This window comes from Bos indicus, chromosome 13 (genome assembly GCF_029378745.1).
Source record: "Bos indicus isolate NIAB-ARS_2022 breed Sahiwal x Tharparkar chromosome 13, NIAB-ARS_B.indTharparkar_mat_pri_1.0, whole genome shotgun sequence".
Taxonomy (NCBI): Eukaryota; Metazoa; Chordata; class Mammalia; order Artiodactyla; family Bovidae; genus Bos; species Bos indicus.
Genome location: NC_091772.1, coordinates 42,443,649 through 42,565,544, shown reverse-complemented (window position 1 = coordinate 42,565,544; position 121,896 = coordinate 42,443,649). Strand labels below are relative to the sequence as shown.

At 49.9% G+C, this 121,896-nt stretch overlaps 1 protein-coding gene, 1 long non-coding RNA gene and 2 other non-coding genes across 8 annotated transcripts; 2 read left to right on the top strand and 2 right to left on the bottom strand.

The window, feature by feature from the left end:
* The first annotated feature begins 552 nt into the window (after window positions 1-552).
* LOC139186495 (uncharacterized) lies at window positions 553-9,124 on the top strand. 2 transcript variants are annotated; one of them, XR_011570077.1, is made up of 4 exons: window positions 553-1,241; window positions 1,698-1,832; window positions 2,320-2,408; window positions 2,630-9,124. It is a non-coding gene; the product is annotated as an uncharacterized lncRNA (long non-coding RNA). The 2 variants fall into 2 exon arrangements; XR_011570076.1 differs by having other exon boundaries at window positions 556-1,507.
* A 42-nt stretch (window positions 9,125-9,166) lies between these two features.
* On the bottom strand, window positions 9,167-111,862 carry SYNDIG1 (synapse differentiation inducing 1). Of its 4 annotated transcripts, XR_011570075.1 has the most exons (5): window positions 111,719-111,862; window positions 62,087-62,644; window positions 41,047-41,184; window positions 10,074-10,311; window positions 9,167-9,962 (listed from the first exon to the last, which is right to left on the bottom strand). XR_011570075.1 is itself a non-coding variant. In XM_070801074.1 (4 exons), exons 2-4 carry the CDS (start codon window positions 62,564-62,566, stop codon window positions 10,153-10,155), a joined length of 777 nt encoding a protein of 258 aa, XP_070657175.1. In that variant the 5' UTR covers window positions 62,567-62,644; window positions 111,719-111,862; the 3' UTR covers window positions 9,167-10,152. The 4 variants fall into 4 exon arrangements, 3 of the variants coding, with proteins under 3 accessions (XP_070657175.1, XP_070657176.1, XP_070657177.1); XM_070801074.1 differs by having other exon boundaries at window positions 9,167-10,311; XM_070801075.1 differs by lacking the exon at window positions 111,719-111,862 and adding an exon at window positions 111,229-111,533 and having other exon boundaries at window positions 9,167-10,311.
* Window positions 82,719-82,791, top strand: TRNAC-ACA (transfer RNA cysteine (anticodon ACA)). The gene has a single exon. It is a non-coding gene; the product is annotated as a tRNA-Cys (tRNA).
* On the bottom strand, window positions 84,067-84,139 carry TRNAG-CCC (transfer RNA glycine (anticodon CCC)). Its single transcript has one exon. It is a non-coding gene; the product is annotated as a tRNA-Gly (tRNA).
* Window positions 111,863-121,896: the final 10,034 nt, after the last annotated feature.

Below are 121,896 nucleotides of genomic sequence, written 5' to 3'. Positions count from 1 at the left end.
GGAGCTCCTCCTTCTGTGGCACCCGAGGTCCCTGGGTGCTCCTGGTAGGAACACATCACCACAGGCTACCACGTGGTGTGTCCTCTGGGCCCTCCCAGTAGTACCACCGGGGGCGGTGGAAGAGGAAGCAGGTTCACAGAGGACCAGTGACGTACCCAAGCCCAGTGATGACTGTCCACGCCCTGTGCCGGGTGAGGACGTGATGACAGTTCCATGGCATCAGGTGAGGGCTCGTGGCCTGAATACCAGCAGCCTGTGAAGTAAGTGCAGGTAGCCGTCCCTGCTTTGTAGGTGAGGTGAGCGGCTCAGAGAGGCTGAGTAACTTGCCCCAGGTCACGGAGCAAGTGAGAAGGTGAGGTGGGCTTCTGGCGCTGCCAGTGTCTGCTCTCGGTAGCAGAGGCAGGGCCCAGGGTTTGCTGTGGTTCCTGGGTCTTCCTGGAGCATGGAAGTTATCCCTTCTGCCCCCTCCACTGGCCCTGCGGTGGCCCCGAGGGCCATGGCACCATGGCATGAGGTGGGGAAAGTGGGGGTGATGGGGTGCATGGGCACCTGCAACCCAGGGTGGGTTTTAGAGTTCAGTGTCCCATGGGGACTGTCCCCAGCCTCAGCCCAGCAGCTCCCACAGTCTCCTTCAAAGGGGGCTGATTCTTCCTGGCTCCTGCCAGTGCACACGATGGTCTGGGGGCCAGGCCAGATATGTGACGCATCCCATGCCAGCTGCGGACAAGCCAAGGGCACGCGGTGGGTGGAGAAGCGAGCGCCTGATGCCCTCCAGAGGGGTGCTGACAGCTGGGTCCCTGTCCTCGTCATGAATGTCCTGAATGCAGGCTGCCCTGCTGTTCCTGGTCTCCTAATTAGAGCGAGACGTGGTCATGTGCATCCCCTGCAGCTTTTCCGGATTGTTTTTCACCCAGCTGAGCAGAGGCAGGGCTGTTAGTCCTTGTCACGGTAGATGATCATGGGTCACGCGTGGTCAGATGTTTGTTCTGGGAAGTTGGGTCTTCAGAGTATGAGACTGTCACCTCTCCCCCTTTTCCATGTTCTGGAGGCTCCTAACCCGCAAGACTTAAGGAGGCCCCAGCGCCCTGGAGGGCTGCTTCTCCTACCCCAGGCGTGTGCCTTCCTGGACTCAACCTGGTCGTAGGTGTGCAGTCCTCTCTCCTCTTTTGAACGCCTGACTTTGCTCACACGGGTGGGTCTCGCGACAACCTTCTCCATGAGACACTCTGCAGGTAACCCAGGTCTGTCTCCGTGGGGGGCTGTGGGCTGCTGCAGCAGAAAGACCAACGTCCAGACTCTTAAGCATGGACGTTGGTGCTCATTCACTGAGCAGGTTGGCAGGTGGCTGCCTCCATTGGGAGGCCCCTCCTGGGGGTGCGTTCTCTGTGTCCTTCGCCCCTTCTGTCCCTGGATCCAGTTGCAGGTGGTGAGGAGCGTGGGGAAGGTACAGCCACTTCCCAAATCCTGGACCAGGTGCTGGCCGGCCTCGCTGGCCCACGTCTCTGGGGTGAGGATGCAGCCGTCACTGCCACCTGCAGGGAGGTGGCAGGCGGTGCTCTGGGTGCCGGGAGGAAGAGGGGACGCAGCCTTGAGGGGCCTCGGGAGCAGGTGTGAGTGAAGAGGGGGACTCCTGGGGCCCTGGGCAGGCCTGTCCTCAGCACCTTCCTTGCATGTTCTCCTTCTTTGTGACCCGCTAGGAGCTCGTCCCAGACTTGGCCATCTCCCCAGATGTCTGGCCATTTCCAAGCTGGTTGTGCGTCAGAATCACCACGGTTCTCTGGAGACACGGACGCCTGGCCCCAGGCCCCACAGTGCTGCTTCACAGGCCCAAGGTAGGACCTGGGCGCCTGCAGGTAAAAAGGCCCGCAGGTCCAGCGGTCCCAGCCCCTACGCTTGGCCCCGGTTCTGCCCCAGGTCCAAGGAGAGGCATCCACGGCCCATGTGGAGGCAGCGCCGTGGGTTCACTCCCCGCCTGGCTCCCGCAGGATCTACGAGGGCCCCAGGGCAGAGTGGAGAGGACATACCCGCCTTGGGAGACAGGAGCTGGGAGATGTGATGTCCCCGTCAGGAGGCACAAGCTGCTAATTGCTTTGTTTCGCGTTACCAACATCTGCGGGGAGAGAGCAGATGCCGCCACTTGCCCAGCCTGCTGTCCCCAGAGGTGACCACTCTGTGGCGTCCAGGGCTCTTGGCACAGAACCTGTCAGACCACAGCCGAGCACCCTGTCCGGCTGCCCCCGTGTCCTTGCTGCTAAGACAGTCGCACCCACACGCTGCCCTGAGAATGGGCACTGTGGTGACTGCCACTCCTTCCTGCAGCAGCACCAGGAGCATACTTCTCTCTCCTTCTCGAAGATTCCAGGCGGAACCTCTCAGCTCGGCGCCACAAACTGAACGGCTCCACCAAGGTTTCTCTCTCTAATTTTAAGGGCACCTTTCCCCCCAAGCTGCAGCTCTGGGCTCTCAGAGGATGCTGGAGGGCCAGAGCACGCAGGGGCGAGGGGTGGGGGAACGACTAGGGTCTCCCTTACAGAACACCTTGAATGTTTCTTTTTAAGTGGGTGGGTGGGTTCTCAGATGCAGAGAAAACCCACATCTTGGTTCAGTGGCCGTCCTGTGTCCCTTGTAGGAAGAGGAAGTGCCTTGTCTGCTGAGAGGAGCTCCATTCAGCCTCTGAGCCTCAGTTTCCCTGTTTGTGAAACCAAGAACTAACCCCCCTGCAACTGCATCATAGGGTTTTCTCAAGAGGATCAAATTTAATCAGGTTCAACAAGCTGTGTATTAATACAACATTTAAACTGCTTCCCAAATGACTGGTGCTGAGGGAATACACGCGTGCATAAAATGAGATGTCGTTCTTAGAAGAAATGGAAAATGCAGAGGAAGGCACACACACATCAGCAAGCAGGATGCAGGGCTGAATTAGTGATCATGGTTGTCCCCATGGCAACCACGGCCCCAGGACCCCTGTCCCCATAGCAGACTGTGCCCTTGCTGGCCTGTGCCCACCCTGCCCCCAAATGATGAGGGTCCATCACATGCCCACAAAGGGGAGAACCCAGCCTGTCCTGTTGGGAGTGGAGACGGTGACCCCTGGGCACAGGGGCTATGTCTTTTGAACCTCCTGGTGCTTCAAGCCCAGCAGAGTACCTGGCACAAGCTCAACCTCTGAGCTTTTTTTAACCATGAAACAAACTAGAGGCACAGTGACCAGTATAACAGTTTGAGAACAACAGCCCGCCCCCGCACCCCACTTGCTTCCCATCTTCTTCATCACCTAAGGAAGCGTCACTACTGTTTGGCTTTTCTTCCTTTGAACCAGGTCTAAATGGATGTCAACAGGCATCTTCTGGGACGTGTGTTTCTGCTCTCCACCGTATTGAGACTCAGTTAGTTAATGTCCCCTCTGGGGCAGGACTGATGGTGGTGGGTGCAGTCAACGTTGCTGAATGCAGGCAGGGGCTGTGAAGGCAAACACCGTGTGCCTAGCCGAGGAGGAGAGAGTTGGGAGCCCGCAGGAGCCTGAAGGCCAGGCTTGGCAACAGCTGCACTGCCTGGACCCTGGAGGGTGTGCCTGTCTCAGCTGGGTGCCTGTGTGGGTGGAGCCGGGGGGGTGTGGAAGCCGGGGCCCTGCCCAGATCGGGTGCGGAATGCTGGGGTATCAGCAGGCAGGGGCAGGGATGGGCCTCCTGGGGCCGAGGCCGGAATCAGTCCCTGAGCACACGGCTGCCCCCACCTCTCATCCTCAGAGGAGGCCTCCACCCGGAGTAAGGGCTGAACTGCCCATGCCCACTCCCCTCAGTGAGCTCCGCATCGCTGGATCACAGCATTTCTAGGTGGGGCTCGTCTGGCTGTCTGCTTGGCCTGGGTCATGTCCAGGTCCTCGGCCTTTTCCCATCTAAGACCTTTCCAGGATGCATGTCCACCAGATACAGATGGACAAAAACTGCAGTGGGCCTGGTCCAGCTAGACCAAGCATATCCCTAGATCTGACCTCCTTCTGCCTTGGTCCCCTGAGGGCCCTTCGCCGTCCTTGTACGTGGTAGGTGCTCAACAAACTCCTGTCTGGCAGCCCTGAGATGCTGCACCTCGGGTTCGGTGCTGAAGCGATGTGGAAGGACCCAGAATAGATACGTCCTGTGCTGACCTGCTGACCCGCGTCCAACCTGGTTTTCAAACCCCTCCCCACTCTTCCTGGAGTGGGGAAGGGATGGCACTCCATCAGGGCCAGCTCTGGTCATGGGATCTGACATCCCAGCTATGAGCTAGGGGTGGAGGCGTGTGGCCCCAGGCCACCTGCCTGAGCCCGAGGCCAGGTCTGTCCCCTCCCCGCAGGTGACATTGAGGCCAACAGCCTCCGTGATCTCCATTTCCGTCTGAAACTGTGGATCTGACGGGCCTGGCACAGGACTGCTGTGGGTACAAAGTTGAGTCTACTTGCCACGCCCTCTTCAAATGTAAGGGTCGTGTGATTTTTAAAAGACCTGGGATCTGAGAGCCCCCAAAATGCCAGATGGAGGGCTGCTTCGGGAACGGGACCAGCTGGGCTTCTCTTTGGGCCTGGGGAGCTCCGCCGTGGGGTCCTAACATTTCTCCCGTATGGGCCAATGTGAGGGCTACGGAGGCTGAAGTGGCCTGAATCTGTTTCTAAATCTGACACTGTTGTTGGACACTGATCATTTCCAGCTCCTCTTTCACAGGCCCCTATGAGTGAGAAAATGTGGCTGAGCTGGGAGGTTTTATAGCCTTCACTCACCTCATTCCTGGGGCAAGAGCTCCATCCACTAGGAAACTCTGCTCCCAAGGCCAGAAAACACACACCTTATAGAAAGTGCTGCGGCCACATCCAGGGAACAAAAACGTCACACTAGGTGACTGAGAAGGTGCTCAGTCTTCCCCAACTTGTCCCACCTGCGAGGAGCTGGAGCCCAAATATGGATTCTCCGGTGGCGGTAGACAGACAGCAGCCCGATCACTGTACGCTGTTCAGCTGAGTCATAAGCTGGACTTTGGTGACCTGAGGAGTCACAACTGAAGGCCTGAGGGAATGGAGAGCCGCGTGTCATGCTAGGATTTTGTGGGACCCCCCCCAACCAAAGACTTGCAGGTATTTTATGTATCGTCTATCTACCTGTCATTAAACTGGCCCCAGATGACCTGGCTCCAGTGGAAACTCAGGTCCCCTAGAGGCCATGGGGCAGTGAATACCCTCACTGGCATTTCCATGGCCCCCATCAAGCACCTTGAATTCAATCAGTCTCTGCTGGTCAGTAGGGTGCCTGGCGGAGGCGGAATTCAGACGCATGAACCTCTCTCTCTCTCTGGCAGGGACTCGCAGCCCCCCTCACTGACTGCTGGCAGGAAGTTCACCCCTGGGTGACGAGGATGCTGGTCTGTGCTCAGTTAAAGGGACAGTCATCTTGGTGGCTGGGGGCTGGTGCAGAGGCAAAGAGGAATTGCGGCCCAAGGCAGGAGCAATCTGGAGGCTGCTTGCTGCTGAATTGGGAGGGGGCGGGAAGCCAGAGCCATTTCAGATCAGTATACCTGCCCCCTGGAGAGCCCGGGCCACCCCCTACCCCCACCTCTGGGGGTGTCCACCTGGGGCTTCTCCTTGGAGGTCCCCACATTCCGCTCCTATCACCCCAACCACACTTCCTGATTCCCATGTTATCTTCTCCATCCAGCAGATTCGGTCAAATCTTTAGAGCCCGAGGGGCTTCCCTGCCCTGTGACTCACTCAAGACACCTGCAGGGAGCCCCACTCCCAGGGGTCACCACATCCTGCTGTGCGGGGCATCTGCCCTTGTCATCCACCTTGGAGCCTGTGTTGAGCTGCGGCAGGCAGACCCCACCTGTCGTTCCTCAAATGCCCTGTGCATCCTCACCCATGTGGAACTCCGGCCCCTTCCCTTGGGTCAGTGAGATGACAAATTCTTTACTTGAGTTGCACCCGTGTCTAGTGGGGAGCCAGCTGTCTGCAGGCCCAGGTGTCTGTGGGTTTGGCATCTGCCTTTGCTTTGCTACCAGAAGCAGAATCTTCAGGGGGTGAGAATCCCAGGAGGTGAGACCCCTGACCCCTGGGGGGAAGCTCAGCTGATCCTGAAGACCAGGGAGGGGCTCTCAAGAGGTCAGGGGGAGTCATCACAGCCCAGGCCTCACGCCACTTCTGGTGCTAAGGTCATCGACAGCAGAGCACCAACGTGAGCGTGGTCTCTACTTGGTCAGAGATGGGACAGCTGCCTTTTGGAGAGGTCAGCCTTAGCTCAGGGTCTGAATCCACACTTAATTGTTTATTGACAAAGTGGGCCAACAGATGTCAATATCCATGGCGACAAAGGCAGGTGGACTTTGAGGGGATAAAACGAAACTGTCCTCAGGGCTGGTGCTAAAGCTAGTCTGCAGGGCCCCTGAAGGCTCCTACAAAGTCTCAGGGGCCCTGGAAAGGCAGCTTAATGCAGTGGCCACTGGGCATTCATGTCTGGAATGGACAGCATCTGTTGGTGATGATTTTAAACCCAGAGTCTGCCCCAAATGAGAGGTGGCCTCTGGCATCTGGAGAGGTGCAAGATGACTGGCAGGGCTGAGGGATGACCTGCCCAGCTCTTGGTGTCAGTGGGCCCTGTTCCCAGGCAGCTGTGTGGCCCCACTGTGGCGTCTCTGGCAAGTGCTAACGGCACAGTGACAGAGGGGCGTGGCTTCCCCCATAAGGCTCTCCTTGGGACCCAGGCTCGTTCCCTGGAGAGAGTTGGAATAACTGGGCAAGCGGGGAAGCCTGGTGAGGTGGGGGCACCTGGTGAGGTGGGGGCACCTGGTGAATCAGGATGACCAGGGAAACAAGGGAGAGAGGGGCCTGGGGCAGCAGGAGACCAACAGGCCACAGGCGTCTGCAAGGATGTGGGAGGGCCTCACTCATGCGAAGATGACATTTCCATGGAGGTCACCTAGGCTCCTGCCCGTCCTGCCCCACTCACCCCACCACCACTGCCAGAGACATGCTGAGAACATAAACCAAAGTCTTTTCGGATCCCTAAGAGTCCTGACCCACTAACATCTGGGCCCAGATGAGATTTCACTCTTTGAAAACCACAGCTGAGGCCACGTGCCATAAGAGGGGTGACCGATTAGGATCTGGCTGTTCGGGGGCAGCCTGACTTTGCTGTTTCCGGGGAGTGTAACTTTGGGGAGATTACAGGCGCTGGTCTCTGTTGCAGAAAGGGTTTTGACAAGAATGCAGTGAACTGGCCAAGGGGAGGCTGTGCCCTCAGGGAGACCGAGGAGGTGGCTTCCACTGGGCACTTTGTGGCCTGCAGGGGCCACCGGGGTGGGCCTGTCCCCGCTGTACAGCTGCCACGTAGGTGGTGCCGGGCGCATCACCTTCTCTGACCCTCAGCTCTGACTCCCATCCTCTGGCGCTCTCAGGACTCCATGGGGAAAGGGTCCAAGGGCTGGGGTGAGGCCTGCCTGGGCGGTGCCTATGGAGGCCGCCGTGATTGCAAGTCAGCTTGGGTCTAGGGAGGCATGGCGGCCTCATGCTTTTAGAAGATGGCGTGTGGGCAGCAGCGACTGACACAGTCCCCTCCCCAGCAAGGCCGAGAGGGCCGCGGGGGCCACCCTTAAGTGAGCTTCAGGCCACACGCGGCCGGTCATCAGTTGTCCTCTGATGGTTTGGCCCTGACCCCCACACCCTCAAGGCTACAAGGCACCATGTGTGGTCATGATGCTGGCCCTGGGAAGGCCTGGAGGAGCTGAGGGCACGGGGAGGGCTGAGCGTTTTAGACAGAGGGCTGAGGGGACAAAGGGTAGAGGTGTGGCACAGCCCTGAGGGGAATGGAGCCCCCAGTGGTGGCAGGGCAGGTGGGTGGGAGGGACATAAATCCAAAGATAGGCAACTGTGGGCACTGCTTGAGTGAAAAATGGGCATTTTAAGACAAATACAAAGAAGAACACTTCACACAATGGCTCACAATGAATGAACTGGAGAGGCTAAGTAAAAAGGACGGGAGGGTGGCACCAAGCCTGGGGACGGGTCCTCGGGGCCTGTGACCACCCATCTCTGCACCCGGTGGCTGAACGTGGCCTCCAGCCTGTGTTCACCAGCATCCTCTCTCATCACCCTCACCGAGAGATGAGGACCAAGAAGTGTGCCCACCTGCCCAGGATCACAGCTGAAACCTGGGTTGGTTCGGTCCCAAATCCAGCCTCTCTCATCAGGCTACTCCGACTCTTCCAGAAATCTCTGGGCTTCTTCCATATATCCTGTTTTGAGTGTGGTTGGTTTGCTGTTGGTTTTTATTTATTTTGGCCACGCTGTGTGGCATATGGGATCTTAGTTCCTCGACCAGGGATTGAACTTGTGCCCCCTGCGTTTGGTCCACGCTGGTTGGTGGACCACCAGGGAAATCACTAGGATGTGTGTCTGGAGCATCCATAGATTCAAATGCCTGATGGAGCTCAGTTTTGACCGAGAAAGGCAGTGCTAATAATTTTCAGAATGGGTGCATGCTAAGTCGCTTCAGTCATGTCCGACTCTGCGACGCTATGGACTGTAGCCTGCCTGGCTTTCTGTCCATGGGATTTCCCAGGCAAGAATAATTAGAGTGGGTTGCCATTTCCTTCTCCAGGGGATCTTCCTGACCCAGGGATCGAACCTGTGTCTCCTGCATTGCAGGCAGATCCTTTACCATTGAGCCACCAGGAAGTGTTTAAGGTTGACGAGAAGAGCAGCAGGTGAGGGGATCAAACCTGATCCCTTATCCCAGGACCGTGGTTCTTAATTTCCACTGCACCCTGAAATCACCAGGCTGCACCCCTGATCAATCACACAAGATTTCTGGGGCTGGGACCCAGGAAGCAGGGCCCTCCTAAGCGCCGTGGGTGGAACCACTGCCCTGGAGCAATGGCCTCCGCATGCGCTGAAGTCTCAGGATAAAAATATTTACGGACATTTTCACGTGGGAACCTCAGCGCCTCATGCTGTGACCCTCCTGGAACCCCCAGGACGCCCCGCTGCTGCTGCTGGTGGCTCTGCAGTCACTTTAACAACAAGGAAGCTTTGGTGAAACCCAAGGATTGGTATTAATCAGAAAGAAAAGGTCTAAGCAAAAAAAAAAAAAACCTAGAAGATAATTTTTGTTAAATAATGAACACTCGTGAAACAGCCATGAAATGGTATTAAAATGTCTGTGATTACTTATTTCTCAGCATTCATCTGATAACTGAAGCAGCAGGAAGCAATAGTTGCACTTAAAAAATGACAAGAAAATAGCTATTCATTTAGTCGTGTCCTCAGTAAGATCACTAGTGTCACCGTCGTCACCAAGGTGTCAGCAGGTGGGGAGAAGCGTACCCCGGGGTGTCCGCGGCTCCTGGGCCTGGAGTTCCTGGAGCAAACCTGCGTCCTCCAGGGAGAAGTCTGGGGAGGGGCCGGCCTGCCCCGGCCCCAGATCAACGAGGACCCCAGGACTGCATATTGCTGCATGGTGGCTGCGGAGGTGGGACGTGTTCCAGAGGAGGCCTGACATTCCTCGGCCGGGGACAGCGTGGAGGGAGCGACGTTCTGGGCCTGGGGGCGATTCTGGTTTTGCATTCTCAGGGCTGGACTCGTCTGAAGACCTGTGACAGCTGGGGGTCCTTCCAGCAGCTTCTCTGTCTCTCCCCCTACCTGGCCTATTTTCTTCCCGCAGGGAAGGTGCGTGGATGGAGGGGGCGGTGCTGCCAGTGGAGTCAGGCAGGGCCACCAGCAGAAGAGCAAGTGTCCCCTGCCCTCTTCCTGTTGCACCATATTCCAAAATAAATAAATGAACACATGTTCCTGTTTGTCTGTTGCTAATGCTCTGGCATCCTGGGCACTGGCCATTAATCCACCAGGATCCATGCGGAGACAGCCTTGAGGGTCAGGATCTTCGGAGCATCCACTGGGAATGGGTCAGCGGTGCCTCATCTGTCCCAAGCTCTACACAGTGCTGTGAAAACGATATGAAAGGGTGAAAACAAAGGGAATCCATAAATCCCAGGGCTTCGTGGCGTCATTGGCGATGACTTACACTGTAACAGCCTCACACAGGTATATCCACCTGTGTGTCCACCCTGGCCAGCCCTGCTCCTCTGCACCCGCACACGACTGGCCCAGGCTCCTCGTGTGCCCGGGGAAGCTCATAGGTGGTTGCTCTTGGAGAGGTAGGCGATGAGGGCCACGGCCACGCCCACGTAGATGCCGGTCCCTATGGTGATGGAGAGCACGGCCAGGAAGAGGGCCCGCCGGGAGCTGGTGCTGGCCTGGTGGAAGTCCCCCTTGGCCACGGCTTTGTTCGTCTGCAGAGGGAGGAGGGAGAAGAGAAAGGGAGCCAAGATGAGCGAGGGGAACAGAGAGCGGACTGGCCAATGGGAGGCCATGCGCGCTCCCAGCCTATGGGAGGGGAGGCAGAGGTGCTGTCACTCACCACTGTTCCACCCCCGCCCCCCCACACTCCGCCCCTGCCCTGCAAGGCAGGCAAAGCTTAAAAGAAAGAAAGCGAAGCCCCAGGGATGCCCAGGCCGGCAGTGGTCAGCTGAGCACCAGCCACTGGAGTCCTGGATCTCGGGCACCAGGATGGAGGGTGGGGACGTTACAAGTTGGTGCCTCCTTCTGCCCGGTAGACACTCGAATGATAGTTCTACAGCGTGTTCACACTCACCTCCTCTGGTCCTTACAGCACAGGGGCCCACAGGGAAGAAAACTGTAGTTCTTATACCTGGAGGGGAACCTGCCATCTAAGATTGTCCAGTCCACTCCTCAGCCAGTGTCCGGGGATCTGTGTACCCCAAGCCCCCTTTCTGCCATGGAGGGGGTGGCACCCCCTCTCACCAGAAAAATGACTCTGGGTGAGACCAGCACCTCTATTTCTGGTCACCCAGTTGCACGTTGGTTTCACTAGATCCACGTTCTGCGGGGCCATGAGTTGGAGGGGAGCATGGAGGCTTTGGGTGTTGTGTTGGATTTGGTGCTTTGTGGCGGTGCCCACCTCTCCACCGCCAGCCCCATCCTCCTTGTCCCCTTGACCAGGGAGGCACTGGGCTGTGGGGACTGTACATGATTCAACTGTGACATCATGGAGGGCCAGCCCCCTGAGTGATGGCAGGTGAGGGTGGAGGCCCCCCAGGGCAGGTGCCCCTGGAGCCCCAGGGGATGGCCAGGAGGGCTGACCCCAGGCAGGGGGCAGGGGTGTCCTCATCAAGGCAAAGGTGGAGCCTGCTCCTCAGGTGGGACATCTCGACTCCCTGAGGACCCATCTCCAGAGACCAGCCTCTCACCAGATCACACTTCCGTGTGTGTTGCGTGTACGTCTACGTCTACATTTTGTGGGCAGGATGGGAGGTGGCATACTGTTTACTCAAACAGTAAACTTGATGTGGTCAGAGGGCAGACTCAGAGGTCACTAGGAAATGGCTTTCTGTCCTCTGTGGTCCTCCCGCACCCATTCAATGAGATGTCGGCTGGAGAAAGGACTCCTTCCTTCTCTAACTTCTGGATCTTGAGATTTTATGTCTTCTTTCTCAATCTGGGGTCTTGGAAGTGAGCCTGAGGACTCCCTGTGGATGATCTTTGATGAAGTGGAGCGAAGGAAACGCGGAGGGAAGCTCCCAGGACAAGAGTGACCCTCTTGGGACTCTTGGTGGCGAGCCATCCCTGCTGGCATGCCTCACCCCAAAGGGGCAGACCCCACGGAGGCAGGCCGGGGGTGGGGACAGACCACTGTCCCAGGAATGGCTCAGGTTTGCCCCACAGAGTACATCATAAAAAAACAGAGCTACATGCCACCCCTAGAATGGCTGCAAGGGAAAGAGACACAGCGGAAACCCATACTCTCATTTGATCCCGTTGAAAGTGTGAATTCCTGTAGATGGAGAAGAAAACAAATGAGAAGTTGAGGCTATTGTCATTAAATTGATTAAGGAGGAGTAGGCTTGTGGGCTGATTAGACTACTTGGGAAACGGAGCACTTGTTATAGCTGGATGTATAGACACACACATGACACAAGCGTTACCCCTCCTCCGCCCTCCCCGGCAGGCGCGCAAGGGAAATGAGGCGTTTGTGTACCAAAGACACCTTCAAGAATGTCTGTAGCCATACTGACCATTATAGCCCTGACCTGGAAGTCATCCCAACATCCAACCACAGCAGAAGAATAGATAGCAATGATACCTGATGCAGGGGGCTTCCCAGGTGGCTCAGTGGTAAAAAATCTGCCCGCCAAGGCAGGGGAGCTCTGTTGTGATGGAGGCGCTTAAGTCTGTGCCACCCAGCCTGGTGGCCACAGTGATGGAGGTGGTTAAGTCTGTGCCGCCCAGCCTGGTGGCCACGAGCCACCTGCGGCTACAGAGCAGTGGGGTTGTGATGAGTGTGACTGTGAGTTTTTAATATCATCCGATTTAAATTAATTAAAATGTAAATAGCCAAACGTTAGAGGCCACCATGTTGGGTAGCAGACACCCAGAAGAAATGAGTGGAGGGTCCCACGGGGAGCAGGGAGGAGAGGAAGCCCAAAGGAAGGGGGCAGGATGAACCCAAAGGAGGTGGAAACCCGGGAGGGTTGGTTCAGGCATCAGTGCTGGGGAGCTGTGGGGGGTGGGGTGTCCCTGCAACCAGAAACTGTTCCACATACACATGTGCCTCTGCATTTACCTGTGTACTTGTTTTGGTGGCTCAGTGTCAGGTGGAGATAATGAAACAGAGGCAAGATAAAGGAGGCTGGGGTGACCCTGTGAGGTGGGAAAGCCCATGAAATCTCCAGATGATGGGGGCCTCAGGACCGGGGCGTGGAGTGAGCATGCTGGCCGGAGCCCACTGGCCTTGCTCCCAGATGGAATCTCTCAGGGGCTGATGCTGGTCTCCAGGTCTCAGTGACACATGGCAAAGCCCAGAGCTCCATCTCTGCTGGGGGATACCTCCCCTGAGCTCCCTACCCCCCGGGTGATGATGCTCCTAGGGTCTGGCACTGGATTGATTTTCCCATAAGCTTTTGCCAAAGTCCTCATTTTCTTTGGCTAAAAAAATACCTACTGTTGTTTGAGGTTCAGGAAAAACATGACTTTCTCTGCAATATATCCCTGCTTTGATTTTCTTGCTTTCTTTTTTTGATCACATGGGTTGGGGGATCTTAGCTCCCCGACCAGGGATCAAACCTGGGCCCTGGAAATGAAAGCATGGAGTCCTAAGCACTGGACCACAAAGACGTTCCCATTGTTTTGTTTTTCTTATGGTATTTTGTATTCTTACTGTTAATGTTATTTCTATGGTCTCTTATTTTAGGGGCAAGAACTGCTAAGGTTGGATGAGTCCACATCCACGTGGCTCTCTGCTCGGGTTGAGGGGCCGGGTCCAGGCACAGCTGGGACAGACTGGGCAGCACAAGGCTGGTGCCAGACTCCCACCTCCAAGGAGCGTGAGGGACGCACTCTCTGCCTCCCAACCATCTCTCTGGAAATTTAGAGCACGCTGGGCACTTTATGGCTCATTTTTCCTCTAGCACCAATATCTGTCTGGCTGGATTACATTTCTTTGCATTATCGCAAAGCTGATTTCCCTTATTTATTATTGTCTCCTGCTCGCTGTGCGCCAATGGGCACTTGGAGCTGTGTTGGGGGAGGAGGTGATTGTGTGGCGGTTTAACAGGCTCCTTTGGGGAGGGAGACCCTCTGCGGCCACGCCTCACTCAGCCCCACACACGCATTTCTTATGTGTGTTCAGTTCCACGTGCATTGCTATGACCCTTGTCTCCTGCTTTTATTTATTTTTAAAATTTTATTTATTTTAAATGAAAGGATAATTGCTTTCCAGTATTGTGTTGGTGTCTTCCATTCATCAACCTGAATCAGCCATAGGTAGACATATGTCCCCTCCCTCTTGAACCTCCCTCCCCATCCCACCCCTCTAGGTTGCCACAGAGCTCAGGTTTGAACTCCCTGAGTCATACAGCAGATTCCCATGGGCTATCTATTTTACCTAGGGTAATGTCTGTTTCCATGTTACTTTCTCCATATATCCATATAAAGCAACTTTTCTATTTTAACCCATTAAGAAAAATAAACCTTGTTAGTTAGGTCTGAATGGCAGATAGATCAGCTATGAAACAAATGTATCCGCCATGAGTGAATGAAACCTGATGGGAGCACAGCCCCCCTGCCCCCAACAAGGCCGCCCCCCAGTCTGGCCTTGGCTTGGGTCACAGATGGAACCCAGGTCTAGGACCAGGGCGTGGAGTGGGCATCCTGACCGGGGCCCACTGGCCTTGCTCACAGATGGGATCTCTCAGGGGCTGATGCTGGGCTCCACATCTCAGTGACACGTGGCAAAGCCCAGAGCTCCATTCCTGCTGGGGGATACCTCCCCCGACCCCCCTACCCCTGGGAGATGATGCTTCCAGGGTCTGGCACTGGACTGAATTTCCCACAAGCTTTTGCCAAAGGAGGGGCTTCTTATGGTGGCATCTGAGGGCCCCTGTCAGGAAGGTCGTTTTGTAGGGAAAACGACAAAAACATCAGCAGGAGCAATAGCCCCTGTGCCGTCTTATGTGGACGCCTGAGTGGCCTTGTCTCCATCCTCCATCCTTCAGCTGAGCTTGGAGGAGTCCCAGACCTCATGGCTCCTGAGAGGCACCCCCTCCCTGTGCTGCTCCTCCCTCCCTGCAGGCCTCTCCCCGTGCTGGTCACCGGGCCCTGCTGGACAGAAGCCCGCCTTGGTTTTCCCTGATGACGAATCATTATGAACTCGTGCTTAGCTTAATATAGGCACAGATGGATACATACAAAAATAATTTTACAAATAGACTATTTCTATATACAAAGATGTTGTCGCTGTTCACTCAGTAAGTTGTGTCCAACTCTTTTGTGACCCCATAGACTGCAGCCTGCCAGGCTCCTCTGTCCATGGGATTTCCCAGGCAAGAATAATGGAGTGGGTTGCCATTTCCTTCTCCAGGGGTAGACACATGTATTTCTACATATAGAACTAATAACATGTGAGTATACACAAGTGTATTTCCTATTTCCTAGCTCTGTTACCAAGAAAATCCAGAACCAATGACACGCCAGTAGCAATAAGCACACCCAGTGCCTAGATTGCGGTTTCTAAAACCATTTTTCCAAGAGAAGGGACTAGACCTCCATGGGGAAGTGGCTGATTTTACAACTTGGGCAGGAAATACATGAGATGAGCCTGGGGCGGCATTTTAGAGTACAGAAAAGGAGAAATACTCCAAGATCAAAAGGAGAGGGGCATGTCAGGGGGACATAGGAAATTCTCCTTATGGCCAAGGGACAAAACATTGGGTTGGCTGAAAAGTTCACTTGGGTTTTTCTGTAAAGTAGTATGGAAAACCCAAATGAACTTTTTGGCCAACCCAATAATGTAGTATTGGATTATAAGTCAAAGTGTAAAATAAACATCCATACTGATATTTGGTATGGATGGTTGATCCATACTGATAAATAAATGATCAGATGGATCAGTTCACTGGAGAGAAGAGACAAATCTTCCATACAGACAAATTCCAAATCATCTAGGTAGTTCCTCTACCTTCAGGGAAGTAAAGCACAAGCCCCACCCGTGGACAGAGGGTGGCACAGTGACTTCCTAGGGCTGAGGATGAAACAGAGAGGGGAGGAAGAGTGACCTCGAGGTGGAGAAACCCAACAATCACAACCCCGACCAGGTGACCAAGGTCAGCATCTTCAGTGACAGGTCATGTTGATGGGGTACAGCCCTGACCTTCACCTCTGTGCTTCTCTCCAAACCTGTAACCCCAGTCTAAGCAGGAGGAGCGCATCCAACAGCATCCCACGCTGTACCCAACCAGGGCTCCTCGCAGCTGTCAGTCATCAGAAACAAGGGACACCTAAGACATGGTCACAGCCCAGAGGAACCCAAGGAGGTCTGACCACCCAGTGCTGGGTGGATCCTGGATGGGACCTTGGGGCAGAAACAGGGCACCAGGCAGCTGCTAAGGCGATCTGGACAGGGCACTTAGAGTACGATGATGTGGTAACACCGGTCATCACCTGGGACAGACGAGCCCCACGTGAGATGCTGATGAGGAAGCCGTCAGTTCTGCACCACCTCCGTCCATTTCCTGCAGAGCTAAACTGGCCTAAGATAAGCCGTTCATTTAAAAGGCAGGGTATGGATGGGGCAGGTGAGAGGCCTGACAGGTGCACGTTCCCCGGGCTCCATCCTTGAGAACCTGGGGGAGGCAGGGGGAGCTTGGGACAAACATACCTGCTCAAATCCAGCCCTGGTGGGATCTTGCTCAGCCCTTGAACTAGTTACCATTTCTCTGAGTGTCTGGTTCTACTTCTTCCCTAAAGCAGAGTTATAACACCTGTCTAGTTGGTATGTGATGATGTCAGCACAGGACAACCTGACTTACTGCTCTGCGGAAGAGCCACACAGACAATTTACTTGCCTGGTCTCACTTCCTCCTTCCTGACACCACAGAGAATTACTGTTGTTAATATTGGTTTCCATGAATATACCTTTAATACAACAATGAATTATGAAGATGTTCAAACACACAGAAAAGGGAAGAGCTCAGCTGAGGGATGGAGGATGGAGACAAGGCCACTCAGGTGTCCACACAAGACGGCACAGGGGCCGTTGCTCCTGCTGATGTTCTTGTTGTGTTCCCTACAAAATGACCTTGCTGACAGGGGCCCTCAGGGCCATAGAAAGCCCCTCCTTTGGCCAAAGCTTGTGGGAAGTTCAGTCCAGTGCCAGACCCTGGGAGCATGGTCTCCTGGGGGTAGGCAGGTGAGAGGAGATTAAAGATCTTTAAAACCCAAGAGGGGAAAATCAGGCCTTTCTCTTTAAATACCCCTTGGGGACAAGAACAATTCTTGAGAACAAAACCATCAGAGCCAGGAGTTCTGGATTCACACCTAAACCACCGTTTATCTTGACGCTGCCCTTGGCTCTCTAGCTCCCTTGGCTGGTCTGTCGGTTGGTTTGTTTTCAGCAGCCATCACTTTTGCAGATTTTCATCCAGCGGCGAATTAGAAAGACATACACTTCTGTTTTTACCTTCCACCATATTGCTGCTTTAAACATAGCTGCACGTTTATCAGTGATTGTGCTTCCTTTAAACAATCCACTTTTGCATCTGCAGCCAGAGGTGAGGGCTACCAGCCGGGTCCTGAGGCCCTGGGGGCAAAGTCCTCGGCCTTGGGCGGCGGGGCAGTTCTGCAGTCCCACTGGGATCGCTGTTCCCTTGTAGAGCCTGTGTTCCCAAGGCAGGTCAGGAGGGTCTGTTTCTCAGCCCTTTGATGAACGCTGGCAATGGCTTCCACCTCCTGGTCACGGGAGGGGAAGGGAGGGCAGGTTCTGTCTTTTCACTCAGGAAGCCAACTCCCCCGAAGTCCCCTCTTCCCGGTGAGTGGTCGCACTGGGAGTCTGGTTCCACGCCCAGCTCTTTGGCCGAGTCTTTTCATAGTGACTCGTGTCCACCTCTCTGCCCAGTCTGCAGCCTTCCCCATCTGCCTGTAGATGCAGGGCTTACATCCCCTTCCCCTCCTATGGGATGGCTGGCTTGTCCCACTGCATCCCAGCCTCTCTGTCACAACCTGTCCCTCTTGGCCTGTCCTAGAGGTGCTCAGCTGGTGAGCCCTGCCCTGCTGGTTGCTGGATCTCTGGACAGTGCCTGCCGGGGGGACATGTGCTCTGTTTTTTGCTGGTTTGTTTTGTTTCTGGAACACATGCTTCTCGTTCCCTTGATTTGAAACTTAGTGACTTGGTTGGCACCACATCTAGGAGGTAAGCATTGGAGAAGACTCACCCCATGGCCAGAGCCCACATCATGGTGGAGTTTTCTAGGTCAGTAAGAGGGTTCACGAAGAGGATCCAAGGGTCAGATGGGATCCCGAGGACAGACCTCTCTCAACTGGCAGGCTCACCTTACCCATCTCGCCAGCATTGTTGCTTGTCTCAGGGGAGAGATTGTTAGAGTGAAAGGAAGGGAGCGTGGGGGGACTCCAGGAAAACCCTGCTCTGGGCAGAAGGGGTTTTATGTTGCCTTATATTTAACTGGTATCTCGGGCTTCCCTGGTTTGTATGTAGGGCTGCAACATCTGTCCAGACCGAAGGAAAGGTGTGCTGGCTCTGTCTGGAGGTGAACTCACCAGACAGACCATTTCCAGGCCCGCCTCCTTGGTGAATATTTACAGTGGCAAGGAGCTTGCTGCAGGCCCCCGAGCATACCATGTTCACATTAACCTTGGCCCATCCCTCACTCCTGATTTCCTGGGGGACGAGGACCAGAGCAGAAATACGAAGAACCACCAGAAATGATGGGAAAGATTGTTCTGAGCTGTGGATGCCAATGGCAACTTTACTGACCAAGAAGAAAACAGGAAACTTCACAAGAGCCACGGTGTACACTCCAGGACCTTCTAACATACCATAGCTTCTCATGGATTCATTCCAGAAGCGGGGAGGTGGTCGTGAGCCCCTGTCTCTGGAAGCCGGCTCATCTCTCCCAGACCCTTATCCTCTCTCGGCTGCAGGAGACCTGCTTCCTCCCTGAGGCACTGCTGTTTGCTGTCTTCTTTCCCCCAAACACTCGTGAACTATCCAAAGGAAAGGGCAATGTCCCGCCGCTCTTCCCAGGTCATTCCAAATGTCAGTTTGAAGCTACCACACTACATCTCAAGGGCTTCCCAGGTGGCTTAGTGGTAAGGAATCCGCCTGCCAAAAAAGGAGACTCGAGTTCAATCCCTGGGTTGGGAAGATCCCCTGAAGGAGGAAATGGCAACCCACTCCAGTATTCTTGCCTGGAGAATCCACAGACAGAGGAGCTTGGAAGGCTACAGTCCAAGGGGTTGCAGAGTCGGACATGACAGAGAGGCTGAGTCCATTGCCCACTACATCTCTTCCTGGGTTTCCAGCCTTCCTTGACTTCACATACACAGGACCCCAGGCCAGCCTTTAATTCTCAGCCTCACCCCCGTGGATGACATGGGGGTGACTGTGACATTCCCCAGTAAACCTTCTCCCCACTCATCAGGAGCCTCAGTCATTACTCTTCCAGATCTCGCTCACTGCTCCATCTTGCTGTCCTCTATCTCTGTGGAGTCTTATTCTTTGTTGCTCTTTATGGCTTTTCACTTGAATTCAGTGTGTGTAGTAGTAAAATAACTGCAGCTGATTGTTTCGGAACCACCTACCTTCTGGTCAGGAGATTCCACAGCTTGGGGGTTCTAGAAACAAGGGGTGCTAGGAGTGGTTCTAGGAGTAGGTGGTGCTCAAAACTGGTCCCGAAGGCTCAGAACAAGGGGGATGATCCCCACTCATGGCCCTCATCAACACACAGGCCGGGGAGAAGGGCCACGTGGGGCTCCACAGGGAAGATGCTCCAACCCACCCAGACTCTAGGTTCACAGCTGATGTTTGCTTCAGAAGAGCCCTGGCCACCCCCAAAAGCTTCCCACAAGCCCTGGTGGCTGGGGCGAATTCCTCTCCTTTTTCCCCCACAAGGGATTTTTTCCATCGGAAGGGGGCTGAGCAGCTAAGGACGGCTCGGGAGCTGGAACAGGGAAGCTGTGTCCATGATTCGCCCACATCCACCGCCTTCACTCATTTCCCTGGTTCCCAGTGGGGACCTCTCCCCTCTCACCCGAGCGCGTTAAGTACAAATGATCGAAAATGGTTTAATATCCACATTGTACACCCAGGGCATGAATAAAAGATCTAAAGATACACCACAGCGGAGAGCGCTGTTCTTCCATTTTTTCCTCTCCACCTCTGCTCTGAGCCTGGAGGATCTCCATGCCCAGTGATGGGAGCACTTTATCCTCTGTGAGCATGTATACTGTCGACTGGGGTCCTGCTCCTGGGGAAGATCTGGAGTCCTGAGGGGCCCCCTCCTTACGATTCCTTCACCTGGACATCAAACACAAGCTCACAAAGGTCCCTTCTACTTTGGGAGCAAAGTATCTTGCTGTTGAGAATTGAAAGTTTTCCCATGTCTAAGGATGAAGGTGAAAACCAGTGTCAGCTCCAGGCACTGGGATGGGGGAGACGTCACACTTTTTAGCTGTTGGAAGACCGACCAAGAGAAAGACTTTCTAAGAGCAGGGAAACACCATCTTGCTCAAAAGACTTCAGGATATGGAGACGCCTGAGTGTCCTGGCCGCATGTAGACCCCATCCCAAATACATAAAAATGTCTAAGACGGGCCCAGACGCTGAGAGCTAGTCAAGGTTTCCAGGTGATTCCAATATACAGCCAAGGAGGGAACCATTGTTTGCACAGAGAGATGGCAATTCAAGGGGAGTCAAGTCTCCTTGCTTTCAAGGAATTGGTCATTTCATCTGGGTTACTGAATTTATGGGCACAGAACTCTTCAATCTGTTGAAATCTCTTATTCTTCTCTTAAAGTCCAGGGCATCAGTAGTGACAACCCTTTCTTTCCTGGTACAGGTAATTTCGTTCTTTCTCTATTGGTTAGCCTGGCTAGCAGTTTATGAAGAAGGCAATGGCACCCCACTCCAGTACTGTTGCCTAGAAAATCCCATGGATGGAGGAGCCTGGTAGGCTGCAGTCCATGGGGTGGCTAAGAGTCGGATACGACTGATCGACTTCACTTTCACTTTCCACTTTCATGCATTGGAGAAGGAAATGGCAACCCACTCCAGTGTTCTTGCCTGGAGAATCCCGTGGATGGAGAAGCCTGGTAGGCTGCAGTCCATGGGGTTGCACAGAGCCGGACATGACTGAAGCGACTTAGCAGCAGCAGCAGCAGCAGTTTATGAATTTTATTGACTTTTTCAAATTGCATTGATTTTTTTTTTCCTTTTTGATTTCTTTCAAAGAGCTGGGTTTGGATTTTGTTGATTTTCTCTGTTTTCCCATTTTCAGTGTTAATTGATTTCTCCTCTAATTGTAGCTATTTCCTTCATTCTGTTTGCTTTAATTTACTCTTATTTCTGTAACTTCTTAAGGTGGCCCCTTAGGTTATAGATTTTAGATCTTTCTCTTTTTCTAATATATGTATTTAATGCTACAAATTTCTCTCTACATACTGTTTTAACTACATCCCACACATTTTAATGTTTTATTTTCATTTAGTTCAGAATATCTTTAAATTTCCCATGAGATATCTTTGACCCACGGGTTATTGAGAAGCATAGTTTTAAAGTGCCAAGTATTCAGGAAATCCCAGCTACCTTTCTGTTATTGACTTCTATTTTAATTCCTGTGTGTTCTAGAATGAACTTTATATTTTTTTCTTTAAAGTTTTTTAAAAATCAATTTTAATCAGAGAATAGTTGCTTTACAATTTTATGTTAGTTTCTACTGTACAGAAAAGTGAATCAGCTGTATGTATACATATAACCTCTCTTTTCTGGATTCCTTCCCATTTAGGTCATGACAGAGCAGAGTAGAGTTCCCTGTGCTCTAAAGGAGGTTCTCATTAGTTTTCTGTTTTATGCACAGTACTGTATATGTGTCAATTCCAATCTCCCAATTCCTCCCACTCCTCCCTTCCTTTCCCCCTTGGAATCCATACATTTGTTCTCTACATCTGTGTCTCTACTTCTGCTTTGCAAATAAGATCATCTATATTATTTTTCTAGACTCCATATGTATGTGTTAATATATATTTAACAATGTTTAAGGACTGTTTTTTGGTCCAGGGTACAGCTTATCCTGGTGAACGCCCCATATGCTCTTCAGAAGCATATGGGTTTGGCGGTGCTGGCTGACTGACAGAACTGTTCAAGTTGTCTATATCTTTACTGATTTTCTGTCTACTTGATCTATCAAGTACTGACAGAGGGGACTGAAGTCTCCAACTATAATTGTATCTATTTCTTCTCTCAGTTCTGTAGTTTTGCCTCATATCTCAACTCTGTGGTTAGTGCATTCACTTTAGTTTACAATTGTTATTTCTTCTTGGAGAATCAATCCCTGTATCATTATGCGACATAACCTGTTTATTCTCAATAATCTGCCTTGTTCTAAGGTCAACTTTGTATGACATTAACATAAGATACTCCAGATTTATCTTGATTTTTGTTAGCATAGTATATACCTTTTCCCATATCATTGCGTTTAGTATTTTCAATCTGTCTAGGCTTTATATAAAAGTTTCTTTAAATGTAGACTGCATATAGTTTACAAGTAGACAGCATATAGTTGGATCTCATTTTTTTAAAACCAATCTGATAATCTCTGTGTTTTAACTGGCGTGTTTAGACTAGACAAATCATTTAACATATACATGATTATTAATATAATTGAGGACTTCCTCAGTGGCTCAGCGGTAAAGAATCTGCCTCAATGTAAGAGCCACAGATGACACGGGTCGGTCCCTGGGTTGGGAAGATCCCCTGGAGGAGGGCATGGCCGCCACTCCAGTATTCTTGCCTGGAGAATCCCGTGGACAGAAGAGCCTGGTGGGCTACAGTCTATAGGGTTGCAAAGAGTTGGACATGACTGAAGTGACTTAGTGCATATGCACACACACACACACAATATAATTGAATTAATTTATCATCTTTGTATATTCTTGCTTTGCTTTATTTCTTTTTTCATTCTTTTCAGTCCTGTCTGGTTTTAACTGAGCATTTTGTGATTCCATTTTACCTCCTCTATTGCCTTATCATTTATACTTCCTTTTAAAATTCATATCTCAGCTGCTAAGCCTACTATTTGAAACACAGCACCATGTTGTTGCAAGTATAGTGCTGGTACCTTATGATGGAATATTCCCCAAATCACTCCTCTCACTCTCTCAAAACCATTGTCACTTTTTAACTTTTACATGTTCCCTAATTGCCAGAGCATGGTTACTATTACTGCGTTTTTTCCTATTCTTGCTTTAAACAGGCAGCACTCTTTTAGATAAATTAAGAAAAATAAAAATAAAAATTATATCTCACTTTTATTTATTCACTTTCTGCTGTTCTTTTTTAAATCAATGTAGATCCGGTTTTCTGACCCATGTTGTTTTCCTGATGCCTGAAGACCTTGACTGTTTTTCTAGACCTCAGGTCTGCTAGCAGTGAATTCCCCTAGTTGTTTATATGAAATCATTTTTATTTATCCTTGACTTTTGAAGGATATTCTCCCTGGATATACACCCAGGTTGGCAGGTTTTTGTTTATTTGTTTTGTTCTCTCAACACTTTCAAGACTGAGTTCATATTCCTAGTTATGCGGATTTTGAAGAGAAGTCAGCCACAACTTTTTTTTTTCTAAAGGAGGGATTTTATTTTTTCAATTTTTACTTATTTATTTATATGGCTGTGCCAGGTCTTAGCTGTGGCAGGCAGGATCTTCAATTGTCATTGCAGCAAGCAGGATTTTCAGTTGCAGCAGGAGAACTCTTAGTTGAGGGCTATGAGATCTAGTTCCTTGAGCAAGGACTGAACGTGGGCCCCCTGCACTGAGACTTCAGAGTCTTAACCACTAGACCACTAGGGAAGTCCTTTGGCCACAATTTTTAATCCTTGTTTCTTGGTAGGTAAGGTGTTTTATTCTCCTTTTTGGGAATCTTCAAACATTTCCCTTTGTTTTCAATTTCTTACACTTTAAATATAATACATGTAGGTTTTGTTGTTGTTGGTTTTTGCTTGTTTGTTTAATTCTGCTTGATGCTCTCTCTCTGCCTCTTGGAACAGTGATTTGTCACTAACATTGGAAAACTCTTGGTATTATTTCTTCAAATACTACTTCTTCTTTTGGTATTCCAATTACACGTGTTACACCATTTCCTGTGGTCTCACAGCCCACAGTTCTTGGATGTTCTTTTTTCACTGTATGTTTCAGTTTGGGTAATTTCTTTTGGCCCATCTTCAAATTCACTGATTCTTTTCTCAACTGCATCAAGTCTACCAACAAAACATTTTCATTTCTGTTACTGGTTTTCACTTCTAGCACTTCTTTTAGCTTTTATCTCTCTGCTGACATTACCCAGATATTCACGCGTCGTCTACCTTTTCTTTTAGACCCTTTAACATATTGGACACAGTTATTTCAAATCCTCTGTTTGATAATTTTAACATCTGAGCCATAATCAATTTGATTCTAATGATTGCTTTGTCTCTTCAGACTTTTCTGGACATCCAGTATGCCTTGTGATCTTCTGTTGATAGACATCTTTATAGGGAAGTAGATATTAAAGCAAACAGGCCTTTTGAGTGAGTGTTTATGTTAATCTGGCCAGACGTGGAGCGTGTTTGACGTTTGTCATAGCTCAGAATTTTGTTGTACCAAAAACTTCACAGTCTTCTAATGTCCTTATTAAAATTGTTTATTAATTTTTTGATTAACTTGTTTGACCGTATCAGGTCTTAGTTGTGGCATATGAGATCCAGTTCCCCAAACAGGGATGAAACGCGGGCCCCCCGCATTGGCAGCTGTGTCTTGGCTACTGGACAACCAGGGAAACCCTAATGTCCTTATTTTTGTCTTTCCTCTTGGCTTTGGGACTTCCCTGTGTCCTGCTCCTTAAACAGAGTATATGTCTCATGCCTCCCACTCACATCCATGGTTATCATGCTGGAAGCTTAAATCCACAAGATGGGAAGGTGTGGGGGAGGGAAAGCTCTCTGATCTACTAAGTCTTGTAATTGGAGCACACAGTTGGTCAGGGGTGTACTCCACAAAGAGGGATGAACTCGTCTTGTAACTAGAGCACACAGTTGGTCAGGGTGTATTCCACAAAAAGGAATGAATTCCATGATCTTTCTGTCCCTCCTCCAGAGTAAGATCGCTCCCCACATCAAAAGCCTGCCAGAGACCACCCAGCATCAGCTATGACTACATAGGAAGTAATGAGACCCCAGCAGACCCACCAACAAAGGGAAATGAAGCCAAATCACAAAAGAGTTATTTCAAAATATGAATAAGCAGGATGCCGACTTAGAAATGCAGTATTTGAGTAAATCTGAGAGGATACATCTTGTAAATGGCCACTTAACAGCACAAGGGAACCAAATCGGTTTTACTGGTGTGCTCAGCCAAGCTCAAACCTTTGAAGCACAAGGCACTTATGATGTAATAAATTCTTTACTTAAGTGAAAAAGTAAATATAACAAGCTTTCCTAGTACTCTGCTTTTAGAATCACAAATGAGATGCATGTTGAAGATAAATAAACGCTTTAACATGAGTGTCTTTTGTTGAGACAGTTTCTATTTCTTTCCCTACACACACATACTGGAAGGCTGTAGATATCTGAAGAAATATGTTAACTTATTTTAAAAATCATGTAGAGACTTCCCTGGTGGTCCAGTGGTTAAAAATCCACCTGGCAGAACAGGGGATGTGAGTTCAGCTCCTGGTCTGGGAAGATTTCACGTGCCACAGAGCAATTAAGCCCCTGTATCACAACTACTGAGCCTGCCTTCTAGAGCCCGTGCTTCACACAAGAGAAGCCACCACCCCGAGAAGCCCATGCCCACAACTCGAGAGTAGCCCCTGCTCGCTGCGAGCAGCGGTGAAGACCCAGCACAGCCAGAAGAAATCATTTAGCATATTTAATACTGTCATTTAGCCTTACCAGCATAGTGCTGTTTGCTAATTGAAAATTCACAAGATTCTCAGCCCTTCTGTCTTCACTAGGCAAAGTGTTTATCATCAGTGTCATGCGTGCCAACTTGCATTTGATAAGTATAATTGTGTTGGAGTAAAAATACCCTTTACTTTTTACTGTAATAATGCCATGACCTCATAAACTAGAAGGCATTTTAGGTTTCAGAGGGTTTGCTAATTTCATGTGTTCTTTCTGAATATAGTATTTAGGAAAGAAAGCTGTTCTATCCTTTTTCATTTCATTTCCTGTGAACCTAAGAGTATCACAGTGTTATGTATCTAATTTTCTTCCATCCCTGTCAGTGCAGCTATGACAGACTGTATTTTCCCCAGGGTGGTAGCTGCGATGTTTTCCATTCCTCACAATCTTCTAGAGTTGTGACTCTTATGTTCCCTCCCACCAGTCTGGGTGGACCATTACCAAGGCCTCGGCCGGCAGCGTCTGGTGGTGGTGATGCGGCATGGCTTCGGAGACTGGGTCTTACCAAGGTGTCGTGCTCTGTCCTGGTATTGTGGGACACTCACTTTGGGAGTCCAGCTGCCACGCCATGAGGAAGGTCAGATCAGCCAACATGGAGGGACACATGGAAAGGCCGTGTAGTGGGTGCTCCTGTGGACAGATGTGAAGTCCCAGCCAACAGCTAGCATCAGTGCCCAGACGTGGGTGTGACGAAGCCACAGATGTCCCGGCCTTGAGAGACCCCAGACACGATGAGCAGAGACAGGCCTTCCCACAGTGCATCCTGGATTCCAACCATGAGCATGGTGTTCAGTTCAGTTCAGTCACTCAGTCTTGTCCAATTCTTTGCGACCCCATGAATCGCAGCACGCCAGGCCTCCCTGTCCATCACCAGCTCCTGGAGTTCACTCAAACTCATGTCCATCGAGTCAGTGATGCCATCCAGCATCTCATCCTCTGTCATCCCCTTCTCCTCCTGCCCCCAATCCCTCCCAGTATCAGAGTCTTTTCCAATGAGTCAACTCTTCACATGAGGTGGCCAAAGTACTGGAGTTTCAGCTTTAGTGTCATTCCTTCTAAAGAAATCCCAGGGCTGATCTCCTTCAGAATGGACTGGTTGGATCTCCTTACAGTCCAAGGGACTCTCAAAAGTCTTCTCCAACACCACAGTTCAAAAGCATCAATTCTTCGGCGCTCAGCCTTCTTCACAGTCCAACTCTCACATCCATACATGACCACAGGAAAAACCATAGCCTTGACTAGACGGACCTTTGTTGCCAAAGTAATGTCTCTGCTTGTGAATATGCTATCTAGGTTGGTCATAACTTTCCTTCCAAGGAGTAAGCGTCTTTTAATTTCATGGCTGCAATCACCATCTGCAGTGATTTTGGAGCCCCCCAAAATAAGGTCGTTTTATGCCTAGAGGCGCAGGGTGGTTGGCTTTGCAGAAATGACTGGATCGGCACCCAAAATAAAAGGCAGAGGCTTCTCAGAAAACCAGGGGCAGGTGTGGTGTGTCAAACACTTTCACTGCAGAACCAGGCAGGGGGCATGGAGACTGCGAGTGTTTGAGGAGACCACACCAGCCTCCCTGAGGCAGCAGGACTCACCCCTTCTGTAGAAGTCTTGGGGCATTTCTCTGGGGAGGCTGGGGTTTGTACCTCGTATTTCTTGGCGCACGTCTAATGAGTCCACTTAGACTTGGGGGCCTCAACTTGCCAGTGTTCTGTGGTCCCTGCAGGGTCTGAAACCCTGCAGAAGGCTCAGGGTCACGTCTCCTCTGCCCTAGCACTGGAAACTCCACCCTCTGTGAGTTTAGACATGAAAGTGTGGCTGGGTCACACCGCAGGGATTCGAGGTCAGGCGTGTTCTGGTCACTGCCCGGGATATGGTCCTTTTATCTCTGGAGCTTTGTAGTCAGATAAGCTCATTAAATAAGAAAAGTTAGCCAGTAAGGGCTAGACTGGGGCTTCCATGGTGGGTCAGTGGTAAAGAATCCTCCTGCCAATGCAGGAGACACGGGTTACAGTCCATAGTGTCGCACAAGAGTCGGACACGGCTAAATAACAACACAATGACAACAAAGGCTAGACTATTACACAGTGACAATATGATATCTCTCTGACTTTACAAACCTTGCAAGCACAGTATATGGGTAAGGTCCTTAAACTCATGTGTGTGTGTGCACATGTATGGCCCCATTTATGCTTCGTAAAGGCCAGTTCCTGTGAGACTGTCGGTGGACATGAGCACAGGAAGGGCAGATAGAGGAGACAGGGGAGAGCTGTCTTGGGCCCACAGACTTTCTCTCTGTTCCTCCTTTTTTTAAAAAAAATATTTTCACTTTATTTCTTTTTAAGTCTTTATTGAATTTGTTACATATTGCTTCTGCTTTTTGTTTTGGTTTTTTGGCCCCAAGGCATGTAGGATCTTAGCTCCCTGACCATGGATCAGACCTGCATCCTCTTCATTGGAAGGCAGAGTCTTGACCACTGGACTGCCAGGGAAGTCCCTCTGCTTTTCCTTTCGTTGGTGTGTCTGCCCCTTTTGGAAGCAGTCTTTTTCAATAGTCTCGCCACCCTCTTCTCCACTCTCCATTGTAAAAAACAAGCAAAATCTTTTGGAGGAAAGTGCCTTTCTGGCGGAGGAATCAGAAACAACAGGCTAGTCTGAATGTCACTCTTCCCTGTTGCCCACCCCTTGCAGACAATTCCTTTTGCTGGGTCCCACTTTGGGTCAGGTACAAACTGGCTGACCTCTGTCTTGCTTTTCTCATCACCTCCTAGAAGCCGAGGAAAGGACACCGATGAATGGCGTGCATGCAGGGACCTGCCACCTTCCGTTCACTTAACGACAGCTGCACCGAGAGGATAGCCTGAACCCTGACAAGGGACCGTGGGCCCCGGGGGGCCCGGGGTGCCAGCTCAGAGAGGCCCGGCCAGTCCAGGTCCTTCCCAGCCACCAGGAATGGTCAAGTTCAGCTAAGGGTTCCAACAATTCAGATGCCTGCTCTAAACACACACTTTTCCACTTTTGCAGTGTAAGTGATATATTATACACCTTAAATTTTTGTCAGTTATACCTCAATAAAGCTGGAAAAAGTGATAAACCTAAGACCACAGCCTCCCTGTAGACCCTCTGGTAGTTCTAAGTTACAGGGGCTTCAAACAAGGGCCCCAGGGCTCAGGTGTGACCTGCACCTCCAGCTATGCCCCCAAGGTCTGCTCCTCCTCCTGGAAGAATCTGGGACTTTGCAGAGGCCGTAACTGGGGGAAAGGAGTGCTTCCTCCGTGTCATTTGATGACTCTCTTTGCTGTTGTTTCTGGAAGATGCTCCTGAAAGCTGACACGCAAAAGCTGGGCGCCGGTGGGGGTACGGGGTGGAAGCAAAGGAAGAGGGGAAGGAGAGAGAGGGAAAGAAGTAAGAGCGTCTTCTACAAAGAAGAAAGGTCACTGCAGCTATTTCCAGCGTGTAACGTATTCCATTAGCTTTATTATGTGGAAGACATTAGCATTACGCACGGCGGGAAGGGACATTTTCATACAGAGCATCTTTTGCCAGCTTCAAAGATGAGAGCGAAATATGAAGATAATGGGATGATGTCTTTCTCTCCTCGGGGCTTTTGGGCTGGCAGAACAACAGGCTGGAAGGAGCATACTATGTGGGCCAGAAGTGACCCTGGCAAGAAAAGGACATTTAGGCTCAGCCCTCGATTCTGTCGTCCCGGTTCTGACCCGCAGCCATGCTGCAGGACCACCTTTCTGGCCCCTCTGGGAGCCCCTTCAGGGCTCCACCAGGACCATCTGGGGCCAGGGGCCATTTTCACAATGGGGAGAAATGCTAACTTTCAGTTGGAAGTTGGTGAACATCACTATGAACTCATTTCCCACAAGCCCATGGATGACCCTGCTGGCCTGTCTGCCTGCCCTGGTGGGATCTAGGACCTGCCAGCCCCCAACCCCTGCCCCCGCCAGGTGACACTACTGGTAAAGAACTCGCCATTCAATGCAGGAGATGACAGGGACATGGGTTCGATTCCTGGGTCAGGAAGATCCCCTGGAGGAGGGCATGGCAACCCACTCGAGTATTCCTACCTGAAAAATCCCATGGACAGAGGAGTCTGGAGGGCTACAGTCCATGAAGTCACAAAGAGTCAGACACAACTGAAGTGACATAGCGTGTACGCATACACGCGCATACTTCCACTAGGGGAAGAGGGTGGGGAGGGGAAGACCACCCAGCTGTCCATACTTCCTGAGCTGAAAGAGGATGTCCAGGACTCTGGGGAGAGGAGGTGGTGGGGACAAAAGTGGGTGCTACCTCAGGGATGGTGTGTGGGGATGACAGCGTCCTGTGTCCCCAGCAAAGCCACCTATGAGGGGAGGCCCTGGAGCGGAGGACCTCGATCTGTGGGTCCGTGAACAGGACAAGCGGGCTCAGGGGGTTCCCGGTGCTCGGCCTCTATGGGAGTGTCCCCCCAGGCTACATCCCCCGGTGTTAGGGTGTCCATGTTTAAAGGAGTGTCACATGACTGTGGGGAAGCATGATGGACAGAGCCAGGGGGGCTGACTAAATGGATGTTAAAATATCACAAGGACGCTGCTCACCTACTTAAGGTACTAATGTCATTAAGACTTCGATAAAGAGGCCACTGAAAGAACTTCTTCAAAAAATAAGCCACTGACTTCTATGGGACAGAAGAAGACGTTGGGGGCAGTACTGCTGCAGTGGAAATGTCTGAGCATCCATGCTTTCTAGGACTTTTCTCTTAAGGTATCGTTACCTTCTGTTCATTTCTTTCCCCGACATGCCTGTTGGGCTATACTCATCTGCCTGTAATAAATAACTCTATTGCGAGCATTTAAATGGTGAGCAGGACTCCTCCTTGACAACAGCTTGTCAGCGAGGACTTTAACCATGTGTCTGTCTTATCTGTTCATGGACTGCCTCCAAGAAGGACTGAGGAAGCCTGACTGTCTCCTGAAGGCCAGTGGCCCCTTCTCATCCCGTTTCCCAGCTGTTTCCCAAGGTCTCAATGAATTCACTGTCCCCATCAGGGCATCGCCTCAGCTCAGGAACTCATTTCAGTTAAGGAGAGCGGGCGACTTGGGGAAGAGCTCTCTCATTCAGGCCCCTTGTTCCTGGACCTGCTCCCCTGTTTCTGTCTTCACACCAACCAGGCAGACAACTGGAGTGTGTTTACTAGACTCCTATTTAGGCCACAGACCACAAATAGCACACCCTGGAGATGCAGCTGACTGGACAGCGAGGCAGCCCCCCATCCGTCCACAGCCCATTGTGAGCTGAAACCCTTCTGCCACGATTTCTGACGACAGACTATCATTATAATTCTATCCTGGGAGCTAAGGGGAAGAGCTCTGAGTTTAGATAAATTTAGAAATATAGCTAAGCCCGATTCTGCTTGAAGCCTTCCCCTGGATTTTGAATTCTGTTAAGTTCCTGGGAAATAAAGTTAATCATCTTGCCGGTTCATAAAGGTTGTGCCAAGAGCACTTTTATGTCCTGCCGCCCGGGCCGTTCTTCAGTTTTATGGCTTGTGGGGCACCCGCGTTGTGCCTGGGATGTCCCATTTCTCTGCTGGGAGACAAGTGCAGCAGATGGGCTCTGGTGGGGGTCGAAGTCTTCCCGATTAGATGGCTGGGGTGTTTAGGGCACACCCGATCCTGTCCTGGCACCAAAGGGCTAAGTCCTCTGTCCTGAGTAAAGGCAGCCCTCCCTAGTCTCTTGGCTGGAGCCAGACAGCTCCTGTCTGCTGGGGAAGTGTTGTTATCTAGGGAAATAAACCCAGTCACTCTGGGTCTCCCTGGTCTCAGGGTGATGATATAACAGGGAAATTTCAGAAAGAACTGGCCTTTCTCATGAAAGGCTCTTATGCCAAGAATGGAGGCAAGTGGAACTTGTCTGCGTTTAAACAGTCAGGTGCTTATCAGCTTGATGATAAACAGATGTAATATCCACGGGGCAGTATTTCCTTGTTACTGATATCAAGCGGCCTTGCAGCTGTCAGCACAGATGTGACAGACTCGGACAAAGCAGGGGGACCCACAGGTACATCTGGTTACAGCTCAGAACTCCTGAGTTACAGTCCTCTCTTCCTGGACTGTATTTCTTCAGATGCTGGTGAAGTGTGGGTCTGGTCTGATTCTCTGTGAATCCTGCATTCAGAGCCGGTCCCCACACCAATGAGGTGGGAGCCATGGAACAAAACAGCCAGAAATGCCCAGCACGTTTCCCTGATGGTCCCCCTTGCATATCAGGGTCACAGTGTGCCCGCATAGAGCTGTGAACACTGAGGGGTCCTCTGGGCCAAGAGAGGCCTCCTGGGAGGTGCTGGGGCCTGGTGATGCTGTAGGGGTGGGTTGTGGGGTCCTGGGGTTCAGACACCTAAGTCCGGGCCCAAGGGGCTCTGGGCTCCAGGTGGGGGGCACTTGCTATTCTGTGGGCTGCGGAGTCACTGAGGCCTGTGAGCTGGGGACCAGCCTGGGCCCATCCGCACATGGGGCCCCGAGAGGAGAGGCGCTGGAAACAGGGTCCTGAGCTGGGACAGCGAAGGCCTCAGAAAAGGGGCCATGAGATCAGGAATTGGGTGAAGGGGCTGACAGGGGAGTGGTGAGGACGAGGCTGGTACCCGGAGGGTGCGAGGAGTCAGAGCCCAGTGAATGCAGTGGACGGGAGGCAGACAGGGAGGCCTGGGCACCTGTGTGCTGTTTGCAACCTTGAACGTGGGCCAGTGCTGCATCTATCCACAGAGGAAAGAAAACACTCTCCGCTGGCATCCAGAGCACCCTGAGCACCTCCAGGTCTGGGCCTGGGAGCAGATTCCAAACTCTGCTCCTGGACTGGTGATGGGAGCCGACCTGGGGCAGAGACAGCCCTCGGACCACGGAACCAAGCCACCTGCTCCTGCACCTGCTGCCGCAGATGAACACACATGCCTCCAGAAGGCCAGGCTGCGGACGGCGCTTCCCTGCACCCAGGGCACCCGCCTCCCCGGGGAAGCCCCAGGACAGCTTTGGGAAGAGAGGCCACGCACCCTGAGGGGACCTGTCGCCCCGGGGGCTCCAGCCTCCTTCAGACTCCAGCGGGTCAGCCGAATTCTGGCCCCCCATGTCCTGATCTGAAATTCATGCATAATAAACTGACTTTGACAGTGAGCGGTCCTTGTGAGACACCTGCCAGTTATCTGAAAACCAGCTTAAGGGTCAGAGCAATCAGGTGTATTCTCTGAGTTGGATCAGCACGCATTCCTGTGCGACGTGACGGGCACAGATGCACTCCCAGTGCCCCCGACGGGCGAGGCCCAGGACGTCTTACATGGACACGGAGGGCGCTGGACAAACATTCGTTGCTTATAAGCTCCACTGTGGTTCTGAAAGGCTGCCTGTCATTTCCAGAGGAATGCAAGGCACTTCATACACCTCTAAGGACCGGGCAAGATGATGCAGTCATCTCAGGAAGGCAGAGACTGATTTTAGAACTGAGTTCCAGGGGGAGGGTCTCAAGATGGACTTAACATGACTTCACTGTGCTTAGATTCCTGGGATTACCACAAAGTACTGCCAGTCTGTTCTCAGTACTTTCTCCCCTTTTAAAATATTTATCTATTTATTTTTATTTGTTTCGCTGCACTGGGTCTTAGCTGTGTCGTGTGGGATCAAACCAGGGATGGAACCCGGGTTCCCTGCATTGGGAGCGCAGAGTCTTAGCCACTGGACCATCAGGGAAGTCCCTATTCTCAGTATTGTGTGCCCGTAAACCTAGCCTGGAAGCTTCTGAGGCTCTTAGTGACCAAAACGGGACCACCAGAGACCTGGTCTGGTGGTGGGCAGTGCAGGCCTGGGACAGGGCAGAGGTCGTGGCAGGAGGGGGTGGGGTGAGGGCAGAATGTGGGTAGTGGGGAAGCTTTGGGGTTAAAGCTGGCTTTCAACACCTCACTCAGTTTGGATGGAAAGGGCAGTTGCTGGGGCTTTGATACTATCCACCTGGGACTGAGATGAGCCAAAGTGGCCCCAGACCGTGGAGCTGCCTGAAGAACCCCAGCTGTGCCAGAGAGGGGATGGGAGGGGCCCAGGGCCACATTCACCACCTGCATGTCTCTGCCCCCAGTGCAGGGCCAGTTCTAAAGGACACTCTCCACCTGCACGTCTTGCTGCGTCTTGCACCCCCTAAGCCATCTGCATCACATCACCTAAGAACTCCCTGCTTCTTTATCTTTCCTTTACTTTTAAAGCAGCTGGCCCCACGGCTCTCCCCGACCAGCTTGGGCTGGGCACACAGGGCTCCTTCGATCCCGCCCTTGTATGTGCATGGACATGACTGTGAGGCAAAAAGCTTAGACCCATGTAAACACAGGCTGCAGTTTTGTTTCAAGGACTCCTTCCTATTTATTTGTAATTTAAATAAAATTAAAGGTTAAGGATGAAGAATCCCCCATCTAAAAGGAGAGAAGGAAAAATAAGAACGAGGAGTGCTCCACACACGCTCTGCAGGTCACAGTACGTGCTGTGCTCAAGGTAATTTTCCAGCTCTAAATTCAGCATCCTCTAAAGCTCTGTGTCTGGGATTCATGCAACTCTCAAGCACCAGAAAATGCCAAAGCTCATCAAGGAAGCAAGAAAAGAGGAGCCCTGCTGAGAGCAGCAGCCCCAGCCCAACCCTGAGTCAGGGGCCGAGGTCCCGTCCTCTCGCTGCACCAATTCCTACGCCCGAGGTACCCGTGTAACGTCATCAGGACCTTTAACATCCACGTACAGCCGGCCTCCTGGGTGACGCAGCCCAGTGACGGGTCTTTCAGTGCAAAAGGCTAAATTCCACTAATGGCAACATCACAGCGTCAGAGATGTACCAACAATGGCCCTGATTGCCACTAGAGTCCACTCGGCGGACTTCACCGAGCAGTGAGTCATCACAATGGCCCCCAGATTTCTATGTCCTGCTGACGTCACTGTATCGTGAGTCCAGACACAGGAGGTACTGTCCAGTCCGTTCGTGCTACGGACTGTGAGATGGCTCAGTGGCCTAGCCACCCCTGTGGCTGGGCCTGGAGATGCCTGTGCTGAGACTGGCATCTGTCACAGACCAGGGCCCTCTTGGCTGAATGTGGCTGGACTGGACTCAGCCTTCACAAGCTGGGCCATGGAGGTCACGGGCCACTGCACGGAGGCGAGACCTCCTGAGACCACAGCTGTTTGGTTTGTTTATTTCTCAAGTTGTCACAGGACACATGCAGAGCCTCAATCTCAGAAGAGAGGTGAAAGAAAAGACCAGCCTTTTTAGAGGCTATGTCCTCAGAGCTTTCGACACACCATCCCAGAGTCCCAAAGCAAAAAGATCACGCATTCGGCAATGTAATCGGAGGTGAGCATGAGGCCAGAGGGAAGAATGTAACACCCGCTGTGCGCTTCACTCCAGGTTGCCGCGCACTGCAGGCGCTCTGCCCTTGGACAATCAACACACGGGGTTCTCTGCTCCGAACAAATAAGCACAAAATCAGGACACTAATTACTGAGACAGTACATATCCTATAACTGAAAAAAAAAAAATTCAGCTAACCCACTCCAGGGAACGGAACAGACAAGAGCGTTTGTTCATTTATCCACCAAAACAAGCTGAGATCAGTGACTCAACTCCAGCATGCATCCCAGAGGAAGAAAAATAGATCAGAAATCTGGTTTGTCTTGGCTGCACCGGATCATTAATATTTATAAAGAATTGTTTAGATCCAGAAGTTGCAAAACAGCTCTCGGAAGCTACAATCAGCATATTAAATATACATACAGAGATGGAGATAGTGACAGAGGAGGAGAGCTCGGGAAGGAGGGAGGAAGAGAGGGAGGGAGAGAGGAAGAGAGAGAAAGGGGTGGACGGGGAGGGGTGGAGGGGTGGATGGGGGGAGGGGTGGAGGGGGAGATACAGGTTAAAATATATCCGTCTGATATATTAGGCTATCTTTCTAGCCATGTTTTCACTTCACTTCTGCAAAGTCAACACCAATCCCGGGCCTGGTGGGACTCCTGCAGCCCCAGTAGTTCCTTTACCATAACCTTGGTGGTTGAGGGGAAGAGGTTGGTCTGTCCAAATCCTTCCCACCCCTTCTGCCTTCCTTCCCAGGTGGTCTGGTCACTCCTGCTTCTCCACACCTGTTGAGACTGGAAGGGGGGTCTTGCCAGGTCCTTCCCTGTGACTCTAGAGGGTTCATGGCTTTAGTATTTAGTTACCAGTGCTTTGTTGCCTTGCTGAACCAGATGGTAGCTCTGTTAGAGGACCTGGGACTCTCATATATGAAACCGGGTCTTGTGCTAATTCCGAGTCTGCTAGAACTTACCAATGCAGTCACCGGCGGTACTCTACTTCCTATAAATCAGAAGGCATTTGGGAATAACGAACTTGAGGACAAAAAAAGGGACATGGTGACATACATAAAGCATTAACTCCAGACCTGTGGATGATAATAAACCACAGCACTCAGTGCAGGGAGGACATAAGGGTCCAGTTTTACGTGATGCACCTGTTCCAAGCACACAGCTTTGAACAAACAAGAGCATTTCAAAAACCTGTCCTTGTTTGTGACAGGGTTTAGCTGGGAGAGCGTGGAAATGCCGGTCCCTCTGGTGAGATGAATGGCTAGAGATGGACAGGTGACAGCTCCTCAAAACACCTGCGGCATCTGCCAGTCAAGACTCTGCTGGAACCAAGCTCCTGGCTGACGTGGGGGTGGAGGGAGGTGAAAGGCCCCGTCTCCCTCCATCTGTCTCCAGCGACCCCCAGGGTGCAAAGCAGAAACCCACAGAGGCCCACAGTGCCTGACACATCTGCTCGCTTTCTTGTGGAAGGATTTTCTGCTCTGAGTTGACTATTCCAGAGCATTTTGCTTCTGGGTGGTGCCCTCTGACACCTGTTTTATTTCCCATCTTTATCCTTTGGTTTAAAACCCTCAGTTAACAGACCGACTGCAGTGTGTGTTCAGGGCTCTTGGGCCCTGCCCTGCCCTCCCGGGTCCCTCAAATCACCTCTGTCTTTGTGGCTTCCTCCAGTGGGGCGCCCTCAGTCTATGACTGATGGAAGCCTCTCCTTGTGGGTAGCTCAGAGGATGGCACTGCCTCCAGGGGGCCCGAGGTGGGGGGTTTGTGTTGGCTCCCACAGACCTGAGTAGGGCGTGTGCCCAGAGTATTTGGTGGCTTGACTTGATCTTTGTCGTGGCATACTCCTCCTGGTTGTGTCTGGACACCCTCAGGAGACACCACATTTGTAAGCCACGAGGTTCATCTTTAGGAAACGACCAAACAGAAAAATGGGTGTGCATGTGTTTGTATCAGACACACATGCGAGCCCCTCGAAGGGCCGGGCCTGGGGCTTTCCACCCGTTATTCACATGGCGGTGCCACTTCTCTGAGTCTGAATGAGGCTCTGATGGGCTTTGTTCTGTATGTCCCAGTGCACTTGACCACTCGCCCGAAGAGCCAGGACGAGTTCCAATTGGTGCCGGAAGGAATGGGAACTCAGATGACAGATAATCTAAGTTCCTCAATCAAGCCTTCAGTTTGCTAATTAAAAATATTCCTGTTGTAAGAGGAACACATTCTCTGCATAAGTAATTAAGGGAAGAGAGAAATACAGATTTCTGCTTCTGCTGATGCAACAAGTCTTCTGCGGAAGACAGCTACAGATTCTTTATGAAATATTAAATAATACTTTTAAGCACTGGTGCTATTCATAAAATTCATAATCTGGCTCTTAATTCCCTTTTCTCATTTAATTATTGTTATAATAGTGCAGATAATAAAGGAAAGAAACATTTTGTGAAATGAAATGAAATCAGGACATGATAGATGCTCAGTGTAGACAATGCCTGAGGCAGACACAGCGCACGGAGCCCTCAGGCTTCCCTTGGCTCCAGACTCAGGGCCTCTGGGTGGTGGGGGGACGGAAGGGTCTTCCAGCTCCAGTCTCAAGCTCGAACCTGCCACACAGGTGAAGGCACCTAGGTAAACGCCCAGTCCCTTCTAGAAGGGTTCTTTTCCTCACTGTAACACACTCTAAGCAAGTGGGGACAATGGATTTAGACATGAGAACTGTGCTTTTATTTTTTGTTTGCAGATAAAAGTCAAAGTTATACTGCGGTAGGGGAAGGAGGGGACTTCCCTGGTGGTCCAGTGGTTAAGACTCTGCGCTTCTACTTCAGGGGTGTGGGTTTCATCCCTGGCTGGGTAACCCGCATGTCTCATGGCCAAAAAATAAAATAAAAAAGTCTTAAAAAGTTATATTGCAGGAAATTTGATTTTGAGGGTTAGAAACATTGATATATGCATCATGTACCATACTTGCTACATCTCTGATTTCAGGAAATTATTTAATCCCTTGAAACTTCAGCTTTTTCACCTATAAAATGGGGATAATAAATTCCCAGCTTTCAGACTCATTGCAAAGATTAAATAAGACAAAGTGAGCACATCAACTAGGTCCTAGCATCGCTCAGCAAATTTGGGTTCCTCTCCACCCTCAACATCACTCAGAGCATCGGTTCCTTGGTGAACCCACCAAAACTACACATAACATTCTCCTCTCTCCTTGGTGCCTACGCTGGGGGCTGGATCAAATGATTAGCACTGGAGCAAATGAAGTTGTGGACAGATACTACACTTGGGCCTCCACGCCGAGTCCTCCACACTGTCAGTTCCAATTCGCTGCCTCCTCCGGGCGTGGCTCTGGGCCAGGCCCACTGCCAGCCAGGTCTTGCCTTGGGATGCCATCACCCTCCCTGATCCCATAGCCACCAAGCGATGTGAGGGCAGTGCCCTGTCACGGACTTCCCGAGAGAACATGCGTGTGCAACAGCTCAGACTATAGCAGCCTCAGGAGCGAGGGAGGCTTGTTCAAATGCAGGCTCCACACCCCACCCTGGTGGCTCTGATGGAGCAAGTCGGTGGAGCCAGACAACACGACTTTCTAACCCCGCTGAGGCTGTCGACACTGTTGGCCAGGACTGCCTGAGAAGGCAGGTGTAGGGTGTTTAACCCGGACCGGGACCTGGCAGGTGCAGACGCTGCCCACCTCACTGATACTTTCTTACGGCCTTTTTCAAATCATAAAATCTGTTGGAGAAAAGACCCCACATCTCCGTCCAGCTGCCCCTTCATCCGGGGACTCGGGTGTGTGCTGACAATTCCCATTTCCAGTGTCTGCAGTCGGGCTTTAGAGTTAGGGGCAGAAGGCCTGGGGCCTCAGGGCTGGGCTGGAGCGCTGGGTGCCTGGGGCTGCCTGCCTCCCGGGCCCGCAGTGCCCGGGTCTCAGCCACAAGCTCCCATGGAACCATGTTCCTTGAGGGGCAATCCACGCTCACAGCACAAAGAGAAGAGGGGCTGAGAGCGGGGGACCTCGGAGCCCCTCCTCTTATTCCAAGAGTGAAGACAATCCCTCAGGCCTCCAAACACTTGCTCTTCACTCCAAGAATGTGGGCAGCACATTTGCTGTTAATAAATGATCAGAATCCTTTCCACTGAAGGTATTAAACATCCTGACTGGTCAGGCCCGGGTCTAGGAGGTTCTTAAGGTGTGAAGGATAACATTACTCTCTGAGAAAGTGAAAGTGAAGTCGCTCAGTCGTGTCTGACTCTTTGCAACCCCATGGACTGTAGCCTACTAGGCTCCTCTGTCCATGTGATTCTCCAGGCAAGAGTACTGGAGTGGGTTGCCATTTCCTTCTGCAGGAGACCTTCCCAACCTGAGAAGAAGGATCTAATGCCAGTCTCCACAATTGTGGCTGGATTTTTGTTGTATTTACCATCTTTCAGACAAAGATGCTATGCCTGCCTTGCCCTGCTCCAGAGATAGGCCTCCCCCAGGGTCAGGGAGAAGCGGAGATCAGGAACGACCTGGACCCTACCTCTGCTTAGCCAGGGTTCACCCAGCCCCTGCTGGCAGGTGACACCAATGTCCACTTGCAGAGTAAAAATATTGGTCCCATTCTACAATTTGGCAATTAAAACACAGCTCTAGTGTGGAGGGCACCCTCTGCAGGGGATAGGGTGAGTCAGCAGGCCAGGACAGGAGGCTGGCCTGGATGTGTCAGGACTGAATGCAGAGGGCGCTGACGTCACACCCGGCTTCCCTTGGCTCCACCCTCCTGAACCTTCCTTCACCTGGTGGAACCCTCTTGCTTGTTTGTAACGCAGGAATCAGGGTGCTACTGACACGGAGTGGTGGGCTCTGAGCCTGAGGTCTTCTGGAGGCCCCATCTGCCCATGTGCCTTTGTCCAGGTCCCACTGTGTGTCCCAATCCTGGGCGCAAGCAGCACCCATGGCCACTGCTTGGGCCCAGGAGCTCCCAGACTCACTCCACTCACCACCCCCAGGCCCCTGATGGCCAGGAGTCTAGTTCTACAGCCTGGGTTTGTGTACCCCAGAGTAGGGGCCTCTGGCGTGTGTAGAACCAACTCACCAAAGAGATGCTCAGACAGACCCTCCAGGCCAAAGCTGGATGTGGAACAACCACTGGGCACAACTCTGGCCAAGTAGGACGGCTCCATCACCCTTCCCAACATCCGTCCATCCTCTGCGACCAAGATCTCAGAGCAGCGGCCGCACCACGCTCCCCTGGAAGGGCCTCTGGGGCCTCTTGGTTTCCTTGCAAAGAGGGGCTGCCCTTGGGGGCCACTAGTGGATTCTCCTCTCCCTCCTCACTCCTTGTAGGATCAGGGAAGCGGGGTAGGGGACACAGGAGCACACAAAGGCACTCTCACCCAACACACTGAATTGGGACAGACAACGGCAAGAAGCAGTGAGAGGCCAGGGTCCTTCTCAAAGCAAGAGGAATGAACGTTTCCAGCATAAGGCCTGGGTGGACGGCCCCAGAGCCATGGACACTGGAGAGGGAGCCCCAGGTGCCCTGAGGATGCTGTGGGCTCTGGAGCAACAGAAGGGGCTGCCTTTCTCCCCATCTGGTGGGGATAACGCGTGAGGCTGAAACTCCCTCTTTAATTGACATGTCTTCCTTTGATTAATAAGAATGGGAATATAGATAGTTTCTGAGTGACAGGAACACAGAGGAAGTATTTAAAACCTGGGCTCCATGAAGGCACAAGGAGAAGGTTGGCCATGAAAAAGGGCCAGGAACTGACTCTCTTAGAGCCTTGCCACTGGACAGAGGGCCCAGTTACTGGCCGAGACAGGCTGTTTGGGATGCGTGCACAGGCGCCATGCCACGGGACTCTATTTTATGTGTGAGCCTTTCACAGAGAAAACAGAACCCACTTTGCCTCTGTTCCAGTGCCCCAACGGACTCTCCCAACACAGGGTCGGTCCTGCTGGCACCCCACGAGTGTCTGCTCGGAGGCCCGGATCCCAACCTGCCGCTTCCCCCCCGGCCGCCCTCTGAGGATGCGCCCGGGTCTGCTGGGGTGAGGCTGGGCCCCTGAGACCAGGTTTCCCCCGCAGCAACCCCACCCCGTCCTCGCCAGCCTGGGCGCACTGGCTGCATACGTGTGGCCGACGGGAGGCCTTACCTCGTGGGACAGGTAGAAGGCGGCGATGCCCAGCGGCCAGAAGCAGCAGAGCATGGAGAAGACGCTGAGGCCCAGGTGGTCCCGCGGGGGCATCACGAGGAAGTTGTCCTCGCTCTCCGTGTCACTGGAGTAGTCACTCTGCCGGGAGAGATGGACGGGAGGACGAGGGTCAGCATGGGTCTCCCACCATCACTGACGTGGGGGTCAGGCCCAGCAAGCCTGCCCGGCAAGTGCCATCCCCCGTAGGAAGAGAAAGACCCAAGGATGGGCTCTGGGCTGTTCCAGGGAGATTAAACCCACAGCCCAGTGGACCTCTGGGATGGGGTGTGGACAGCGGGGTGTCCACTGGAGACTGGGGCTGGGGGGAGCACACAGGCGGGGTGTGGAGTCCACTCCTCGTTCTAGGACATCAACCTGGTTTCAGGACGAGGCAGGACTGGTGTTGGGGCCAGGACACTGCCTTGAATGCCTTCTTTCCTTAGACTGTGACCTAAATAAGGATGTCGTGGGCCTGGTCTTGAGCCCCGGTGTCCCTCCTGTTTTGGTTAATCAAACGCACATAAAACTGCAAATCGGAGCCTCCACTGTGCCTGTGTAGGAAGCTTCCTGCTGCACTGTTTGTGTCTTGTCTGGGGGGGAAACAGGCACACGGGGAGGGGCTCACCCCGATGGCAAGGACTGACCTTCTCCCGGGCCCCCGGGGTGGGAGCGGGTGACACATTGTCCACCCAGCACCCAGCTGCCCTCCACGCATACAGACACATGTGCACACACAGACACACAAACACACACATAGACACAAACACACACAGAGATATACACAGACACAAGCACACACACAAACACACATCCAAACACACACAAACACATGCACACAGTTACACACACAGACACACAAACATACACACAGACACATGCACACACACATCTGAACACACAGAGACACACACAGACACATACAGACACAGACACACACAGACACACACACAGACACACATACAGACACATATAGATATACAAAGACACATGCACACACACACATCTAAACACACAGAGACACACAGAGACACACAGTTACCCACATACATGTAGACAAAGACACAGATACACACAGACACACAGTTACCCACATACATGTAGACAAAGACACAGATACACACAGACACACAGTTACCCACATACATGTAGACAAAGACACAGATACACACAGACACATGCACACACACACACAGTTACACATGCAAACACACAGACACATACAGACACACACAGACACATGCACACACACAAACACACATCTGAACACACAGAGACACACACAGTTACACACACACACGTAGACAGACATACACGCAGACACATACAGACACAGACACATGCACATGCACACACACACACACAGATACATGCACACACACACGAATACATACGCACGGTTACAGACACACAAACACACGCAGACACATACAGATACACACAGACGCATGCATACATACACAAACACACCCAGACACACATCCAGATGCTCACACACACACACCTCGGATCCCCAGTACCCCTCCCTTTCCCCTCCGCTGGGCCAGGTTTGCAGAGCTCCTGCCTTTCCTCTGTAGCATCGCCTCCCAAAGAATAAAGGGAAGGGGGGACACCCATCCTCACTCCTGCAGAGGTGGAACCAGCAGCCCCACGGAGGCGTCACATGTGGCGGGGTCTGGGACTGAGGGCTGTGGGCAGACGCACATGTGCCCCACTGCAGGGAGGCCAGAACCCTCCATCCGGGATGGGGAGGCCAGGTGGGGTCTCCAGGAACCTCAGCACTGGGCTGGAACTGCCATGCTGCCCTTGATGGGCCTCTGCATGGGGTCTGGGGAAGGGACCCCACAGTCGGCAGGACCTGAGGGCCAAGGAGAGACACAGAGGATGGGGCCGAAGGACAGATCCAGAGAGGATGCGCGTCACGTGACAGGTCAGTCTATGCAGGTGGGAATCCTGGTGCCTGAGTGACATCTCTGATTGTGGGTACTTGTTCAGGCTTTGGGCTTCCCTGGAGGTTTTAGGTTTTGTTTTAGTTTACTATGAGTTTAAATATGTGGGCTGGCTGGATTCTCACAGCAGCTCTGGAAATAGCAGCTGTGGCTATTTTTCTGGTTATTTCTATTTGGCAAAAGACACCCTGGCCTCTGGGAGGTTACAATGTCCCTAAACAACAGAACTGGCCAGCTGGCCAGGTCACTCTGGACCTCTGTGCTCTCCACTGTCTGAACAGCAGTGTCTGGTCATCTGCCAACCCTACTGGCCTCAGTGGCTTCTTGTCTGAAGCTGGGGTGTCTTCTCCACACCCTTCCGCCCTGGGATTCTGATGACCACTTCTTGACTGCTCAGTTTCACGGTGGCGACGGGGAGGCCGGCGGCCAGAGGGGTCAGTGGGAAATCCTCCAATCGAAGAGTAGTGCAGTGCGAGCTGTGACCACAGACTCCACAGAGATGCCTGGGCCTCGACTCCCCTCTCTGGAAACAGCTTCTGATGACACAACCATGTAAAGGGTCACCCCTCAAAATCTTCCCAGAGTTTTATTTAGAGTATAAGGGAGCCACTTCTGTAAACTACAAAGTTGTGGCTACATGGCATCAAAACAACTAGTCAATTTTGATTAAAATTGGTTTTTAAAAACTCAGATAAATTACAGGGCAGACAAAAACAGCCCAGCTCTCTGTACATTCTCCCTCCCATCAGCAGAAATGCTGTAGATACAATTAGTCCTGGGCATTGTGCCATCAGACGGGGGTGGGGGTCTGGGGCGGTGACAGGGACACCCACAAACCAAGAAGAGAAAACACACAACTGCCACCACCAAGACACGAGCCACACACAGCAACTGTTTCTGAAAATCCTCTTCACTGGTCATTAGATTAGAGTGTGTGCAAGGCAGGATGCAAGCATCCAAAGGCGTTCACTGTCCATGTGGCTGGAGGAACAGATGCTTCAAGTGGGCAGAGCAGGTCTGGACCCCCTCCCCGTGGCCAGGCAGTCTGCCTTCAGCCGTGACCTCCATGCAGAGAGCTGGTTCTCCGCCCCTGAGGTTTCTTCCTTGGGAAGATTTCATAGGATAATCACAGAGCCCGGCTGGACACGTATCAGCCCTGTGAGCATGGACACGAGGGTGCAAGGGTGCAGGGGGCTGCACCCCTTTGTCACTCATCTCTCTCAAGGCCTCACCCCCACAGTAGCTCCCTGGGCCCCCACTGCCCCCTCATCCCCTGGCCGTCTCTGCTGGAGAGAAGCATCTCTGCTGGGGGAAGCATCTTTGCTCGGGGGAGCATCTCTGCATGGCCTGGGTTGGGAGGCAGAGGCCAGGAGGCACTGGGAATCGGGAATTCCTGTGAAGTCTGCATGGTGCTCCCGACAGCACTGCTTCAAAACAGCAAAATCACAGAGGACTCCATGTGGACTTTTCTACGCAGTCATGGAAAATGGTGATGTAGGTACTTATTCACTGCCCTGGAAAGACGCTTATAATAACCGAGGGAAAGAAAGAGGTAGAACGTGGAACAAGTCATATTTCCTCCAAAATGTCAGAAATTAAGCTGCTTCCAGACGAGGGGGCACATCAGTGGTTTTTTTCCTTTCTTTTTGCATTTCTAGTTTTTCCTACAAGAAGCAAGGTTATTGGTGATGAAACTTACAAAGGAGCAGACGTGCTGACAGGTGGGGCTCCCCCATCCTTCATCCTCACATGGAGCACGTGGGATACGGTCCACCTGGAGACACTGCATCGGGGGCCCAAGGAGCAGCCAGTGGAGCAGATCAGAACTCAGCACAGCACTGGAACTCCTTGAGACGCAGGTCAGACCCACCAGGCCACGGAGGGTTAAGACCGCAGAGGTGCCCAGGTCTACACTGACCAGCATGGCACCACTGCCCCACGAGTCTACTGTTGCTGTTATTCAGTCACTCAGTCGTGTCTGACTCTTTGCGACCCCATGGACTGCAGCATGCTAGATTTCTCTGTCCTTCACCATCTCCCGGAGCTTGCTCAAACTCATGTCCATCGAGTCGGTGATGCCATCCAACCATCTCATCCTCTGTTGTCCCCTTTTTCCTTCCTTCTATCTTTCCCAGCATCAGGGTCTCTTCCAGTGAGTCAGATCAGGTGACCAAAGTATTGGAGTTTCAGCTTCAGCATCAGTCCTTCCAATGAATATTCAGGACTAGTTTCCTTTAGGATTGGCAGGTTTGATCTCCTTGCAGTCCAAGGGACTCTCAAGAGTTTTCCAGCCCACAGTTCAAAAGCATCAATTCTTCAGTGCTCAGCCTTCTTTATGATCCAACTCTCACATCCATACATGACTACTGGAAAAACCATAGCTTTGACTAGATTGACCTTTGTTGGCAAAGTGATATCTCTTTGGAGGACATTCTGTGTGCCATCTGCTATGGGCCATTTTCTTTGCCTAGTGACTAGTGAACTGCATTCTTTGTCTAAATACTGAGTTTTAGCCTTTTGGTTTTGTTTAAATACCATGTCAAGTGCAAACTTAAATTCTCCCCATTTAGCTTTGTTTGCTAAACTGAAGTTCTCTTAAAAACTTCTTGCCTTTTGAAAGGTACTCAGATGTGTGTTTAAATATGTATTTTGAAATGGGTGTAATTTGCTTTACCTACTAGATGTATAAATATAACTTTTGTAAGTAAAAAACAATATGCTCTCTAGGTTTGTCATAGCTTCCTGCCCAGTGTGATTTTCTTCGTGTGTGACTTTCTGCACGTAAGAGCTTCATGTAATTGCATAAAGCAATGCTTATCCCTTTTAGATCTTATTCTTCCCCTTTATGTTACACCTGTCAGAGAGATATAACATGTTACCCACTGGGTTCCCTATTCTTTGCAGGTGAAAAGTCCAAGGTAGCTTTGGGACCATGGGTTGGGATTGGTTTGAACTAGGACTTGACTCTTAGAGTCACATGAGTGCAGGGTCAGCATCTGAAATTCCTGGCCTGGGTGCTCTGATGGTTTCGTCTCATCCAAGTGGAATGATGTCCATCCTCGCTTGAAGAAAGGAGAAGCCAAACCTCATGAAGATACTGTGTTCTACCTAAACCAGCCATCCTGTCTGTTAGGCTGTGGGGACACAGGCTGGCTGAATGCAAATTGGTGCCACCTTAGGAAGCAGATCTGTTAATGTGCAGCACAATTAAATACATGCTGAATTTTGGCCCAATAATCTCACTTCTAGGTTATTTATCCTGAAGATTCACCTCCGATAATAGAAAAATACACATGCTCAAGGTTATTCATTGCAGCCTTGTATGTAATTGCAAAATATTGGGAATGACCTAAACGCTCATTCGAAGGACAGTGGTTACATAAACGGTGAGGCGTCCAGCCCATGGGATAAAGAGCAGCTGAAAAAAGAGTGTGTGATACTGATGTGAGCAGACTGGATTAGACTGAGGTTGTTAGTTTCCATCTATCTATAAACAGATTAAAAAAATAAGTATGTCTGTGTACACAGGGACTGTGTACACATACGGTTACACAGATGTGCTTGTGTATGTATGTGCTATATGTTTCTTCCAGCTCAGTCTGTGGAAAGGGCCTGGGACAACATACCCACTCCCAGGTGATGAGCAGACCCAGTACCTAGACATCGGTTTCTAAACACGGTTCTCCAATATGTGGAACCAGGGCACTTTGAAGAAATGACCGATTTCAGGGTCAGGGCTGCCAAATCCAAAACAGAGCTGGGACAGCTCGCTGCACAGGAAATGATGATAAAATGGGTAAGAGAGGATGAATTGTATCAAAAGGACACAGAGCCAACCAGAAGGGGCACCTGCTGTTTAATCTGTAACAAAGAGAATAAACACACCATGAACACTGTAAGGATGGACAGGAACCTATAAACTAACAATCAATGGTCCAGTCTGTATGAAGCAATGAATGTGTAAATAAATAAATATGGGGGAAGGGAAAACTCTACCCCATGGATGAATGCCCAGCTAATGAATACGAAAGGAGACATGAGGTTAGGAGCTTGTAAAGAATGTTAAAACCAGTAAGTGAACAGCTAGCACTAAGTGGGGTGCTCCATCCTCGCATAGCACCTCCTCACAAGATGTTTATTAATTCCAGAGAAATGCTGCTTGGCTGGGAGACACCTGGCAGATGCCACTTGCAAAAGGGGATGGGATCACCGCTTGTCAGGTGTCCCACGGAAACGCCAAGCTGGTAACAGGACACGTGGAGGCAGATGTCTCCTCGTGGGGGCCCTGCCCACAGCATCATCACCTGAATCCAACCAGCAGGAATCACCGGATGACCCAGAAGGAGGGCTCCCCTGACAAACAACCGACCTGGACTCTTGAAACATGTCAAGAACATGAAGCTGATGGCAGAAGAAAGGTTCCAGATTATAGAGGGCTGTGATCAGAGAACAGCCTCAGGGCTCCCTGGTGGCTCAGTGGTGAAGAGCCCGCCTGCCAAGGAGGAGACGTGGCTTGGATCCCTGGGTTGGGAAGATGCCCTGGAGAAGGGAATGGCAACACACGCAGTATTCTTGCCTGGAGAATCCCATGGAGAGGGGAGCCAGTCCATGGCATTGCAGAGTCAGACACGACTTAGCAACTAAACAACAACAAAAAGAGAAGAGCAAGAAAATGCAAGATTGGGTCCTGACCTGGGTCTGATTGTTTTCCCCTTTTGCTATAAGAACAGTATTGAAAGAACTGGAAAAATGTACATAAGGTCTATAGATGAGATGACAGTACTGGAATGACTTTAATTTCCTGACTTTTACAATTGCACTTGTTTTTAGAAAACATACCTCGCCCATTTAGGGGTAAAAGGCCATCTTGTCTGATACTTTCTTGCAAAGAACTCAGGAAAACATATGTACATTGAGAGAACGGTAACGTACCCAACGGTAAACGGTTAAGACCAAAGGAAACCGGGTGACAAGCATATAGGGATTCTTCATACCATTTTTGCAATTCTTCTGTCTGAAATTATTTCGGAAATAAAAAGTCAAAAAAATCCCTCACACGTGCCATTTTAGGAGGAAAAAAAATTATACTTTAAATTGAATTCTTTCTTTTGGGGATTAGGCATTGCATTCACTTTTCCCTCTTTTTTCATTACACTTTAATGGAAACACTGTGAGAGTTATGGGGGGGAAATGAAAAAAATATTGAATTCACTCTTTTTATGACACATGAATAATTCATTTTACACTGTGATTTGGCGTTTCATCAAGTTTGTCCTTTTCGTGTTTCTGCAGAGAAGCCACTTAGTGTCAGTGTCACACACTTGCTCTCTCAGGAGCTCGGAGACGCGTGGAGCCCAAGGCGGCTCTTGGAACAAAGCCCGGCCACCGAGCCGACGGGTGGCTGCACGTCCACCCCCGGGGCCAGTGACAAAGGGCTCCCAGGTGAACCTGGGGGCGGACAGCTCACCTGGGCCTGTGAGGATGACACTACCCTCGACCAAGAGGCGAGGAGGGCAGGCAGGGAGCGGGGGCCCTGGTGGAGCGTTTACCTCCTGGGAACGAGCTGTGGGGACACGCATCCATCCAGCCATCCTCACCTGTCTGTCTGCCCAGAGAGGTGGGGTGCACATCTCCTGGGAACGAGCTATGGGGACATGCATCCATCCAGCTATCCTCACCCGTCTGTCTGCCCAGAGAGGTGGGGCGCACACCTCCTGGGAATGAGCTGTGGGGACACAGCATCATCCAACCATCCTTACCGGTCTGTCTGCCAGAGAGGTGGGGCGCACACCTCCTGGGAATGAGCACTGGGGACACAGCACCCTTTCAATTGTCCTCACCCGTCTGCCCACCCACCACAGAGGATCTGCACCCTGAGGAAGTGCAGGAGCTACTTGTGCCTCAGGAGGGGCCAATGAGAACCACAGGGCCTTCCTCTGAGAGCCCAGCCGCCCCTTCCCTCCTGGACCCCCCACCTGGCCAGGCTCCAGAAGCCTCTCTGGCTGGAGTGGGGGCCACAGCTGTCATGCTCTGGAGCAGGCTGACTGTGGACCTCTTGCCTGTTCAATGCCTTCTTCATCCTCTCGTAGCATCAGGGACTGGCCAAGGTTGCCAGCCCCTGTGCAGGGTGAGGTCCTCAGAGCCCATGCCCCACCTCTGCAGCAATGAGAAAGCCGTCTGTCTAGGAGCAGGGACCCCAGGGCCTGCCTACCTGGTGTACCTCAACCCCTTGCCACTGAGCATGGCCACCGCCCCGCATGTCTGTGTGCACCTGTGGCAGAGGTGGGCTCCCTAGTTTGTAAAATGAGAGCATTTTCTAAACCAAGGGATGCCTCTGTGCAAGATCCCATCACAGTAAACCTATGGCCATTTATCAAGTCACTGGCTGGGCTGTTCAAAGTCATCAGTTACCAGAGGGAGGTTCAAGAGGGAGGGGACATATGTATACTTCCCCAGACCCTGATGCTGGGAAAGACTGAAGGCAGGAGGAGAAGGGGACGACAGGACGAGATGGCTGGATGGCATCACCGACTCAATGGACATGAGTTAGAGTAAGCTCTGGGAAATGGTGAAGGACAGGGAAGCCTGGTGTGCTGCAGTCCATGGGGTCGCAAGGAGTCGGACATGACTGAGTGACTGAACAACAACAATGGCTGACTCATGTCGATGTTTTGCAGAAACCAACAAAATTCTGTAAAGCTATTATCCTTCAATTAAAAAATAAAAAAAAAAATCACTCATTTCCCAAGTTTCTTTACTGTTCTGAAATACTTCATTTTATTGAAAGGAATGCATGTATTTAAATTGTATTTTAGTTAGTTTGAAGATTATAGAGTATTAAAATTCATCACAGATGGCCTTGTACAGTATGTGTATGTATGTATATGAATAAATTATTTCATTTGCTGTGTCTGTGTGTGAGGTCACATCTAAAAACTCTTCAACTAAGTCTAGTCACAGAGATGTATATGTGTATACACACACAAACAGACATACACACACACCCTTTGAAACAATTTTAGACTCACATAAAAGTGTCGAAACTAGAACAGAGTTCCTGTAGGGACTGCAAAGATAGAACGCATCCCCACATCCATGACCGCACCTCTTACATAAGCGTGGCCCAGAGCCTAAACTAGGATACAGCTCTGCCCAGGGCAAGACCCCTGACCAGCCCCCTCAGCACCAGGCCCCAAAGGTCACCCAGGCTGCCGGGGGTGTCAGCAGTTCACTCCATTTTATTCCTGAGTGATTTTCCACGATAAGGAAGTGCCGCTATGTGTCCATCCGTTCGTCCACCGAAGGCTTTTTATTTTCAGTTTTTCATTCTTACTAATAAAGGCTGTGAGGCACTCATGCAAGTTTCTGCTTGAACATAGAATTCGTGTCTTTAAATACCAGGAATGGGGTTGCTGGGTCACACGGTGTTTAACTTTACAGGAAAACGATCAGCTGTCTTCCGGGGAAGCCGGCTGGCTTCTGCATCCTCGCGGCGCTCGGTGGTCGTCGGTTCCCGGCGGCTGCCCTGCGACGCTCTGTGCGGGGCTCACTTGTGCTGGCTTCAGTTCGCGCTTCTCCGGAGGTGGTGATGTGGACATCTCTGCGTGCTTACTTGCCATTTGTATCTCTTATTTGGGGAGGCATCTGTTCTCTCTTTGATGTGGCAGCTGGCTCCTTCCACACTCTCCTCCAAGTCCCTGGCATCCTTCCCTTAGCTTTTGCCTCCCAAATGCAGACGTCCTGCCTGCCAGGTGGACCCGGGTGCTGTGAGAAGGCACTCAGAGCTGGTGGATTAGAGGTCAGCCTCCTGTCTGACATTCTCCTGTCTGCCAGGAGTCTGACATTCTCACACCTGACCCCCAGCCCATGCTAAGGACAGCAGACAGGACGTGGGCGGTTACGTGGAGGGCGGTGGGCAGTTCCAGCTGGAACAGAGGGCAGAGCTGCGAGCCCCTTAGGAACACACTGACCTCCAGTGGACACTGCCTGATGCCAGGACCCTGCCCGAGCCACCGGCATCCACCCAGCAAGGAGCTCACCTGCTTCCTCCGTGAGGCTGCACCAGTTTGTTGCTACATTTCTAGAAGACATATGGACAGGATTCTTAGCCATCCTCACTGCCCCCTGAGGCTAAGTGTGGGCAGCGAGGACTCGTGGAAAGAGCCTGGGGAGGAAGTTCCTGGGCAGAGGCAGCGAGTGAGGCCAGTGCCACCTGGAGGTTCTAGAAGGAGGGGCAGGAGCTCCAGTCTGCCCCACACTGCACAGATCCCTCTGGGTGATCTACTTCTCACCTCACGTCAAGAAGGATCCAGAGCAACCAGGATGATGAGGAGGGTCAAGTGATGCCTTACTGGGAACAGGGTCCTGGGGCAGGGAGCTCAAGGGGTGAGCCTTGTAGATGGGTTAAGGGCCCTCCTTAGAAGAAGGAGAGAGGGGCCCTCAGGCATCCCAAGGAGGCACTGGGGGCAGCCCCTCTTTAGCAAGAGAAACCTTCTTGTATCTTCTCCATGAAGTGGCTTAGAAGCTGCCTGGACCACCGACCAGTGATGCTCTCTGCCCTCACTGCTCACAGTGCAGTCCAGGGGCAGCAGCATCGGCCTTGCTGGAAGTTGTCAGAGATGTAGATGCCCAGGCCCCACCCTAGACAGCTGGGACCTACCTACATAGAGGCTGCTGGGCTCAAGAGAGGTGTTTGGATGGGGAGTCATGGGGATTCTGTCTTGGGGGCATCTCTTCACCGTCACATGTCAGGACTGTCCCAAGTTGTCTGCCCTGATACCTACCTCCGGACCAACGTCTGCTTCAGCAAATAGGCAGCAACGACAACAATGACAGGCCCACAGTCACTCATTCTGTTCTCTGTCCTCAGTTCTCCTGGGTTCTTCAGCTTCCACGAGGCTCTTCATCTTGTTCCAAGATGGACAAACTTCTGCAGGGGACAGCGGCCCGGTGGCCATGCCGAGCTTGTCCACATGCACCTCTGACTCCGTCCTCTCCAGAGGGACCACAAGGCTGTCCCTGGGAGCTTCGATCTTGCTCAATCCCATGGACACTCTAAGGATGGGCAGGGGGCTGAGTGGAGTTGGTGGGGCCCCCCTACTCTCTCCTCTTTTCTCTGCAGTCACGGGGAAGGTCTATTAGCTAGAATGACCTTGGGATTTCTCTCTTCTCTAATGAAATGCCAATAACAGTCTTCATGTTCTGCTTTCTCCTTATTCCTTGTTTGGAGCCTGTCTCTGTTTTTGTGGTTTGCGGTAAACAGTCTGCTATTGTGTCTCAGCACCAAGCCAATCACTGCCTGGAGGCCCTGGGGCCACCACAGGCCCTGTGGAGCGCTGTTCCCACATCTGCCCTGTGGACTTGACTTTGGAGACTTTTTAAAGCATCCCCTTAAACAAAGTCCAGGTCACATAAATGCTCACCAGGAGCATAAATGCTCAAGGAGCTTGGGTGCTCACACAGGGAGAGTCTGGCTGCATTTTGATTATAAAAAAGGATGACATTGACCTGGAGGCCCTTGGACAGAGTCGTTTATTCACTGATAGACCCATCACCGCAATGGGTCATCAGGCGCCTACTCAGTGCTGAGTTGGGGATGTATCCAGGAACTTTGCCTCCGGTCCTCACCTTGGAGGCTAAACTCGACTCACCCATGGCCTGCTCCGTCCATGGTGTCCATGGGGACACCACCCCCATCCCCGGTCCTGCAGCCAGGCCGGGCGCCTCTGTGCTTTGAAGCACATCCCTCCTGGATGCCTCCCATCTTACTCCCCCTGCTGACCGGCTGGTCTTCAGGGGGCATTTCCCAGTAAATCAGGTGCTCATCAGTCCTCACATCACTGATCGCTTCTGGGAAACTCAACTTAAGTTGGCTTGGCGGTGTCCAGTGTGACAGAAAATAAACAAGCCAAAACATAGACTTTGTCAGCAGGGGCACGAACACTGTGACCTGGATGCTGACGAGAAACTAGCTCAGTGAAGGGGAGGAGAGAATATTCTGGGTGCAGGAGGGGCTGCAAAGCCAGGTGGGGGGCTGGGAAGTTGAGGGGATCAGGAGTCGGGGGTTGGGGGAATGAATGAGAGGTGAGGTGATGGGGGAGGGGACTGCTCACAGGACCCTCAAGTGTCTGCACTGTATTTAACTCGGTTTGGGTGATCTGCTGCTTACTGACATTTCAAAAGGGATAAAAACAAAAGGACTAGAAGAGGAGACTCAGGAATTGGCTACCCTATTGAAACCTAGATCTTCCTCCTATTTCCTAGAAGAAACACAAGAGGAAAATCCACCCAATGCCATGCTGAAACATATGCAGACTTCACCCAGCCTGGGCCAGCAGAGCACTGGATGGTGTGCTGGAAAGACCACTGTCCTCTGGGATCTGACCTCAAGCTACAGCTGCTCCCCCTTTACAAACTGACCCTCCTCCACCAAGCCTCCCCCAAACACCACTGCTTTCTCTGCTAAATCCTTTTTGAATCTGTATTTCACGGTGTAGACCTCCATGAGCAGCATCTTATGTAAGGTTACTGTTCCAAGCAACATGTTCTGTTTCTAAATATACTTCTCTCCACTCTGAGGAGTGTCCTCCAACTTCTCAGGTTCTACCTGTTTGAGGAGGACACTGGCCATCCCCCAGACCCCCTGGTGGCTTTCACTTTTCCAGGCTTGAGGTTTCTGATGACTCATCTGCTCAGCACCACTGCAGGCTGGCAGATGTTTTGCTGACAGATATCAGGTGGATATTTATGGGCACCTTGGGTGAACCATGCAAAGGGGACATTTTCCTATGTTTTCCTACCTACATGCCATCAGCAGCATGCACCTGTTGCTGTGTGGATTTGTTTTTTAACTGAACAGAGGCTGTTTTCCTAACTCAGTTTCGCATTTCTCTAGTGACAGGGGCATGATATGTGGTGTGGTTTTCATTATCAAGGAGAAAAGATCCTTCCTTCTGGGACCCTCAGCTGACATCCAGGACAGCCACGGTGGGACCATCCCAATTCCGAATGGGGACAGCATCCTCCCTGGAGACCAGCCAGACAGGAACCCTCAGCACTTTGCACAGTGAGGCTTCTCTCTTGCCTTCTCTATGTCTGTTTCCTCCTGGTGAGTATGAGCACCACGGACCCAATGCCTGGGACCACAAGGACAACATGCAGGCTCTTTGTCCATAAGGATGGAGTCTCTCACACCTGCTAATAGTCTGAATGATCTGATGATCCTTGCACTGGCCAAATGCCTCTTCTTATAGAAATCTAGCATAACTCCAGCACATGAGGGCCAGCCACCTGCACTATTTCCCCTGTGTCGGTTTCTTTTTGCGTCTCAGAATTCATAGTATGTCTGTGAACAACCATCTGCATGTTAGCCCTGTGAGCTTTTCCTTATCTTTTTAGGAAATGCTGTGAAATGGCTTGCCAAGGGAAAAAAAAAATATTGGCAATTGTGAAGCTGGGCTCATGCTTGATTTCTCTGGTTATTCTCCCATTGTTCCGCAGAAGCATGATGGACAAACAGCTGAACAGACCATGATATAGGGGTGATGCTTCACATCATTCCCTTAAGGGCATTGTCAGACTTCCCTAGTGGTCCGGGTTTAAGACTCTGAGCTTCCACTGCAGGAGGCATGGGTTTGATCTCTCGTCTGGGAAGTTCTGCATGCCTCACAATCCAGCCAAAAAAGGGCGGGGCATGCTGTCATCACCAAAACTTTAAATTCAAAGGATGCGCTTCTTCTAACACAATTGAATGTTTATGATCACTTTCCTCTTCTGAAAACATTATACTGTAGTAAGTGGAAGATGAGGTTTTTATCAACATGGGCCAAGGTTAAATGGCCTCCCCAGGGCTCCAGGCTATGACGAGTGTTTTCTGCATGCATGGTGGTCACTGAACATGGGTGTTAGGGGCACGCATTGAGGAGAGACGTTTAATGAAGCATTGAGCAAATCTGTCTCTCAGGGACCCCAAAGGATGCTCTTGGTACTGGGTTTTGTTACATGAATATTGCTTAAAATAGGTGGACCTTTGGTTAAGCTTGGAGAAATTTTATTAAACTCCAATGTGGTTTAGAATCAAATTTTACTGGTGTTTGTTCAAACTGAGTATGAAAGAGATTCACCAAAGTCATGGACTCTCCTTTCATTGTCATTCAAATCACATTTATTGTGTTAGTGTTTGACTCACAGCTATCTGTAATCTTATGAAAGCTGATTTCATTAGAATTGTTGTTTAGTCGCTAAGTCGTGTCTGATTCTTTGCGACCCCATGGACTGCAGCACACCAGGTTTCCCTGTCTTCACCATATCCCGGGACTTGCTCAAATGCATGTCCATTGAATTGGTGATGCCATCTAACCATCTCATCCTCTGTCACCCTCTTCTCCACCTGCCTTCAATTTTTCCTAGCATCAGGGTCTTTTCCAATAGGCTGGCTCTTCGCATCAGGTAGCCAAAGTTCTGGAGTTTCACCTTCAGCATCAGTCCTTCCAATGAATATTCAGGGTTGATTTCCTTTAGGATTGACTGGTTTGATCTTGCTGTCCAAGGGATCCTCAGGAGTCTTCTTGAACACCACAATTAGAAAGCATCACTTTTTTGGTGCTTAGCTGTCTTTGTCATCCAACTCTCATATTCATAAGTGACTACTGGAAAAATTGTAGCTTTGACTATATGGACCTTTGTCAGCAAAGTGATGTCTTTGCTTTTTAACATGCTAAGTTTGTCATAGCTTTCCTTCCAATGAGCTAGTGTCTTTTAATTTCATGGCTGCAGTCACCATCCACAGTGATTTTGGAGCCCAAGAAAATAAAATTTGTCTCTGCTTCTACTTTTTCCCCTTCTATTTGCCAGGAAGTGATGGGACTGGATGCCATTATCTTAGTTTTTTGAATATTGAGTTTTAAGCCAGTTTTTCACTCCCTTGTCTCACCTTCATCAAGAAGTTCTTTAGTTCTTCTTCACTTTCTGCCATTAGAGTGGTATCATCTGCATATCTGAAGTTGCTGATATTACTCCTGGCAATCTTAGAATAGCTGTAGTCTTTTTAAAAAATTTTTATTTGGCTGATCTAGGTCTTAATTGCAGCATGTGGGATCTTTGAACTCCGACACGGCATGCGGGATCTAATTCCCTGACCAGGGATGAAACCCGGGCCCTCTGCGTTGCGAGTGTGAAGCCTCAGTCACTGGACCACCAGGGAAGTCCCAGAATAACTGTAGTCTTACAATGATGAAACATTCTCCTTTGTCAAAACAGATAAACAGTTTTCTCCCAACTGTGATTCTGAGCAGGGGCTCAGAAGCCATGGATGAGAGATCTGATCAGTGTGGGCTTGAAAAAGTAAAAAGGTTTTATTTCCTTGGCATACAAATTCAATCTGATGCCCCAATCCTTCTGCTTATCGTAAAGTATTTCAGAGGAACATGATGAACGATCTCCTTGTGTTCTTATGACAGATGGATTTATTATCTCAGAGATTCTCCCCTCATCAAACGGCTATAATTACACACTCCAGTGCCTTTTACTGGCAAATGTAAGATGAGAATATAAAGATATTGATTTTTACTTTTTAAGAAACATGCTGAGAGTACCACATTTAAATGAGAGTTTCCCTTGACACAGAAAATGAAAACAGTAAATGGCACACTACTATTCCGATCATGCTTACATTGCACATGATATTTTTGAATTCGTCTTTGGAAATTGTCAGTATGTAGGATGCCCTCAAAATATTTATTCCATAAAGGTAAATTTAATTTCCAGATAGGAAGTTATTCACATAGGCCTGTTTACAGAAAGAGGAGTTTGCTGCAGGTTGGATAGCACTAGATCAGATGTGACTATAAGGAAAGTTAAGACAGATCTCCTGATCATTTTGAATGATTTTCAGATCATTCATCTAAGGGTGAATGATCTGCACTTAGAGCCATATGAAACTGGAATGTCCAAATATATTTTTTTTATTTACGGAAAGATTGAAGGCAGATGGAGAAGGGGACGACAGAGGATGAGATGGCTGGATGGCATCACTGACTCAATTGGCATGAGTTTGGGTGAACTCTAGGAGTTGGTGATGGACAGGGAGGCCTGGCGTGCTGCAGTCGCAAAGAGTCGGACACAACTGAGTGACTGAACTGAACCAAACATACTGTCTCAAGGGAGGAAAATGAGTAATTAAATTTCCCAATGTTTTAAGTGGATACATGTCAGATTATTTAAAGATAATTAACTTGATTAATATTCTTAACCTAAGCACAAGCCATCTGTGGACATATTCTTTGCCCACATCTAGTGCCTGCTGGAAAATGCATGTAGCACTTCAGATAATATCCTGTAAGACTTCTGGTATGACAGAGCCAGGAGGCAGGCAAATCCTGTCCCTGAGAAATGACTGAAGAGAATTTTCAAAACAGCCTCCTTGGAGGGCTCAGCAATGACCCTGGGTCAGTGATAAATAGAGGGGTGTTTGCTTACAACCACTGCTGAATCCTGAGTCAGAGTAGTGTGAGTCTGTAAATGTATGCAAGACAGGAAAGGAGACACAGATATAAAGAACATGGACTCTGGGAGAAGGCGAGGGTGGGATGATTTGAGAGAATAGCATTGAAACATGTATATTACCATATATGAAATAGATGACTAGTCCAAGTTCGATACACAAAACAGGGCACTCAAAGCTGGTGCACTGGGACATCCCTGAGGGATGGGATGGGGAGGCGGGTTGGAGGAGGGTTCGGGATGGGGGACACATGTACTCCCATGGCTGATTCATGTCAATGTATGGCTAAAACCACTACAATATTGTAAAGTAATTAGCCTCCAATTAAAATAAATAAATTAATTTAAAAAAGGAATATTATACACAAAATCATGGAGTACAAAAAAAAAAAAAAAAAAGAATAGTGTGAGTCTGGTTGATCTTGCCCTGAGCTCATCCAGACCCATCATCCGCTTGGCCATGAAGTATTTCTGCTAGGGAGGGGCTCCTCTTGGAGACCAGATTCTCTGCTGCTAGATGGAGCTGAGTTGACTGGGGAGCACAGGGTGGAAGCTCCATTCCCAGCCACAAATGGGAAACCTTGCAGTTCTCCCAACTTATGGCTCTAATCTGTTTGGGCCAAGTGGCAGAAAGCTGGATGACCCAGGAATTTAACCAGGAGCTCCTGGAAGGGAGAGGACCACAGCGCCTGGGAAGCTCTCCTCACATCCTAGTTTGAACTAAACAGGAAATGAAAACACAACATATCACAGTTTATAGGAGGCAGTTGAAATAGTGTTTGAAAGTTATAGCTTTAAATACATATATTATACAGGAAGAAAAATCTCAGAGCGATAACTAAGCTCCAGCCTAAAGAAATTAAATAAAGAAGAGCAAATTTAGACTATAGAAAACAGAGAGGAAAATATCATAAATATCTGAGTGAAAATCACTGAAATGTAAAACTGAAATGAAGGACCAATCAGTGGAACCAGATAACAGATATTTGAAAAGATCATCAGAATTTATAAACCTTTGGCTAGGCTGAGCAAGGAAAAAATGGAAAAATCACAAAATTAGGCAGGAAAAAGAGGAAACATCACCAACTGTGCAGAAAGCAAGAAGATTTAAGTGTACTATTAAGGACAACCTTATGCTGACAAGTTAGGTAACTAAGATAAAAGGGGAAAATCCCTAGAGTGGCACAAATTACTAAAGCTGAGTCAAGATGAAAGGAAAACCTAAAGATTTTCTTTCAAATCATAAGGAAATCAGGTCTGATCAGTAGTAAAAAAAAAAATATCTTCCCACAAAGAAGATGGTGGCTTCACTGTGAATGACTATCTGAGAAGAAAAAGTCCCAGCACAGGGCAGCATCTTTCAGACAGAAGAAGAAGGAACACTTCCCAATTCATCCTTTGTGGCCAGTGTCACCCTGAGACCAAAACCAGAAGACACAAGAAAAGAAAACTGCAGTTGTCAAGGACCAAGGGTCCTCATGGACACAGAAATGAAAATCTTACCAAATTGTTAGCATGTCGAATCCAGCAATATTTAAAGAGGCGCAAACACCATGGCCAATTTATCCCCAAACATACAGGATTGCTTAGTATATGAAAGGATAGTTCAACATGTGAAAATCAATTAATGTAATAGGTCATATCAATAGGATAAAGACGACCCCCACAACACACATGATGATCTGAATGGACATTTGGCAAAGTTAAACACCTGTTTTTTATATTAAAAAACTGTTCAACCACATCTTGACAAAGACCACTTTCTACATCTGATAAAGAGCCTGAAGAGCTTGGTCATTCATTTGAGAGTCTGAGCACTGCCCCTGAACCAGTAGTGAAGGGAGGACCCCCATTTACCACCCCTGTCATCACTGCGTGTGAGGGTCCAGCCCGGGGCAGCCAGGCAAACCAACCAAACTGCATCCTGCTTCCTCGCCCCACCCCAGATCAGCCTCTCCCAGCCTCAAGGGACATCAGATTGTGTTTAAAACACTGCCTGCTTTTTTTCTGAGTGATTTCTGTTTCCTCTGGGTCCCCTCTTCTATTTTTGTTGTTCTTTCTCATTCTCGCTTTGGGGTTCTCGTCCAGTGTTTGCGCGTCCTCCTAGCTGTTCTCCTGTGTGTGAAGAAGCCTCTGCAGGTGCTACCTGTAGTGTGAAATCCTCTCTCTCCCGACAGGTTTCCGGGACTTGTGGTTTTTCATGGGAGAGAGGTCCAGCTGAGGGCTCAGATGTAAGGAGGTGGCTGTATCCAAAACAGCCATTTGGGGACCACACAGCATCGCCGTCAGGACATAGGCGTATGGAGCCAGCAGAGGGACCTGGGAGCCCTCCAAGCTTCCGCCCCCCACATGCAGTGGCAGGGACAGAGCCTGCCACCTTCAGGCTCTGGGGTCAGACGCGCTGGTGAGAGGAGGGAGGAGGGAAGATGCTCCAAAAATGTGCATCTCCTTCTCCTTTGCTCTTGCGTCACTGGTTCCCAGTGATGACATTCCACGGGCTCTCTGATGGATGCACAGACTTGGCTTTGTCACAAAGGGGCGGCAATCAGCCTTTCAACACGTGGCGAGGCCCTCCAGTCCTGACCTGCAGCCACTTCTTTTCACAGCTTTAAACCCGAATTTGACATTTTGCAGAACTGCTTTATTAGGTGTGCCTGAGTCTCTCAGTTTAAATTTGTCTGTGTGACAAGGAAATGTGATTTCCAGCAGTTGGGGTCCTGGAGATGAGGTTTAGCTGTTGTGTCCGGGAACCAGGAGGAGGTCCCAGGGCTGCAGGGCCCCAGCCTGGTGATCATGCACCTGGAGAATCCCCAGGGCCCCCGCGGTGGCCTGCTTAGCCACCCTCCGTCCTTGTGTGCCTCCAGAACCCCCAGGACGACTCTCTGCTGTGAAACAGTGCAGGGCAGATGCTATGGCTGAGGCCCCTCTGCGAGATGCTTATAATCAGCTACAGATCTGCTTGCTAACACCGCCAACCCCAGACCCCAGAGGACGCAGCCACACGAGCTTCAGCAGACGCGTGCCTGGCAAGCAGACCTATCTGCACTAGGACCGCTCTGCTGCAAGTGCAGGACGAGCCCAATCAGGCAGGAAATGAGAGCAGAGTGGAAGATCCTGTGACAGACCCTGCTCCTACCTGGGCAAAGCTCTCTGCAAACTGCGATTTCCTGTTTGAAATCGCTCTGCTGTAGACTGAGTGATGCTATGGCATTGCCCAAGGATGCAAAACCACGTTTTCTCTCTTGTCTGAAGTATAGCTGCTTCCTGGGAAGAGCCTCAGGTCAGTGTGGACTGAGTTTTTTGTTTCATTCACAATAGGAGCACGACTGTTCTCATTCCATTCAGTTTGACGATTAAAGAGTGATGGTGAGCGGTCTGCACCCTTGCTCATTGGGGGCTGCTGCCGTCCTGGCCCCCAGTTGAGATGTTCCTGTCCCGTCACCCTGAGCAGCCCCTTGCACACCAACTTTGGTCTTGGCCACATGACTTGCTTGGGATGGTCAGATGTAACGTATGCTCCACACACAGGCTTGCAGAGCTCTGGCTTGCTGGACTCATGTGGCCGCCACATGATGACAGGTGTGTGGTCCTGTCTCCGGGGCCAGTGGCCAGCCGGCATTCTCAGGCTCAGGCCAGTAGGGGAACCTGGCAAGCCCAGTGGGGCAGCCTTCTTCCAGCCATCCCCACAGCCATGAAACGACTGCCCCCCAGCCTCGGTGCTGGTCTCCTGGGCTCAGACCCCTATGGCGTTGCCCTTACCCCGCCATGGGGGCAACAGTGTGGCACACCATGGCCAACATGCATGTTTCTAAGACTGGGATCTGATGCCCGTGCCCGCCCTACGGGAGATGGGACTCCACAGTAATTCAGCTTGACTGCCCCTTATGCTATCAATTTCAACTATTTCTTCCAGCTGGTTTTAGGTTTCAGCTGTTCCAACAATCCTTAGTAAACACTCCAGAATGTCAAATTAAGGAAACCACATGTGGCAGCCAAAACATCCCCAACTGTCCCCAAGTGTACACTTCCAGGCTCTTGAGGAACCTTCTTCCCCTGGGGGCTCTGGCCAGTGGCCACTGTTCCCTGGGTCAGGAAGAGTCCCTGGATGAGGGCATGGCAACCCACTCCAGTATTCTTTCCCGGAGAATCCCTTGGACAGAGGAGCCTGGTGGGCTACCATCCATAGAATTGTACACAACTAAGCCACTTAGCACAGCACAGCACTCTCCCCTGTGGCCAGGCAGTCAGCAGAAACCCCCAGCCCCCTGAGCTGCCAGCACGGTCAACCCTTAAATGCATCTTAGTCCCATCCTGATGGCTTCGACCTGTGTCCCCTAAGCAGAATCCCCGCTGAAGCCCTAGGTCCCAGACCTCACCTCCTTCTCCATCCCTGTATCTCTTACACAGATTCTGAGTGAAGGGCACCCAGGAGGCTGTGTGGTTTCCTTGCACTTTTGCTCACTGGCTTCATGTCCTGACTTGCACCTGCCTGGCTCTCGTCCCCCCAGAGCCCCACATCCCACTCCCGATGGCCTGTGACAAACATATGCTCTGACCTCCAGCTCCTGGAACTCCTCCTCCTCCTCCACGTCGTAGGATAGCGTGTGGATCTTGATGTCTTCGGGCGAGAGGTCAATGAACTTGCCGTCGGGGTACTCCAGGCTCTCCTTGGTGGGTGAGCGGTCCTCGATGAAGGTGGTCTCACAGCAATCAGCTGCCACGCCGTCCCCCCAGGGGCGCAGCACACTCTCCGAGTATAGGATGAGGTTGGGTCGGTAGCGGGACTCCACTGACTGCTGGAGCGTGCTGGGGTCCAACAGCTGTTGGAGTGGTTCATTCCTGGCGCCGTCTGGGCCGGCGGATGCCACGCTGCCCACCACTCGGCAGCTCTGGTACTGGGGAGCGGGGTACACGGACACCAGACCATCCCGGCTCTCGGCCACCAGGCTCCTCGTGTTGATGAGGCCGTTCCTCTTGCTGGCCTCGCCGAGCTTGTCGCGCACCAGCCCGCTCTTCTGCTCCACGACTCCAGCCATGGTGCTGTCCTCCCGGCTGGTCGTCGGGCTGGCGGGCTGGACTCGAGGGTCACACTTGCCTCACAGGGCCCATTTCTCCTGGAGGAGGAAGAAACAGAGATGAGACAAGGAAATCACACCTGAAAAGCTCATTAGTCAGACCCTGGTTGTCCCAGTGTGTCCTGGTCGCTGGGGTGAACAGTCACTGGTCTGAGCCCACTTACCCTGATGGTTTAGATAGGCTCGGTGGGGGCAGTGGCCAGAGGGAGGCAGAGATAGACCCTGAACACCTTTGGACAGACTCTGCTTCCCAATGAAGGAGGCTGTGCAGGAGTTAGGACCACTGTCGCCCCAGAGAACACCAGGATTTCAGCTGACTTCTGAAATCCACAGGCAAGCCCACCCACACCAGCCTCGACCACGGGGCAAGTGGGGCCATTCATTCAACTCTCCTAGGCTCCTCATCCCAGCAGAAAAACTCGCACCAAGGAAGCAAGGGCTGACTTACAAAGATCTTGTGACTTAGTACTGATGGAACAAAGGAATAAAGAATTATTTTAGCTTTTGATCTTTTCAAATAGATTTTCAACAAGCAACCAACCTACAACCTCTTGTGAATGAAATTTTAACTAGAGGGATTTAAAAGCTTTATATACTAATAAATTCAAAATTTTTGAGTAATGTATTTTTATCTTTATATTTTCAGATGTTTTGTCTAGTATATCTTAAATATTGATCTATTTTATCTTTTCTTTTTTCTGAAGAACTAAGTTGCTTTTGCTTATAACTTATCATAACATGCCTTTGTATGATAAAAACAAAAAATAAAAATGCCCCACACAGATTTAGAAGGTAAGTGATAAGAAGACCTACATGTTAGTGCTGTACATGGACTAAGCTCCCCAGCTGAGAAAATCTTACATGCACATTTTAGTATGTTCTACACACATGTTAGAATTAGTCTGACATTCACACTAGCCTTCAGCAGGGTCCCAGGAAGTGGACTGAAAATTTTCCTGCCTCAAGGGTGCTTGGCTTAGAGAAACACCTGTGTATCTGGGATACAATTAAGAATTCTTCTAAACTATTTCCCCCTAGTTCCTTTCTAGAGTTTCAAATGTTAAGAAGAAGACACCAGAGTTTACGATTTTGGGGAAACAGCTTTTCCTCTTTGCAAGTTAATAACTATTATGTAGCAACATTCCATCTTGAGGCTTTTGCTGTTCTGGCTTTCTAGGAGATTTAAGAATCGTCTTACATTATAACTGCTTTGTTTGGAGGTAGCTACAGGAATCTAAGGTGGCACTAGTGGTAAAGAACCTGCCTGCCAATGCAGGAAACATAAGAGACTCGGGTTCAATCCCTGGGTCGGGAAGATCCCCTGGAGAAGGGAATGGCAACCCGCTCCAGTATTCTTGCCTGGAGAATCCCAGGGACAGAGGAGCCTGAGGGGCTACAGTCCACAGGGTCACAAGGAGTCGGATACAAGTGAAGCGACTGAGCATGCACACACACAGGAATCTAAAATTTCACACCGAGCAGAGGAGAGAAAGAAGACACCCTTGCGATTAGTGGGAAAATAGCAGTTTAATCACGTTGACAGAGACTGGTTGAGGGCAGGGTATGCACTGAGAGGTGTGGGTGTCACCAGCTTGACACCGTGACACATGTGAGAGAGGTCAGAACACAGTGGCAGCTCTTGCTCCTGGGCCTCTAAGCCCTCAGCCCCGGGGCCCGGGAACAACCAAGAGCTAAAACCAGGAATTCCGAGTGCCTGTGAAGCACATCATGCATGTGAGCGTCACCTCCACACCTGGTCACCTTCCCAGCTCCTCCAGGTGTTTCTGGTCCAAACATCCAGCCTTTCTGATCTTCATCCTTCCACAGAGAAGCTGATGGGCCCCTTGTGTAGGGCTGGATGTACCACCAAGCCCAGAAAAACCTTCCTGAAGCTCAGATCTGCTTCTCAGACTCAGCTCCTTCTGCCAGGATCTGCAGTGAGTATCTTACAAATAACATGTTGCATTTGTTTAAATTCCTCTTCTTGGATGGAGTCCCTTGTTCCAGCGCAGCCAGTGTGACCCTCCCTTTTCTGGTGCGTTCCTGGCCGCTGGGCTCCGGTTTCTCCTACAGCTCCTGGTTTATCCTTCTCTGCCAATGTGACAGCTACTCAACATCACCGCCTCCTCAGCCCTGCCCTGCCCAGAGTCTGAAACAAAAGGACCACAGTTTCCTCCCTGTTCTCGCCCTGGTATACAGCCGGTGTTCAGTGAATGTCTGTCAAAAGTAACAGCCTGAAGGGTTACAGGATTGGACTAACGCTACTTAGGGATCTCCTTGCCTTGCACCAATCCTGAAGTCGGTTGAAATTGTGGCATTTGGAGGCAGGCACAGCTTACATCTCTACCACCCAGAGTTGACTGAGAACCTGCAGCATTAGCACCTCCTGGGATTCAGTCAGGAAGGTGGAGTCTTGACCACCTGGAGCTACTGATTTAGATCCAAACAAACACCACCACAAGGGCTATTTTGAACTTTTTAGGGAATGCTCTCTAGTGAATTGCTGGGAGGAATATCAACAACCTCAGATATGCGGATAATACCACTCTAATGGCAGAAAGCAAAGAGAACTAAAGAACCTCTTGATGAGGGTAAAGGAAGAGACTGACCTAAAGTTAAATATTAAAAAAACCTAAGATCATGGCAAATGGAGGGGGGGTGGGGAAAGGTGGAAGCAGTGACAGATTTCCTCTTCTTGGGCTCTAAAATCACTGTGGATGGTGACTGCAGCCATGAAATCAGGAGATGATTGCTTCCTGGCAGGAAAGTGATGACAAACCTAGACAGTGTGTTAAAAAGCAAAGAAAAAAAGAAAAGATGCTCCAGCCAGGAAGAGAAACAGGTGGGATTTGAACCAGGTACGTCTGACTCCAAGGTGTACCATCTCCTCGCTCAGCTGGAGTGACGCCCACGTGGGGAAAGCTGGGGAAGCTTGTCGGACTGCGGACCTCACCGTCAGCCCTCACAGCTGAGGGGTGCGTGCTGTTTCAGGAAGATCCCAGTACTGTTGTTCTCTCGTTTTAGTTAGTAATTTCATTCATTAAAAAATAACAACATTATTGGGATATAATCTAGAGACACAGGTTTGATCCCTGGGTCTGGAAGATCCCTGGGTTAGGAAGACCCCCTGGAGAAGGAAATGGCAACCTGCCCCAGTATTCTTGGTGGGAAAATCCCATGGACAGAGGAGCCCATGGGGTTGCAGAGAGTTGGACACGACCCAGCGCACATGCACCAACATCATAATGTTCACCTGACTTTTACTTTTTTATTTTTAAAATGAATTTTAAGATATTAATTTATTTATTCGGCTGCACGAGGTCTTAGTTGCAGCCCGAGGGATCTTGGCTGTGTCTTGCGGGCTCTTCCGTTGCAGTGCACGGGCTCTCCAGTTGTGGTGCACAGGCTCCGGGGTGTGGGCTCAGTAGTTGCGGCACATGGGCATAGTTGCTCTGCAGCTTGTGGAATCTCAGTTCCCCGACCAGCGATCGAAGCCACACCCCCTGCATTGCAAGGTGGATTCCTAACCACCATGGAAGGCCCCGCCTGACTTTTAAAGTGTACAATTCCCAGGGCTGTAGCATACTCACAGCAGTGTGCAGTCTTCCTCCCATCCAATTCCAGAATATTCCCATCACTTGTTACACAGCAAGCACTGCCCTCTCACCCGGCCCCTGGCAGCTGACAGTCTGCCTGCTGCGCGTATGGGTTTGATTACTCTGGATGTTCCACATGAAAAGAATCATGCGTGTGGTCTCTGCGCAGGGCTTCTCTCACTGAGTGTCGTGTGTTCAGGGTGCCTGGTGCGTCCGTGTCAGCGCTTTGTTCCTCCTGGCCGAGGGGTCATCCTCTGTGTGGCTGCACGGCATTTTGTTGGAGGGAGCGGTTTTCTCCTTGAGATCCTATATAATACTGGATTAATTACGACTGCACCTCTCCTCTTGAGTTGTTAATACAATAGAGCTTTCTTTTTCTGGCAAATGCGCAGTCATAACGGAGTTGACTGCGTTAGTTGCTTAGTCGTGTCCGACTCTTTGTGACCCCATGGACTGTAGCCCGCCAGGTTCCTCTGTCCATGGGGTTTTCCAGGCAGGAATACTGGAGTGGTTTGCCATTTCCTCCTCCAGCAGATCTTCCCGACCCAGGGATCGAACCTGGGTTATATGCGCTGCAGGCAGATTCTTGACCATTTGAACCACAGGGGAAACCAAGTCAGAACGGAAATGTCTTCAAAACAGAACAAAGCCAAATGAACTCTCAGTCTGTGCCTCTGGAGTGCAGGAAAGGCATTTCACGTACGGCCCCGGAACATGGAGTGACAGATGCCCTAGGAGTGTGGAAAGCAGAGGCAGGGTCTCCCCGATCTCAGCTGGACTAAAGAAAGCCCGTGGACAGACAGGCCATGTGACCTGCTGACGGAGGGCACACCGCGGGCTGAGCCTGCCTCCTCATTGGACAGAAAGCTCCAGCCCCAGCGCAGCAGGGGTTTCAGAACAAGGCGGCCGGGACCGCGAGCCCAGCCTCCATCTCCCTCACCAGAAACAGGGTCTGAGCGATGCTGAGCTCTGTCTGCATCTGGCCCCGCCACACACGTGCACCACCAGGACCCTTTATTATGAATATGGCAGAATCATACATGGACCTCTCTGTGGAGAAACTGGGATTACGTATTCCAGGTTGTGTTTCTTTCAACCTTGTTTCCAATATTTCATAAATGTTTTGCTCTGAGGAAGTAACTCAGAAAAAAAATCTAAAGAAAGTTTTGGGAGCCAGAGTTGTAAGTGTAATAGTTTCCAGAGATATGAGCAATGAAGTAAACGCAAGTGAAGAACTAAACCGTCTTCCTATGAGTTGTTCTTTTCTCTGAGCCTGTACACAATTCTAGATTTTGAAAAAAAATCTATCTCCCCACCTCCTCTCACTCACTCCCCCATCCCCTGGAAGACAGAAGCATCTGCACTGTTAATGTGTGTCTACTGGGGGAGGAAGGAATTTTGTAGAGTAGTACTTGATATCTGTGCCTCTGTGGCTGATTAAGACCCTTATCTGTGCCAGATTTTGTGCAGCAAGAGTCACATTTAACACGTAAAACTACCTTTAGAGCAGCATCTTTGAATCAAAGGAGAACAGAGCAAACTAACTAGGCAGTCGATGGGGAAAACAAAACTAATTAGCAGATTCGTTTAGCATGACGCTTGGGCCCTGTGACAGGCCTGGACTGCTCCTCACACAATCTGCCCTCACATGGCTCAATCAGCAAAGTGTTAGGAGGGCACCAGGTGCGGGGTCTTCCCTAAACCCCAACTCTGTCAGACGCCTCTTGTATCAACAGTAATACTTCCCTCCTGCTAAGTAAATAATAGATGCATTCTCACCAATATGCCCAAGTGTCGAGAGAAGAGATCTGCTTGCAAATCCTCATTAAAACAATTAAAATCTGCCTTTAGCATAAACATACAGAAAAGCCTGTGATTTGGCAGTGGAGAAAGTTAATGAAGCATTAGAACCAGATCGGTTATTGTTATTTAACGTTTAAATGGCACATTACAATTGCAAAATGCTGCATCACCCAACTCATCACTTCGGGTGGCTGGGGACTTTCTGCTCACACAGCTGATTCAGACTCCTGTGGGGAGCCAGGCTCTGTCACAGCACCTCTGGGAAGAGCACAGGAATCTGAGCCTGATTCAAGACTGTGGAGAAGAAATGCTGTGATATTGGAAGTGTGTAAACCTGTGTGTCAAGGACTCTGCTGTCTGTGAAAGTTGTGCTAACTTCCTTTAGCTCTGTGGGTCTCTATCTCAGTCTTAAGGAAGATGTTGTGGGAAGAGTCTTCCTTTCCAATAGTACCATCATGTCTACCTTTACCACCTCTAGCTTTTAATCACCACCATCTCCACCATCACCATTACTACCATCATTAACATCACCCTCACCACTATCATCACCAGCTCCACCGTCACCACAATCACCACCACCACCATCTCCACCATCATCACCATCATCACCACCACCACCATCTCCACCATCATCACCATCACCACCATCTCCACCATCATTACCATCATCACCATCACCACCATCTCCACCATCATCACCATCACCACAATCACCATCTCCACCATCATTACCATCATCACCACCACCATCTCCACCACCATCATCACCATCATCACCATCACCACAATCACCATCTCCACCGTCATTACCATCATCACCACCACCATCTCCACCATCTCCACCATCATCACCATCATCACCACCACCATCTCCACCATCTCCACCATCATCACCATCACCACAATCACCATCTCCACCATCATCACCATCACCATCTCCACCATCATCACCATCATCACCATCATCACCATCACAATCACCATCTCCACCATCATTACCATCATCACCATCACCACCACCACCACCATCACATCATCACCATTTTCACCATCATCATCACACCACCACCACTATCATCACCAGGAATTGGCAAACTATACCCCATCAGACAAATTCAACCCACAAGCAAGAAAGATTTTATACATCTTTAAATGACTGAAGATAAGAAGTATATTCCATGATGCATGAAAACTGAGAAATTAAAAACTCCTCTGTCCATGAGATTCTCTAGGCAAGTATTCTAGAGTGGGTAGCCATTTCCTTCTCCAGGGGATCTTCCCAACCCAGGGATTGAACCCAGATATCCTGCACTGCAGGCAGATTCTTTACCACCTGAGTCATCAGGGAAGCCTGTCAGCATCCATAAATACAGTTTTATTGGACCCCATCCACATCCATTCATTCACATATGCCTCTAACTGTTCTGCACTAAAAGAGCAGTTAAACACCTGTAATAAGAGGCCATATGATCTGCAAAGCCTAAAATAGCTTTTATCTGCTCTTCACAGGAAAAGCTGACTGATTCCTGACCATAATCCCTCCCATACCACCACCACCGCTACCACTAACATCACCACCACCAACAGCACAAGCCATGTGGACACTACCGCCACCATCGATAGCAATGACACCTCACCCCACACCACTCTGTGGTTCAGAGGTATGGAGGCCGCCTGTGCGGTCAAAGGGTTCCTCGAGAGGGCTGTGAGTGAGGACACAGACTCAAGCAGGAGTCTTCCTCCTCACCAGTGAGTGACAGAGACAGCAGTCTTGCAAGTAAATATTCTTGTCCCTTAGATCTTGCAAGTGACCTGTAGCTTGGGGTGACTTCAACTCAGAGAACCTGCAGCCACAAGCCTGAACTTGGACCCCAAGCCCTCACCCTTCGTGTGCCTGGATCACTCAGTTTGGAGTGTCCAGGGCTGGGAAATCCCACTCACCTCTGCTCTGATTCTTGGCAGGAGTAAATGAAAATCCCCTCTGGAAGAATGTGCTAAAAAAGACAGATCTCAGAAAATGTCCACAGATCATGCTGTGGACCTCGAGTCTGGGATTAAGCACTTGAGGAAACAAGCCCTAGTCATCAGGGGCGGGTGGCTCAGTTGGTAAAGAATCAGCCTGCAATGCAGGAGACCTGGGTTTGATCCCTGAGTTGGGAAGATCCCCTGGAGAAGGGAATGGCTACCCACTCCAGTATTCTTGCCTGAAGAATTCCATGGACTGTATAGTCCATGGTGTTGCAGAGTCAGACATGACTGACTAACTTTCACTTTCACTTTCAGCAGAGGTGAGCGAACACTGCAGAACTGGGGCCACACATGTCAGACACAGGGACAGGACAAACATGCTTACTGTATTTAAAAATGAAGGACTTAGAACCTTAAAAGTAAAAAAACTAATTTGTGAAATTAAAATCTCAACAGATAGACCATCCCTTCTGACTTTAAAGTTGACGACATGCTCCAAGGGTTTCTCTTACTGCAAAATAAGACCCAGGATTAGGACACACCTGGAGACATGCTGGTTGTGGAGGAAAATCACCAAAGACCACTGCCTTTCCATGAAGAACTACTGGGAGGGGCCAAGTTGCACTGATGTAGGATGCCAACCATAATAGTGATGGTGAGTTACGCAGCTTTGGTAGAGACATAAGACGGTGAAGTTGATCCCTGACCCCTAATTCTCAGCTGAGAATCGATGGAAGTGGCCTCAGTGTAAGGACTAGCATCGCCAAGCACAGATTCCCAGGCCCCCAGCAGTTTCTTATCCAGTGGGATATGGATATGCAGATCTATGGACCACACTTTGAGACTCACTGTTCTATAGATTCTGACATAGTGTCAAGTAAGTGATGACCCCTGGCTCCAGGCAGAACTAGAATCAAAGCTCTGGGATGGAAAGCTCTCCTAATTTAAGCATATAAGAGAGTTGGACCATAAAGAAGTTTGAGCATTGAAGAATTAATGCTTTTGAACTGTGGTGCTGGAGAAGACTCTTGAGAGTCTCTTGGACAGCAAGGCGATTAAACTGGGCAATTCTCAAGGAAATCAACCCAGAATATTCATTGGAAGGACTGATGCTGAAGCTCAAATACTTTGACCACCTGATGTGAAAAGCCAACGGATTGGAAAAGGCCTGATGCTGGGAAAGACTGAGGGCAAGAGGATAAGGGGGCAACAGAGGATGAGATGGTCGGATGGCATCACTGACTCAATGGACATGAGTTTGAGCAAACTCAGGGAGATGGTGAAGGACAGGGAAGCCTGGTGTGCTGCAGGCCATGGGGTTGCAAAGAGTCAGACACGGCTTAGTGACTAAACAACAACAACAAAGTATCAAACAGGGACTTCTCTGGTGGTCCAGTGGTGAAGAAACTGCCCCGCAGTGCAGGGGACACAGGTTTGATTCCTGGTCAGGGAACCAAGATTCCACTTTTCCTGGGGCAACTAAGTCGTCACCTGGCAACAGAAGAGCCTGCATGATGCAAAAAGATCCTGTGTGCCACAACTAAGGCCTGACACAGCCAGAAAATACAAATATTAAAAAAAATAAGATCAAGCAATAAGTTGACAGTTAAGGTTCCTCCCACACAAAGACTTCATGTCCCTGTGAGTGAGAACCAATAGAAAAAAATAGCTTTGGACAATCAAGGATTTCAGATATTAGATAGTAGGAATATAGAACAATTGTTTATAAAATATTTATGGAAATATTTATAGAAATAATTTGTGAAATATTTACAAAAGAAATAGAAATATTTAAAGATGAGCAAGTAATAAGAGACTATCGGAAATAAACAGAAAAAAATAAAAAGTTTGAGTTTTAAAAAGTGAAAACATTTCAGTTGTTAGAAAAACTCAACAGAATTAAAAATAGCAAAATAGACACAGCTGAAGAAAAAAAAATTAACTAGAAGATACTTTTGAGGAAAATATCCAGACTGCACTATTAAAAGAAAAAGAGACAGAAAATATAAAAGGTTGGTTAAGAGTGTGGAGTACAGAATAAGAAGGTTCAACCCATTTCTAATAAGAGTTCCAGAAAGAATGGAGAGATAAACACAGGAATGCCTCACGGACATGCTGTAGTCAAGCTGATGAACTAAACTTCATGGAGACCTTATAAGTAGTCAGAGGAAAAAAGCAGATAATTTACTCAGCAACAAACATCAGAATGACAATGTGTCGAGAGAAAGTAGCTGCCGACTTAATTTTTTTGTGTGTCTTTAAAAAAATTTTATTGGAGTACGGTCGCTTTACAGTGTTGCCTTCATTTCTACTGCATGGCAAAGTGAATTGTTTATATGTGTGCACATATTCCCCCTTTTTTGGATTTTCTTCCTATTTAGATCACCACAGAGCACTGGGTAGAGTTCCCCGAGCTGTACAGTGGGTTATGTTACGTTACGTTAAACATTAGTTACGTTAAACACAGTATCAATCAATAGTGTGTACATGTCGATCCCGGTCCCCCGATCCACCCCACCTCTCTCTCCCCCTTGGTGTCCATACATTTGTTCTCTACACCTGTGTCTCTGCTTTGTAAATAAGATTGTCTACACCAGTTTTTTATTTTCATATTCCACATATATGCATCAATGTACAGCATTTGCTTTTCTTTCTGACTTACTCCACTCTGTATGACGGTCTCTAGGTCCATCCATATCTCTAGTTGCCAACTCTGAACGCAAGCAAATTGTCTTTCAAGAACAAAGTGAAATAAGATAGATTAAGAAATGAAGAGACTTGAGCCAAACACAATTCTAAAGGAGGAAGAGAAACGATGCTGGTGGGCAGCTTAGGGGGCAAGAACTGGTGAACAGAGAAACCAACACCTTGTTCATGAATCCAAACAAATAACAAGGCTATATGACCCCTGCCCCTCAACTGTGAGGTTCATTTAAAAAAATTAAGCACTGGAAAACAATAGTATGTAAATCAGGAGGTGGGTGATACTAGCATCTTTTCAGTGTTCTAGAAATGTGTTCAATTATTCAGTTTTAGGCTTAGGTTAAATACGCCTGGGTAAATTTCAAGGATAACTACCAAATGAATAAAAATACTATACACATTTCAAATTAGGAGAGAGAAAAAGGGAGTAAGGCTGAAAAAAAAATAGAGCAGGACAAAAATAAAAATAAAAATTGAGGTAACAAGTAAAAATAGATCAGCACTCACAATCGCCATTAATTAGTTGAAATTGCTAGTTAAAATTAATTTTCACTCTGGGTTTAAAACAGTATCCTGACATATGTTATTTATAAGAGACATACCTAAAGCATAAGGAAGTGGAAGCTCTGAAAACAGAAGAATGGAAAACATGTATACAAGAAAAATCCTAGGCAGAAAATGAAGCTGGCACAGCTTAATGAATCTAAAACAAAGTAGAAGGGGCTTCCCTGGTGGTTCAGTGGCTAAGATTTCGCCTTCCAACGCAGAGGATACAGGTTTATCCCTAGTCAGGGAGCCAAGATCTCGCATGCCTCAAGGCCAAAAAACCAAAATGTAAAACAGAAGCAATATTGTAGCAAATTCAATAAAGACTTTAAAAATGGTCCACTGTCCAAAAAAATCTTTAAAGAGATAAATAAAACAAAGTAGACATCAAGGAGTAAAAAAGCTACCACTTAGTAACATAGATGCTACATAGTAGGGGGTTCAATCCACCCAGCTCATTGCTTGACTTCCCGGCACACAATCAATTCATATCACGGTCTCAAAGCAAAACTGGTAGAATTACAGGAATAATGGAATATCTTCACCAGCAGAACAAGAAACTTGAAAACACTCTCTAAACCATGTTAAGAAATAAATAGACCAAGAATAAGAAAGATGTGGAATATTCAAAAAGCAACAGTAGCAATTTTAAGCAATGCGTACATAGAAAATTCTGCATCCAGCAATTATAGAATAGATTCTTCCAGGCACTTGTATGCTGTCTTTTTCTCTGTTTCTCCTAATCTTTCCTTCCTTCTCTCTCTCCGTTCCCTTCCTCTCTTCCTTCCAAAAGTGGATCAAGTACTAAGCCATGAAGCAACTACACATCTCATATCATTTTGTATCTTACAGATTGTGTTTTGGAACCACAGTACAGTTGATATAGAAGTCAGTACGTTTAGGAAACTTCCCAGGTGGCTTGGTGGCAAAGAATCCACCTGCCAATGTGGGAGACACAAGAGATGCGGGTTTGATCTCTGGGTCGGGAAAATTCCCCTGGAGGAGGAAATGGCAACCCACTCCAGTATTCTTGCCTGGAAAATTCCATTGACAGAGGAGCCTGGTGGGCTACAGTCCATGGGGGTTGCAAAGAGCTGGACAAGCACGCACGGTGGTCCAGTGGTTAGGACTCTGTGTTTTTACTGCTCAGGGCCCGGGTCAGGTAACTAAGTGCAGCAAAAAAAAAAAAAAATCAATACATTTAGCAAAAGCCACTCTCAGTTAGAAGTGAAGAAAAAAACAAACACTTTCTTAATAATCATTGGACCAAAGAATAAAATTATTTAGAACTGAATCCTGTTGAAAAAACTACGTATTAAAGCAAACTACATACCAAAACCTAGGCGTGCAGGTGAAGAGGTACTTAGACAAAACAGCTTTACATGCACATATTAGGACAATAAAGGTTAGAACATAAATGAATCAACATCCAAATTGATAAATTAGCCAAAACAATAATAATGAAGGGAAAAGATACATGTGACAGGTAGAAACAAAGATAAGAGCAAAAATAGTGAAACAGAAAGCAGAGACTTGACACTGGGAACCAGCAAAGCCAGTCTGTTCTTTGGAAAACAAGCCTCTGGTGGCCCGGATGAGAGGCTATGATGGAGCTGGGCTTCTGACTCCGGGAGGAGGATTTGGCACATTGATTGTCTTCTGTGTCTTGAAAACCTCATTAAAATACTACTGAAAGAATGAGAAAGATCTTCTAGGCAGGGATAAACTGGGAAATTGACATATGCACACACATATACAGAACAGATAACTAATATGGACCTGCTGTTATAGCACAAGGAACTCTAGTCCATACTCTGTAATGACCTACATGGGAACAGAATCTAAAAAAGGATACACGTGTATGTACAACTGACTAATTTTGCCATGCAGCAGAAACTAACGCAACATTGTAAACTAACTACACTCCAATAAAAATTTAATTAAAAAAAAGAAAGGCCTTAGTAAGGCCTGGAAGTACCATACAAGTGCCTGGAAGAATCTATCCTAGTAGGAGGATAGTAGTAGGAGAGAAAATAGTAGCAAATACTGAAAGGATGAAAAGCCACAGCAAAATTTCCTCTTCTTTCCTAAAGAAGGAAAGTACTGGAAGGGACGAGATGGCCCCAGCCTGGAATCTGAGAGGAGGTGAGTGGCGGCCGGGGAGACAGGCACACAAGCTGACATCTGACTTTCCATTAATACAGCACACGCTGAACAGTGGGGTCGTGCCTTCAAAGCTGGGAGACAAACTTTGAGTTATGCACCTCACAAGCGATCACTCAGTGAGCAAAAATAAAAAGGAAGCCAAACAACAACAGTAAATATTTTCAGCACTCAGAAAATTTATCTCACTCACACCCGCTCTAAATAAGTAGCTCACAAATTTACTCCAGAAAAAAAAAAAAAAAAAAAACAGACAGTGGAAAACCAAAGAAGCGGGTAATCAGAGATAAAAGAAACAGTGACTATCCAGAAATGAGAAAAAGAAATCCCTGTCTAGCAGCTGGCCTGCAGCAATCTGTCCAATTTATAACGAACATCTGTGGGCTTCACAAAGGCAAGTTGTGTTCGTTGTATTGTTTCCGTCAACAACAGGAAAGAGAACAGAGCACTGGAAGGCGTCAGTGATGCTGGAAGAAGGCACAGGTTTCTTCCCTCAATGTTAAAAGAAGGTCATTCAGAAACTCCAGGAGAAACGCACAGCCAGAAAGACTGCCGGAGTTCCGTGAGTCTAAATACAAAAATCCACTCCCCCTCAACTTCCCATTATTTTAAGCAGCTATGGAATATAAAAAGGCAGATCCTGTTTGACCTGGACACTAAGAATATTTCTTCTCTCAGTACATGGGGTCTGATACTGGCAACTAGTGTAAAGGAAACAGTATTTTATCACTACACCTTGGGTTTACAGTCAACGATGTTTAAAGAATTATGATGATAGCTTTTATAATTCCACATTTGGAATCTACATAATTAAAAAACAGATTTTAAAGGTTACCAGTCCTGACAAAGTTGTCATCAGCAGTATCACCATCATCATTTTGGCCAAGAAGTGCTGGGCATTTCCTAAACACCAGGCATTGTGCTAAGGTATTTATAAGGATCAGTCAGTCAGTCAGCTCAGTCACTCAGTCGTGTCCAACTCTTTGCGACAGCATGAACTGCAGCACGCCAGGCCTCCCTGTCCATCACCAACTCCCAGAGTTCACCCAAACCCATGTCCATTGAGTCAGTGATGCCATCCAGCCATCTCATCCTCTGTCGTCCTCTGGATTATCCTGTTTAATTTTCAAAATAACCCTTTTGAGGTAGGTATTACCATTATCTTCATTCCACTGACAAGGACCAAGAGGATGAGTACCTTGCTTCCTGCCATCACCTAGGAGCAGAGCCAGAATCACATCCAGGAAGCCTGATTTCAGGGTCTGACTCACAGCCATTAAGTGAGACTCATTCATTCTGGTGTAAAGTCAGGACACAGCTGAGCTCATGGGAAGGCACATGGTATGAGGGAGGAGGAGTGGGCAAGCGCACTGCCCACAGCCTTCTCTTGCCTGGTAGGAAGATGGGAGATGGGGGTTTAATCAAGTCCTTTTACAGATACAATAGTGATGGATGGAAGGACTCAAAATTATACACCAGAAAGCTTGGGGGAAGGAGATGGGCAGTAATTCTAGTGATCTACATTCTAGCCATAAGTAAGTGAAACTCTCCCCTTTCAAAACAAGGGGTTTACTGGACAGAATATAAAGCCAATGGAATAAGAAAAAACTAGATGCACCCAGCAGTCCAGGTGTGGTGCTGGCTGTCGAGAGGAACAGGTGGCCTCTGGAGAGCAGGTTGGGGATATGGCTGATACATTAGGACTCAAGGTGAGAGGTCTGAATTTTTCACTGCTATCTTTGTCTACTACTTAATATCTTGCTGTATCTTTGTTATCCAAGTCAAAACAACCACAAAAATAATTTTCAAGTCACTTATTGTGGAGGAATTGGAACCCTTGTACGTGAGTACTGGCAGTGTACAATTGTGTAGCCACTGTGGAAAACAGTTTGGTGGTTCCTCAGAAATTAAACCTAGAACTAGCAGATGATCCAGCAGTTCCACTTGTGGGATTTACCCAGAAGAACTGAGAGCAGGGTCTCTAGGAGGTATCTGTACACTGTGTTCATAAGAGCATTATTCACAACAGGCACGAAGGGGAAGCAACCCACGCACCCATCAATAGATGAAGGATCAGCAAAATGTTTTACATTCATTCAGTGGAATATTATTCAGCTTTCAAAAGGAAGGAAATTCTAATAACACAGAGGAGACCTCAGAACATCATGCCCAGTGAAATAAGCCAGACACCAAAGGACAAATACCATATGATTCCACTTTTATTAGATACCTTTTGGTCAAACTCGTTGAGACAGAAAGTAGGGTGGTGGTTACCAAGGGCTAGGGGAGAAGGATGAGGAATGATTATTTAATAAATATAAGTTCAATTTGGGATGATGAGAAAGTTCTGCAGATGGATGAGGTGATGATTATACAACAGTGTGAAAATACTTAACATTACGAAGCTGCATATCTAAAAATGGTCAAAATGGTAAATCTTAAGTAATGTGCATTTTACCATATTAAAAAAAATGACTTTGGGGACTTCCCTCGTCATCCAGTGGCTAGGTCATCCAATGCCCCTTGCAGCAAGGGGCACATGGGTTCAATCTCTGGTCGGGGAACGAAGATCCCACAAGCTGTGGAGCAGCTAAGCCTGTGCACCACAACTAGAGAGGCCCCGTCCTGCAGCTACTGAGTCTGGGCACCGCAGAGTCCACGAGTCCACTGACATCCGTGGTCTCGCGCGCCTCCCACTGCTGAGCCTGCAGGCCATAACTAGAGAGTCCGTGTGCTACAACGAAGATCTGGTGCACCCAAATAAATAAATGAAGATTAAAAAAAACTTTAAAAAATTGCTTTCTTCAAAACAAGAAGCAGTGACTTTGGTGTCCTAACCAATAAGATATGGTATATTTAAAGTTATTTGAGTTTAAAATAAATTATTTCTTTTATCATTTTCTGGAAAGTACAAGAATTCTAGAACATGTTAATTCTGATTATGACCTCCCAATTTAGTATTATGATTGCATTATTTTAAAGTGTATATATAATATATACAAAATATTATTTTAAAAACATATAGTTATATGAAGTACATATATTTTAAACCCTAAATTATTTTATTATTATTTAATGAGGTCAATATTCACTTAAATTTGCCCACATACATAAAGATATGCTCAGGGAAGATCCTTGTCATAACTCAGCAAATCTCAGTAGCCATGGATTGTAAAACACATCCCTATTTCAGAATTTCAGAAAAACATTGAAGTGTGAAGACTGTGCATGCCAGAACTGAAGAAATAAAATATTAAACAGAACCTCAAACTGCAACATCTTCCCAGAAAATCCTTCCACCTTGGCCAGTTAATAAATGGGCGTCACCTGCAGGAGTTACACCTTGTGCTTTGAGGGGTGGCAGGGGTGTGTGTGTGTGTGTGTGTGTGTGTGTGTGTAAGAGCGTGTACACAGGGGAGACAGACAGAGGGAGAGAGAACTCGACCATGCACCCAGCAGACCAGAGTTTGACGAGGAATAAAATTACCAAAGGATCAAAGCAGCAGCACAGCAGCCCATCCATATCCACAGAAAAGACGCACTGAAGTGGGCTGTGGATTGGCTGTTGCTAGGATCCATTTCACGGAAAAGGGTAAAAAGAAGGCTGCAACGATGACATGCTTCTTACCTTCCCAAGTTCGCAGAAATAAATCCAGAAGGAGAACACGGCCAGCTCCTCCTTCACACCATAAACTGGCTACTAAAAGACACCTATAGGACAGCATACGATCTTAGGGACCCACGAAAACAGATGGGGTTTGCTTTTTCCTGTACAACGAGGTTTTCCTAAACCTCAGATTTGCTAAAGTACACTAAGAGCCTAAAAACTAAAAGAGATATTCCCTCACATTTTCCTCATAAGGAAGGGCTTCTTCAACCCAGAAACACACTTTATTACAAAGATTCAGAAACGGAAGCACCATCTCATGCTGCGTCTCTGGCCCACCTTCTAATTAATGGACACAGTAAACATTCAGGTACCTTAGACCTTCATGGGGGAAGCACTGACCAGCTCATCTGTAGCTGACGTGCACCTGCCAGAGTATGCCTTAGAGATAGAGAGCCACCTTTCAGCCCAGCCTTCCCAGGCGACGTCTCAGGTTTTTCCCTGCCGTATATTTTCAGCCTCTCTGCCAGTCTGGCGTCTTCACAGACCTGGCAAACACAACTGGAGTAACGGACCGGTCTGGACCAATGGCAGAAGGTGAAGACCTTAGGAGGCTGGCGGCGGGGGGGACATCCTCATCGCAGCTCACCTGCTGCTTCGTCAATCTCATTAGCTTTCAGCAGAGCAGAACCAGCTATTTCCCAGGGGAATTCTGCAAAGTTCGATGGCTGAGACTTTACGGAGTGAAGATGCAGAGCTCCCAGTGGGTCACACACAGAACGTAGCAAGAACGAGAGGCAGGGACACAGTCAGGGCCAGGAATTCAGAAGAGCCGGGCTTTCCTTCAGAACAAGGAGTTTCTCTTTGTTGAAAACATTTCCCTGAAAGGCTAGCTAAGTCCCAGGAAGGGAGAAAAGGAAAAACCAGCCCTGCTGGTGGTAACAATGTTTCTACCAGGACAGGGAGAAATCCTGCAAAAATTCTTGTTTCTGCATGAGAAATCCACTGCAGACACAACATTGAACAATATACATTATCAAATGTAAAACACAGCCGTGGGAGTTTGATGTATGATGCAGGGAACCTGAGCTCTTCTGACAACCTGGAGGGATGGGGTGAGGAGGGAGGTGTGGTGGGTAGTTCAGAGAGAGGGGACACAGGTGTGCCTATGGCTGACTCACGTTGATGTATGGCAAAAACCATCACAATATTGTATATCCTCCAGTTAAATAAATTTTAAAAAGATCGACGTATATACACTGCCATGTGTAAGATGTATAGCTCATGGGAAGCTGCTATATAGCACAGGGAGCTCAGCTCAGTGCTCTGTGACCTAGAGGGGTGGGATAGGGTGGCGTTGGGGGGAGGTCCAAGAGGGAGGTGATGTATATATACACACAGCTGATTCACTTCATTGTACAGCTGAAACTAACAAAACATTGCAAAGCAATTATACTTCAATAAAAATATAATAATGTAATCTAAAAAAAACCAAAAACCTGCCTCAAGCTTTGCTTCTGAGTGACGCCCTCTCCCACCACCCAACCTGGCTGCCTGGACACAGATTACAGTCCGAGCTTCTCTGCAAAGTCACACCCATTGCTGCCCCCTCCCCAATTGCTCCTGAGAATCACTGAGCACCGACCCCAGTTCTCAGGACCCTCCTCCTCTGAGGGTGCCGCCACCAGTCTATGCAGCCCCCTTGACTTGCGGCAGTGGCTGAATATGGCCAATTTAATTTGATCCCAGGCTGTGCTCCTTCTGGCCTTAGCTAGTGGGCCTGGACATAGTAAGCCTCAAAGTTAGAAAAACAGGTACCACAAGAGGCTGGATCACAGATGCCAGCACGGAGACCAGGATGTATTCCGAGTGATAAACCAGAGGCTGAACCCAGGGCACTTGCCCCACCCTGTTTCTGCCTATTTCAGTCCTGGTGTCACCAGATCACTGTTTTTCTTGGGAGAAATCTGCTTTGAGACAGACCATGCATGCGATGTGTAACCTCCTGTGATAGAGCCTCTGACCAGGTTGCGTAGCAGCAGATGCTGCCAAAGGCAGAGCTGAGCGCACGAGAGAGCAAGGGGAACATTCCGGGGCAGAGATGTTAAAGACAGACACGAAATATAGAGCCTGACACCCGAGCTGAGGCTACTGCCTCCCTGTGGAGAGGTCAGTCTCAGTAAACGAGGCTTGGGTTGTAGTGGTCCCTCCAGGAGGAGTAGGAACGGATGCCCCTCATTAAGATGGGACTCTCAAAGGATGACTTGTCCGGTGAAAGTGTTGCCTAAAATCACTGTTCATTGGCACAGGGAAGGGGACAATGGGGGTGACCCTCTGGGCCTGAGACTGGGGCATGTTTTCTGCCGGAAATTTCATGTCATGTGGAACTGAGGTCTGAGATGTTAATATGCATGTGGTCAGGAAATCTCTCAAGTTGAGAGATTCACATAAAAAAAACAACATGGTCTCAAGTCAGGGATCCCTGGGGCACCCACCAGACACACCTTCCCATCAGGAAATTCTCAGCTAGAATTTTCAGAGTTCCACAGAGAAGGATCACAGTATAAACATTTACAATTTACCAAGAAACCACCCACCATGTGTCTATGTCAGTGGACAGAGCTGCCTCCCAAGAACTTAGGAACAGTAAGAAGTGATTTGGTAAGTCTCTTTCAAGATGTTCAAGGCATGCAAGGAGGAAGCATTAATAAATCATGAAGGGGGAAGCACACTTTCAAAAGAGATGAGGCAAATTGGAATTTCCTAAAGTAAAAATATGCACTGAGTTTAAAATAAGACAGATGAGTTAATGAGCAAATTGAATGTATCTGATGAGAGAATTAAAGCACAGGAGCATGGCGGTGCTGACACTGCCTGCAGTCAGCATACAGTGGGAAACGGGAGGCACAAGGAGAAGGCAGGAAGATAAAATGAGAATGTCCTTTAATCAACTGATAGAAACGCTGCAGGGAGAGGGTGGGGTTCCAGCATGAGGGAACACTGAGAAAGGAAGAGGCAACGTCTAAGGAGATTTGAGATTTTCTCAAAACTAGTGGTGGAGAAGGAAATGGCAACCCACTCCAGTGTTCTTGCCTGGAGAATCCCATGGACAAGAGGAGCCTGGAGGGGTACAGTCCATGGGGTCACAAGGGTCGGACATGACTGAGTGACTTTCACTTTCACAGAACTAGTGAAAGAAGCATATAATGCAGGTGATTCCACACCTATACATCTTAGAGAAAAACTACACAGAAAGATGATCCTAACCAGAGGAAAATGTATAGACTGTCTCCAAGAAAAAGGCAAACCAAGAGGAGATGTCTCACCAACAGTCATAGAAATCATAAAAAAAAAAAAAAAAAATCAACAAGATGTCAGAGAAAGTGAGAAAACACACTGGACCTAGAACTCAATACCTAAACTATTCTTCACAAATGAGAACATACTCCATTTGGCCAAACACTGAGAACCACCAACAGACCCTCACTGAAAGGGCTACTGCAGCATGTCCTCCAGCCAAAGAAAACTGATCACAGAATGAAGAAATGAAATGAAGGTGTAAGGAAGGGAGAAATGTGGTCAATCGTTAATAAGCATTGACTACAGAAGATGACCGCAACCATGCGGCAGTAATGACGAATTCTGAGAGGAGTGAGAGGGAACAGAAATTCTGAACAATCACACAAGATGGGAGGAGAATTCTACGATCCTTACATCATTAAGGACTTCCCTGGTGGCTCAGACGGTAAGAGCATCTGCCTACAATGCGGGAGACCCGGGTTCGATCCCTGGGTTGGGAAGATCCCCTGGAGAAGGAAATGGCAACCCACTCCAGTACTCTTGTCTTGAAAATCCCATGGACAGAGAAGCCATGGACGGATGCTACAGTCCATGGGGTCGAAAAGAGTCAGACACAACTGAGCCACTTCACTTTCACTTACATCATTAAGGAGCAGGATGATGGCAGCACTAATTAAGGAGTACACATAACATTTTAAGAATCACATCTAGCAATGTGAATAAAAAGTATACCTTCTAAATAAGTTGAGGGCAGAAAAAAAAGAATAAACAGTTCACAAGAATCCAGAGACCCAGATTTACTTTAAAATGACAACGAGCTGAAGTTGCGTGTGTCTGTGTGTGTGCACCCACGTGCACTCGCTGAATCCCTGAGTCCCTCTGGGACTGAGTACAACCTGCCTGCAGCCCAGTGGGTCATAAATTCTGAGTGACTGCTGTCTGTGCCAGGGGTTTCTGCAAAAATTACAGGGACCCACTGACATCTTACAGTAAACTGATATTCACTCCAGAGAGAGATTTACTCCTCAAGGCTGTGCTGTCCTTCATATATTTTATTTATGGTCTTTTTATGCTGTGTTACTTTCTTAAATCACAATGAATGCATTCTGTTGTAGGCCCCGGTGTCCTGGCAATTGTGTTTTTATTTCTTATTGGCCTGGTAGCAGTACTCTTTAGTTAATCTGTAGGTTCCTTATTTCTACCTCTATTTTCTTTTCCCTTCAATTCTCACAATCATTCCAGAGTGCGGGGAGGAGGGGTTGGGAGCTGGAAAAATCATGTCCTTTTAAAAAATTTTTTATTGTTTTGAAGAACTGTATCTATTTAGCTTTCAATTTCTATTCTTGCTTTAGCATATGTTTGCTCATTTGTTTTTTGTTTTTATTTAAAATTTTAATCTTTAACTTTTGGCTTTCCTCTTAGTTTTGTGCCTGTATTTTTTTTTATTTGCTTGTTTTCACATCTATTTTCAATTTTTTTTAAACTCATTGCCTTTTTTTTCCTTCTTGGAGCTTTAAGTTATCTGATAGTTAAATATCACCCCTGGTTCTAACTTTCCATTTCCCCACTGTTAATATTGAGTCAACCCTTAACCTCCTTCCCATTTCCTTAGTCTGTTGTTGTTGTTTTTTAATTTCCCCAAAAGGTAGATTTATTTATTTTAAAAATACTTATCGATTTGGCTCTGCCGAGTCTTAGCTGCAATATGTGGGATCTGGGATCTTTGATGTTCATTGAGGCACTTGAGTTCTTTAGTTGTGGCATGTGGGATCTGGTTTCCTGACCAGGGATTGAACCCAGGCCCCCTGCATTGGGAGTGCAGAGTCTTAGCCACTGGACCATCAGGGAAGTCCGGTAGTCTGTTTTATCCCTTTCTCTTCTTAGGGGGTTTTCTTTCCTTCATTTCTGGCCTTTGTTTTTAAGCCCATATGTGCCTTCAGGAGACCCAGACTCTTCTCTCTAGTTATGCCTAAATGGCCCCTTCAGGCCAGGGCTCTTATGAGGGACCATGGTCAGTTGACCGTCCTGCTTGGGGCTTCCTGGGTTTGTGGGAACAGTGCTCCAGATAGACCCTGGGATCTTCTTTGCAAGGTCATACCTGATGGAAGGGGAGTTCTTCAATCCAGTCAGTCAGTAACAGCGGCAGACGCTGTCCTTGGTGCTGAAGGCCACATGGGGGGCCGAGTGAGGAAGCCCCATTCTTGTGAAACCCACGCTCTACCTGAGGGTGGGAGGCAGACTTGAGTGATGAGGCTGTGAGCTGTGGGCAGGGTGGAGTAGGGCAGGGGGCCTGGGAGAGGGGTGGGGAGGCACCCGGGGTGTTCGGGAGATGCTGTGCATCGCACTGTGATGTTGCTTCCAGGACAACTTTGCATCTCAACTCAGGAGCAGAAATAGATGATTCTCGCATGAGTCCAGGCTATTTTTACCACTTGGACACTGTGAGTCATGCTGCTCACAGTGTCTCCCTCCTTTGCACTGTGGCTGTGAGCTCTCGGTCACTTTGGATACCATGATAGGATGTGGGGCGTTGACCTCTCTCCAGGTTCTGTCTCATTTTTTCTCCTAATCTTTTCTCTTTACCCATTAGTATCACCTATGGATTAGCTGGATGGTTGGTTAACCAGTCTTGTTAACTGCCAAGCATCCTTGTCATGCCCAGGTGATTGATAACATGCATGACCCATCTGGTAGATTCCTGGCCATCAGCAGCAGGAAAGCCAGCCCCACTCCATGGCCCACAGGGAGGAGCAACTCAGAGGAGGGATGAGGGTGTTTCACGGACCAGCTTTGCTTCAAGGCCACAGAGCTTCTGGGACCCCGGCTATGAATCTGGGGCAAAGGATGGATCCTGGACGAGACTTCAAGTGGTAGTCTTCTTTACCTCCATGGGTAACTTGGAGCACAGGGTGTCATGCTCAATGTCATGACTTCTGAATCAGCGCAGAGTGGATCTGTCAGAGTTAATATCCAGAGATGACCTTAACTAGTCAGAATTGAAAGCGGAATAAACACAGATACAGATAAAACTCTCCGAGGTGCTTTCCAGACATGTTGGAAGCTGATGCTTTGCAACACGGTTGCTGGCATTCTCTTCTTTCTTCTATGACCTTTGGTTTTTGTCACCTTGGATGGTTGAGGACAGCCTGGCAGGCCTTCATGCTTTCCTAACCTGAGGACAAATGGTCCTGCACGTAGGGATGTGGTTTTGATCCGGAAATGCAAGTTACATGTTCTTAAGGGATTCTGGCTGGGCCATCCATGGATTGATGCTTTCCCTTAAAAGTCACTGAAATGCCTGCAGAGGACAGGGAATAGTTGTTTCACAGTCATGTTGGCTCTGCAGGAGAAGGCTCCTTTGTGGGGATTTGGAGAGGTTCTGTCTCCTCCAGATCCACTCCCGTCTGTGCCCGGGAGATGATTCATCCTGAGAGGCTGTGATGCTCTGTGAATCAGAGCAACAACACCGTGCACAAGCAAGGCTGCTTCCCAAGGCTCACTGCCTTCCAGTGACACACCAGCCCTGCCCTCACTGGCCCGGGACAGAGCTTACCTCCTGAGCAGCAGAGAAGCACAATCTTGGCAGGACCACCATCTTAGTAGGGCTATAACTCCACATCCACAGTGATGCCCAAGTCTGCTGGGCAGGCTGGAAACAAGGACTGGCGTGTAAAGGGTTTATCAGGGAGGAGGTTCCAGAAATGTGGAGCAGGTAGAGGGGAGCAAGGCTGAGGGCAAGAAGGTGTGCATTGTTAAACTGTTCCTGCCGCTGATAGCTGGACCCCATCTCACCAGGGAGTCCAGGGATTGTACAAAACCTGCAGGTGGAGTTATCCCACCTAAGGGGCCTCTGCACACTGACCCTGGTCCACCACTGGTCAAGGGTCACTTCCAGCCCTTGCTCCCTGGCCCTGTGAGCCTGCAGGCTGAGGGCTTCTATTGCTGGACAGTTAGGAAGTGGCAGGTGTTTGCTCTAAGGAGCCTGGACTCCCAGAGTTGAAGGTTCAAAGGCACCTGCACACGAGACTCCTGGATGAGACTTCGAGTGGTCGTCTTCTTTACCTCCATGGGTACAGCCGAAGTGTGGTGGGTGGTAACAGGGGGATGAAGTGGGCAAGCTCCTTACAGCCTATCTGTCCTGGACATCCTGTAAATGGCCTATGTGGCCTCAGAGCCTGTCTTCATCCTCTTCTCCATGCAGATACCATGTCAGGAAGGCAGCTGGACACAGACATGGACCCGGCTGGGCTGTGCACAGACTTGTTTGGGGCCTGGAACAAATACGAAGGCTGGATGATATCTTAGCTGTCACCCAGGGCTGGTGTCAAGGGCGGTACAAAGTCAGCTGAACTGCCATTAAAGCACCAGAGACAGGGCGGCCTACATGACTGACATGCATCCTCTCACAGTTCTGGAGGCTGGAATCTGAGATCAAGGGGCCAGTGTGGTGGGTTTCCAGCGAGGGTCTCTTCCTTGTCTGCCATGGCTTCTTCCTCCCCGTGTCTTTTCCTGGGTGCCTGTACTACAGAGGGTGAGACCTGCTTCCTCCTCTTCTTTTAAGGCCTCTAATCCCATCATGAGGGCCTCCCAGGTGGCATTACTGGTAAAGAACCTGCCTGCCAATGCAGGAGACATAAGAGACCTGGGTTTGATCCCTGGGTCTGGAAGATTTCCCTGGAGGAGGGTAATGGTAACCCACCCCAGTATTCTTCCCTGGAGAATCCCATGGACAGAGGAGCCTGGCAGGCTATAGTCCATGGGATTGCAGAGTTGGACACGACTGAAGCAACTTGGCAATCCTGCATTGCAGGTGGATTCTTTACCCACTGACCCAACTGGGGAAGACCTCATCCCTCCCTGATTATCTCCCCAAGGCCCCACCCACCAATATTATCACATCTGAAGTAGAGGCTTCGAACATGAATTTTGGGAGGGATACAAACACTCAGCCTGTACCACCATTAAGTAGGAATGTTCAAGAGTTTTAGTATATTATCTATAAAACTATATCCAAAGCAAAGCATAGATATGACTATTTAAAGTATAAAATAAATAACATACTTAAATATATGAAATATGCAAATACCCTCAGTACCTAGATCAGGAGACCTAGATATATTTCTTTTCTTAAAAGCTGTGCCAGATTATTCCAGATGCTTGCTAGCTTGAGGAAATCTCATTTTTTCCCCGTGTTTTTAGTGTTTGTATGGTAGAGTTGGTAAGCCATCTGCTTCTGCTTTCAATTTTCTCCACTAATTAAAAAACGTTCCCGTGGGCCTCCCTGGGGTCCTGAACACAGGTCCCCACTGTGCGTGGCTTATTCTGCTTTGTGGGAAATGGATCTCCCCCAGCAGTGGCTTCCAAGCCGCTGTCCTGCACTCCTCCCCGGGCAGCGCTGATGTTAGATAGACACGCTGATCTGTGTCAGCATCTTTAAGGCCGTGCTTAACCAAGCGCCTCACAGAGTCAGACGGTGAAGCCATGTGGGAAACACAGTGCCCTGCGGGGCCTGGATGTGAGTGTTGCCCTGGATTTTACGTCCTGTAAAAATTCCACGCTTCTGAGAACACGTGAGCCAGCACTGAGGTAGTAAACAGAGGAAGTTGTATTCGTGCTACTTGGAAGAGAGAAAATTCTTTAATCAGCCCATAAAAGCTGGATCAAGGGCAAAAATAAAATTAAAAAAAAAAACTCAAAGGGATTTTTCAGGAGTGGGAGATAAAGAGAAACCAAATCTTAGAAATAGATAAAAACTTTATCACTCAAAAGAAAAAATGAAAGAATGTTTTAAAATATCTAAAGTACAAGTAGATGTTTTTTTTCTTTGACTCTGTTGGGGCTTTTAATTTAGCGTATGGGGGCAAGATGTCATACGTAGGAAAAAAAATCATAATTTTTACTGCACACTCAGTAAAGGAAGGATACAGCTAGAATTTACTTGTTCGGTGCTGAGCACTCTCGCGTTCATTACTCTGGGTCATCACCTTGCTGACCCCACTACTAATGGACCTGACTCTCACTTTATGGAGGAGGAAGAAGATGTGAGAGAAGCTGTCTCAAGCTGCTGGTCAGGAACAGGGGCAGAGCTTACACCCAGGTCTATTGGAAGCCTACCCTCATACCATCACACACAACACCATGCTTTGAGAGTCAAGGATAAAATACATTTAACAAAAGAAGCTGAAATGTGTTCACCCAAAACTCTCGAGACACCATTAAAGCAATTACAGAACTAAGTAAAGACAGAGACACTCTGTGTTCACGGACTGCAAACTGCATGGTCGGAAGGGCCCGCAGGTCAGCCAGCAGATTCTGGGCAACCCTGTCAGCATGAAGCAGGGTTTTGGGCGGAAAGTGACAAACTTACCCGAAAATGCACACAGAAATGCAAGACATAGGGTTCCTCTCCTGCTGCTCCTGCAATGTAGGGCAGCCTGATGGCTACCGAACACAAAACAGTAACAATCCCACCTACCGGAGAGTCACTGTTAGGCTAGGGGTTCATATACTTCCCCCAGGTGATCTTGTTCAATGCCCTCAAAAGTTTGGGATTACTCAGAATCGCTCCCATTTTAAGTCTGAAGAAAGTGAAGGCCAAGTTTTAGGATTTGACCTTAGGTCTGAGTAAAACCCCACTGGTTTGTTATAAAGGAAAGTTCTTCACCGTGTTTGTTCCAACCTAACCAACACTGTCGGAGGCTAGGATTGTCAGTGAGGTGAGTCTCACACAAGCTGCCTCCCGTCCCAACCCAGGTGACACCCCAGCCTCCTTGCCATCACCCCTCATAAACCAGGTAACCAGGGGAATGGAATGACATGGGTTCAGATTATACACTGGATTAAGCTCAAGACATAAGTGGAGTGAGGGCAACAAAGGATGAATGTTTGTATCTCCCCAAAAGGCAGCAATGTAGAGGGTACCCCCAAAGGGTGGTCATGTACCTGACCTCCAGTAAGGTGGGGCAGCAGGCAGGTGGGTGTGAAAGATGCTTCCTGCCCATGGAGGGCAGGCCTGTCACCTGAAGTAGCTTAGAGAGACCTGCTCTCCCTGGCCTCAGGTCATAGAGTTGAGCTGGCACATCCCGTCTTAGTGGAACTCGGATACATGTGTTCTTTGCCAGGCCAGATCCTTGCCTTACCTTATTCAGGGTAAGTGTAATAAGTACAGTGTCAATGACCACAATCATAGTAGGTACAAGAGTGACTGTCCCGATAAATAGAAATTCTTTCTAACTGACCGATGCTATGTAACAAATGAGAACTGGCATTTCTGGGACCTTGAATTGAGCAGTATAAATCATTCCTAGCAGGGGCACCTACAGAGACACTCTGAGTGCTGGGAGGGACCTCACACCCACCTGTGCGATAGAGGGCATCTGGGGGTCCACCTTGGAGGAGGAGGAGGGCTGCCAAGTGCCTCCCACCCTAGGGGTTCCTGAGAGCCAGAACCATGTGGTGCCCTCTCAGGGTCCCTTCCCCAGCATGCAGGGGCTCTGCTGGGCAATCACTCTGGGCTTCTGCACAGCAGAGGGAACAGTGACCACACTGGAGCCCCGGGTCCTCCCTGTGGCCGGTCCTGGCAGCCCCTTCCCTGCCCGCTCCCTCATCCCACCTGCAGGAACACTCACAAGTGGGCGATGTCACACCTGCCACCAATTACCCCTTATGTCACTGTTCTGTGGTTTCAGGGTTCACCCAGCTTCCTGGCTTCTCAAGGGGTTCCCTCCCCTCTCTGAATTCTCCCTCCAGAGCATCAGGCCTCCATCACCGCCCCCAGCGCTGAACTCCAACCCAGGGACCGGACATCTCTTACTGTCTGATCACCTCACACCCCAACCCCACAGTGTGATCTCTGATGCACCATCACAAACCACACTCACACGCACAATTCCCTCACCTTCTTGGAGAAGCCTCTGTTCCTCTCCAGCCTCCCTGACCCCAATACTCAGTAAATGAAGGGGGTGATTGAGCCCCCAGCCTGGGCCCCTGTGGCCTGAGATCTCGAAGGGTGGAGCCTGAGGACTCTGTGGCTCCTGATTTCTGTTTCCTGGGCTGATCCTGGGTCTCCAGGATTCAGACTCTACAAGCCAGGAGAACTCTAGCTCCTTCCTTCATCTTTCCTTTCTTCCCTCTCCTCCGGGGGAAGGCTCAGCCAGTCCTTGGGCTCAGTACCCTCCTCTGAGCCTGGTGGTGCTGGTGGTGTCCACACTGGCAGGCAACATGTCCCTTCTGAGCTGGCAGCCAGCTGGGTACCCCCTGGTAATTCAGGGGATCAGCCCGCCTTCCCTGTATTCCTCCCCCACCTCCGCACAGCACAGAACACCCTCTGAATTTCGGGCCCTGGACATGGGGCAGTGAGCAAACAGGACAGGAGCCCAGCCTCGAGGGCATCCAAGTCTCATAGACATCCAAGTCTCGTGGTCCCAGACCTGAGCCATCCTTCACTTGCCTCTTCCTGTGTGACACCGGCAGCCCAATCCCAACCAGGCATCCTTGGCCCTGCCCCACCCACCTGCTTCCCCTTCATGGTCAGAGTTGGACCACTCAGGAACCAGAGCCTCTTTCTCCTGCTCCAACCGCCCATGAGGGTCTTGATGGACTCAGAACACAACCTGGGTCTGGCCCCTCCGCCTGGAGATGCCATGTGATCCCACCTCTTCATCAGTGAGGCTAGCTCTGTGAGGTCTGCTCGGTCTCATCTGCTGTGCCAACACCCTCGACACATGTCTGGTTTTGGCCAGATCCTTCTTGTCCTTAGGCTCTCAGCTCCAAAGTCATTTTCTTACAGATACCATCCATGGCCACTATATAGATACCATTCCAATGGCCTGTCTGTGGTGCTGGAGAAGACTCTTTCAAGTCCCTTGGACTGCAAGGAGATCAAACTAGTCTATCCTAAGGGCAATCAACCTTGAATACTAATTGGAAGGACTGATCCTGAAGCTGAAGCTCCAATACTTTGGCCACATGATGTGAAGAGCTGACTCACTGGAAAAGACCCTGATGCTGGCAAAGATTGAGGACAGGAGGAGAAGGGGGCAACAGAGGACGAGACGGTTGGATGGCATCACTGACGTGAGACTGAGCAAACTCTGGTTGATAGTGAAGGACAGGGAAGCCTGGCGTGCTGCAGTCCATGGGGTCACAAAAGGTCAGACGCAACTTTGCAACTGAACAACAGTGGCCTGTCTACCTGTCATGTGAACCTGCAGACTTCTTCCACAGTCTACACTGCTTATCCAGCCCCACGCCGCCTAGTGGCTGACGCCAGCCTCACTCTCTGGTCGCTCACATCATAGCCTGGCCCATAAAAACGCTCAGTGGTCCACAGGATAGAGAAGTGGTCTTTCTGGAAGCTTCCAGCCCACACTGTCCCACGTGCCTGCTTCATGTCCATGATCATTCACACCTGAGAATTTGCTTGAATCTGCTTGTTCATGATTCACCACCAGACCAGCCACTGCTGGGCCTGAAAGAGGGCACTGGTCACACTCAGCCTGCTCTGACCTGGTCTGGTTGTGAGTGGGCAACGTGCCTCTGCTGCCAGGCTCTGGCTTCACCCTGTCCATGATATCAGACTCAGCAGTGACTAGGAAATAGCGCCAGCTCTGGGTCCCTGGTCAGCAGAGCGGCCTGAGGAAATCAGACCAACCACAGCTCCACATGGAGACTCTAGGGAAAGGCCAGCTGAACACCTCCAGAACTTATATTAATACAGGAGATGTGGCTCAGCTGGTAAAGAATCAGCCTGCCATGTGGGAGACCTGGGTTTGATCTCTGCATGGGAAGATCCCCTGGAGAAAGATCCCCTGGTGAAGGGACAGCTACCCACTCCAGAATTCTGGCCTGGAGAATTCCATGGACTTTACAGTCCATGGCATTGCAAAGCGTCAGACACAACTGAGCGACTTTCATTTCACTTCAAGGATAGTTTGGATTTGGAGGAAAATATAGCAAAAATAAATACACTAAAATTAGGAACCAAACTTCAAGAAGTGTGTACACATGTGGGCTTCCTGCCCCAAGGGGAACTCGACCTAGGAAGTGAGTTCATTTAACCTTTAACAAGGTTTACAGATAATTATGAATGTACAGACTTTCTGAGCAAGGAAGACTGTGTGGTCAGGTTTGCTGGTGTAATTAATTCTTCCAACAAAACTGATTTCACAGCAACTGGAAAGGGAACGATATTTACAAAATAGTCAGGGTTTCCCTAACTTTCCTGAGGACTATGCTCCCATAGCCTCATGTTACACAGGACTCCACCTGCCCTCTCCTGGCGTGTGTGCGTGCTAAGTTGCTTCAGTCCTGTCTGGCTTTTTTGTGACCCTATGGATTGTAGCCTACCAGACTCCTCTGCCCATGGGATTTTCCAGGCAAGAATGCTGGAGTGGGTTGCCGTGCACTTCTCCAGGGGATCTTCCTGACCCAGGGATCGAACCCAGGTCTGTCTCCTGTATTGACAGGTGGATTCTTTACCACGAGTGCCACCTGAGAAGCCCTCTCCTGGCACTTGCTCTCAACAGCCACCCTCACCTGCATGGCAGTCAGGCTCTGAGGGAGTCCAGGGCCATCTGTACTGGGCACCCCCTACCAGGCCTGGGAGGTGGTCAGGATCCCCTGGGATTCGCCTTTTCCCTGGCTCAGTCCCACACAGATGGTTCAAGTTTACAGAGCATCTGGAGTGGCTGCTGATTGGGCATCTGTCCTGCCTTCCTCTGTGCCCACCTGGGCCCTGGCTGTCCAGGTTTCCAGAATGGCCTGGCCCCCTGTGCAAAGCCCAGCCTTGGTCAAGGCCCCATATGAGGCAGTGCACGCCCCCTTGAGCTGGCCCTGACGTCAGCTGACATCACTGAGTGCTGCCTCATCTCAGCTCACGTAACAACCCCAGGCAGGACAACTGGGGCCTCCTCTTCATTCATAGGAAGACCGAGGTACAGAGAAGTTGAATACCTTTGCAAAGGGCACGGGATAAGCCAGGGCTTTGCCCCGGGCAAGTGGACCGCAGAGCCCCCAGCACAGTCTCTGTGCACCCCCGCCTCCCCACCACCGCCCCTCCAGCCCAGCCTCTCTCCAGTTTCCAAACACCCCAAGCAAGCCCCATCCCAAGAGCTCACAGGCAAAGCATGACTGCTATTTTGGGTGCAATAACTCTCTCTATAAAAATCAAGAAGCTGCAAAGACAAGCCTTACATAAACTCCTCTGGGAACTGTACTCTTCCCCCAACCCCAACCTCAATCCCATGTGGACACAGACCAGCCACAAGGAGGTCCAAGCACAACAGAAGAGACCCCCTTGCAGACTCTGCCTGCAGCTGCTCATCATGAGGGGAGAACGGAGAGAATCCGTTTACCTAAAAACCTGGGCCCCAGATCCACCCACATCCTTGCCTGACATGTGCGCTCAGGCTCCCACTGCCCCCTCCCTCCTACCATCCCTCTGCTGTTGTTTGCAGGCACTCACCCCTGGGGGCCACGTTCAGATCTGCCAGCCGGACGAGCCAGGAGCTCTGGTGCCCTGGAGAGAGGGCTGCCTGATGAGGAATCGAGTAGCCCCGTGAGGCGTCTCTGTGTCCCCCAGGACTGTCCTCTGGCTCGCCCCCTCAAAACAGCTCTGTCCAGCAGTGATGTTCACATGGTGGAGTTTACTGCTCAGGGTGTAAGTGTGTGTTTCTGTGAGTGAATGTACCCAGGTTTATGTTGGTATGTTATGTGTGTGTCTACACGTGTGTGAATATGTCAGTGTGTGCATATGCAAGTGTGTGTGTGTGTGTAAAGGAACAGGGAAGGAACGTGACCTTTGTCTGCCAAACATATTGTCTTCTACGAGGAGCTGGTCGTCCAGTTCTAGGTAGGGCGCCGGCAGGAATCTCAGCCTCCACAGGCAGCTCAGACTTGCCAAGACCATGGACAGGGCTGAGTCACCACCAGAGAAATGATGACAACCCAGGAGGCTTTTTACATGTCACCCCCTTTTGTCCCAGAGCCAGCAGAGCCCGGGCTCAGTCCTGGCTGACCCAGACCCATGCTTCTAGCTGAGGATCCTGGCAGAGAGAGTGTCTCCGTATTCAACTCTTGTTCTGCAGACACTCACACCTAGTCCCACTCAGCTTGTCGGTAAGGCATGTGGGCCCAGGATGCAGAGTCCTCAGCGAAGGCCGACACAGGGGGATGCCACTCTCTAGGCAGAGCCAGTGTGCCCACGGGGTGGGCTCCCTGCACCCACATCCTTGGGTCACGCCACAGAAGACACTGGTCCCCCCTTAGCTGGTCCTGGAGCCCAGGGGACAGTCAGTCTGGAACCTAGATGATTATCACCACCTCGCTCCAGTACTCATCCATCTGGTCTACCTGTTCTCAAGCCACCCCGGGGCAGTGAAGCCACAATTAGGTCACTGACAGGGAGGTCAGTCCACACGGCACTGTTTTGAACACTTTGTGGGGGTGAAGAAGGAGTGATGTCTGCCTGGGATGCTAGGTCCAGTTCCCCGAGGAGGCAGCAGCTCACGTGGGGCAGGTCCTCTGCAGGGGCTCAGGGGTGCCGGCCGTGTCACTTCCCACCTTTCCTCTCTGCAGGGTAGCGAGTGGCATGCTGAACTCCCATCTGATGTTCGCTCAAGGGCTGCAGTATTGGGAGCTTCCTGGCAGTCCAGTGTTAGGACTCAGCCTTTTCACTGCCATGGCCTGGGTTCAATCCCAGGATCCTGCAAATTGTGCAACATGGCCAAAATTTAAAAAACAAAGAACAGGGCTGCAGTATTGAATGCAGTTCAAACACATATTTTTATGCAGATATATTTCCAGCCCAGGTTTTTCTAGCCACGGGCATCAGTCATTATTCACTGTGTAACAAACACCCCAAAAGTTAGCAGGTTAAAATGGCAGCTGTTTTATTTGCCTCTGGGTCCTCTGGGTGACTAGGTGGGCTGAGCCAGGCTCCTTGGTTCTTGGCTGGTCTCTCCTGGGATCACTCAGGAGGCTGTGATCGCTGGGGCTCCACTGGGACCGGGAAGCTGTAACCCATGTCTGCAAACAAACTACTGTACCTCCCACGGGTTAAGATATTATGGAAGGAAGGAGACATGCATGATTCACACATGTGCACATATGCACACGTGAACACATACCCACTGTGGGTGTCTACACACTTGCATTACTGTGTTTATTTAGCCCCCCTGCGGCCAAGGAGTGCCCTGGAGCCTTTGTGAGATAGTCTATCACGTTCTTAGCACCAACAGCACTGGTCTCTGGTTTGGAAGTGGAGAGAGCAGAGCACAGATGTTAGAGACTGTAGGATGGGGGGACAGCCCCCCTGGGCTTGGGCCATAGCCATGCGACCTGCAACACTCACCCCAGTCAACCCAGAGGCACAACAATTGCCAACTCTAGCATTTGTTTTTAAAAAAATATTACACAAGATACATTTTAAATATATATTACTTCTTGACCCTAAATCCAGGCTCTGCAAGTTTGTTGTTGTTGTTTAGTTGTTCAGTTTTGTCTGACTCTTTTGTGACCCCAGGGACTGCAGCCCACCAGGCTCCTCTGTCCATGGGGTTTTCCAGGCAAGAATCCTGGAGTGGGTTGTCATTTCCTTTTCCGACCCAAGGATCAAACCCATTTCTCCTACCTTGGCAGGTGGATTCTTTACCATGGAGCCACCAGGAAAGCCCCATGTAAGTTTACATACAGTGAATAAGCCCACACATAAGGGTCAGCAGCATGCTGGCCTCACCCACTACGCAGCTGGGACCCTTCCTCAGCTCACACCAGGCACAAGGGATACGGTCCGCCTCTTCTATGCCCCCACCCTCTCCCACCCTCTCAGCCCTTCATCACCTGCTTGCAAAGGGGGACCTGGGACCAGCAGCATCAGCATCAGAGGGCACTTGTTAGAAACACAGATTTCAGGCTCTGACCCAGACTTGCTGAGCCCCGCTCGGCCCGTCTGCAAATCCCTGAGGGTTTCGTGTGCGTTAGAGTTTGGCGAGTGTCGCTTTAACAGGTGTTTCGGTAAGAAAAGCCGACTCAGCTGCTCCTTTAAACATTATTGAACTCAATTTGTATTCTGTACATTATTTGTGTATAAACCAGTTTTCAGCATCCCCTGGTGAATCCACTGTGCCACCAACTCTGAGAACCACTTGGACCTGGGCCACTCAGAGGGAGGCAACAGCATCAGCTCGGTGCCTGGGGGGGACACAGGGTCCCCTGCTCCGATCTGCTGCCCCAGACCCTGTGTTTACCAGCCCCCAGGAGATGCATGTGGTCACTTGGGCTGAGCCAGCTCTGCTCAGCCCTGGTCCTGTCTGCTGGGCTCAAGCCCAAGGTTTGTCACCTCCCTTGTCTCCACCTGCCTGCCATCACTCCCTTGCACACTACACGCGAGTTGTCACCAGCAAACCACCGTGGTCCCTTGTGTTTACTCGTACAGTAAGTCTCCTACACATGAACCTTCAAAACGCTCCCTTTCAAAGAAGCAAGTGTGCATTCGCATGTCCAGTCACAGAAGTTACTTCATGCTGTCTGGTGTACATTGTGGCGTGCATGCATCCCCTACAAGTGGTCGGGCTTGTGTGCGCTTTACTGTATGTTACAGAGTACAGTAATATGATATCGTTATTTCAAGTCCAGGACGTCTGAAAGCAAGCATGAAAGCATGATGTAGCTGGTACTGCTGTACTTTTCAAGGTACCGTATTGTAAGATTTAACATGATTTAATGTCTTTTTTATGCATTATTTGTGTGAAAAGCACCATAAACTATTACAGTACAGGACTGTGCAGCTGATTATGTCAGTTGGGTACCTAAGCTATGTTTGTTGAACTTATGAAGAAATTGGACTTACAACCGCACTCTTGGAATGGAGCTTGGGTACCTAAGCTATGTTTGTTGAACTTATGAAGAAATTGGACTTACAACCGCACTCTTGGAATGGAATGTACACGCGGTGTGGTCTTCCCGTCCCACTGCATCCCTGAATATCCCTCGGCACTCTTCTTGTTCACAGGGGGATGACAGTCACTGGCTGAATGGAGAACCCACCACAGGACATCACCTTCGCCCACCTTCACCTGGAGGCTGGAAAAGTTAAATCCTCCTCCTTACCCCAGGCTTTCTTATAACCGAGAGTGGTCACACACACAGCTTCAGGCCCAAGACAGCTGTGGGCAAATGTCTTCTGGAGGGGCTGTGTCCACCTTTCCCACCTCTTGCCCTGATCTCAGATGTGATGTCTGGAGCTGAAGCAGCCACCTGGGAACCAAGAAGTGGGAAAGACATAGCCCTGACTCCACTGAGTTGCCAAGTCACAACCTCCCACTTGGCTTATATCACATCAGAAAAATAACCCCTATAGTTCAGCTCCCATGACCCTGGTTCTCTGTTATTGTTGCTGCTTCATTTCTAACCTATGGACTCACACAATTCTTCAAACAGGTCTTTTTATTTTGCACACAAATAAGGAAAAGGAGAAAACAAGACATGTAAAGGCAAAAGGTTGGATCCAAATCAGCGTTGCCACTGATTTCTGCGTAAATTTGGAGAAGTTGTTAGACCTGTGAGGACATGAAACTTCTGTTTTTCTCACCTGTCCCTTTTATCTCTGGAGAACGATGGAATTGAACAAAATCCCCAAGACCAAGAATTCAATCACATAATAACGAATGCACCCACATAATGTGCAAAATCGCTGCTATTAATCTTTGCCCCAGTTTCTGACTATGGGCCTAAGATAGCATCACATTCTAGAAGATACTTTTGAGAAACAATGTGACTTGTGACTCACACATAATTGATGAGATGTGGCAGGAGTTACTCCTGAGGCTATATCAGAAGAGTCCACATCAATTAGTTGCTAGTAATTAGAACCTTAGAGCTCCAATTAATATGAGTCTTTTTTAATTGTGGTAAAAATACACAACATAAAATTTGCCATCTGGACTATTTTCAAGTGTACAGTTCAGTAGTGCTAAGGGTATTCTCACTGTTGTCAAACAGATCTCTAGAACTACTTAAATTTTTTTTTTTTTTTTTAACGATCGAACGTCCTCAGTTCCAAACCTCCCCAGTCGCCTACCTAAGTTCTCTCTCCACTTCATCCTTTATTTGCATTTTCACAGTAATTCCAAGAAGGCAGTGGGGAAGCATCTTCATTTTACAGCTGTGAAAGCAGGGGTAGAGTCAGGTGGCCTCACCCGCACCCCCTGGGCTTCCGGGTCATCTGGTACCCACCTCCACTCGTGCCCAGAGACGGGTTCTCCTGAGTACAAGAAGCAGCCAAGCAACCCTTGCCACGGTTGTGCCTTTGTTTTACTGAAGCATAATTGACATATAACATTATGTCACTTTCAGGTGAGTGGCATATGATCATTTGTATGTATTGTGAAATGATCGCAATAGGTCTAACTGACATATATCACAGGCATAATTACAATGTTTTTCTTGTGATGAAAACTTTTAAGATCTACCCTCTGAGCAAGTTTCAAATATGCAATGCAGTAGTGTTAACTATGGTCACCATGCTGCACAGCATATCCCATGACATTCATCTTATAACTGGAATTTGTAACTTTTGACCCTCTTCACCCATTTTCTCCACTCCTCCACCACTGCCTGCCTATGAGTTTGGAGTTTGTTCATTTTGGTTTTTCTTTTTTTTTCAGATTCCACATACAAGTGAGATCCTATGGTATTTATCTTTCTCTGTCTTATTTCACTTAGCACAGTGCCCTCAAGTTCCACCCAAGTTGCTGCAAGGGGCAGGATTTCCTTCTTTTTATAGCTAAATAATATTTCATTGTATATATGTGTGCACATATTTATAGCTATATATGTGTCTATAGCTATGTCTATATCACATCTTCTTTATCCGTCTATCAATTGCTTCCATATCTTGGCTATGGTAGATAATGCTGTAGTGAATACAAGGTGCATATATCTTTTTGAGCCACTGTGTTCATTTTCTTTGGATAAACCCAGAAGTGAAATTGCTGGATTGTATGGTAGTTCTATTTTTATGTTTTTAGGAATCTCCATTCTGTTTTCCATAGCAACTGTACCAATTTACATTTCCACCATCAGTACACCATTTCCCTTTTCTTCAACAACTGATTTGTTGTCCTTTTGATAAAAGCTTTTCTGATAGGTGTGAGGTGATGCCTCATCAGTCAGTTCAGTCCTCAGTCACGTCCAACTCTTTGCGACCCCATGGACTGCAGCACGCCAGGCCTGTCTGTCTATCACCAACTCCCGGACCTTACTCAAACTCATGTCCATTGAGTCGGTGATGCCATCCAACCATCTCATCCTCTGTCGTCCCCTTCTTCTCCCACCTTCAAACTTTCCCAGCATCAGGGTCTTCTCAAATGAGTCAGTTCTTCCCATCAGGTGGCCAAAGTATCGGAGTTTCAGCTTCAGCATCAGTTCCTCCAATGAATATTCAGGACTGATTTCCTTTAGGATGGACTGGTTGGATCGCCTCACAGTCCAAGGGACTCTCAAGAGTCTCCTCCAACACCACAGTTCAAAAGCATGAATTCTTCGGCACTCAGCTTTCTTTATAGTCCAACTCTCACATCCATACATGACTACTAGAAAAACCATAGCTTTGACTATATGGACCTTTGTTGGCAAAGTAATGTCTCTTCTTTTTAATATGGTGTCTAGGTTGGTCATAGCTTTTCTTCCAAGGAGCAAACGTCTTTTAATTTCATGGCTGCAGTCACCACCTGCTGTGATTTTGGAGCCCCTAAAAATGAACTCTGCCACTGTTTCCGCTGTTTCCCCATCTATTTGCCGTGAAGCAATGGGACCGGATGACATGATCTTAGTTTTCTGAATGTTGAGCTTTAAGCCAACTTTGTCACTCTCCTCTTTCACTTTCATCAAGAGGCTTTTTAGTTCCTCTTCACTTTCTGCCATAAGATTGATGTCATCTGCATATCCGAGGTTATTGATATTTCTTCTGGAAATCTTGGTTCCAGCTTGTGCTTCATCCAGCCCAGCATTTCTCATGATGTACTCTGCATATAAGTTAAATAAGCAGGGTGGCAATATACAGCCTTGACATACTCCTTTTCCTATTTGGAACCAGTCTGTTGTTCCATGTCTGGTTCTAACTGTTGCTTCCTGACCTGCATACAGATTTCTTAAGAGCCAGGTCAGGTAGTCTGGTATTCCCATCTCTTTTAGAATTTTCCACAGTTTGTTGTATTCCACACAAAGGCTTTTGCATAGTCAATGAAGCAAAGAAGTTTTTCTGGAACTCTCTTGCTTTTTCGATGATCCAGCAGATATTGGCAATTTGATCTCTGGTTCCTCTGCCTTTTCTAAATCCAGCTTGAACATCTGGAAGGTAATGGTTCACATACTCTTGAAGCCTGGCTTGGAGAATTTTGAGCATTACTTTATTAGCATGTGAGATGAGTACAGTTGTGCGGTAGTTTGAGCCTTCTTTGGGATTGGAATGAAAACTGACCTTTTCCAGTCCTATGGCCACTGCTGAGTTTTCCAAATTCGCTGGCATATTGAGTGCAGCACTTTCACAGCATCATCTTTTAGGATTTGATATAGCTCAACTGGAATTCCACCATCTCCACTAGCTTTGTTCATAGTAATGCTTCTTGAGGCCCACTTGACTTTGCATTCCAGGATGTCTGGCTCTAGGTAAGTGATCACACCATTGTGATGATCTGGGTCTTGAAGACCTTCTTTGTATAGTTCTTCTGTGTATTCTTGCCACTTCTTCTTAATATCTTCCGCTTCTCTAAGGTCCATACCATTTCTGTCCTTTATTTAGCCCATCTTTGCATGACATGTTCCCTTGGTATCTCTAATTTTCCTGAAGAGATGTCTAGTCTTTCCCATTCTATTGTTTTCCTCTATTTCTTTGCACTGATCACTAAGGAAGGCTTTCTTATCTCTCCTTGCTGTTCTCTGGAACTCTACATTCAAATGGGTATATCCTCCCTTTTTTCCTTTGCTTTTCACTTCTCTTCTTTTCACAGCTATTTGTAAGCCCTCCTCAGACAGACGTATTGATTTTTCGCATTTCTGTTTCTTGGTGATGGTCTTGATCACCGCCTCCTGTACAATGTCATGAACCTCCATCTATAGTTCTTCAGGCACTCTGTCTGTCAGATCTAATCCCTTGAATCTATTTGTCACTTCCACTGTATACTCATAAGGGATTTGATTTAGGTCATAACTGAATCGTCTAGTGGTTTCCCCAACTTTCATCAATTTAAGTCTGAATTTGGCAATAAGGAATTCATGATCTGAGCCACAGTCAGCTCCCAGTCTTGTTTTTGCTGACTGTATAGAGCTTCTCCATCTTTGGCTGCAAAGAATATAATCAATCTGACTTCAGTATTGACCATCTGGTGATGTTCATGTGTAGAGTCTTCTCTTGTGTTGTTGGAAGAGGGTGTTTCCCATGACCAGTGCATTCTCTTGGTAAAACTCTATTAGCTTTTGCATTTCTCTGATGACTGGTGAGTAGAGCACCTTTTCAGGTACTTGCTGGCCATTTGCAGGTCTTCTCTGGAAAAATCTTTACTCAGATGCTCTGCCCATTTTTAATAAGGTCATTAGTATTATTATTTGCTATTGAATTGTAGAGTATCCATTTTGGATATGGACCAATTATCGATATATAATTTGTAAATATTTTCCCCCATCAGTAGGTCAGTTGTCAATGAATGGTTTGCTTTGCTGTGCGGAGGTTTTTAGCTTTGGTGGAGTTCTACTTGCTTATTTTTGCTTTTGTTGCCTTTGCTCTTGGTGTCAAATCCAAAAAACCATCACTAAGAGTGATGTCATGGAGCTTAGCACCTACATTTTCTTCTAGGAGTTTTATGGTTTCAGGTCTTACATTCAAATCTTCAACCCATACTGAGTTACTTTTTGTGTGTGGTGTAAAATAGTGGTCCAGTTTCATTTTTTGCATGTGACTATTTAGTTTTCCCAACACCATTCATTGAAAAGACTGTCTTTTCCCCATTGCATTTTCTTGTCTCCTCTGTCATACACTGATTAACCATATACACATGTATTTATTTCTGGGCTCTCTCTTCTGTCCCATCAATCTATATGTCTGTTTTTATGTCAATAAATACTGTTTTGATTACTATAGCTTTGTAGTATAGTTTGAAATTAAGATGTGTGATGTTTCCAGGACAGTTCTGCTGCTCAAAGTATGAGGAGGGTACAAACAGTGGGCTCCTGCCAGTCTCACCTGTCCTGGCCCAGAGGACCTGGTCAGGGAATCTAAGGAGGTCAAGGTGGGGAAGGAGGATTCAGAGGAAAGAGAGGTGTAGATCAGGACTGTGCTCCCAAGATGTCCTCTAAGGCTGAGCTGAACTCCAGCAGAGTCGATGGCCCTCTGATCTGTGCCCCTGAGAAACAACTAAGCTCAGCTTGGTTTTATTCTCCAAGAAAAGGACAATTGGTCTTAAGGCGAAAGGGAAGCAACAAGCAGAGTCCCATCTCACTGAAATGCATTGTTTAAACATCTGAAGCTCTGAATACAAATTCTAGGAAGACCAGCCTTTTTGGGCAGCATCTAAGGACATTTCTAACTTCTGGGAAAAGCCTTGTGCCAGAGCAGAAAGCAGGTCTTGCCGGGTCACCTCCCACACTGTTTTATGTCTCCAGACATTCTCTGTGTCATCTGGAGCCTGCAGCAATAGAGGAAGCAGCTTCCCCTCTGACTGTCGTGTGCTGTACAGGACACACCTGTTCTCCGGGACGTCTGTGGGCACGCACCCCTTGGACGGTCCACAGCTGGCCTTCCCCTCACCCCTGGTCACTATCTGCTCACCTGCATGGACACTCTTCTCCCAGGAAACCACCACCCAGCACAGAGGGACAGATGACCCAGTGATGTTTGCCCCACTTGGCTTTTATCACAAAATGGAATTGTCTGTGTCTGTCAGTCCAAGATGACACAGGACAGGCAACTGTCCTGAGCTTTACACTAAGTGCAGCACCAAGAAACCTGAGTGTGGGGGTGGGCAAACGTGACCTTGAGACAAACAGCAAAGGAACAGATCCCTGAAGGGTCCACGCACTGGGCCCATCCTCTGGCAACTGGAGGGCCAGAGAGCCAGCGGGGAACCCCCTGGGGTTCACCCCACCAAGTGTGAGAATGGGGATCTGTATAAATCCGTGTGATACACACACTTTCCATGGTCACCCTCTCTTCCTGGCCTGGGAGGGAGATGCAACACGGGGCAAACAGGAGAAGCTTCTGTGGGTTTCCCTGAAGAAGCCCCGAAGAAGCTGCTGTGCTGTGAAAGCTTCCGTCTGACCCTTCAGATGTGTGCTGATGCTTCTTCTCCAAGTGCGTGAACTCAATTTACTTCCCTAGGAAACTGGGCCATGGGGCCCCCTTAGTGCAACCAGTCCACCATAGCTCAGGTGGGCACAGCAGCTCCACCAGAGAAAAGACAGAGAGAAGGGCTGCCAACTGGGGAGCGGAAGCCAAGGGCTGAGTTCCTGCGGTGGTTCCAGACCCCGCCCCCAGGGAGCCTCTGTCAGGGGAAGTGGAGGAGGGGCCCTTCCAGGGGCTCTTGGCCTCCTTGGGCCCCGCCTCCCTCCTCTCTCCACCCCCACCCCCAGCCCTCATTTCCACTGAAGGGCTGCCAGTTCCCCTGCGTCTTGAATCCACTGCAGCCAGGAGGGCAGGGCTGTGGGACTCACTGTCCTGGCCTGTGGGTGGATCAGGGTTCACAGTCCAGAAGGCCCCGGGCACCTTGATCACTGCTCTCCTCTCAAGCTCAGCCCCACCTGGAGTAGCCTTATGTCAGGCCCACACTGCCCTCAGCCCCCACACGTGTCCACAGGCTCCCGGGCCCTCAGCCTGAAGATGGAGAGACATCCACAGGTCTGGCTGGGTTCATGTTCCCTAGAGGTCACACACTTTCTCCCAGGGACCAGCTGGACAAGCCAGGAGCATGGATTCTGAGGCGGGGTGGCTGTAAGAGCGGAGACCATTCTACAGCTGGTGCTCCCATTCTACAGATGGAGCAGGGACCCTTGATCCTGGGGGAGGGAGATGTGTCCTGGGAAGGTCCTGGGGACAGATCAGTGGTGCCTCCCCAACAGCAGAGAGGGGATGACCACAGCTCCAGTGAAGGGACAGCTGTTTGCCCCCTTCCCTTCCTCCCCCAGCCACCGCCTGCCAACGGTGTTCCAATGCCCGAGTAGAACAGAAGAGCTGACGGCAGAAGGAACAGGTGCACTCCCAGTGGGCAACATTCTCCAGTCCACAGTGTGATGGGGCTGCACCTCTAGAGTGGACTAGGTGATGACTATCTGAAAGTGACTGGACATCCGGGCAGGACCCCAGGAACCTGGGGCAGCTGCAGCGTTGTGTGGGCAGGTCTAGACGGGCCATAGCTCCGGAGCCCACCCTCACCAAGGTCACTGGGAAGCCCTTTGCTCACACATCTGGGAGGTTGGCTGCCACTGTCTTGCTGTCTGTCCACAGAGCAGCTGGTGGAGGCACAGCAGCTCCAGGCGGGATGAGTTCAGAGCCCCCCGAGCTGCACCCACCAAGGAGCTTCTAAGTCAAGGGCAAAAGAAGGGAATAGGAAGAGGGGACAGTGGTGTGTCCAAAGCGTCCACTCTCCTGGTGGATGGAGCGTGGGGGCTGGGGACTTGAACATATGAAAACCTCTCTACTTTGGACCAGGATCAAGTACCTGTGGGCAGTGGGCACAGCCAAGTGGTCACAGCTGCACTGGAGCCACTCACCTTGGTGGGGGGGGGGGGTTGTCCTACACACAAGCAAAGACAATAAGAATCTGGGCAGGAACTCACGTCTACCACCCAAGAACCTGAAGTACGTGTTCTTCCCAGAAAGGGACTTGGAAAGTCACTGCTGGAGTCCAGCAATGGAGAAGGAAAGTGCATTATTCGGCCACAGCCCATTTTCATTCGTGGCTTCAGAACAGACTGTGATGGCCAAATAAACTCAGTGGTCCTGTTCACAGCTAAGGACCCTGCAACCCAAACACTCAGATCAACAATCCTGCCAAGAACACTGTGGTTAAAGGGGGATGACAGGGTCTGGGACATGGTCACATTGGTGGTCCTTGTGTTCTGAGCCGCTGGGCAGGTGTGTTGTGCTGAGTGCAGGGGATGTTAGGGCTGATGCCAGCAAGAGCCCTGAGATCTCATTCTGGGCAAAGGGGGCAAGGAAGAGGGTCCCCACATGTCAGGTGGGACCTTCTATTCACAGCCAACAGAATATCAAGGATGAAAGGCAGAGAATGGACTTAGAACAAAAGAGATGACTTTCCTTTAGTTAAATGTTTAACAGGAATCCCTCTTAGTGATGGCATTGGGGGTATGGCCCTGCACTGAGACCTGAGCTGGGCATGCTATGTCTCTGGGTTCAGTGTAGAAAAGAAAAGCTGTGGGCAGTGAGCATGCTAATTCATCCGCTTGGAGCCTGCGTTTTGCAGCTGCTTGCAGGGAGGACATGAGTGGAGAGGAAGAGAGTGGGAGAGAGAAGACAGGACGGGATTGTTTGCAGGCCAGGGGTCTTGGAAGGCCTTTCCAGGCTGGGCTAGGAGGGGTGGGCTTGCCCAGTGCGGGGTCCTCTCCACTCTCTGTGCGCACACTGGGCACAGTCTGGAGCAGACGCCTGAGCCGTGGGCATGGGCCAGCCCCTGTGCTCAGATGGTGTCTCAGACCCAAAGCACACTGTTGACCCACCTCAGCTCACCTTTGCTGCTGACCTGCAGGACACAGCAGCCTTACCCGAACTGACACGGAAATGTTCCCTCTAAAGGAAACCCGAGGGAAAGAGCCAGGGCCGAAATTTCAGATACTAAAACTGGCTACAGAAATGCAAAGACTTTACCTTTACCATTACATCTTTAAAAAATTTCTGCCCCACTCTTTTTGGGGAACATTTATTTTGGCCACATCACTTGCCATGTGGGATGTTAGTTTCCTAACGAGGGATTGAACCCGTGCCCCTGGCACTGGGAGCACAGAATCTTAACTGCTGGAGCACTAGGCAAATCCCTGTGAATATTTTATTTAAAGGTAACCTGAGACATTGCCAACAAGAGAAGAACAGGTAGCAATCTTTGGTGGCATGACTTGGACATCTGTGGGGCCCTTCTGATGCTAAAGGGAGCTTAAGCCCAGCCCTTAGTGCTGGGTTTCCCAGCCCTGCATGTGTGTATGCTGTCACTTCAGTCATGTCTGACTCTGAGACCCTGGACTGTAGCCCTCCAGGTTCCTCTGTCCAAGGGATTCTCCAGGCAAGAACGCTGGAGTGGGTTGCCATGCCTCTTCCAGGGGATCTTCCCAACCCAGGGATCAAACCCGTATCTCTTACATCTTTTGCTTTAGCAGGTGGGGTCTTTAACACTAGCATCACCTGGGAAGCCCTTCCCAGGCCCGACCTAGGACTTAATCACACTGGAATCCTCAAAAGCAAACCCTTTTATTTCAAACACTACAGAGTTGAGAGCCCATGACACCAAGGTGAGAAGGCCAGAATCATGAGGGTCACATAAAAACCGCATGTTGTACCAGGGCAGAAAGGTTAAGTTTATGTCATATGTTTGTTTCTCTGCTTTCCTGAGCAGGGCTAAAGCCTCAACGTATTTGAGGTAAGGTATTTTTCTTTCAGGAGTATCTTTGATTTAAAACTGAGGCAATGGAATAAAACCTTTGTGGCTCTAATTGTCTGAAACGTTTGTTTGCTTTTTGCTTTTGTTTTGGGCACTGATGTCTCCCAACAAAAAAAATCAAGGAAGGAATGGAAGGCAGGTTTGAAAAGTGATTACTCAATCAGGTCAAACGTTTGAGAAGTAATATGTTTTAAAAATGTGACTTGAAGCTAAGCAGGCCCTTGATGAAAGACTCCAATTGCAATCAGTTAACACCCACGTTCTCTCCCTCAGAGTCTCGGCCCCAGAATGTCACTGTAGCATTGTTAGGACCAATGTTTAAAAATGACTGTGATGAACACAAGATACGGCTGGGAGCTAAAAACTCAAAATGTTTTACATTGAACGCTGACTTGACCCCCAAGAGCAAAACTCCCACCTCTCTGGGATAATGTAAATTGAACTCGGTGGTATGTTCTTTTTAAGCAAGCCAAAGTGCAGAGTTGTCCCCTGGGCTGGTCTCTCAGAAGCACCTTTTTGTTTATTATTTTCTGTGCACACATATTGTTTCCTGGTTTTAGTTCTAATGGTTTTCTTGGGTCCCAAGGCTTATTTGTTTTTCTTTTCCTTTAGTATTTGATTTTATTCATTTCATGCAATTTAACAGGTTATCTGTCATACCACGGTTGAAGATGACTTGGACTTTTGATCGAAACATTTGTAATTAAATCATGGAGTATGATAAGCAATGTTTGTGGTTGGTTGATGATCTGCTTTAAAATGTTTCATCCTAGAGAACAAACTTCACTTTTCTAAGGTAACTTTTCTAAGTTGATGTGAGTCTAAACACAGTTGTGTTAGAGGCATCTTTCATGAGCCTTTCCCACGTGCGTCCTCTGAACCCACACAGCAGCAATGTTGACAGTGCTCAGGAGGTTCCTACTTGAGGACATGTCCCTGTGGATCGGTGGCCCCCTCCCAAACCTTATCCTGACTCCTGCCAACAAGAATTTGGAGAGCGCGGGAGCATGGACAGGCTGGGGCTCACACTATGTCCTGAGAACCACAGGGATGAGAACTTCACCCAGAGAGACACCCTAACACTCTAAGTGAAGTGCTCCTAAACCAGAGTCGTTCCCATTTAAAAAATGGTAGCAGCCTTTAAAATTTTGTTCTCAAAACCCTGGGAAGAACACGGAGGGAGAGAAACAGAATCTCAGGAAAGTTAAGTGAGCTCAGCTTAGTCAACGGGCAAACAGCAGAGGCTGTCTGGGCACAGAAATTCCAGAAGGTGTCCTGGGGCAGACCAAGCTTTCTCCCCCTCCTCCTTCCCCTTCCTCCTCCTCCCTCCTTCCCCTTTCTCCTCCTCCCTCCTTTCTCCTCCCTCCCAGACCAAGTCCTCAGGCTGTCTGACCTGAACTAAGCCAGGCTGAGGGCACTGAACTACAGTCCAGCCTGAAAGAGTTACAGCTGTTCCTGTTTAAAACATAAGCTCTCTGAAAAAAATGTGAAATGTCCTAATATCTTGCACAGAGAATGTAGAAAAATCACATTTGTTTAAACCACTGGGAACTACCTGTGTTATTCCAGTTCTGGTGACATGAGCAGGAACTGGGTCAATGTTTGGAATATTTAATATTTGAATACCTTTCATGTTTTATTTTTATTTTTGACGTGTTGGCACGAGGCCTCCAGCTCTGCGATGCTGGGTCAAAGCTGTGGCCCCAATGTCACCCCTGATCAGCCTTTTCCCTCCAAACAGCCTCATGTGACTTCCCACCGAAAGACCAGGCATTTCTGCTTCTCATTAGCCCGAGACTGTGTTGATGTTGACAAACCAACACACCATCCTTCAATCTTCTCACCTTTGCCTGCCCAGTCTGAGGATGTTGCTGTGACTACAGGTCACAGCGTTTCAACCAGCCCCTTTGGCTGTGAGGATCCCCATTGTGCGTGGGTCCCAAAAAGGCCAATGCAAGGCGCTGGGGGCAGAGGTTTTGTCTGCTGGGGGCAGAGGAATAAAGGGCTGGCCTAGGCTGTATTCACATCAGAGCAGGTTGGCTGAGGATCTGGTTCAAGAGCGCACCTTATCAAGGTGTCGGAAAGCCCGCCCAGTCCTCCAAGCGCATTATTGGCAATTTTTAGGGGCAGCTTTTCTATAAAGCCAGGTGCAGAGGCATGGGGACTGGGAAGGGTGTGCAGGTGTGGGGGCTCTCTCCCACGGTCTCTGGAGGCTGGCCCCAGGAGACCCTCTCCAGCCCACAGACCCCACACTCGGAACCCATCAGAGCAAGTAGTTTCCAGATGTGGCCAGGTGACAAGCACATGCTTTCTAATTGAGAGATGAAATGTCAGCACTCTCACGAACCTCAGAATAGCACCGACTAGTGTCTCTCATAGAAAACTTACATAAGAAAATAGCTTTTTATTCTATTACAATGGTAATCACTCCTGAGAAAATATGCATTAGAGCTAATGAGGAGCTGAGGCCAAGTCAGTGCAGCACTTTTAATGTGGGAGAAATTGCTTAATGATTCAAGTTTTTTTTTTTACCAAAACGTATTCTTTTGCTTATCCTGGTTTAACTGGGATCTGTTTACCCCTTGCACGGCCACTGGCACGAGCCAAATGCAATTGTTCCACATATCTCTTTTTTCGGCATCTGAATTTTTCTCTCTCCTCCTTCAATTCCCCTCTTTGGGCCTCCAGGAGGTTAGCAGGTTTCTTTTCTACCCCAAAATGGACATGGGGGCATCTTTGTTTCTATTTTAACATCACCTATTTCTCATAGAATCATTCGAAGAAGTTGTTTCTGCCCCAGTTAAGTGAAAATGAAATGAAACGTCATCGGCTGGAGATTCATGGGGCCGTGTTTTGCGGTGAAGGGAGCTGCGAATGGATTTCCAAACCCTTCCTCAGACATGGCCTCCAACTCGCAGGAGAGTGGTAAACAGGAGGGAAGGCAACAGGGTTGGAGGAGGGGCACTGACATTCTCCATCGTAAGAAACTTCAGACAGAGATTTCCCCAGTTTTTTCTGTATTTGATAAGGCCTTCTTGATGACCGGGATTCTATTTCCATGCAGTAGGTGGGGGCAGGGTGGGAGAGGGCAGCAGATGAGTGATAAACTAACCTCTGCTGGGAGCAGAGGGACCCCGGGGTGTTGCAGAAAGAGAGGGAGGGAGAGAGGTGAGGACTCGTCCTCAAACGGCTCACAGGCCAGCACCTGTGGTCTGATCTCCAGAAAGACATTCCACACCACCACCAGGCACAGAGCATGCAATAATTCATCCCAAACCTGCTCCAGCCACTTCCTGTCCTAGCCAGAATGGACATCAGACCACCGCCCGGCTGGCTTTGCAGTCTGGTTGCCCGGAGCATTTAGCGAGTCAAAGCCCCTCAAAAGACCACATCCCAGCACCAAGTCTGACTGCCCGGCGATCTCTCCTCAGCAAGGAAAAGTTGGCCGGCTCCCGGTTTTGTTACCGGAGGCTCACCCCACGGGCTGCAGGTCTTTGCAGCGCAGCAGCCGCTCCCTTTGGGCTCTGACCAAACACACTGGCCAGCAGGAGAGGGGTCAACAAGATCCACAGACCCGGGGCTCACCCGGGTCAGGCCTGAGCCTGATTCTAACTAAAGCACGGAACCACCTACTCCCGGCCCCTAAATCGGCCAAACCCTCGGCCAGTGTCTGCCGCACCGAACCTGAACCCAGGACGCGGCCGAGAAGGCGCAGACAGGAGTCCGGCCAGGAGCCTGGCGGGCGCCAGAGCATCTGACGCCGCAGAAGGGTTGTGCGCACCTGGAGTCTGGGTGACAGGCGCCTAAGGCTCTGCGTGCACGGGGACCACCCCAGGAAAGGAAGGCAACCAGAGGACCCCTTCCTCTAGTCCTTCAGAAAAGCCGAGCGACCCCACTGGCAGCCTTCCCAAAGCAGGACTCGAAGCGCCCACTCCACTGGAACCGCCGCAAACGCATTGCCATCAAAGCCCCTTCCCTAGGAAAAGTGCCCAGTTTTCCCTGTAACCCAAATCCCTCGCTCCTCACCTCCGAGAGCGCGCACGAAGAGACAGAAATCGCACCAAGGAAAATTGTGACCACAACTTGAACCCCCAAACGCATCCACTCTCTGCCCTCTCCGCGCGGTTGCTGGCAGCTCCCGGGGCTGCGGGCGGTAGCGGCCGCGAGGGGCTCCCGGGTCCCGGGCCCCAGGGCGCTCTCACCCTTGCCTTCCCTTTTCCCTCCGCTTGGTGAAGCGAAGCCCGCTTCCCTTCCCGGTCCCATATGAACCTCGGTCCGCACCTCCGCCGCGGCCCCGCTCACCAGCCCCCGACTGTCTCCTGTGAGTCACTCGAAGGGGTCTCCGGACCCGCAGAACCAATGCCTGCCGCGCGCCTCCACCGCCCGGGTAGCCCTGCTCCACCGCGCTCCCGGGTCTCGATCTCAGCAGCTCCCTCCGACTTCTCACAGCGGCCCCTCGGCGCCGCCCGGGTGCCTAGGGTGGCGAGGCGCCAGGCTGCAGCCCGGGCTGCCGGCGCCCAGCCCCTTCTTTCTCATCTTCTTCGCTTGCTCCGATTCTCCCAGGCGCCTGGCGACCCCGCGCCTCCCCGGTCCCGCCGCCCGGACCGCCCGGACTCACCCCGGCGCCACGCCGCCGCCGGTCTGCGCTCTCCGAGGCGGAGCCAGGACTCCCTCCCGCGCGGGGGCCTCCTCCCCGCCTCCCGCCCGCGGCCCCTGCCCCACTGCCGCGGACCCCTCCTCTGCCCGCGCGGCCGGGGCGGTCGGGACTTACCTCCTGGACAAGGTGACCCGCTAGTGCGCTCGGCGGCGGCCCGCGCGTCTCCGGAGACAGCGAGCGAGCGCGCGGGGCGCCGGGGATCCTGCGCCCGCCTCTGCTTCCCGCTCCCTCCCCCGCCGCCCGGCCCTTCCCTCCGTCCCCTCCGTGCAGCTCGGCTCTGCGCTCGCCGCCCGCGCCCCCGGCTGCCCCGCGCGTCCTGGAGCGCCGGGACGCGGGGCAGCGGCGGCGGCCCGGGCGGCTTGAGCTAGCGAGCGGCGGCGGCGGGGCGGAGCCCGGCCCTCAGTCCCCGGGAGAAGAGGGTGCGGGGAGACTCCCGCGGCGCGCGCCCGGCGGGCGGGTGGGCGAGGGGCACCCGGGGCGCGCCGCTTGGTTCGGCTGCAGAGCCTAGAGACACGCGTGCCTGAGGCGGCGGCCACGGGCGCGGGGGGCGGCAGGGAGGAGGAGGAGCAAGGAGGGAACGGCTCCGCGTGAAGGCTCCGCCAACTTTGCCCCGGGCGGCCGGGCCCCGCGGGGGATCGCGTCTGGCAGGTGGCCCGGGCCGGTGTCTGGGAATGTGGGTGACGGAGGCTGGGGGGGAAGGGGGAGGCCCCTGGAAACTAGTGGGGCGGATTTGCCTCCTGGCTGGGAGGAGAGATGGCTCCCCTCGGTCCTAAAGGCCTCCCCAGGCTCTGGTTCGTTCTTTTTGAGGTCTCTAAGGACCCCCTTTACAGGCCTGATCTGCCCGAGTCTTGCCCAGCCAGCCATCCTCGCGAAACCCGGCATGGGGCTCAGACTCGGGTCCCGGGCACAGCGTCTGCCTGGGCCTTGGAGATTGAGAGGAAACTAGGGCGGGTGAAGAAGGAGATGGGGGTGGGTGGGCATAATCCTGATGAAGAGAGTGGGTAGTGGGGAGGGCACCTCCCAAGATAGTCTGCATTTCCAAGGTTGAAGAAGGCGGGGGAAGTGGTGTTTTCAGCTGGGATTTCACAGAGAAAGAAGACGAAAGAAATAACCAGAAAGAGTGATTTAGGGAAAGAATCTGTGAGCCCACTTCTGTCCCAGGCACAGAGGTGCCAGGCGGGCAGGCACTGGCCACGCGCTGGCGGTCATGGTCTGTTTCGTCCAGGAGACCTGCCACGGTGCACTGTCTGTTCCTGCCTGGTCACCCCAACCCTTTGCCCCCAAGAAGGCATCTCTTCCTCTGCCAGGAGCCTAGGGTGGAGTTTCTGGATGGCTGGGATGGGAGGTGGGGCCAGAACATAGGTCTCTCCCTGAGTTCCCTTTGAGGGACTGGCTCCTGTTGGGTGCCTGGCAGCCCAGAGAGAAGGCTCAAAGTGGGCACGGGGGTGGGGGCATGGGTCAGCAGACCCGGCTCCATTTGTGCTCTGTCTTAATCCACCCGAAAGCCACCCCTCTCTATCTTTGCAAGGTGGCAAAGTGCAGCCAGGTTTCTTCCTCCAGGTCCCTGAAAGGGGTGTGGTCTGGAACTTTCTGGAAAGGGCACTAGAGGAACTGCTCGGATGGGAGGAAGATGCCATCTTACCCTAGTGAACTTGCCACTGACCCTGGATCCTTTCCTGACTAGAACGTTCTGTCATCTGAACCACTGGGCTGAGCAGATACTGTTAGACTCATTGGAGGTGGACAGGCATGACTCCTGTTTATCACCTGGGGGTTTTGCAGCCACCAAAATACAGCTGACCTGGGTTCTCACCTCTCATTGCACTTGTACTTGTCCAGGCTTTGCCTTGGCTTCGGGGGCCTGTTTTGTTTTCTGCTCCAGAGAACACCAGCATGGGGGCGCAGCTGCACCTGCCCGTGTCTCCAGAGCACGACATACCTTTTCCACTGGACTTTTCTGGATAGAGCAGGCAGGTACCTCGTGAGTGTGGTGTAACATGTGACCCCGGGCTGTGCTGACTGCCTGCGTGGTGCTCCCTCCAGAAGTGAGAGGTGCAGAGAGCAAGGAAGGGAGCCTCTTCTCAGTGGCCTTCTGTGTGGAGTTCTGTGGTTCGCCTCTGTGTCGTGTCCTTGGTACTTTGGAACATTCCATGCCGGTGCTTTGGAACTCAGTCCCCAAGCTCTTCCAGGTAACGTGTGGAGAGTGGGTATGTGGGGTCAGTGTGGTGCATTTCTGAACGTTTTCTAAGGCTTCGTTTTCATAACACACTTCACCCAGTTTAGCATTTAAACAGTCTGATGGTCTTCTATTGTGGAATGAATACGGTGGGCCCCTTAGGTCACTATGTTTTATTCTCATATGGCTCTTGGTCCCAGAGCATCCCAGATCCTGAACAAATAGTGATTGACTGCACTAGATGGGGGTGGCATAAGTAAAATTAGATGTCTCTGAGGAAAGACGGTAATTTGAAGGAAAAGGGGAAAGTTCACGATGTGGTGAGTTATTATTATTGTTCATTTCTCCCAGGCCACTCACATAGCTTCAAGGATTCTAGAAGTATATTCTTTTCTAGATCCCACCCCTACACGTGCACAGACATCTTTTACTGTCTGCATTTCCATTGGGTGTCAGCATTCACTGCATGAACAACCTGCCAGGGCCAGGAATCTCAGATGACCAGAGGGGTGTCTCCTGCTCCGGGCAGATGTGGCCACTCGGGGAAGGCACCAAGGGCCAGGTGGGCACCTGGCTGGTCTGGAATGGTAGGCAGCCACACCTACAGGGTAGTTTCTCTTGAGCCTGGATCCCGAGGTGTTGCTCAGAATGTCGTCATCTCTGTTAACGCTGTGATGAGTGTTGAGATAGGAAGACACAAGAGGGACTGTCATATACCAAGCAGTGGGACACAGCAGAAGTCATCGGATCTCCTGGGTGTCAAGTAACCTTCTTGACAAGGCTTATCTCTTAGGAGCGATTACAGAACTTGCGGAGCTAAGAGAGGTCAGGGGCCAGTTCCTGTGCTGTGAACTGTCGCTCAGGCGCCAGCCACTGTCAGGCTCTGCATGACTTTCAGGAGAAGCTGTTAGTGCCCAGAGGCAGGCGGGAGGATGAAAGGACACACGGACTGGAGATCTTCGGTAGGAGATATTCCTCAGCACATCTTGAGCTGAAAGCATCCAGACCCCAGGCAGAGCTTCCAAAGTGCCCTGCATGGTGCCTGCAGCTCAGCAGGCCCCTTTTAAACCACCTTTAGATCAAACGTGTGAAGTGCTCAGCCTTGTTATGTGCTGATTGTAATACTAAGGATAGAGCAATAGAGCAGGTGTATCCAATTTTAAGGCAGTGTCATTCATCTTGTTCCAGCCCTCCAATCTGTTATTACATAAATTGTCTTGATAGATGACATCCAGGAATTGAAAATGTCTTGTCCCAGGAGAATCTTGTGGACTCAGAAGGACAGAAAGATGACCAGTCAGGTGTTCAGTTGCTAAGTCATGTCTGATTCTTTGCGACTCCCTGGATTGCAGCACACTAGGCTCCCCTGTTCTCCACTATCTCCCAGAGTTTGCTCAAATTCATGTCCATTGAGTCAGTGCTGCTATCTAACCATCTCATCCTCTGCTGCCCTCTTCTCCTTTTGCCTTCAATCTTTTCCTAGTATCAGCGTGTTTTCCAATGGGTTGGCTTTTCACATCAGGTGGCCAAAGTATTGTAGGAATGATGGGCAAGGCTCTAAGAAAAAATGATTTTGGTATCAGAAATAAAGGGAGAGAGATTCTGAACCTGGAAAAAATTATGAGGCAACGTCGAAGTGGGCATTTAAAACGGGAAGAGATGCACCAGAACTCCAGAACATGGAAGTCAGTGGAGTTCCTGGCACTCACCTGGTATGGCCCTCTGGTCCTCAGGCGGCCTGAGTGGGGTGTGAAACCCAGGTCCAACTTTCAGATCTGTGGTCTGGCCTCTGGATCCCTCACATCACTTTTAAAAATTGGGCTTAGCTTTATTGTGCTTCACAGATTTTTTTTATTATTACAAACTGCAGCTTCGAGGAAGCTCTGCATTGAGCAAGTCTATCTGTGCCATTTCCTTGCATCACTTGGAAATGAATCAAGGAGGGCAGGAAGCTAACACATTGTGAGCCACCTCTGTGATCCAGTGGATCAGTTACCCACTGCTGCAAACAAACCAGCCCAAACATTGTGGTTGAAAATGGCAACCCTTCGTTTGCTCACATCTCTGAGGGTGGTGGTTCTGGTTGAACTGCTGGGCACCTCTGACTCCCATGGTGTCACCTGGGCTCCCGCGGACATCCGTGGTCTGCTGCCCGCCAGGCTTTCCTCACCTGTCTGGGGGTGGTGACTGCAGACTGGGGTGATAGGCCCAGGCTGGTGGCGCCCAGCACCTCGGGCCCAGTGCACACGGCCTTCCAAGCTCACGTTGTATATAGTGAGGTCTCCCTGACCAAAGTCATCACATGGCCCAAGGTCGAGAGGTGGGAGATAGCCTCAAGCCTTTGATGGTGGGGCCTTGAGCTCCCACTGGAGATCGGATGCATGAGAATGGGAGGCATCTGGGCTATTTTTGCAATCAGCTGCTGTTGTATCCTGATCAGAGCATGGTGGGATGGCAGGACTGACCCCAGGAGAGGAAGAGGCTGAGTGCTGGGCACGGTGGTCTCACAGCTAGGGAGTGAAGAGGGAGCTCAGGTCAGGTCTGTTTCTGGCTCTATGAACAGCCAACCTTCACATAGGGTGTGCCTCAGAGTGGGCTGATGGCGTACCACGGTGAGGGGCTCAGCGAGCCTGGGAGTAAGTGTCTGCCACTGCTGTTGCCTGTCCTCAGGCAGGGAGCCTGAGGTTTCCTCTCATTTAATGATTGTGGTTGTTGTATCTGCTGCCCGGCCATGTACAGATGGGCGTGTGCTCTGTGCACCGGCTGTTCCCTGGGCAGGGATGGTGGGTTATTGTTCGCAAAGGCAGTTGGAAAGACTGCCAGGGCTGCTGGGGACTTTTCTCAAGGAAATCGAGGGGAATGGCAAAATCTAGATTCTCGGCACAAAGCGTGCTGCTGCTAGAAGGCCTTCAGATGCCACACGAAAGGGCGATTGATGTTTTCTTTCATCCAAGTGCCTCTTTGTTTCAAGGGACAGAGGCTGAGCGAAGCCGACACCTATCAGATCCCCCGGGTCCCTCTGCCAGCCCGCAGCTCTGTGGGCCTTGCTGCTCAGGACTCACACCAGCATATGTCTCAGTCTCTTTTCCTGGGACAGCCTTCATTTCTCCTATCAGAATGTGAGCCTGTGGGCTTCTGCTCCACTCAGCTCCAGACTTTAAAGCCAGAGCCTGGAGAGATGACCCAGTGGGTCTAGGACCACCGGACACACACGGCACTCATGGGAGGACATGAAGAGGCAGGCCTGGTGACACTGTCCATCAGGGGTCGATTCTACACCTTTCCCAGAAAACAGCCCATATGCACCCGGCAGCCAGAGACCGTCTGGGAAAGGTCAAGTTCAAGGGCCTGCCTCTTCTCTAGGCAGATATCGTGGGCCCTTTCCACTAAGAGTCTCCCACCCTCCCGCGTTCTGTCTCCTGATTTTGACACTTTAGTTCTTCTTCCTGGACTGTCACTTGACTTGAGCACAGATCTGGCCTCGCATTCTCCTGGATACGTGGTGTCAGATGATGACCCAGCCTGTCACACCTTTGTGGCCAGCAGCACTGGTCCTCTGTGCTCCCCCTGACCTGCCTTAGCAGGTGACTTCTTCATCTAGGGACTCATTTCCATGACCCAGTTAATGATCCATAACCCATATCTATTATCATGACAGAGGATAGGATCAGCATAATCGGTATCTTTCATAAAATGTATTTTAGCTGAAAGTTGGAAATAGGATTGGTTCCAGGATGATTGGACAGAAAAATAATTAGGAAAAACTGATCTTTACAAAACCTTACTATTGGGGTGGACTGGGAGGCCAGAATTTACATCAATGTGTTCAGAAACACTAGCCTCAAAACGGGGCTTCGTAAATCCACTTCGAACCATGCACCAAAGTGGACACTGTACCTCCTTCACTCAGATGAAAGAAGACTGTGTTTTTCTTGCCAAATGAAAGAACTGTGTATACCGATCTAAACTAATGAGAAGCTGAGAGGTTGGGGTCCTTGAAAACATTGCTGGTGCAGAACTAAGCACTTGAACACATTGTTAATTATTAGCATGATTTCTGGTATTTTCTAAAAGGCCTACAAACTTGTTTTTGGCTCAAGAATATATATTTATATTATTTGCTGTCTGTGCTTTTTTTTTCTGCAAAAAAAAAAAAAAAAAGCGAATTCTGTGGCAAAAATAACCACTTCTGTAATTTTGCAGGATGTGGAACTGGAGGGGAAAACCCACAAAGGTAAGCAATTTTGTCTTTGTGATTCCCAGTTTATCACTCATTTTTCAAGAAAATAATGTTCCTTTCTGGAACAAAGGAACTCATTCGGACAAATGCTGGAACCTGCCCTCTGTGCCCGGCTCTGCTCCCCTGGGTGACTGTCATACACATCAGCAGCTGATCATTCCTGGGGTGCTTTGGACGTGCTTTGCTGGATATCAGGGCATGCAGGGAGAAGAGGGTCTCCTCCCACAGCCGGGGCTGAGTGTGGCCACAACAATAACCCATTTCGGGGCTGACAGCACAAGGAAAGAGTGTTCTCTGGACCAGGTGCCATGAAGCGAGCCCCTAGTTCAGGACAGATCTCAAGTTCCTTGGCTGCTTCTGTGCTCTGGGTCGGGCGTGCGTCTCCACCCACCCCTGGCCTACACTGCGTCCACCCATAAGCAGGCCCACTGCCGACATCCCCAGTTCCTGGACACAACCTTGGGGCCTCGGCCTCCCTTCAGGAAGGGAGTCCCTCTCCTCTGTGTCTGTTTCCCAGACTGCCTCCTGCCTGGAGCACTATTCCGTTCTTCATCCATCTCACTTGCTCTGCTTGCAAGCCTGGAAGGCCTCTATGGGGAGGGGAGGATTGTGTGCACAGGGTTATTCGGCCTGTGTTTGTCCCCAGGGTCCCCGCTGCGGCTGCCCAGGCGCTGTCCATGGTAGCAGCAGAGAAGCAGAAGTGAGCAGGGTGCACACAATTTAAATACTATGGGGCGTTCTTGCTGCAAAATTACGCATGTCCTAGAATTTATGTGTATTATAGGGCTTTTTCCCTCCCACGCAAATGCATTTGATAATTAAAAACTTAAATTAGCCATAACAATAATTTTGAAACATTCTGTGGAGGTTTTTAATTGCTGTGGGCTTTTGGCAGCAGCTCCTGGGTCACGTGGCTTCCACTGACTGGACACCACAATCTCACGGACAGATGTCACAGCACAGCCAGGGTGGCCAGAGGTGGGGGTGGCACCTGGCAGAGGAGGGCGGCCCCGTCTCCATGGGACAGGCTGGGCTGTCCTTCCTGAACAAGCAGTGGCTTGTGCTGAGACAGTCTGTTCTAGTCCGTCTCCCTCCGGAGTCTCCTCTCTGGTTATTTCTGCTCTGGTGCCTCTGGCTCTGGCTGCCCCAGGTCACCTCAGCTCAGCCAGCTTCCCTTCCAAGGGGCTCAAGTGGGGAGGAGAGGGAGGAGCCCAGGTGTGTCCAGTGCCTCCGGTGTCCACAGTGATGGGGGCCGGCCCTCCCCTCCATGCTGAACGCCCGGGGAGTTTAGGTGCCAGGCCAGCAGTGCGTCCCTGCCTTTCCTCAGTTCTTGCCCAGCCCCAGGCTTCAGACTCATGAGCCCTCATCTTCCTATAAATAGCCTGCTCACCAAACCGAGATGGTGACCTGAGAATTACCCGGTGTCTTCCCACCGTCATTTGGAGGAGGCCGAGATAACATCCCCGTCCCAGGGGCAGATGGACCCTGGCCAAGGCAGCGGGCCAAGGCAGCCGTGGGAGCAGTATCAGCTGGGTTGTGTCTCCTCCCCTCCCCTCCCCGGGCTCTGCATTGCTGTGGGGTGTGGATGAACTCTGGGCACATGGACGAGCACATCTGCTGACCACTTTGGGAGAAGGCGCTGGGCTGCCCTGGGCACTGGACTGGTCTCTGGGCTCCAGGGCTTCACACTCAGGCCGTCTCCTCTGCAGGCATCATGACCTGTGTGCAGAGGCGCGGCTCCTAGGTTGTTGTGTGGAGCAAAGAGGAGGAACCTGGCTTTGAATCACAACCCTAGGCCCGGTTTGGCCCCTGATTCCTTTGGCTGCTCTCTTTCCTGGCGACTCACCCATCTACTTATCTCCCCCTTTCCTTGGTCTTTGGCCTCGAGCCACATTCTGGCTTTAGACTTCTCCCACCGCAGGTCTGGGGCCAGACCTCAACCATCCTGCCTGCAACCTGGGGGCTCAGCGCTCTTCCTGGGAGTGGGATGGGCCACCCTTGGAGCTTCCTGTGGCCTTTAATATCCCAGCCGGGCCCCTGGGTCACATTTACCAAGTGGTAGGATTGATGCTTGCATCTGGACCTCCTGACTCTGGGTTTTCTCCAGACCATGGTCTGCACCTTGACTCACTGACCTTGGAGGACTGGGTCTGAGGGGAAAAGAGTCAGAGCAGGGAGAGGAGGGAAGCGCCCTGGAGACTTGGCTCATGGAGCAGAAGCGTGAGACTGGAGGCGAGGAGCAGGCGCAAAACCTGCTTGTGCTCTGGATTCAAGAAACGGGAATCCCATCCTTTCTCGGGTTCTGTATAAAGTGGAGGTGCTAGTCTCCAGGTTGTGCCTTACGACCCCCCCCACCCCCACCGTCCCCACAGGACAATGGAGGAATGATGGACCTGGGACCCACACGGCCCTGAAGTGGTCAAGGTGCCTCTTCAATGGCTGGAAGAAACAAGCAGTAGAGTCCATCCTCAGGGTGCCTCGGGGGGACCCTTCACGCCACTGCGTTGACTTGACGTGACTTCCGCTCGAGCAGACGAGTGTTTTAATCCCTCTGAGCAGCATTGAGTGCTGCCCTCCACTGGGCCTAGGCCTGCACTTCTCCTTTCGAGTCGTCCTGGTAGATCCTCCATTGTTTGCTCTGGGCTCTGATGGCATCTGTGTTCCTGCCACACACGGCAAGGCTTCTCATGACTGCCACTGTTCCCAGTGGGAGGGGTCTAAGACAGGCACTGAAGACCCTCCAAAGGTTGAAAGCAGAAGGAGAAGGGAATGACAGAGGTTGGAGATGGTTGGATGTCATCACCGACTCCATGGACATGAGGTCGAGCAAGCTCTGGGAGTTGGTGATGGACAGGGAAGCCTGGCAAGCTGCAGTCCATGGGGTCGAAAAGAGTTGGACACAACTGAGTGACTGAACTGAACTGAAGATCCTCTGCTGAGATGGCTGTAAAAAGAGCCCCCTACACCACGTTCCTAAAGCCAGCGTGGGTACTGTCTTCAGAAGACTCAGGTCACAGGGACTTCTTGCCTTGCGAACTCAGAGAGCCGGACGTGCCTGAGGGCGACGTCCTCCCTGGAGGCTGGTGAGGATGGACGAGGCACAGTCTGGCTCCCCTACTTCCACACGGGGTGAAGCCCGAGGTGCTGCCCACCCTCCAGAGCCTTGGGGGTCCCGATGAGGCTCCCTGCTGCAGGATGCCCTCCCCGTCCCTGAGACGGGCTTGCCTCCCTTCCTGTCCCTTCTTCTGCTTCCTTCCTGACCCCCAACGGGGCCTTGTGCTATAATCAGTCACTTGCCCATGGGGCCTCATCTCAAGGCTGATTCAGTGAGACCCACCTGAGATGCTGTGTTTCAGGACTTGCTCACCTTTCCAACTGTCTCTCTGGCAAACCTTCTCCAAGTGACCTCTGGTGTGCTGTCCACCCGCTCCCAGGCTTGGATTTCTCACTTGAACTAGAGTTTCCATCAGTTCTAACTTCCTGAGGCTCTGTGGCCAAGATCACAAAAGGAGGCTGCTATGAGGGGTAAGACATTGCGTACAGGAGGAAGGTACCCAGTCAGAAGGTGGTGCTGGCACTTAGCAACTGTATATATGTGTGTGCATGTGTGTGTGTGTATGCATGTGTTTGTGTGTGCACAGATATGTGTCTGTGAAAGAGAGAAAGACAAATCCTGGGCGAACACTTAATCTCTCCAAGCCTTAGCTCTCATCTGTAAAATGGGGGCAGTAACAGTGTCTCTTCATCATTTAATCCTCTCTGTTGGGAGGATTAAATGCCTCCTTGTGAAACATGCTTGGAGCGCCCTGCCCCGCCCCCCCACCATCCCCCTCTGGCATTCAACTCACTTTAACCCTCTGTCCTTCATACCTGTCC

Coding starts and splice junctions, on each gene's coding strand:
- SYNDIG1 (XM_070801074.1), bottom strand. CDS start 62,566: ATGGCTGGAGTCGTGGAGCAGAAGAGCGGGCTGGTGCGCGACAAGCTC. Junction 41,185..62,086: donor AGGAGTTCCAGGAGCTGGAG/GTCAGAGCATAT, acceptor CTCTCCCGGCAG/AGTGACTACTCCAGTGACAC. Junction 10,312..41,046: donor CCTTCTACCTGTCCCACGAG/GTAAGGCCTCCC, acceptor CTCCCTCTGCAG/ACGAACAAAGCCGTGGCCAA.